This window comes from Trichosurus vulpecula, chromosome 6 (assembly GCF_011100635.1).
Source record: "Trichosurus vulpecula isolate mTriVul1 chromosome 6, mTriVul1.pri, whole genome shotgun sequence".
Taxonomy (NCBI): domain Eukaryota; kingdom Metazoa; phylum Chordata; class Mammalia; order Diprotodontia; family Phalangeridae; genus Trichosurus; species Trichosurus vulpecula.
In genome coordinates, this window is record NC_050578.1 from 106,840,569 (window position 1) to 106,984,747 (window position 144,179).

General features: G+C 39.1%; 1 protein-coding gene across 1 annotated transcript; it reads right to left on the reverse strand.

Moving 5' to 3' along the window:
* Window positions 1-19,659: 19,659 nt before the first annotated feature.
* On the reverse strand, window positions 19,660-109,016 carry EDNRA (endothelin receptor type A). Its single transcript, XM_036763838.1, has 8 exons — window positions 108,621-109,016; window positions 103,497-103,980; window positions 61,082-61,209; window positions 44,083-44,281; window positions 30,656-30,808; window positions 25,664-25,797; window positions 24,844-24,952; window positions 19,660-22,814 (listed from the first exon to the last, which is right to left on the reverse strand). The coding sequence occupies exons 2-8, from the start codon at window positions 103,914-103,916 to the stop codon at window positions 22,674-22,676; spliced, it is 1,284 nt and encodes a 427-aa protein (XP_036619733.1). The 5' UTR covers window positions 103,917-103,980; window positions 108,621-109,016; the 3' UTR covers window positions 19,660-22,673.
* Window positions 109,017-144,179: the final 35,163 nt, after the last annotated feature.

Genomic DNA, 144,179 nt, shown 5'->3' on the forward strand with positions numbered 1-144,179 from the left:
AATAACCTAATCTCAGAAAAAGATGAAAAATTCATAAATAATCTCCTGAGAGGGATAAAAACTGCAAGGATCAGATAGGTTTGCAAGTAAACTCTTTCAGACATTCAAAAGGCAATTCTAATATTACATAAACTGTTTACAAAAATAGAAAAAGAAGGGATCTTATTAAATTACTCCTATGGTACAAATATGGTCTTTATATTGAATCCAGTGTAAGACAAAGCGGAGAAGGAAAACTACTGACCAATATCTTAAATGAATATCAACACAAAAATTTTGCATAAAATGTTAGCAAAGAGGCCATAGCAACATATTACGGTTTATGAACTAATGGAATACTATTGTGCTATGAGAAATGAAAGGATTCAGTAAATCCTGGGAGATGTCTATGAAATGATGCAGAGTGAAGAGGGCAGAATCAATAGAATAAATTCATATAATTTATATACAATATACAGTAACTACAACACTGTAAAGAAAAACAACTGTGAAAGACAGGAAATCTGATGCAATGACCAACTCTGACTCCAAAAACCCAATGATGAAGAATATTTCCCTTTTCTTGACAGAGATGGGATAGATTAGAGGCGCGGAATGAGACATAAGTTTTTAGAAAAGACTGATATATGGATTTGTTTTGTTTGACTCTGCTTATTTGTAATGCAACAGAGTCAGATGTGGGCAGACCATGTAAAATACACATTGCTGACCCACACGTGGAATGAATAGATATCTCATCTGGAATCTGACCTACTCAGTCAGTTCTAAGGGAGACTGAGATTTCCACCTTTGTGGGGGCAATAGTGGAATATTTGCTCTTTGTCCTAGAATTATATCTATACATCAAATATCAGCAGTCAAGGGGTACAATTCTTTTAAAACTTGGGAGAAATGCCATTTTCCTTGATCACTCTCAAGGAGAGGGTAACAGCTTACTCTTGATAGCAAAGCTCCCACCAAATACTGGTTATATATAAGGTAATCATAAATAGTTTTAAACCTCCTTATCAATTTAACCTCCAAACAGGAATTAGAGAAATTATATAGATTAGAGTGGATGATAGAATATATAAATAAATGACCTCTTCAAATAGGAACGAGATAAGATCTCAGCTCAACCAAGGATATATCTCTCCAAGAGGAGTCTGCTTTCAGTAGCCTTTAGGGTTACAGAAATCAAGAGACTTGTTGGGGGCTAGATTCCCTACGTGGCCCTGGGGAGATTTTCAGTCCATTGCTTGACAGATTTCACTTGATTCTTTTGAATTTCAGCAGTTGCTTCAGTAGTCCCTTAGAATCTGAAGAAGTTCTTTCTCCAACTATACAGGTACAAGGTGGACTTTCACCCTACCAAGAGCCAGACCTCATTCCATACATACACACACATATGTATATATGTATATGTATATGTGTGTATATATGTGTATATATATGTGTATATATTTACATATACATATATATGTATGTATATACATATACATACGTATACACACACACATATATACACATACATACACACACACACACACACACACACACACACACACACACACACATATATAGCATGCATTGCCACTGGGATGACCTTCAGGAAATAGCCCCAGGTTGGGCAGGGAGTGGGATTACATTCACAAAGGAGGATTTTCCCCACTGTAGTATAAAGAGGTGGAGCTAATGTTAGTGCAAAAAACAAAAACAAAAAACCCAAGCCCAGAAAACAAAAAAACAATGTATATACACACACATATACACACGTGTATATGTACACATACACACATATGTGTGTATATACATACATATATGTGTGTGTGTTTGTGTGTACATGGATAGCGGTGAACAGAAGGAACTTTAAAGGGATACAACAAAGAAGAAAGCTTTGGAACTAACATGTTGAATTCATTATATGCTTTTAAAAATAAGCTAGATATTAACAGAAATCCAAGGTTTCATCTACTATCCCTTTTTTCTATTCTTCAGCTCCCCTGCTCAGTACTCTTTCCTCTCTCTTTGTCCAGACCAATTCAAGTTTCCCCAGATCAGCCCAGAAACCCCACCTCCATCCAGTCTCAAAGTCAGGTCAAGGGGGATTGCTCTTTAAGACACTGTACTATATCTCCCAAGGGTCCGTGTATCTCTCCAAAGAGTACAATGTTCATGTATGGAAGTGTTCATATTTATGGATATTTGTCAAATTCAGGGCAACAAAATATTAAAATTAAAACCTTGAAAAAAGTTCTTTTTATTCCTTGTTAGAGGTGGCCTTATTATCCTTGAGGATAAAGTTAATTCATTCTCACTATAATTGCAATGGTGAGTCAGTACACACTAATGTGATAAGGAACCTTTCTTGTTTTGACTCATTTCCTATGGTGTTAGCTGAGTTTCCAAGATTCCTATTAGAAAGGTATTAGCAGCTTGAACATTGTCTAGTGCAGATCACGTGACCTCCTTGTCCTTTTCTTGATTTCCTATTAGTCATTTTTTTTTCAGTCTCTGTAGACGGTTCATTTGATGTATGTTTGAATTCTTCAAAAAAATTGTTGTTTAGTCATGTCTGACTCTTTGTGATCCCATTTGGGATTTTCTTGGCAAAGATACTGGGGTGGTTTGCCATTTCTTTCTCTAGCTCATTTTACACATGAGGAAACTGAAGCAAACAGGGTTAAGTGACTTGCCCAGGGGAACACAGCTAGTAAGTGTCTGAGGCTAGATTTCAACTTGGGAAGATGAGTCTTCCTGACTCCAGGACCAATGTCTATCCACCATACCACATAGCTGGCCAGAAGATTGCTGAGGGATAAACACACCTAGGCTGTTTAGCTGCCCTGCAGTAGATTGGGTACATACTGAGTTGTGAATGAAGTCTTGCAGGTCTGTCCTTATTTTGAAGGCCTACACTGTCCCCAAAATTGAAGATCTTGGGGTTGCTATGTTCGTTTGTCCTATGATTTTGCACTCATGCTTGCTACATGACCTGCCCCACAATGGCAAAGGTCTTAGCTCTTTTCTTTTTTTGGAGGCAGATAGGTGATGCAGTAGATGGAGCACTGGACCTGGAGTATAGAAGACCAGAGTTCAAATCCAGTCTCAGACACTTACTATAGTGATTTACCATAGTAAGTCACTCAACCTGTCTGCCACAGCTCCCTCAACTGCAAAACCAGGATAATAATACCCAACTTCACAGGACTGTTGTGAAGATTAAATGAGATACTATTTGTGAAGTACTTAGCACAGGTCCTGGTACATAGTGGGCTTTTACTAATACTTGTTCTTTCTCCTTTCCCTTCTTTTTTTCTTTACTCTGTCACTTAGTAGGAAGGCTTCAGTCAACACAAAGGAAACTAAGCAGCCTCACCCTTGCCCCAAATATGGGAAATGTACATTCATACACTACATTCTGTACCTCCTGAAGGCCTTGGAAGGAGATGAAATCATGGGTCCAAAGCCATACAAAACAAATCAATGGCAGAACCAGGCAGGCTTCTGATGACCAGACTGGTTCTTTGATCATTAGTTATAATTCTGAAGCTTAATTGTCTGGATCAGGATACCAGACTTAGGATGCCCTGCTTGGGAAATGTGTGCAGGACCTCCATACTGAATGCTGTGCCCTCTCCATGGTAACCTTTTCTAACAAACCAAGAAGCCCATCATCCTCTTGGTGTTTAACATCATCCCATCCAGCTCTAAATATATGATACTACATTACCGCTCTTTTCCTGGTTTTACTATAAACCCATGTCATATGACTTTCTAGCCTGGAAAACAGAAAACTTAGTAGAGGAAACGATTCCTGTCTTCAAGTATTTGAAGACCGTCAAATAGAAGATTGATTCTACTTGTCTCTGGACGTAGAATGAGGAGCAAAGTTGGTAGGGGTAGAGAGGTTATCAAGAAGCAAATTTAGGTTGCTTTTTTTTTTGTCAGGGAACATTTTCTCTTTTGAAAAAAATATACACACACATAATACACACGCATAATACATACATATATGTATATGTGTGTATAATTTGGAGGAAATCAGAGTTAAGTGATTTGCCCAGGGTCACACAGCTAGTAAGCATCTGAGGCTGGATTTGAGCTCAGGTCCTCCTGATTCTAGGACTAATGCTCTATCCACTCCACCATCTAGCTACTCATAGGGAGTACTTCCTAACAATTAAAGCCATTCCAGTGTGGAACTGGTTGCCTTGATAGGTAGTGAATTCTCCATCTCTGGAGGTCTTTAAGGAAAAAGACAGATTCCCACTTTTTGGATGTCAGAAAGACAGGTATAGGTTTGGCCTAGGTGGTTCCTGAGGTCCCTTCCATCACTGAGATTCTATGATCATCTGTAAGTCTATGAAATAATCAGCACAAGCAAGAACTTGTCTGAACATTATGCTGCTGCTGCTATGATTTCCTGAAAGAGAGGAGTCTGGTGAGCAACCATAGCTGTGTCCTGGGATGGTGCTATAGCCTGAGGGAAGGAATGAGTGATCAATCCATTCAAAGGGTTGCTTTGTCATTTTATAGGGCAATTCCTTGGCCTGGTTGTGAGGTTAAGCCCCTATGACCCTTCTCCTTTTCCACTGAAAGACACTCAGCACTTTAGCTGACATGAGCTGATTATAGAGGTGGTCAGAGCAGCTGGAAATGACCAACTGGTGGTGCAATTGAGGGGGGACAGTGTGGGCTGATTCACTTTTTGTTTTAGGACAAACTTGGAAAACAGTAATGTTATGGAGAGAATAGTGAACTTAGACTCAGGAGATTTATAAATCTACATTTTGTGTGAGGGACAGAATTGGAACAAAGTAAAAAAAAATGAAACAATCTTTGCTCTCAAGGAAATTATATTACATAAGGGGTAGGGAAGTTACAACATTAATAGACACATACAGGATAAATACAAGGTTAATTTTTCAAGGGCAGCACTAGAAAGGACCAGATTTCAAACTTGGGCATTTGAGCCAAATCTTAAAGAAAACTAGGCAGAGGAAAGATGGCAATATGTCCTGGGCGTAAGGGGGTTAGTCAGTACCAAGACACAGAGATGGAAGATGGGATGTTTCGTATGAGGAACAGGAAGGAGGCCAGTTTGGCTGAACCATAAATTGGTTGTGCCAATTATAGGTTATACAAAAAAATGAAAAAAAGGAGAATTCACAACAAATGAAGAAGAAATAAAAGAAATTACTAGAAACCACAAGAACTAAACTGAAAAGGCCCTAGGTAATAGGTAGCCCAGTGGATAGAGCACTGGGCCTGGAGTCAGGAAGACCTAAGTTCTAATCTGCCCTTGGACACTTACTAGCTGTGCGACCCTGGGCAAATCACTTAACCTTGTTTGCTTCAGTAAGACTCATTTTTGTGAGTTCAAATCTGGCCTCAGATATTAACTGTGTGACCCTGGGTAAGTCACTTAATCCCGTTTGCCTCAGGTTCCTCATCTGTAAAATGAGCTGGAGAAAGAAATGGAAAACCACTCCATTATTTCTGCCAAGAAAACCCCAAACAGGATCACAGAGTTTTATGCAATTGAGACCACAATAGGGAGCCATTGGAAAATATTAATTTCCTCCTTTCCTCCCCTCCATATCTCCCCACATCAAGATCAGAGAAACTTGAACTGAGGGAAAAGCACCAAGAAGAGGGAGAGGTTGAATGTATTAGAGAAATAGATCACTGATGGAACATGGTCCCAAAGAAAATGAGAGGGGATGGGAACAGGAGCACAGGTGGAAGAGTGAACCTTGGAAAGGAGGGTCACCAATGTAAGTGACAGCTGGGGGTAATAGCACTGGTGCTTATGCTATAATATGCTCAAATGAAAGTTCAATCCAGTATAGACACAAATGATGAGCTGATGGTTTAAAATATGATAGTTCAGCATCCTCCTCTCATTAGAGAAGTGGTGAACTGTGGGACAGGAATATTGTATAGACCATCAGATGTGGTTGCTGTGTTGTTTGGTTTTGCTTAAGGGTTGTGTCCTTTGTTGTAAGAGAAAGCTTGTGTGTGTACGTGTGCATGTATGTGTTGCATAAGCTCTTTCCACGGCTTCCAATCTCCTACACCATACCCTTAAATTCCCTGCTTTCTTTTTTTTTTCCTGGAGAATCTATTGCAAAGTGAAAGACTTAAGCACTGAGGAAACTTTGAGCCATCCCCAGTTCTGGCAGGATCAAATGAAAAAGCAAACTATGATAATCAGGCTTAATGGATAGAGGCTTGGTCTTGCTATTATAATCTTCTCAGCTCTTGAATGTTTCCAGGACATCATCTGAGTGTACTGGCCTTTCTCCTTTCAGCTTCAGACACCCAGAGTGAAAGAGCATAAGCCCTGACCAAATAGAGTCACTGGTACTGCTTAGAATAAAATCAATGACAGAGAAATTGTAGGATTAACTAAAATCCCTTGATTTTGCAAAGTAAAGAAGTCATTGGTGATGCTGAGATGGGGAAATGAATTCATCTGTGCTCGACTCAACTTTCTTTAATGTCGAAAGTCTGTGGCAATATCAATAAACACAGCATTGGACTCAGACTAAAAGCAAAGAGAGTTCAATATAGGATGGAAAAGGTCATTTGGTCCATTTCTTGGCCTCCTGGAGGATATTTTTTTTAATGGTCCAGTACAAAATTAAGAAAAACATTCACAGAGTGCGTTGTTGAAAGATTCAGATATATTTGAGCATGGCCTGATCTCTGTTTCCTGAATTGCTTAATGTTTTATAATATTCTGAGTGACGTTTTAGACCAGCAGGACTAGAAAAACATATGGACTCATTGGCTTTTAGAAATAGGACATAATGTAGAGACAGTGCTCTATTTACATTCTGAGGCTACTAGGGAGTCATAATTACTTAGAAACCATGTTAATAATTTAAAGGAAGGAGGTTCAAATGAGGATAAGTCTTCATGCTTTAGCAAAGAATGGAAACTAGTTGGAACTTAAAGACTGCCAATATGAGTTACATTTGGGATACTTAATATTAATCATTCTGTATATAGCAAACATTTATAAGGCATCTGCAGAGCACTGTGGTAGGTGTTGGAGAGGTACAGAGTTGAGGTAAGACATCCTTGTAGAGGAAGAACAATCTTGAAAGATTTTAAAACTTTTCAATACAATGATAAACTATAAATCCGGAAGATTGAACATGAAACATGGCTTTCACCTCTAGCCACAAGGATGACGAACTTACAATGCAGAGAGACATATATTTTGGGGCTTGGCCAAGGAATTTATTTTTCTGGGCTGTGCATGCTCATGAGGAATTTTATCTATCTATCTATCTATCTATCTATCTATCCATTTATTTATTTATTTATTTTTGTTTGATTGGGGGTGGGGCAGGGTACTGGGAAGGACAAATTATAAATGCATGTAAAAATAAATAAATTTATTTTAAAGAAAATATGTGTTTATTGTCCTCGAGGAGAGATAGTAGGAGGCTAAACACTAACACAAGTAGCTATTATCTATACTATTAGGTAATAATTATCATCATAGTGAATATAGATGTATATACTATATACTATACTATATATTTTACTATACTATACTATATATTTCAATTTAGCTTTAGGTTTGCAAGGCAAATACACTATCTATTTCACCATTTCCCAATCTCCCCCTGCCCCGCCCAGTTGTCTCTGTGATCATCTCCAATTTATCCTGACTATATCTTATTTGCATGTTGGTTCCCCATTAGAATTTGAGCTCCTTGAGAGCAGAGGCTGTCTCTGGTCTTTCACTGAATCCCCAGAGTACAGCCTGGCTGTATGTCCCTTAACCTCTCATTGCTCCAGGGAGTTCTCTGAAGTCTTTAATGTTGCAGAGAAAGTGCTTACCTCCACTGGTAGAAGGAGTTTCCTTACCTGTGAGTTCCTATGCCAATGAAAACACAACTGGAAGCCCTGTGTCTAGCCTATGGTGTTTGTAAGAGGTTTTGAAAGACATACTCCTTGGAAGAAAAGTGACATTGAGTTATCTCCATATGCAGCTGTTTGATGCTGTATAAAAATCATCAAACATGAGAACTGGAAAGGGGCTTTGTTGGTGTTTAGTCATTTTCAGTCGTGTTTGACTCTTTGTGACCCCATTTGGAGTTTTCTTGGCAAAGATACTGCCATTTCCTTCTCCAGCTCCTTTTACAGATGAGGAAACTGAGGCAAACAGGGTTAAGCGACTTGTCCAGGGTCACACAACTAGTAAGTGTCTAAGATTGGGGGAGAGGCTTAGAGTTCATTTAGTCCAGTCCCTTCATTTTACAAGTGAGGAAACCTCACACAGGTAGAAAGTGGCAAAGTTATACTTGAAACCAAGTTCTTTGAATTTAAATCCTCTTCTTTTTACACTGAACCACACAGGTAGGGAAACTGAGGCCCAAAGTAAGGAAGTGACTTGTCCAGGATCCAGTTGCCTTACTGTCTCAGGTACTTTCATGAGGAGTTGGTTTAAGACAATACTCCCTCAGAATACCCCTTTCTCCAAATGTAGCCTCAGAGTTGGGCTGGTAAACATCCAGGATGAGTCATGAGAACAAAAATGAATGACTGAAAAATTAATCATGGGTTCATAGAAGGTTAAGACTTGCCCTACAATTACACTTGGCACACAGGTGCATGGTGGGTGCCCGGACCTCCAGGTTAGAGCTGTTGCCTCTGCAGTGAGCTAGTGGGGTTGTTCTTTAAAATGCCACAAACTCTTTCTTTTCATGTTAGGGTTTGGGCTAGGTGTCCCTGCAGATTCCAGTTCAGGAAGGCCTAGAATGAGATGAGAACAAATGGAACCTACAAAGGGCAGTGCTGGATCACAGGAATTATTTCTACTGGGGAGGAACAAGAAACGATTTTATTTTAAAGGGAAAAATCAGTCTAGCCCAGAGAAGGAGTCATCCTGAAATCAGTGGAATTCAGTTCATATGCCTTGAGAGTCAGAGTGGCCCTTTGCAGTGAGACCTGGATTTGGAAAACAGGACCTGGATTGAAACTTTGCTTAAGGCACTTAATGGTTGTGGAGTATAGGCAAACTGATTTGTTTCTCAGAGCCTCAGTATTCTCACCTGTTAAATGGACATAATAATACTAGACCCATTTACCTCACAAGGTTGTGGTGAAGAAAGTACTTTGCAAACCTCAAAGTGCTATACAAATGTTGTTCTTTGAAATTTTCAGTGTAGCCCGCTTATGAACATTAATTATTATGGAATCATCTGATTCCATGGACCAGTATGGTCCTGGCCAGGGGGAAAAGTGCCTTAATAAATCAATTAACAAGCACTTTTTAAGCATTTACTATGTACCAGGCACCGTGCTAAGTATTTGAGACACCAAGCAAAAGCACAAATAATTTTGCTTGCAAGGAGCTTACATTTTCTGTGGGACCCAGCATTCACATAATTAAGTACACATAAGAGCCATAAAGAAGAGGCGGAAGAGAAGCTTAGAGGGCAGTAGCGCGGATCAGTCCAATTTAGGAAGCACCAACTCAGTTCTAGGCACCATGCTACGTGCTGGAAATATAAAGACAAAAATAAAAGCGGAACCTGCCCTCGAGGAGTTTACATTCTATTAGGGAGATTGATCATTTACATCGACAAATAAATACGACATAATCTGAGAAGGGAGAGAGAGAGCAGTAACAATTAAGGGGCATCAGAGGAGATGAAATTTCCACCAGTGGTGGCTGGCGACCTTAGCTAAGCCTGGAAGAAGGCGAAGGATTCCAAAAGGCAGACGTGCGGAAGACGAGCATTCCAGGAAGGTGGGACAGATTGTACAAAGGCCATGGAACCGCGTATGGAATGCTATACTGAGGAATTCGTAAGTTTGGCTGGAACATTGAGGGATGTATAATTAGCTTGGAAAGGTAGGCTGTAGCCAGATTGTTGGAGAGCTTTATATTTTAAATCCAAGAGTTTATGTTTAATCGTCGAAGCAATACGGAATCTCTGAAAGTTCTTGACCAAGGCAGGGAAATGATCAGATGCACCCCAGGAAATTTGTTTGGCTGCTCCTCTGACAGTAATCACTGCAGAAGTGGAAGGGCGCCGGGGTCTATGGGAGAGTGGCTTTGTGCTAGGGCATCCTAGATCCCTTACAAACATAGGGATGCACCACTCAATTAGGCGGCGGAGAGATTCACCTTTAGACTCACCCACCTAATGCAGAATTCCACAAAGACAAGCCCTCCAGACTCGCGCGGAAATCTTGGGAAATATAGTCCAGGGCTGCAGCTCAGACAACAGGAAGCAGAGAGTGCGTGAGGCGCACGCAGATACTCCTGGAGAACTAGCCCTGTCCCAGGGCTGTCTGCTTCTGCTCAGCACATCTTGGCGCCGCCAAGCCTGTGGCTTCCCCAGGACCCCTAGGCGGCAGGAGACTGATCTAGGGCATTCTGGGAGGAGAGCTAGGGCAGGCAGGGCCCCCAAAGCCTTGGCTTGAGGAGCGGCCTTGAGGCTTTCCTGGATGGTCCACCACAGTACTCCAGGGACAGCTTGAGAACAGCTCAGTTCCCCAGAGGCCCCGCCTCAGCCCCAGTCTGGCTGAGAGAGCAGCCTTCCCTCGGGGAGTTCCAGGAGGGATCCTGCGGGGTCACCAGTGGTCTCGGCCTAGCAGCAGGGCAAAGGCCGCCCGGAAAATTCAGGCTGAGCAGTCCCGGAAGCCTGTGGAACTCAAAACAGGAGTAAGCCCCAAGCCCAGCAGCTTACCTCAGGGAGAGGTCCTGAGTGCTGTGATAAAAGAGAGGGGCCCCAGGCACAGCCCCAGAGTCCTGTGAAGGAGAGGCCTAGGCTGGACCATTATACTCAGAACTTGGCAGGAGCCACCAAAACCATTCGGGATACAGAGTTTTCACTTAGTTTGAGCAATACCCAGTTGATAAATCTCAAAGAGGATAGTAACCCCCCAAGCCTAGGTAAAGACAGACATTACAGGGACAACAGGAACAGGAGTACTTGGAAGAAATGAAACAATACAGAATAGATACAAAATACGGATATAGAATGGAAAAGCTAGGGAGAAAAGAATGGCAAAGAAAATGACAACTTAAAAAAGATGAGTGAAAAGTTCACTCAAGAACTGAAGGCCCTGGAAATTAAAATGGGCAGGTAAAAAACAGTAGCTCAACCATACAAGAAGAAATATCGAAACAAACATATTAAAAAAAATTAAGAAATATAACATGAAAAGAACTAACTTGGAACAGGTAAAGGAGGGAAAATCTAGGAATTACTATATTCTCTGAAGAATTATGATCAGAAAAGAAATATGGATACATATTTCAGGAAAGTATAAATGAAAATCCTAAAACCAGTGAAAAAAGGAAATGAAAACAGATACAATTTGTCATTCACCCTTAAGGAAAAAAACAACGAAAAACAAGACTCTAATGAAAATTCCTAGGAACATCAAGAGCTAAAACCCAGAGCTTCCAAGTCAAATAAAAATTACTCTAAGCAGCCAAAAGGAGTTCAAATACCAAGGAGCCACAATAAAGATTATGCGAGGCTTAGCAGCTGCCACTATAAAAGAAGGGTAGAGTTTGGAGTATGATATTCCAAAAGGCAAGAGATAAAGATTTACAACCAAGGATAACTTATTTGGCAAAACTAAGTATAATCCTACAGGCGGAAAATTTTATCTTTAATGAAATAGAGGATTCCCATGCATTCCTGATGGGAAGATCAGAACTGAGTAGACATTTGGAAATTGAAGATCAGGAAACAAGAGAAAGGTACACATTTATATAATTGAAAGGGTATATGTGGGGATTAATTGTTTACATATTATTGGAGGATAAGAAGCAAATGTCTTCTCAGAACTCTAAAATCTTTAAGGGTCATAGAGAAGAGTTGAAATGACATGGACTGTTTTGTTGTGTTTTAATGGTCTTAGAAGAAAGAAAAAGAAAGATGGGTTTGTACTGGAAATAAAAAGAGGAAAAAAGGGAGGGAAACCACTATTGCATAGTAGAAGTTCATAAGATGAAGAGTATATAACTATGGTATACTATGAACCTCATTTTTATCTGAATTCAATAATGGAAGATTGAATATAATTAACCACCCCTGCCACATGCACTCTAAAGGAAAATTGTAAGGGATGGGGACTAACAAGGGGTAAGGGAAGTTTAATTGGGAGGGTAGAGTAGGTAAGGGAATATTCATAAACAAAGCAATCTTGAATGTTTGAGAGAAAAACATGAAGGGAAGATTAAAAGGAAAAGAAGAAAGAGTAAAAAGGGTTGAGGGGCATGGTAAGGAGAAGAGCCACAACAGAGGAAACAGGTTATTTCCCTTAGATCTCAAGTGTTGGGTAAATTCCTTCTCTACTTCCACCTGCTTGTTTATAGTGAGAGAAGTTGGGGCAAAGAGAAGGGAAAAGTAAAAGAGGACCGGATGGAAAGAAATATATAATTATAAATCATAACTGTGAACAGGAATGGTATGAATTCAGTCATAAAATGGAAAAAGAGAAGAATAGATCAGAAAATAGGATTTGACAATATGTTGTTTATAAGAAATTCAAAGTTGTACCAAATAAGGAGTGGAAGAAATATCTTCAACTGAACTAAAAAAGAAGCAGGGATAAAAATCATGATTTCAGATAAGGCCTCAGTGATAGAAAAGATTTAAAAAAAGGCATAAGCAGGGAAATTACATTGTGATAAAAGATTCTATGGTGATGAATCAATATCAATACTTAATATATAAGCACCCCAAAATATAACATCTAAATACTTAAAAGAAAAAGGTAATCGAATTGGAAGGAGAAATATATAGTAGAACTATAATAGTGGGAGACCTTAATGTACCCCTTTTAGACCTAAACAGAGCTAACAAAAAGATAAACAAGAAAGAAATTAAGAACAAGTACAGAACTTTAGAAAAATTAGAGATGATGGGTATCTGGTAGTTACTAAATGGGAAAAGAAAAAAAAATATATTACTCAGCTGTGTCTGGCACTTTTACAAAAATTGACCATGTGTTAGGGCATAAATATTTTAACCAAAAATGTAGATAAGCAGAAATAGTAAACACATAATTTGCTGATTATAATGCAACAAAATTATGTTCAATAAAGAGTTCTTGAAGAAAGAATTATAAAGTAACTGGAGAATAGCTAACATAATTCCACAGAACTGGTGGGTTAAAGAAGAAATTATAAAAATAATAGAAAATTTCACCAAAGAAAATTACATTAATAGACAACATACCATAACTTGTGGAGGGGTAGCTAAAGCAATTCTATGGGGAAAATTTATATCTCTAACCTCTTTTATCAGTAAAACAGAAAGAACAAATCAATAAATTAGGCATATGATTAAAAAAACTTTGACAAAAATAATTTTAAAGTCTCCAACTAAATGACAAAATAGAAATTCTGAGAATTAAAGAAGAGATTAATAAGATTTAGGGCAAAAAACCCCTTTGGATTGATAAAAGTAGGAGCTGATTTAGAAGAAACTGACAAAATAGATAATAGTTGGCTAACTTGATGAAAAGAGGAAAACCAATTGTTTGTATCAAAAATTAAAAAGGAGAACTTATCACTAAAAATTTAAGAGGAAATGAAGCCTATTATTATAAATTGTCTTGCCCAACTATATTCTAACAAACCTGATACCTTAGAAGAAATAGATTAATATTTTCAAAAAAATATAAAATATCAAGATTAACAAAAGAAGAAATAGACAATTTAAATAACGTAATATCAGAAAGAGAAATGTAAAAAGCCATAATGAACTACCAAAGGAAAAAAAAATAATCTCTTCAGGTCCAGATGTATTCACAAGTGAATTCTATCAACTGTTCAAAGAATAAGTAATTCTAATTCTACATAAACTAATAATAAGGAAATAGGTACTATTCTACTTTCAAGGCTACAAATCTGGTCTTAATACATAAACCAAGGGGAGGCAGAGGAAAAAACAAACAAACTTCAGACCAATATCCCTAATGAGCATGGACACCAAAATTTTAAAAGAAATATTAGCAAGTAATCCATAACACATTAGAAAGATTATATACTATCACCAGGTTGGGTTTAAACCAGGAAAATAGGGTCTATTTCAATATCAGGAAGATTATAATAAGTTGTGTTAATATAAATAATAAAAAAAGATTATATCAACAGAGGTCGAAAAGGCTTTTGACAAAATGTAACCCATTTTTATAAAACACTCCAGAAACAAGAGAAATAAGTGAACCTTTCCTTAATATAGAAAATAAACTTTGTTGAAATTGAAGAGCAAACATTATATGTAATGGAGAAATGTTGGAGCCTTTTCCAATGAGATGAGAGGTAAAGCAACATGGCCATTATCACCATTGCTATTTAACTTAGTGTTAAAAATGTTAGCTATAACAATAAGACAAGGAAGAGAAAGTAAGGGAATAAACATAAAGACAACAGTGATCACTTTTTGCAGATGATATGATGGTGTACTTAGAGAACTATGGGGAGCAAAGTAAAAACTAATTGAAATAACTAATAACTCCAGCAAAGTTGAGGTATATAAAATAAATCCATATAAATCATTAGCATCCCTATATATGACCAATAAAACCCAGCAAGAAGAGCTAGAAAGATAAATGTCATTCAAAATAACAGCATTTAGTCATGAAGTCTTGGGAATGCATATTCCAAGATTCACCGAAGTATTATATAAAGCTAAGTATAAAACAGTCACTGCAGAATTGACAGGCTTAATCAGAGAAACACGAATTTCTCATGGGAAGATCAAGCCAATTTAATAAAAATGACAATACTACTTATATTAATTTATTTATTCAGTGGTGACCCAATCATGCTTTTAAAAGATTACTTTATAGAGCCTAGAAAAAAGAATAAAAATTGTATAAAAAGGTCAAGAATCTCAAAGGTAATAATGAAGAAATGTGGGAAGGAAGGGTGTCTGTCAGAATCAAATCTCAAAGTATACTACAAATTTTATTTGGTACTGGCTAAAAAAGAGAGGTTGATCAGTGGAAAAGATGAGGTCTACAACATATAGAAGCGAACAAACATAGTGGCGCAGTGTTTATAAACCTCCTGTTCCTGGGAGAATGTCTCACTATTTGACAAAAGCTGCTGGGAGAACTGGATGACAGTCTGGCAGAACTTAGGTCTAGACCAGCACCTCACATTATATTCCAAGATAACCTCCAAATGAATACATGACATGATATAAAAAGTCAGATCATAAACAAATAAGAGCAAGGAAGAAATTACATTTAAATGTATGGATAGGGGAAGACTTCATGACTATATAAGTGATAGCGAAAATCAAGAAAGATAAAATAGAAAATTTTGATTATATAAAACTGTTTTTGCTCAAACATATCCAATGTAGTCAAGATGAGCATGGAAACAGATACCTGGGAAAAACAATCTTTCCCACAAATTTTTCTTATAAAGCTCTCATTTCCAAGATTCAACTGAACTGATTCAAATTTAGAACATGATAAGCCATTACCCAATAGATAGTTAAAGGATATAAGAGGCAGTTTTCAAAAGTACAAATTCAATCTATCAACAATTATATGTTCTAAATCACTAATAATCTGAAAAATGCAAATTAAATGCAAATTGACATTTCACCTCATACTTGTACTGGTTAAGATAGCAACAAAGGAAAATAAAAATAATATTGGTGGGAAAACAGGTAGACCAGCACACAGTTGGTAGAGCTGTGAATTTGTTTCACCATTCCGAGAAATAATTTGAAACTTTAACCAAAAAGCTGTTAAATTGTGTATACCCTTTGACCCAACTGTACTACTATTAGGCCAATACCCCGAAGAAATCAAAGAAAGAGGAAAATGATCTACATATGCAAAAATATTTATAGCAGTTATTTTCAGCTAGTTGCAAAGCAGAACTAAAGGTTTTTCTCCTATTCAAGAATGGCTAAAAAAATTGGGGTATTTGTAATGAAATAATACTGTGCCATAAGAAATGATGAACTGGATAATTTTAGAGGAAAGTAGAAAGACTTTTATGAAATGAAGCAGAATGAATTGAACAGAATTAAGAGAACACTTTATAGAATGATACCCAACCTTATAGAGAAAAACAACTTTGAAAGACTTTAGAGCTCTGAGCAACAGAATGATAAACCATGAGTCCAAAAGAATGAAGATGAAACATCCCATTGACCTCCTGAGAGAGAGGAAATAGACTTAAAATGCAGAAATATACGTCCATTTTTCACACATGGTTAATGTGGGGATTGATTTTGGCATATTGTGTGGATATATGAGGGATTAAAAAAACCTGTCTAGCTTTGGGATTCAGCATGATGGGAGGGACAGATTAATAATAATAATAATAACTTATTACTTAAAATAAAAAAGTAGTATGGGGCAGTAGTGTGGGAGATGGGAGATGGGAGGCTGGCATGGGAGATAGATTGAAAATAGGGGATTAGAAGCTGGCAGTTCAATTTGGAAGCCGTTATACTTCTAGGCAAGAGGCAATAAGGTCCTGAACTAGGGTAATGGCCTTGCAAATAAAGCAAAGGGCAGTGGTGGTGGTGGATTCAGGGTATGTTGTAGAGGTAGAATCGAGAAGAGGTAGCATCTGACTGGATATGGAGAGTCATAAAAGAAGAAGAATTAGGGATGACTCCAAGGCTGCAAACCTTGGAAGAGTGGTAGTGGCTTCAAAAGATATAGGGAAGTTAGGAGGAGCTGCATATTTTGCTGGGAAGATGATGAGTTTGGCTTTGGACAAGCTGAGTGGACTCATACAAGCAATTGCCCTATGAAAACCTGGATATTACTTGGCATCCTGATTTTGTTTTGAGATAACTTACTTTCTTTCTTCAGTTTAGATGTCACTATTAAAGTAAATTTGATATTCTACAGGAGTTTTCCTTAGAAACCTTTAGCGTTATCCCTCATTGTCCACAGAGAGGGGATACTTACCTGTGGCTACCAGGATAGTCACAACTGGGATCTGATTCTGCCTCCTCTTGGAAACCTTCCCTGACCACCTCAGCACAAATTGACTTATTCCTCCTTGCTTTCAATCAGTTGGCAAACACTTAGTAAATATCTACAGTGTACCAAGCCCTGTGCTAGGCACTGGGAAACAAAGACAAGACTGAAACACTCCCTGCCCTCAAGGAGCTTGTGTTCTACCAGAGCAAACATCATCTACATTATAAGTTTATACAAAATCACATGTAATGGGGGAGAGAGCAGTTAAAGGCTTCATGTAAGGAGGTTTCACTTTAGCTAAGTTTTGAAAGAAACAAGGAAATCTCAGTAGAGGAGGTGAAGCATAAGGCACAACCAGTACAAAAACCCAGGGTCAGGATATAGAGAACCATCTATCAGGTGTACAAAAAGGTTAGCTTGAACTCTCTTCGAGTTTACAAGCTATACCACTCAGTGACTTGCATGATTAGCTATGCTTTGGTCTTCTACCCATTGACCATCTTTCCATTACCCTTTTGATTATCCCAGATTTTGGTTCTTTGAGGCTCCTTGTGTTTCTTTATACTGGGAGAATATTGTACCTACTGTATTTTAGTTTTAGAAATCTTGGGATTATTCAACATGTCACATTTTCCTAAATGGGATTCAACCTGATCTTCTCCTCCTAACGCTAGGCTCTGGTCATTGTCCATCTCTCACACCTGTTCAGGATGTATATACTGAGGGAATAACTCAGTAGGCTAACCATACTACCATACTTTGTGATCTGGGAAATACATATTTTTAATTCACTTAGGTTTTCCCTGTGTGGATGACTATGCTGATCTCTTAAGTGAATGTATAGTAAGGCCATGTGTGGCCTCAAGGCTACAGGTTCTGCATCCCTCCAGTTACACCTAACCCAATGGGAAGTGAAAAGATCCATAGTGGGTGATGTCTATAGCATTTTGCAAACATGACTTTCATTTGAGAAGTAGAGTAAAAGATATCATTAAGGACACATATATGATATGATACAGGCTGGTCATGTATCAAGAAAGATAGCCTGTATGTGGCAATGGTAGCCATCAAATATTAAAAGAACCTGAAGAAAGCCTCCACTGAATTTGTTAGATCTTCTCTGAAAGGCTTAGAGGAAGAAATTCATCAGAATCACATGAACTTGCTTTCCCCTATGCCTGGAATGCACTCCCTCCTTACTTCCATTTCTTAAAATTCTTAGCTTTCTTTGAGGCTCAGCTCAGGTGCCACTGCCTATGAGAAGTCTTTCTGGATCCCTTCTTGTTTCAAGTGGCCTATACCTCTTCAAATTATCTCATATTTACTTATCCAGTTACATGTTGTACGTTCTGTTGAATATAAACTCCTTGAGGTGAGGGACTGGTTTTCGCTCTTGCCTTTGCATTCCTAGCACTTAGCACAGTATCTTGTTTAAAGTAAAAAAATGATTATCAAATTGAAATGAAATGAAAGAATGGGTTGCAATCTGTATCCATATCAATTAGATGACATTGAAGTGATATCAATTGTACTTTTATCAAATATGGGCATAGTGGCCAAAGACCCAGTTTTGGAATCAGAAAGTCCTGAGTTCGAGTTCTGCTTTGGATACATACTGACTCTGTGACCATAGGTGCGTCACCTTCTCTCAGTGCCCCCTGTAACTCTAAGACTAGAAGTTCTGGAGAAGCTGCTGATCTGCATTGGTAGAGGTAGTTTCCCCATCCCAGAGTTCCCTATGTCAAGAAATCAAAAGGCAAGTCCTATCCTTGTCCTATTCCTATCCTTGTGCAGAATGTAAGAATGTAAGTTCCCCAAGGGCAGGTAGGGTGTCATTTTTTTTGTCTTTGTGTATCAGCACTACCTAGCACAGCGCTTTGCACATGGAAGGTGCTTAAATGTAAGTTTAAGGAATTTGTAGTCATCCCTTTCAATGTCTGTTGAGTTGGAGGCAGGAAATGTAATTTAGTATAGAACTCTGTTGCATTCAAGACCAAGGAGGAATTTTCTAAAAAAGACCATAGAGCAATCAACAAGTAAGTCCCTACTATGTGTCAGGCACTGGAGACACAAAGACAATGAATCAACAGAAACCCTGTAAGACCAGTAGGGTAGATTTCTCCAGAGAGCCACCTGCAGACCACAGAGCTCAGGGCACACAAAGGGAGTCACTAATAATGAGAGAGCCTTGTTCTAATTCCTGATGTGACTGACTCTGTGCCTTGACTCCTTGGTTTCATTCCCAGTCTTGTTCTCTGATCCTCCCTCATTAGGAACCTCATCCTTGACTTCCTCATTCTTCTTGGGTTGTATTTTCTTTCACTGACTCAGCTTGGAGAACACCATCACTTTTGCTGGAATGGCAAAGTCAGAGGCAGGTGCTTGAATTCTGATTTGGGAAACACCAAGTAAGCCACTTTGGCTGGAGCATAGAGTGCAAGGGGGAGTAATGTGGGAAGGAAATCTGCAAAGGTGGATCCATAGCCAGACTATGAAAGACTTTAAGTGACCAAGCTGAGGAGTTTGCATTTCTTGCCTAGAAGCAATAGGGAGCCACTGAAGCTTGTACAGTAGAGGAGTGACACAGACTTGTGTTTTAGAAAGATTATTTTGGCAGCTATGTGTGTGTAAAAATGATTAGTGAGGGGAGGGAACAGAAGCCAGGATTTTTTCCTATGGAGAACAAAGTGGGAATAATCATCAAAATACCAGCAACACTTGTAGGAATATCTGCTTTATTTTACATTTCTGGACCACTTCTGTTATGGGACCTTGGCGTCTGGCTCATTTCTATAGGGAGTCACCTTGCTGTATAGATATTATAAATACTGTGGAAATTAGCCTCCTCAAAAGCATAATTATCTCTACTAAGCTTATTGACAACCCACATATTAAAGCTCATGCATTTACTATTTGATGCCAGAAATGTATGACGTTCTGGATTTATAAAATATATTTCATTCATATGCAAAAAAACCATGTACTTTATTTTACAATTATGATTGTCTAAACAAAATTCTTGTAATACTATAGCTTATGTTATAGGCATATGTCATTTCATGTGCTGTACCAATAAATGAAGGGTTTGTGACAGGGTAACACTTGAATAAGCAGAGTTTTCTAGCCTCTCAGTTTCAACGGCAGAACCTAGGATAAATTTTAAGGTGGGGTGGCGTCTGGGATTGTGTCTAAATGCAGCATCATAAATGAGCTTAGCTCTGTGTCAGCAGAGCAGGATTCCGGGCACTGTCTTCTAGCACTACTTGGCATCCTCAGCAATGTATTGTCCATTTTTTTTCTGGTCCAGATGACCTTATCAGGATAGGGAAATCTCTGTATGGAAACTCCTTCTACTCTTGCAAATTGTGTCAATTAGTCTGTAACATATAGTTATAGGGAACTTCCTGGGCACTGAGAGGATCGGTGACTTGATCACTCAGCCATGATGTGCTAGAGACAGCTCTTGAACCTAGGTCTTCCTGACCCCAGAGCTTCCCATCTATCCATTACACATAGCTGTCTCTCAGCATTGGACAGAGTAGGGAGGCAGCAGGGGGTTATTATAAGATAATATATTCCCATCACTGTAGCACAGGAGGTGGTACAACCCAATATGTTACTTCATCAAAAAAAATTAGAAAAAAAAAGAAATCATCTTGTTGGTTTGGCCTCGTCTACCCCAGCCAGTCATTTGTTCAGTGTATTGGACCTCCCCTTTGGAATGACAACTGTGGTTACTAGCTTTGGGAACAAAGAGGCTTCTGGTGTTGAATTGATCATTCAGGTTAAATGTCCCCTAAGGTGTTGTTCAGTGTTCACTAGGGGGCACTACTCTTGAACAATACTATCAGGTTATGGTTTGGTACACAACTGCATATATCATATGCACACATATGTACATACACAAAGACACATCATGGACATTTAATCTAAAAAAAATCTGCAAAGAAATTTACAAATTGTGTTTCTATGTACACTTGAAGGCTCTCTGCTGTGCACCAACTGTAAACATCTGGGAAGTTGCCCAGGATAAATCATTGGAGGCACTTTGAAATGGTGACCTTGTGAGCAGGTTAACGGGAAGAAGGCTTGTGCTTTGGACCCAGGACGTGAAGAAGTCCAGGTTGGTAGGTAGGATGACTACATTTCAACCTGGCATGGTAAACCCCATGAAATCTCCTAGCAGTCTTCTGTAGCAGAGAGAAAAGGCACTGAAAGATAACATGTCTAATGTTCCATGTCTAAGGATGGCCATAGAACACTCAGTGGCTAGGAACTGGTGCCATCATTTAGCCATTTTTGAGAATCACTAAAAGTTAAAGCATACATCCAGATGTAGCAAAAGAAGGGCTGCTAGAGTTTTGATTACTAGGCTTTAAAATAAAAAAAAAACCTCCAATGAAAATGGGATATTTTGCTTAGATTTTGAATTCTGTATTTCCTTGCATTTCCTCTTAAGTCAGCGACAGTTACTGAAAATTTCGGGAATAGTTTAAGTGCTTTGTCTTTTACTTCTTAGTACATACTCTTCATTTTGTAGGAGAAATAGATACCCCCAAAGAAAGGAATAGGCTTACGGAAAATGGCTCCTGAATCCAAAAGTTACTCCAGCATTTAGGAAATGCCTATGGAATTGAAATGTGATTTGGGAATTTATTATGAGTTTCAGTATGCCCTTTAGCTTAGAAAGGACCACTAAAAAATGCCCCCAACAGGTTTCTTTACAAGTCCTTAGACTAATACTTAGAGTTTCAGCCTGATGGAGCACTACATTGAGAGGCAGGGAAGACCTGGGTTCCAAGCCTGCCTTTGATGTTTCCTAGCTCTGTAATTGTGAGCAAGCCACTTCTCTCTGAGCCTCGGTTTCCTCACCTATCAAATGAGGACGATTCTATCTGTGGTAGCTACCTCCTAGGGCTGTTCTAGAGCTCAAATGTAGTAACATTAACAGAGCACTTTGCAAATTCAAAGCACTAAGTAAATGTCAATTATTATTAATAGCACACCATTGTACCTTCTGGTGTTTTCAGTTTGAGTTTTAAGTACCTCAATTTAAGCTGCTTTTAAGACATACATTTTTATAGATTCATCATTGCTTAGAGAAACCTTACCTTCTCTGACTGCTCACTAAATCTACTGCTTTCTTTGCAAATGTGTTTAGAGCAAGAGCAAATGATTGTGACTATGCTACTAAGATATGTAATTTAAAAAAAAAGAATACTGGTGTGGACTGACATTTAAAACAAAGGTGGCTTAAACCCATACTGTGTTTCATAAGAAAAACAGATTTCAACACTCAAGAGGCTGGAGATGCACTATATAATTGTCCACAGTCCTTTTTTCCTGTGGCCCTCACCAGCATTTCATGGTGCCACTTCTCAGCAGAACTCAGCCAAAAGGTGTACTGTATGCCAGTCACATGGGGGAGAACTCTCACTTCCTGCAAAAGCAGCAGATGTGTCCCCAGGGGCTAAGAACTCTAAGAGTTCCTTCCAGGTTCCCCCCCAACACTGCTGAATGTCATCTCTGAAAAACGCCAAGTCAGCTGAAAGCAGTCAGCTTCACAGGACTTAAAAGACATAACCAGGTTACTTGATGGCAATTCCCAAGTGCATTCTTCAGGGAAAGGGGCAGGGAAGAATGAGAAAATTGGTAAACTTCCTGGAAAAACATCTGTGGGGATCAGTCTTTCTCTTTTCATAAGGCTTGAGGCATTGCTAGTGTTCTGGGAATCAGTTTATGCTGTCCTTGTGGCTGCTCCTGTCTGTGTTGTGGTGGTTTTGTTCGTGGGTTTTCCACTGAATGCTTGTTCCATTCATAGGTACTGAGGTCATGAGGCTTTTAGATTGGTAGCAGCAACAGCAGAGGCATGACTGGAAAAGAGGAAAGTATTGAAAAAATGTTAATTCTATCCATTAGTTCCCCCAAAGACTCAATGAGCTATAACTAAACTATAGAATAACATGAGTTTAACCCTTAAAAATTCAATATGTGTTTAATAGCAATAAAATAAAAAGCTGTCCCTTTCAGTGGCAACAGTTATCCTATCTCTCTCCTGATTAATCTTTTCCACTCTGCAAATTACAAAGAAAGACCATGTAGTTTAATGAGAGAAGGCTCTACTTCTTTGGGCAAGTTGGGGTACCAGCTCAGCTCTCCATTTGCTGTTGTAAAGTTGCCTTTAAAAACAAAACAGAAAGATAGCTGAACTCTAAGCAATGTAGTGGTTAATTATGATGTCAGTGGACTGCTGGTGGCGCATTGCCTCCCTCCTCTCTGAAGAGAGACAAGTGAACTAGTCGTGGGGTGAGGAGCACACTGTCAGGCACTATCATTGTGTTGATTTGTTTTGGTCTATTGTAATACTTTAGGGGATAGGGTGCTGGGGGAGTCAGGAAGACTCATCTTCTTGAGTTCAAATCTGGCCTCAGAGTCTGGGAAAGTTGCTTAACCCTTTTTGCCTCAGTTTCCTCATCTGTAAAGTGAGCTGGAGAAGGAAAAGGCAAACCAGTCTAGTATCTTTGCCAAGAAAACCCCAAATGGAGTCGTGAAGAATCAAACAAGACTGAAATGACCAAATAACAGCAATTGTAGTACTTTGCTACAAAGGAAGCATTTATCTGGCAGGCTGGGCAGAGTCATTGGGGATTCAGGGAAAAATGCACACAAATAAACATTTACAGTATTTTAAAAGAATAAAATGGCCCTTAGATCAACAGATCAACAAAGTCCCCTGTCCCCCGCCTCCCTGTCTCCCCAGGATTAATTAATTAGCATTTGTCTGGCCATTCATGTTCCTGGTTAATGGACAGTTTTATGATGATTATAAATATTTAACAATCTGAGCACCAACTTCAAAGATGTAGCTGATGGAGCAACAAGTAAAATTCCCCATTATGGGTTGCTATGTTAATTACCATGCTTTCATACTAAAACCATGATAATTTAATTAAGATCAACTCTCTGCAAATCAGATAGGAGTTAACTTTCTAGTTTCTGGCTCTATAGGTGCTATGCTGTCTATTCGAAACATTTTTACCTTCATGTCTTTGTATAGAGCATGTATCCCCTGTCTGGAGTGCACCCTCTCCTCACTTCTGCCTTAGAGAAACCTTCAAAACACAGTTCAGGTATCACCTCTGATGAAAAGACTTTCTCTTGATTCAACCAGTTATTAGCTCTCTTCTTTCTGAATTTACTTTGTATTACATTGAATATGGTTTGTCTTTTCTCATATTATTTACTTATTTACTTACTTATTTGTATTTAGTTCTTTTGCCTATTTGTGTACATATATTCTGTGTACGTTAATGTGTACATTCTCCCTCTACCCTCCCATTTCTAGTAGAATATAAGCTCATGAAGGGCAGGGACGATTCCATTTTTGTCTGTTAAGGGCTTAGCACAGTGCCTGGCACATAGATGCTTCATAGATGTTTGATATATTAAATATCGTCTCATCTAATTTCTTTGCAATTCTTCCAGCTGGTGAAAATGATAGTTACTTTTAAGGCCAATATTGGCAAGTTCTGCTATTTATGTCCCATACTCTGGGTGGTTAGGTGTCACAGGTTAGAGCACTGGATCTGAAGTCAAGCAAACTTGAGGTCAAATTCTGCCTCAGAGACTTTTTAGCTGTATGACCCTGGATAAGTCACTTAATCTCTGCCTCAGTTTCTTCATTTGTAAAATGGAGGTAATCATAGTACCTACCTCTCAGGGTTGTTGTGAGGATAAAATGAGATGCTATTTATAAAGTGCTTTTCAAACCATGAAGCATTCTTTGTTAGCTATTATTATTGGTATTAACAACCAAAGTGATAATAACAGTGGGTTACGTAATGCCATCCATTACTACCTATTTTTCATTTTTCTTGAAACCACCTCCTAAAGAACTCTTACCTGGAAACAGTTTTTAAACTTTTTGCTGACAAAATATAGTGCTATTGGGTTTATACATGAATTCATAGTTGCCAGGTTAATGCTGATGTAATCCATAAGCAATAAGAAACTAGAGCAAAAGAAAATAAAATTGAATCATTAGAACACGCATTATTTTTTTACATGCTAACTAGAACATATTCCTGAAGTAAGCATTCTTCCTGCCCAGAAGCCATTTTCAACAAATCTTTTCTACATGCTATTTTTTTTAGAATGGTAGTCTCCGTTTCATAAGGGTTTGTGTTTTTTTTTTGTGCCACAAAAGCCTCTACATAGTTTGGATAGCACTCTCAAACAGAGTAGCAGGAAGGCTCCAGACATGGAGGGAAGAAACTACCTTTTTCATCTTTTTGCATTCTGTAGTGGAAAGAGACTGGATTTGGAGTCGGGGGTTTGGGCTCTAATCCCAACTCTTATTAGTTACCTGTTTGACCATGAGCAAAATACTTAACCTCTCTGTAATTCACTTTCTTCATCTACAAAGTGAGAGCATTGGATGACCGGATGACCGCTGAAGTCCCTTGTGCCTTTAAATGGAAGATTCCTTTAGGGAGATTCTGCCCCAAAAGGAGGGAAGCTACACAATAGGGGCCTTGTGGGTTTTTTTTTTCAGGCTTGAAGAGAGTGGAGACCCAAAAGGACCATTAAAGTGTGCAGGACAGAGTCCTAAGAGCCTTAGTCAATTGGGGGAAGCCCTCATTTCCTTCTAGGGAAGCTAGGCTGTCTAAACTGCATTTTGCCCATTTTGAATGAGGATATAGGTAAATGGCTGGCACGATACCTAAGCAATTCACACCGATTCATGTCCCTCTCATTGTACACAGTCTTCTTCAAAATTCGGCTCAGATGAAGAGGAAACCAGCAAAGAGCAAAAATCACAACCAAACAGAAGACTGTTTTTGCCACTTCACGGCGCTAAAGAGGAAAAAAAAAATAGAAAAAACAGTTAGGGTGAGATAGATGAATCATACCACAAAGTGACTATAGCTATGAGAGAAAAACCTGTCCCTGCAAAGGGCCTGATAAACAGCCTTCCAGAAATCTCGTAAAGAATCTAAATATCAGTCAATATTCTAGATGAACTTCTTGGTATTTTAAGAAAAAATTAATGATTTTTTTAAATGTCAAAACCATTCCTTCCTTGCCTTGCTAATAGCCAGAATTGAAAACTCCCACCCTCTCTCCTCTTCACCTTGTAACAAAGAAAAATAGTTAAGCAAAAATGCCTGAAGCAGAGACTTTGCTGATATATTCAGTATTCTGCTTTCCCTGCCTCTTAGCCAATAGGATGGAGGAAGGTATATATTTCATTATCTGTTCTCTGTAACCATGACTAATTTTGCATTTACTTAGCATTTAGCTTCCTTTTAAGGAACTTTTCATTGGTGGTGTTGTAAAGTGGGTTTTTTTGGGGGGGCACCTCCCAGCAATGAAGTGGAAAAGGACAAGAGGTGAGGAGGGCTTGGGGGAGGTAACAAATGTGTAAAGCTCTGGCTGGGGGTGGTATGCTGGGCAAAAAGATTATTTTATCTGCTGGCAAGGGGCTCTAATTAACCCAGAGTAGCAGCTGTATACAAAGAAATGTTAATCGCCCAAAGGTATGGTGCACAGTGGGGGAAGAAGTAAGGGTTACCTCTTTTTCTGACACCACATTCTGAAAACCAGCAATTAGAGCTCTTTTGGTTATGACTGACATTAGGCAGCATGATGCAGTAGACAGAATGCTGGGTTTTGAGTCAATGGACATTGATTTGAATCCTATTCCTGCATGACCTGAGCCAAGAAAGTCACTTAACTTTACTGGCCCTCAGGTTCCAAAGAGATTGGACAAGATGCCTCCCAAGGTCTCTTTTAGTTCTATATCCAGTATCTAATCAGAGACACATAGTGGATAGAACACTGGGCTTGGAGTCAGAAAGGACATGGGTTCATAGAAGTGACTGTGGCTAAGAGAACCATCTCTAAAATGGGGATAGTAGTATCTACCTCCCTGGGCTACTGTGAGCCTCCAGTGATATAATGAACGTAAAGTGTCTTACAAATATTACAGTGATACATAAATGTCAGTTATTATAATTATTATTTTTGTCAATCAGTCAATAAACATTTGTTAAATGCCAGGCACTGTCCTAAGGGCTGGAGATACAAAAAGAGGCAAGACAGTCCCTGCCTTCAAGGAGCTATCTAATGTGGGAGATGACATGCAAATACATACAAAACAAGCTCTCTCTCTGTGTCTCTTTCTGTCTCTGTGTCTCTGTCTGTCTGTCTGTCTCTCTCTCTCTCATAAATAGGAAATAATTAAGAGAGGGAAGGCATTAGAATTAAGAGGACTTGGGAAAGCCTTCCTGAAGATGGAATTTTAGCTGGGATTTGAGGACAGCCAAAGAAGCCAGTAGGTGGAGATGAGGAGGGAGAGCATTCCAGGCATGGGAGATAGCTAGAGAAAATGCCTAGAGCCGTGACATGGACAGTCTTGTTCATGCCACATCCAGGAGGCCATTGTCACTGGATAAAAGAGTACATATTGGTGAGGAAGGTATAAGAAGACTGGAAAAATGGGTTAGGTTATGAAAGGCTTTGAATGTCAGACAGTCTTTTGAATTTGATTCTGGAGGCAATAGGGAACCACTACTGTTTATTGAGTAAAGGTGTGACACGGTTGGACTTGCACTTTAAGAAAATCACTTTGGTGACTGGAGTTGGGAGAGACTTGAGGCAGGCACCCAGCAGCTGCTGTTGTAATAGTCCGGGAGTGAGGTGATGAGGGCCTGCGCCACAGTGGTGGCAATGTTAGAGGAGAGAAGGGAGTGTATTTAAGGGCTATTGCAAAGGTGAAACTGACAGGCATTGGCAACAGATTGGATATGGGAGGGGTGAGGGAGTGAGGAGCTGAAGGTAACTCCTTGGTGAGCCCGAGGCACTGAGAGGATGGTGTTGTCCTCTACAAGAACAGGGAAGGTGAAAGGTTGAGAAGTTTTAAGGGGAAAGATAATGAGTTAATTTTGGACATGTTGAGTGGACATCTGGTTTGAGATGTTTGAAGGAAGGTTGGAGATGCCAGATTACTATAACCATAACATGTGGGATTCAGGCAACAAGGTATGCTAGAAGAGTACCATCCACAGAGATCTGTGGCTAGAGGGGCCCTCAGAGATCATCTAATTATCAGTTCATTTTATGGATGAGGAAACTGAGGCCCAGAATCAGCAACCATTTGAAATATTAGGTAAAGGGCTACTTTATGAAGCAGAGAAGTCAGTGTGGATTGGACTCACTTTGAAGGTCTGGGCTCTTCAAAGTCTATACAGGATTAGGAAAATCACAGGCTGTGATTTTTCTTTGGCCATTAACCTTGACACATTATGTTTATTTTCTGAGAGTGTGTACTTTTAGAAACTGAGTTAGCCATGTAAAATACAGTCTGTCTGCAAGTGGGATTAGCCAACATCAAGAGAAAACTGATTGAAATGGGGAGTGGAGGCGTAACGCTGCCTTGCCCCTAACCACCTAGTATTAGGTGTGTGAAGCCTATAATAAGCCCACATGACTAGTACAACCACACAAAAGGTTTTTAGGAGAGTCAGTAAAGACAGGGTTGCCGCCCCTCTACCCAGTCAGGGCTTATTTGATCTTTTAGAATTACCAGTTAAACTGAAATATGGAAAAACAGTGGTCTCAGGTAGAACATAGTAGAACAGAGGTATCTCTTGCAGAAAAAAGATCCTATGTGTGACCTATTTGCTCTTACTGGTGCTGCTTTTTAAAAGGGTGGGCAAAGTGGCGTAACAGAGTATTTGCTAGGTATCAGAAGAGGTTAACAGTTGGGTTCTAGAATTAGAACGCAATAGATCACTTGCCAGCTATGTGACCAACTCACTCAATTCAATTCAGTTCAGTGTATTATTTATAGAGTGCCTACAATGTGGGAGGCATTATTCACTGAACCTCTCTGGACATCAGTTTTCTTATTTGCAAAATGGGGTTATTTTCCCAGCTCTACCAATGACTCACTGTGTGACATTAACCTCTTTAAATCTCAGTTTTCTCATCTGCAAAATACTGTTCAGTTATGATGCCATTTGGGGCTTTCTTGGCAAAGAGACTGGAGTGGTTTACTATTTCTTTCTCCAGCTCATTTTACAGATGAGGAAACTGAGGCAAACGGAGTTAAGCAACTTGCCCAGGGTCACACAGCCAGCAAGTGCCTGATTTGAACTCAGGAAGAGGAGTCTTGCTGACATCAGACTGGGCACTCTATCCACTAAGCCACCTAGCTGCCCAAATGAAGAGAGAGGTAAATGTGTATATCTTAAAAAGGATTTGTTTTTCTCCCATCTCCTCCCTCCTTACTGGGAGAGAAAATAAAATGTGTGTTAATTGGAAGAAGAAAAGCTATCATGCTCCATTGTTTTCCATACAGTGTCAAGAAAATAATTGCATTTATAAGCTTTCAGATGTGGGACTGTATGACTCACATCAATTCACTTAATCTCTTAAATTGAGGTATCCCAGGCAATTCTCTAAGTCCCCGAGATGCAAAAGAGTTGCCAACCAACATTGGTGTAGGGAATTTCTTTGCTGAGAGTGGGAGTTTCAATCAAGAGCAAAAAATAAATTAAAAAAAAATAGTGCCTTAAAGGCTTACAAAGCACTTTCGGGTAAACATTATGATCTTCATTTTATCATGAAGGTTCTTGGAGATTTAAATGATTTGTAACTTAGGATCAGAAATTTAGAGCTAATCAGTCAATAAGCATTTATTAAGTGTCTGCTATGTGCCAGGCTCTGTGCTAAGCATTGGGGATACAAAGAAAAGCTGCCCTTAAGCAGCTCGCAGTCTAGTGAAGGAGACAGTAAGGAAACAAATATGTACAAACAAGCTACATATATGGGATAAGTAGGAAATAATTAGTAGAGGGAAGACACTAGAATTTTTTTAAAGGGGGATTGGGAAAGGTTTCCTGTAGAAGATGGGGTTTTAGTTGGGACTTGAAGGAAGCCAGGGAAGGCAGGAGGTGATGAGGAAGAAGCACGTTTCATACTGGGGGGACAGCCAGTGAAAATGCCCAGAGTTGGAAAATGAAGTGTCTTGTTGATGAGACAGCAAAGAGGCCAGTGTCATGAACCTCTCATTTTATAGATGAGGGAAATGAGCTCCATCTACCAAAGAGGTTAAGTACCCTGACAAAATTCTCATAGATAGCAAGTAGCAGATCCTACCCATAAACCTGTTCTGTGACTCAGAGTCCAGTGTTGTTATTATGATGCCTCTCTCCTTGCTCTGGGGTCACAGTAGATGTTGGCATTGGGATTCTGACCCAGGAGTCTCCTAACTCCAAGTCCAGTGTTACTATTATACCATTTTAAATCAGCAAAGCACTATGCAAGAACCTGCTACCATATCCTACTATAAATTCACAAAAGGGGATCCATCCAATATGGTGGGAAGCTCTCTAAATCTTCCTCACATTGTGTAGAACAATTCTCTCTTGCTAAATGACTAAGTCATCTTTTCCTTAGATCAGACTGTATTATGTGACATTCTACGTTTGTAAAAATGGTACTAATCTTGTGGTTTGGATTTTGAGGTCATAGGGCTACCTGCTTAATACATCCACGACTTTATTTGGACCATGAAGTACTTCAAAGCATCCTGCTCAAGAAGGAACTCTACCGCCAAGCTTTGGTCCACTTTTCTATTTACCTCAAATGGGATGACATTTGTACCATACTGTACTGTATAAATGCAAATCATTACCATGATTGTTACCTGCTTAAGGTGCTCACTGAGTGCAATTCTCAAACTGCCATTTCTTCTGTTGAGCATCTCACAAGTCATTAGGGTATAAAAGATGGCAGTACATGCTAACGGTACACAGAAATAGAAACCGAAGAGCCACCAGTCTTTTGCATCTCGGTAAAACTGTAAATAGAAGAAGGGGAAAAAAGAGAAGAATAATCATGCAAATTAAGTGCAAAGTATCCCTGAAATATGCTAATGGCAAGGCTGAGGCAGCAAGATCCTTATAAATAGAGAAAAGTGTGTGCCCCTGCTCTGGTTGTAATAGTTTGGTGATGACAAGGGAGCAGAAAGTCAATTCTTAAGTCAAAAACTCACAAAATTATATTACTCTTTTACTAGCACATAACAAATGTAAACTTTTAAATTTCACATATGCTAATGTTCCATCGTGCTGTAGAGATGACCCTGGATTCCTGAAAGCTCTCTCAATGGAATGCAAGCTTTGGCAGGTGCTCCAGGTTGGAAGGGCTTCAAGTACGGGTCCTAGTGATAGACAATATGGGAGTTGTCCAAGGACCAGCCTTGCCAAGTACATAGAAACTCAGCCCTGGAAGATTAGCCACCAAGGGATCAATTTTTTTTTTTTTAGCCACAGCAATTCAAGAAATGTGAAGGGACTGTAATTTATACCAATTGTGGTAGTACTCCATGGATGAAATAATGGATTTTTAAGAAAATGCTTTAAATTAAAAAAAAAAGTTGACTTCAGTTGAGTACTTTTGGATAAAGACCTCTCTGGTAAAAAAAAAAAAATCTGTATTTTGTAACATGCAGTCATAGTTATGTTATGTAGCATAAGACAAGCGCTGAAAGTGCTCTCTAAATACCAGCTATTATGATAAGAGGCAGTATGTTGTAGTAGATAAAGTGCTGAAATTGTAGTCAGAAAGGCTGACTCTTATTAACTATGTGACTGTTGGCAAATCATTTGACTTCCCTAAGCTTCGGTTTTCTTATCTCTAAAGTGGGGAGAGTTACCTCACAAGGCTATTGTGAGACTCAGATGGTAGGATGTAGGTGAAGCGTTTTATAAACTTTCAATTATTAAATAAATGTCAATGATTGTTTCTTCACTCATTCACAATTACAGTAGAGCACAAACTCTTTGAGGGCAGGGACTATTTTGTTTTGGTCTTTGTATTCCCAGGTCCTAGCAAGTGCCCAGCTTGTACTAGGCCTTAACAAATTCCTTGTAAATTCGATTGATGCTGGTTTGCTTCTGTCCCCTGGGTAGAAGAGTTCTTAATGGACCATGTGAAGCTGATGAATGGCTGATGTGAGTACTTCAGTTTTGTAGGCAGTTAACCCCTTGCCTGGTATGCCTGCTATGTGACCTCACTGCTGGAAAATTAGAGCTATCAATCACTTTTTTCACTGTTTTTTAAATGTTTACCACCTGGAAGTCATTTGAAGAGAATACCATCTCTAAAGGAACACTGAGCTTCATTTTCCTGCTGGATTTGGGAAGTGGTCCTACTAGCTAACCCAAGGATTGTTCTATTTCTTTTCAAAAATGAAAACTTTGATTTTAAATGAAGATAGAGATTGAAACACTATACTCAAAGACTTCCTGCCTCCAAATGACTAATCTGAGAAGGAAAGAAACCCCTTCTTTCCCATCATTTCCTTCCAGATTGTTTATTTAGCAAGGACATACCCCACACTGTCACATCAGTTCCCACAGTAAAAAATGATGGGGCTACTCTGCGAAGACTTAGGTAATTTCTGATTATAATGCAAACAATGAGAGGCCCACTGGGCAGTATTTATAGACTTCTATTAATGGCTACTGAGTAATAAAAATGTTATATAAAATTACAAAGAAATTAACTTAGAGCTGTTTATGTAAATGTTTCTTTGGGAGTAGTTCATTCTACATCAATTCAGCAGTGTGATACAATGGAAAGAAGAAGAGGACCTGAGTTCTAATCCTCTCTCTACCAATTAGTTCCTGGGTGACCACAGGCAGGTCACTTCAACCTCTCAGTTTCTTCATCAGTAAAATGGGATTGGACTTGATGACTTCTAAGGTTCCTTCCAATTTTGTGATCCTGAAGTTCTATGAGCAAGAACTGAGTGCCTTCTGTGGGTAAGACACTGAATTAAGCCAATGATGTCCATTCAAAACCAAATGAAAAGTGGTCTCTGGCCTAGGAACTTCTATTAAGTAATAAAAACAAGCAAAGAGATAAGTAAACACAAGATCATTTGTGGAAGGAGAGAATGCTGGGGTGTTGTGTTCTCTGTCACAAAGGTAAAGTCTGGTGGAGAAAAGGAATGCCAGAGTGGAGTATTTAGGCCACAAAGGATCTCTGCCAAGTTTAAGTTACGTCTTCCAGAACACAAATTACAGAGAGGGTCTCCTGTTCTTTGGACTCTAATGAATCTATGATCTCAATGATGTTAATAGTCTCTCCAATTTTCAGTTTTGTAGATCACAGCCCATCCATGCCTACCCAATCTGTGCCGCTCTAGCCTATCTTCTGTAAATGCACCATAGGAGATCTGCCCAATGTGCTGAGGGCACTCCTTTTGTTTCCTCAACAGCATGAGGATACCAGAGGAGTGAGTGGCTAACCAATGGAACCATCAGCGGTGCCTTTTGTTTGTCATATGACTAGCCCATCTTTTTCATTCATGGATTTCTTTGATAGCATCTTTTATTTTTCCTTCCACACAACCTCTTTACCTTTATAACTGCAAAAAAAATTCACATCAGAGAGAGACCTCTTTATTTTATTATCTCTCCTCCCAGAAATATGAGGGCTATGTGTACAGTACTTTCCCCAGTGCCCACTGTCCTGTTGTCAAATGTGAAAAGCTGGATGTTGACCCCATGATTTTGGGAAAGGCTACTTCATGTCTCCAGAACAACGGTGAGAAACTTTTTCTTATGGGACTATTGCCAGCATGATTAAAATAAATGGAGTGTCATTAGCTGTAGCAATAAGAGAAGAAAAGGAAATTGAAGGGATTAGAATAGGAAAAGAAGAAACTAAATTATCACTTTTTGCAGATGATATGATGATTTATCTAGAGAATCCTAGAGAATCAAGTAAAAAACTACTTGAAATAATAAACAACTTTAGCAAAGTTGCAGGATATAAAATAAACCCACATAAATCCTCAGCATTCCTATACATTACTGACAAAGCCCAACAGCAAGAGATAGAAAGAGAAATTCCATTCAAAGTTACTGATGGCACTATAAAATATTTGGGAGTCTATTTGCCAAGACAAACCCAGGGCCTATATGAACATAACTATGAAACACTTTTCACACGAATAAAATCAGATCTAAATAAATGGAAAAATATCAGTTGCTCATGATTAGGCTGAGCTAATATAATAAAAATGACAATTTTACCTAAATTAATCTATTCAGTGCCATACCAATCGAACTACCAAAAAATTATTTTACTGAGCTGGACAAAATAATAACAAAATTCATTTGGAAAAACAAGAGGTCTAGAGTATCTAGGGTATTAATGAAAAGACATGCTAGAGAAGGTCGCTTAGCCACACCAGATATTAAACTGTACTACAGAGCAGCAGTCATCAAAACTGCCTGGTACCGGTTAAGAAACAGGGGTGTGGATCAGTGGAATAGGATAGGTACACAGGTAGGAGAAATCAACAAGTTTAGCAATCTACTCTTTGATAAACCCAAAGAGGCCAGCTTCTGGGCTAATAATTCACTATTTCACAAAAACTGTTGGGAAAATTGGAAAATGGTAGGGCAAAAACTGGGCATAGACCAATATCTTACACCATATACCAAAATAAAGTCAAAATGGGTTCATGATTTAGGAGTAAAAGCTGATACTATAAGTAATTTGGGAAAGCAAGGAATAATTTACTTATCAGATTTATGGAAAAGTAAAGAATTCATGACCCAACAAGAGACAGAGAGCATTACAAAATGCAAAATGAATAATTTTGATTATGTCAAATTGAAATGTTTTTGTACAAAAAAAAGCCAATGCAACAAGAATTAGGAGGGAAGCAGAAAATTGGGAGAAAATCTTTGCAACTAGTATCTCTGATAAAGGCCTCATTTCTAAAATATACAGGGAACTAGGCCAAATATATAGGAATACAAGCCATTCCCCAATTGAGAAATGGTCAAAGAATATGAACAGGCAGTTCTCAGAGGAAGAAATTAAAGCTATCTGTAGGCATATGAAAAAATGCTCTGGATCACTACTGATTAGAGAAATGCAAATCAAAACAACTCTTAGATACCACATCTCTCCTGTCAGATTGGCTAAAATAACAAAACAGGAAAATGATAAATGCTGGAAAGGATGTGGGGAAATTGGAACATTGTTGCATTGCTGGTGGAGTTGTGAGCTGATCCAGCCATTTTGGAGAGCAGTTTGGAACTATGCTCAAAGGGCTATAGATATGTTCATACCCTTTGACCCAGCAATACCACTTCTAGGGTTGTATCCCAAAGAAATCACACAAGCGGGAAAAGGACCCATATGTACAAGAATATTTATAGCAGCTCTTTTTGTGGTAGCCAAGAATTGGAAATCAAAGGGATGCCCATCAATTGGGGAATGGCTGAACAAGCTGTGGTATATGAAGGTGATGGAATACTACTGTGCCATAAGAAATGGGGATGATGCAGACTTCGTAACAACCTGGAAAAACCTACACGACATAATGCTGAGTGAGCGGAGCAGAGCCAGGAGAACGTTGTGCACAGCCACAGATATATGGATCCCGTGAGGACCAACCCTGACATACTGCCCTCTTCTCAGCAACCTAAGGGGCAAGGACAACTCCAGGGGACTCAAGATGGAGAATGCTATCTTCATCCAGAGAAAGAACTCTGAAGTTTGAATACAGATCGAGGCGTACTACATGCTCGCCGTTTTTGCTTCTCTCTAGTTTTTGTTTTTGGGTTGGTTTTTTTTTTTTTTTTTGGTTCTGTTTCTTCTTTCTCATGATTCATTCCTTTGGTCAAAATTCTTCTCCACAACTTGACTAGTGCATAAATTAATTCAATGCAAAGTTATACATGACAGTTATATGAGATTCCATGCCGTCTTGGGGAGGGAGGGGGGAGGGAGGGGAGAAAATCTGGAACTCAAAACTATGTAGAACCGTATGTGGTAAACTAAAAATAAATAAAGAAATTAATAAAAAAAAAAAGGAAAAAAAATAAATGGAGTGTGGGGAATAGGGTAAGGGGTGGCAGCATGGCAGGCCTAACTTGTTTGTAGGGAAGAAGGTAAAAAGAGAGTATAAGAAAGAGATGAGAAAAAAGATTAGGAGGGAGGAATCAGAGACTCTCAGAATTAGAAGGGACCTCAGAAACCAGCCAGTCTAACCCACACCTAAACAAGAATCCCCTTTAAAACATACTCAAGTGGTTTTCCAATCAATCCAGACTTTTCAATCAATAAACATTTAGCAAGTACCTACAATATGCCAGGTACTGTGTTAAGTAAAGCAGATACAAAAAGGGGCTAAAGACAGTCTCTGCCCTCAAGGAGCTTACAATCTAATCTATTGATTGATTGAATTTGAATTGATTGAATTGATTGATTGAATTTCAGCTCCTTGAAGACAATGATCATGCTTTTTGCCCTTCTTTTTATCCCCAGGATTTAGCATAGTTCTTAGAACACAGTAATGATTAATCAATGCTTGTGGACCAAATGACACAGTTGTGTATCAATTGGTTTTACTGAACTGTTTTTCTTAATTACAAGAGAGGTCTGGGCAGGGTGGGGAGGGGATGGGAAGAGGGGAGTATTATCCAGAATTGACTATGACATAAAAACAAAAAGCATCAAAGAAACCTTATTTTAAAATTTTTATTTTTTTTGAAGACTTCTAAGTGAATGGAGATCAGCTATCTCCTGAGGAATTCTATTTAGTGGTAGGGATGGCTCCAAGGGAAATTTCCCATATATCAAACCTAATTTTTCTTCCTAGCAACTTCTATCACTTTTGCACACTGGAACCAAACAGAGAAAGTCTGCTTAATCTTCAACATGCCAGGTCTTTAACCATTTGAAAACAACTAAAATTTTCTTCACTGGTCTTTCGAAAGCTAAACATCCCCAGTTCCTTCAACCGATGCTCATATGGCATGATCTCACCATAATGGTTACAGTTCTCTGATCACATTCCAACTTATTATTCATGTCCTTCCTAAAATATGGTACCCAGAACCGAACACATAAGAGCAGATACAGTCTAAGGGGGAAGAACCAAGAGAAAGCAGAAGGGGAAAAAAGAGACGAACGTATTGTAGAGAATCATAATCTGACCCTCATGACTGTTTAGGATACCCTCATCATCCTTCAAGATTTCATCAGTCTTGAGATTCCATTTGATTGTGGTAGGGCCACCAGTTGATGGCTGCTCCTTAGAGAGTAATTTCTGCTATCAAGTCACAGACTTGCTCTCTCATTTCTATGGTGTCTTGGATCTTGGTATTTGAACACTAGATTATAACAGCTGGAGATGCTATACTCTATCATGTTACTTTGATGCTCCAAAATCTTTAGTAGCTCCATATCACCTCCTGAATAAATTTAAACTCCTATGTCACCCTACCTTTTGAGACATTTCTTATTACTCACCATGACTCATCCTACACTCCAGCTAAACTAGACTCCATTCTGCCCCACTGAAGATACACTGCATCATTCTGCTGCTGTCTCTTTACTCACACTGTTCCCTGCACCTGGAATGCCTTCCCTTCTCCTTGCCGTCTACTGATGGTTGATTTTCATTCACTTAGAAGTCTTCAAAAATTAAAAAAAAAAAGTTTCATTGATGCCTTTTGTTTTTACATCACAATCATTTCTGAATATCCTTTAAGGCCATTTAAAATGTGACTCCTCAATGATGTTTACCCTTCCCTCTGAGTAAGGTAGGACTTTATCCCTGAGAGTTTATAGTTTTACACCTTTCTAAGGTACTTACATGTAAATTAAAATGTATGCTGCAAATTATGGTTATCTAAATCTATCAATAAGCATTTATTAAGCACCTACTATGTGTCAGGTACTGTGATAAGCCCTAGGGATACAAATATGAAAAAAGAAAGACATTCCCTGCCTTCAAGGAGCTTATATTCTAACGGGAGAAGTTAACACGCAAAAAGAAGTTGAAAAGTGGGGGAGCATGATGGAGAAGTCAGAGAAGCTGGTGAAGGTGTCTGAGCTGCCTAATTAAGTGGAGGTTCTGAGTTCATGTCCCTACCTTCCAATTAGGCAGAGGGCAGTACAGAGTTGGATTATCAAGGCTGGTGCAGTGGTTTGAGTGAGTGCCTGCCTCGAGTTAGGAAGACTTCATCTTCATGAGTTGAAATCTGGTTTTAGACACTTACTAGCTGTGTGACCCCAGGCAAATCATTTAACTCTGTTTGCCTTGGTTTTCTCATTCATAAAATGAACTGGAGAAGAAAATGACAAGCTACTTCCAGTATCTTTGCCAAGAAAACTCCAAATGGGGTCACGAAGAGTCTGACACGGCTGAACAACAACCACAACAACACCAAGGCTGATGGCATCTTGTAGGATGATGAGGTTATCCCCACAATGAGTCTTCTGGGGCAGAAGTCAATCAGATAAAGTCCCAAAGTAGTACAGCCATATATCTGTGTTGGCTATCTTTTCTTTCTACTAATCCGTAAGTTCCATGGGGGCAATGACCCTGTCCTTTTCTAAAATTTGTGATATGGTAGCCAAGAGGGCTATTGCCAACTTTGGTGGCATTCAAAGATTCATAGAATTCAGAAATTTTAGTTTTGCTATGTTCAAGCCTTGTCAGACCACACCTAGATTAAAGCATTCAGTTCTGGGCACCAAATTTTTAGGAAAATCATTGATTGGAGTTGGAGAGTGCTCAGATGAGGGAAATCAGGATGGTGAATGGTCTCAAGTTCATGACACATGAGAATCAGTTGAAAGAAATGGGGAAGTTTAGCCTGCAGAAGTCAAAACCTAGTTGTCTTCCAGTGCTGAAGGGCTGCCATATGAAAGAGTGATTGAACTTGCCCATTCTAGAGGACAGAACTAGAAACAACTGGTGGAAACTGCAGAAGCAAATTTAAGCTTGATATAAGGAAGAAACCCATGAACAATTAGAACTATTAAGAAATGAGATGGGCTGCCTCAGGAAGCAGAAGCCCTCAACCAAAGGTTGGATGGCCAATTGTTAGGTATATTATAGAGAGGATTCTTATTCAGGGGTGGGTTGGACTGGATAGCCTTTTGGTCCTTCCCAATTGACATTCTCTGATTCTGCACACATTAGATAATTAATATACGTTGATCTCTTGTTACCACGACAACCCTGAGGACCAATTCCAGTTTAAGAATTTTTTGGCAGGATGAAAATTTGAAAAGAGACCATTCTTTTATTTTCCTTCAAACGAAAATAATTCTTGGGGAAGAATTCAGCTTATTGAGAGAGCTCTGACATGCTATTTTGGAACTTAAGCTGACACATTGGCATTGTGTAAAACAAAGGCAGAGTATCTCTCAAGCACAAATTCAGGCCGAAAATACTGCTCATGAGTTGAATCTGTTTTCTTCCACTGGCTGCAGGATTTCCTCTTCTTTGTTTTCATAAAGGACAGATAGAAGGAGACAATTTTTTTTTCTCTAAGCACAAATATCTTGGAGAATAGTCCCTCTGAGCAACTCTGGAATTGCTACATAGAAACCTCTAGGGTACAGTTATTATAGTTGAGTTTGCCATTTTCTTAAGAGAAAAAACATTGAGTATAGTAAAAGACTCCTTATTTTCTAGAAGAGATTAACACTCAGAATTATTTGCAGATTTTAATTCCTTAGACTCATCAATGACATTTACTGAATACCATTTAATAAAGTATTTGTATGAGGTCAATTTTGCCATGTCCTATGAATCTTTTCTTGTCGGATTTGGAATCTGAGGACCTGAGTGAGACTAGAGTCTTGGGTTTTAAGAATCCTCTCTCTAGCTTTGTGATTCTGGTCAATTCACTTAACCTCTTTGGGCCTCAATTACTCATTTATTTTTTTAAAGAGTTGGATTAGATGTTCCTAAGTTTTCTACGAACTTTAATATTCTATGAATATCATTTTTATGAATACAGTATATACAAGGGAATTATTATGTTCTGGTTTAATTATTTATGTGGGCACAAAGAGGTCTTAGATTAAGTAACTTTGTAAAAAAAAATTGTCTGAGTTTTATAATTACCCATATAGAAAGTACCCCAAGAGTAATAAATCAAGAATATAAATTTCCCTTCCTAATAATCTATAAATAGACAATTCATTAGACACAAAGTCGTACTCACTTTCCCTTGTTAGTTCTTAAGTCCCAGGACCAGTTGTTAAATCCTTGGGCTCTTGTAATATGAACATGTTGGATCCAAGCTCAGCGAGGTGAGTGTTTCTTTCTATTCACTCTCCAATATGAAGACATATACTGTCTCATTTTCCTCTTTTCTCTGTCTCATATCTTCCCAGCTGATCTACTGTAGTCATACCAATGGTATTTCTGACCTCAAGTAACTCCATTTTATCTTCTTTGTGGGCTCATGTAGTTTCTTTTTAGGGGTACCATTCTTTTTATTATTATTTTAAAATTTTTTCCTATTTTTTTGGAGGGGAGGCAGGGCAGTTGGGGTTAAGTGACTTGCCCAAGGTCACACAGCTAGTAAGTGTCAAGTGTCTGAGGCTGGATTTGAACTCAGGTCTTCCTGACTCCAGGGCTGGTGCTCTACTCACTGTACCACCTAGCTGCCCCAGGGGTACCATTCTTAATGTAATTCTGTAGTAACATTGAGAAGGTAAATACCAATTTCCACTGGGACATCAACCCAATGGAAGCTTCTCCAACTTCTAAATTATATCCCCTCTTCTTAGGCTTGCCAGTTTCTGAGCAGGTGATTCTTGGCTTTTTGCTTCTGTTTTCACCCTATTTCTTGGGCAACTTGGGCTACTTTACTTTCAGCACTACAGTATTAACCAATTATTTAATATTATGCTGTATTAAATTTTATTCATTTATAATCTGAGTGCTCTGTTCCTATCCATTTCTTTTTTTTTTTAATTTTTGGAGGGGGGAAGGCGGGGCAATTGGGGCTAAGTGACTTGCCCAAGGTCACACAGCTAGTAAGTGTGTCAAGTGTCTGAGGCTGCATTTGAACTCAGGTCCTCCTGACTCCCAGGGCTGGTGCTCTACTCACTGCGCCACCTAGCTGCCCCAATTCCTGTCCATTTCTGCAGAGAATTAAGAGAAATTCTGCATTACTGTGGCCACTCTTTTAAGGTCAACTTTACATCATTGATTGATGGATTATAATTATTTAACCATAAAGATAATTTATATAGATAATTGAGTTGAAAGTACAGGATTTTTGGACCAAATTTTTCAGGTTATTTGCTCATATTGTTGACCAGACAGTAACTGCCAACTTTTTACCTTTTGTGGGCCATGTTCACCTTATTTATCTATCACCAGAAAGTTGGCTATTAGATGGTGAATTTTTTTGACCATAGGACCTCTTGAAGGCTATCTACTTAAGGCATAGAGGCCAAAATATTCTTGACTTATCTCTTAATGGCTCAAGAAAGTTAAATTTTCAGCGTGAACAGGTATACCTTGGAAATCATCCATCATATGCCACAAATCAGGGTTTGATTTTATTGATTGTCTTGACTTTAAAAAGTGGTGGAGAAAATATTAGTAATACAGATTAAACCTAAAAGTACGTCATGATACATTTTTCCCAGAGAGCTGGTTGTTAAACTCCTGTGTGGAGGGGATATAATCTGTGATGGTGAAAAGAGCTCCCACACTAATGAAATCATAGGTCCTTTCAAGCTGGAAGAAGATTTGGCATGAAAATTAGTTGAGAAACAGAAGATTTTAGTTTTTAGAAAAGCTAGTTTGGCAACTCCTGTGAACCATATTTTACATGAAAAAAAAAAAAGACTTACAAAGTGGATAATTAGTCACCTTGTAAAACCACTAATTTTGAGAACTTTCCAAGATATAAAAACATACCTTGACCTGTCTGTCAATAGCTAAGTTTTGGAATTTATGAAGCAGGAAGCTTACATCAAAGCAATAAATAATACTGATTAAAAAAATAGTTATCCCTTTGGTTTCCCTTCCTTACTTCCATATGGAACATGTTTTCATAGAGAATGTGTATTTTAAACAAATTTTTCAGTGCACCTGAACTCCTTGGTTGAATGAGGTTGACTTTTGTGGTCTGGTATGTTTAAAAATTTGTAATTATAAAAAAATCCAAAATGTTTTCATTAAATTATGTTGTTATGATGTACATGTGACCGTAAGAGGAGGGTAGATTCTTTTACGTACAAACCTTATAGACTTTGCTGACTTAGTAAGAAAGAATGTGATGGAGGAACGTGGATTTTCCTAGGACATGTGAAATTTGTAACCTTATTTGTGGGCCTGACAGATTGTTGGCTTGTAGACTTAGAACTGAAAGGTATCTGAGAGACCATCTAGAAACTTCCCTTCCTCTGCCCTCCCCCTCATTTTACAGACCTTGAAGCCCAGGAAAGTTAGAGAGCTTTTCTAAGGCCATATTAAGGCAAGTAAATAGTAGAGTTGAGATTTGAACCGAGGTTCTCTAACTCCAAAACTCGTATTCTCCCCATTGTACCATGCAACCTGCCATACTATGTGTTATATTGTAATGACATATAACGTTTTTATAGCTAGAGCTGTAATTTTTTTGAGGGGGGAAGGAAGGAAACAAGCATATATTAAGTGCCTACTGTGTTCCAGATGTCGCACTAAGTGCTTTATAAGTATTACTTTATTTTATCCCCATTACAACCCTGGGAGGTAAATGCTATTATTATTATTCTCATTCTGTAATGGAGAAAACTGAGGTTTAGTGACTTAGCCAGCATCCCACACACCTAGGAAGTGTCTGAGGTGAGACTTGAACTCAGGTCTTCCTGACTCTAGGCTCAGTGCTCTATCCACTGTGCCACCTAGCTGGGGGTGGGAATATGCTTTAGACTTGGGATTTTATTGGTATAGAGGACCCCTGATAAGGAAACTCTTTCTTACCAGCGCATGCTAACAACTGTTTTGCAATTTACGGTCTTAGAGAGCTGCCCGAGACATCAAGGGTTAAATGACTTGGCCAGGGTCACATAGAAAAAATTCATAAATTTAGTTTTGTTTACAAAGGTGCTAAGTATTAGACTTGTGGTTTCATTGATAGAGAGAACTCCCAGGTGGGAAAACTTCCTTTTAGCAATGCAGGTGTGGAGCTTCCCCACAGTTTACTGTCAAAGAGAGTTGCCCTGGAGCAAGAGGTCACGCAGACAGTATGGGTGAGAGGAGAGACTTGAACCCAAGACCTCTCTGCTCTCTATCCACTGACATCAGATAAACCTGATTATTTACAAAAATGCTAAAAGACCCATTTCACTCATTTTCTCACTAAGTTGACAACTTCTGATTTGCACTAGCTGAATTACCCACAGATCCTGGAATCACACAAGCATCCCAGAATAACAGAATTTTAGTGTTCTATAGGGACCTGATTGGCCATCTAGTGTGACCTCTACAGAACAAGAATCCTCTATACAACACACTCAACAGGCGGACATCCAGCCTTTTCTTGAAGACTTCCAAGGAAGAGAAACTGATTCATCTCCCAACATAGCCCATTCAACTTTGTGTAGCCCTAATTGCGGAGAAGTTTTATCTTATATCAATTTTGAATTTACTCTTCTGCAACTTGAACTCACTGCTTATAGCTCTGCCTTCTGGGGCCAAGCAGAACAAGCCTAATCTGTCTTCTCTATGACAGCCCTCTGAAGTTAGTTATCACATCCCTCCTAAGATTTCTCTGCTCTTCTCTGGTCCAAGGTCCTTCGTCCACTCCCCTTCCCCTCCCTCCTACCCCCTAACTGATCCTTATGTTCTTAATTTCAAGATCTTTTACCATTTTGATTGTCCCCCTCCAGATATTTTTCACCCATCAGTACAACCCAAGTGTTTACAAAATCAATCCTTAATTAGAAAAGAATGGCTTTTTTTTTTGGAGGGGGGAAGGCAGGGCAATTGGGGTTAAGTGACTTGCCCAAGGTCACACAGCTAGTAAGTGTGTCAAGCATCTGAGGGCAGATTTGAACTCAGGTCTTCCTGACTCCAGGGCTGGTGCTCTTCTCACTGTGCCACCTAGTTGCCCCTAAGAATGGTTTTCAAATACATTATACAAAGTTATTAAGTACCTCTTCAAGGTCTTTCACTATTCTAGTTGTCCCCCTCTAGACACTTTTCAGCCATCACCACAGCCCAAGTCTCTATATAATTAATGCTTGATTAGAAAAGAACAATTCCCAATTAGACTATGCAAAGTTATTAAGTACCTCCATGAACTCATTGGTGGGGTTGAGCATGCAGGTTTTGTGTTCTTTGCCCTTATACTCAAAGGGCACCATGACGAACCCAATGGCTTCAGGAATAGCCAAGACGAAGGACAGAATCCAGATGGACACAATTTCAATTGCGGTGATCAAGGGAATCCCAATTCCCTGAACTCTACTCCAGGAGGCAACTGCTCTGTACCTGAAATAAACAGGTGAAAGAATTAATTAATTAGATCGTTGAGTGTTAGGTAAAATGATGCAATTCTTAAAATGGAATCCATATGAAATCAGCCTGAAATGGTCTGTTGTGTGTCCTTACAGGTCCTACTATGTGATAGGTATTAGGGTTACAAAGACAAAAACAAAAAATAGCTTTTGCCTTCATGGAGGTTACATTCTTTGGGGGAGATTTCAACATGTACATAGACAAATATTATATATATTTTATATATATATATATATATATATGTGTGTGTGTGTGTGTGTGTGTGTGTGTGTGTGTGTGTGTGTGTGTGTGTGTTAGGAAATTGGACTACATGCCCTGTAAAACTCACACTCCAGGATGCTTTCTATCCTTGTAGCCTATGGAAAATAATAAAAAGATAGTTAGGAAGAATTTTTCAGGGTGTTTTATTCTACCAACCAGCATTTGTAATAAGACAGGAATATCCTAAAACAGAGGTGAGTATAATAAAAACATCTAAGAATATCTTTTAGAGACTGTGGTCTAATTCTTTGCTTATCAAGCAAGCTATAATTTCGTATTATAACTGGTGGATCTATCCAGTGGGAGGGTGTGGTCAATGCAAATGACTGATAGAATACCGATTATCCAGGCAGTTGGAAATGGATAAATTGGCATTCAGATTCACTAATCGGCTTACAAATTGGGTTAGTTTGAATTAGTTCTTCAGTGCCTGATCACATCTGGGTGAATCCATTCATTCAATAAACATAATTAAACATTTCTTATGTGCAAACCACCTGCCAGGTGCCGACAAAGATAAAAAGATAAATAAAACTTCCCTTCAGCAGTTTACTAACTAGTAGGTGAGATAAGGCATTTGTACAAGAATTGCCAGCTACATACGGTAGTGTTTAAAGGATTTCAAAGAGCTTTATAAACGTGCTTGTTCCTTCTAATAACCTTGTTACATGTTACAGATATTATTATCACCACTGTATAGAGGAGGAAACAGGCTCAGAGAAGCGATTTGTCGTTGGTAATAAAATTGGATGTATCAGAGGCAGGATTCAAATCCAGGTCTCTTTTGTCTCCAGGTCCAGTGTACTCTCCATTTATCTCCTCTAAATGAGTAACTTAATGCAGAATGAAATAGGATAGCTAGCTACCTTGCTAAATTTAATATATATTTCCTCCTTTCCCCCAAAACAAACCATAATAGGAGTTCACAATTTCACATACCACCTTATTTCATGTTCTGTGATTTTCCTGATACCATGTGTGCCTCCCTCTCCCGTTGTGTATCTTTTTATCCTACTGTCTATATTTTGTTTGTACATAATTGTTTGCATGTTGTTTGTCTCCCCCCTTAATCTGTGAGCCCCTTGAGAGCAGGGTGTGTTTTGGCATCCCCGGAGGTTAGCATAGTGTACCTCCTTGGCTCTTAATAAATGCTTGCTGACTGACTGACTCTATGTAATTTAAAATGTTAATGTTTGTGAATGATTGAAGGTCATACTTTAGAAAAAAAATTCAGAAAATAATTTAGAACCCCACAAAACAAAAGAGAAGCAGAAACCAAGGATCAGGCTTTCGTTAGATAGTCGATATGCCTGAGTCTCCTCTGTCTGACTAATTACAACAAAGATCTTTTAGTCAGTCACTCAAAAAAGGCCGCACATCATATTAGGACAGACTGACAGAATCAAGTTCCTGGGTCTCAGATCCCTAGATCCGTCAAGGTGTTGCTATCTTTCCAGGCCAAGCCTAAAAAGCCAATTAACTGACCATTCCTTTAACACCATCTCTTAAATGCAACAAGGATTTCCTTCCCCTAAAAATACTTCTCGATTTTCAGGGTGAATTTCTCAATTTGGCCAGATTCTGTTGTACAAAATATTTCCTAAAAATAACTAGCAGGAGGCTGGAAGAAGCAAGCTAAGGTGTATCACAGGGCTAATTAATAATAACAAAAATGATAATAATAATGATGATAATTAATAACTACTAGCATTTTTATAGTGCTTTAAGGTTTTCAAAATAATGCTTTATACATATTATCCCATTTTATCCTCCCTGTGAGGTAAGTGCTATTATATCCCCATTTTCACAGATGAGGAAACTGAGACAGGTTAATTGACCTGTCCAAAGTCACATAGCTAGTAACTGGCTGAGGCAGGATGTGAACTCAGTCCTTCCTGGATCCAAGCCCCATGTGCTATTCCTTAGTCACCTAGCGCTCTGAGCTAACTGTGCAGGGAGCTGGAGGTGGTTCATAGAAAGATAGTTGTGGGGGCAGGACCAAGTAGAATGCATAAATGTGGTGGAGGTGCGTAAAGGGGAAATGAGTAATTCGCTGATGAAAAGGGTGTCTGAGGGCTCTTTCCAATGAGGTTTTTTGATTTCCTGGCCATTGGTCTTCCCACACTTCACTTAGGAAAGGTCTTTGTGATTAATCAGAGGAGAGTCAGAATGAATGATTAAAAAAAAAATCAGTCAGCCTGTTCTATTCAGTGATGCCTGAGACTGCAGGTGCTCCCTCCCATTGGCCACAAGTCAATAATTTGACTCTCTTCTTCCATCTGATGAACACCTGGAAATGTAGGCTGGGAGAGAAGAACTGGGAGAAGACGCCCTGATCATGCTGTCTGCTCCAGCTGTACCATCCCCTGGAATTCCAAACCAGGATGTAGGGATTTCTAAGGACTCTTCTGTTAAAGTGGGCTATTTTTGTAATTCTGAGAACTCAGAAGAGAGTAACCCAGATACTAAGGGAAGCACTAGGCAGAGGGAGGCAAAGGTTATGACTAGAGGCTTTGTCACTGGTTTTCTGTACAAATTTAAGGCGCCTTTCTTAACTACTGAACAGAATGTTCACAGGGTCATAGTTTAAGAGCTGGAAGTGACCTGGTATATCATCAAGGCTAGCTCAGTCATTTTACAGCCTGGATCACTGCATTTCCCGCCTTCATTCCCCAAATTCCTTTTTCTTGACTATCTGATTCATCAAGGAAGCTCCTTGAGAGCAGGAACTGTTTTGTTTCTGCCTTTGTATCCCTAGCACTTGGCATAGTGCCTGGCACATAGTAGGCACTTGTGGTTTGATCACAGAAGAGGAAACTGAGATCGAGTAGAGTGAAATCACTTGTCCAAAGTCACACAGATTATCAGGACGAGGACCCCTGACTCCAGATCTCCTTTCATGCGTCAAGACTGACCTTTCTTCTCTAAGTGGAGTGAGGGGAGAGCCCTTTGGAAACTGCAGACATAGTCGAGTCAACGTTCTTTGCTATCTAGAAAAATCTCAGGGAAATTTAAGAGAGGCAGTAAGAAATCCATTTGCCTAAATTTTCTAGAGTATAAGCAGAGTGGAAGATGTAGCAGTTGCTGATAGTAGTTCTGGGAGGCCTCTTGCTCCATTTTCTGTTCTGCAAAAAGTAAGATTTGGAGTTTTGGAGTCAATGTGGATACCCTTATAATAGCACTAAAAACAACAGCCAACCTTCATATGGGCTCTAGGGTTGGCAAAGCACTTTACATAAGCTATCTTGTTTCATCCACACAGCAACCCTTTGACATAGAGGCTATTGTTATCCTTACTTTATAGATGAGGCAATGAAGGCAGGCACAGGTAAAATGACTTGCTTAGGGTCACAGAGCTAGTAATACGCTTGCTTTCCTCATCTCTGACTGAATAAAATGCTCAGGGCTAATTATATCCCAGCCTAACTAGCTGTCTGAGAGTAAATCAAGAAAAGCCATTTCCTATCTTTCTCAATAGGGCCCCTGTGCTTGGTACAGGGGTTAAAATAGATGTGTTCCTTGATTTCTAGGAACTCACAGTTCATCAGCTAGGACAGACTTGGACAGCCACAAAGAAGGACAATTTGAATACGTGTTTTGCAAGATCATAAATTAAGAAACATATATTGGCCTTATGGTGCTTGGACTATTTTTTGCTTTTATGTTCTTCCAATTACACTATTCAGATTTCAAAGTTCAGCTCCAAGAATTAAAAAAAAAATAAATTAAAAAAAGCCAGTCTCCTGATCTTTGGCATGTCATGTCCTTTGGCCCTGTGTGAAGGTCAAATAAAGACTGCTTTTGGAGTTAATATTAGGAAAGGTTCCATAGAACAGAACATGTCATGCTTGATATGGTATTTTCATGGCTTTATACTTGAATTTTTATTGCTTTTGTAATAGGAAATTTAGCCGTCCCCTACTCTCCCTCTATCCCCTTCTTAAAATAGAATATTTTTGATGGAGATATCTTACAAAATAATATAAAATGATTTTTTGTTTTAACCTGTAATTTTATGCCTGGGTGGAAACTCTCTCCACAAATAGATCTGTAACTTACAGTCTTAGAGAGGTACCATTGGCATTGAAAGGTTAAATGACTTATGCATGATCTGAAGTGAGTTTAAGTCAGAGGCAAGACTTGGAACCAAGTTTTCTTGACTTTGAGGCTGGCCCTCTATCTGCCAAGCCCCTGCTACCTCTGATATAAACATAGAATGCATTAGATTTAGCTATTTCTTAAACATGACTGTTTTCTATACTGGATGTATCTTCTCAAAAGTAGATCAAGAACTGTACAGATGACAAGTATTGGTTCATTTATTCATTAACTTAAAAAATATTTATTCAGTTCAATTTAACAACCATTTACTGAGTGCATAATATATGCCAGGCACCAGAGATGAATGAACGAAATTGTTCCTACTTCCCAAGAGCTGGATTCTCAAGGAGTTCCTGCCCTGCCACAGCGCAGCAGCATTTTCCTGGGAAGGTCATAGAATGGGGGACACATCCACAGATATCTAAAGTATAAAATATGCATAAAGTCATTTCAAAGGGAGGCATGAGGAGAGCATGGACAATTTGTGGAAGCAGTATAGTCTTCCTTTAGGACATGATACTTGAGTCGAATTTTAAAGGATTCTAATAAACAAGGATGAAGAGAGACAGCATTCCAAGCACAGGGGACAAGAGGGACATGGAATGCCAATTTTGGAAAATAGGAATGAGGTCAGTTTGGCTGAAATGAAGGGAGATGATGTGAAATCCATCTGCAAATCAATAAATTAACAAGCATTTAGTAAGCTCATGCTAATGCCAGACACTGTGCTAGGCACTGGTTGGAGCCAGATTGTGAAGGGCTATAATTGACAAATGGATGAATTTGTATTTATGGAGTATTCTGTAGAGTGCTGTGCTGGGCACTGACAGGGGATACAGGCGTAGATGAGACACATTCCCTGGCCTCTCAAAACTCATCAGTGTGACCTTGGGCAAGTCACTTAACCCCAATTGCCCTGCCTTCCTCCCTCCAACCCCTCCCCAAAACCAAAAAAACAAACCAAAAACTTATTATCAATAGGGGATATAAGATTTGCTATACATTAAACTGCATGGTATTACATATTCACTTATTTGGATCATATCAGCTGGAGTTCTATTTCACCAAGTGAGGCTGCATTTTCTTCACTACATGTACTTTCTCAGGAAAGCTATGGGACAGCGTGACCCTTGAACATGCAAACCCTGGATAAGTGTGCTTGCCTAGAGCATTATCACTTTAGTTGATATATCTTGCACGTAGAGCATGTACAGTATGCATTCTGCATAGTTTGTTGAAGAGAGGTGCAGAAATATGTGTTTCTAAAAGAGAGCAAGATCTGTGTATGTTGGAATAGCACATTACTGAAAAAAATCCAGACTATTTCAACCATAGGATAATAATAGCTTGTACTTTGGTCTTTACAAAGTGCTTTCCTCAGAATAATCCTGGAAGATGGGAAATGCAAGTATGAATGAGTCAATGAAAAAGCATTGATTAAGTATTTACTATGTGCTGGGCTCTGTGCTAAGCACTGGGGAGAAAAATATAAGCAGGTGAGAGTTTGTGCCTGGAAGGAGCTTATATTCTAAAGGGAAAAGATAATAGTAATGGCTTGTATTTATCAAAGTCGCTTAAGGTTTGCAAAGTGGTATCTTGTGTGGTCCTTACAGCAACCTTGTGGAATAATAATAATAATAATTTGTGGTTGTTAAGTTGTATCTGACTATTCGTGACCCCATTTGGGGTTTTCTTGGCAAAAGAGTCTTTAGTGGTTTGCTGCTTCCTTTTCCAGCTCACTTTACAGATGAGGAAACTGAGGCAAACAGGGTTAAGTGACTCATCACTTAGTCACACAGCTAGTATATATCCGAGGTCACATTTGAATTTAGGTCTTCCTGACTCCAGTCCTGGTGCTCCAGCCATTGCGCCACCCAGTTGCCCAATAACAGCACCTACTATGTGTGGGGTCCTGTGCTAACAGTGTTACAATTATTATCTCATCTGCTCCTCACATAACGGTGGGAGGTAGGCTATTATCATCATTCCATTGTACAGATGAGAAAACCGAGACTTAGGTGCTTCGGCCAGAGTCATACATCAGTAAGTGTCTGAGCGATGTGAACTCGGGTCTTCCTGACTCCAAGTCCAGAACGCTGTCTGCTGCTCTAGGTAGCTACCTCATCAACGTGGATGGGGAGGGGAGTTTTGGGCAGCACCCGCATTTTACAAATAAGGACGTTCAGGCTGAGAGAGGCAGCCATATGTTTTAGAGCTAGGCTGAGAACCTGTCTCCACAGTCCGAGTTGAGTGTTCTTTCAACATTACCATTCTGCTTAAAACTTAGATTTGCTGCTTAATTTCATCACCTAAAGTTACTATTTACGACTTAAACAGCAGGTCAGTATAATCTTTAATGCACAAGTCAAATCTCCATTTGCTTGTTTTCCAGACTGTCCCTGGGAGGGAGCACCAGGGCTGTCGTTACTTAGCTCTCTGTTCCTGTTGGCTTTCCTCTTTTTATGAATTCTGTACCTGTAACTTAGAGCTTTGCAAGAAGGGCAAGGCAGAGAATCTCCCGCGGAGCAGTTGCTTCTCTTCTACCCGTGGGTCAGGCACCAGGATACCTTGTATCTCCTTAACTCAGAGATGGTGTGAGAAACGTGTATGAACTACTTAAGGAGGTGTGACTGCCAGGGGCCATTAACGATTGCTTATAGATAATGCATCAAAGAGATCTTATGCTCTTGGGCCACCAAGATCTAAGAATGAGTGATTTTTCACAATCACATACAAGATAGCTCCGGCTTTATGTAAATTCACATAACAATGTGTTTACTGAAAGAATTTGGAAAGAATTCAAACTTCTGGTAACTGTGTTTGTCCTTCGTTTCTGAAGGACCATGGCATCAGGGAAATGATGACATGACTTGCAATTGACTTTGATTTGAGTGAGGGAGGGCTGTACAAGGTCACCTGCCTCACTTTCTCCTCCAGAGCCATCTGGGTCCAGTGGCCTGATACTCATCAGGATGACTGTAAGAGGGGATGAAGCCCTTTGGTAACTAGAATCCAGTTCAAAGACTAGTTGAGGATAAAATTGCTTCCTATTTATATAAGAGGAAAAATAGCCACTGTCCAAACCTCTCTCGATAGCTTCATAAAAAAGCACAGCTGCCAACCGCCAGTGATAAAGACAGTGCAGTGGGTGGGGAAAGGGCAGCATACTGCACACCTATGTTAACTTTACTGCAGAGTACTGTACATACCTTATCATTAACTTTACCTTTCATTTCATAATTCTGTTTATTATCATGGTACAATATTTAATATGTCTGCCTTTTAGTACAGACTTGCATAAAGGTGTCATTTTGTATATGCCTTTGTTATATAGGCTGTGAAGTGGGTGGGTAGGACAAATTCACATCACATAAAAATTGTTTCACATAGAGGCCAGGATGGAACTTAGGTAAAGTGAGGACTGTCTCTATGGTGATCCTGTCTTCCTCTTAATGACTAGGTGATTATCAATTCGCATTTTGTAGGACAGACATTTTCCAGTTTTTTCAAGTCAGTTATGAGTTAGAGAACACATAAGCTATTTAGCTACTTAAGGATGCTAGGGTTTAGAGCTGGGGCTTGGTACAACTTCTCAGGAAACGGACCCAAAGAATAACTCGCCCTGAGCCACATGGATAATATGAGGAGGCAGTTATGGGCACAGTGGATAAAGTGATGGCCCTGTAGACATCTCAGACTCAAAATGACCATACTCATTATCTCCTCCCTTCCCCACCCGCTCCTTTTCCGGACTTTTCTTTCATAGGCAAGAACACCATCATCCTTCACCAAGGCAGGTGAGTTTCTCAGTGGATAGAGCACTAGACCTGGAGTTTAGAAAGACCTGAGTTCAAATTCAACTTCATATACTTACTAGCTATGTGACCCTGGGCAAGTCACTTAACTTCTGCCTGCCTCCTCAGTTTTCTCATCTGTAAAATAGGGATAATATTCATACCTACCTTTCAGGGTAAAATGAGATAGTATTTGTAAAGCACTTTGCAAACCTTAAAGCACTATGTAAGCAGTAGCAGCAGCAGCAGGTAACGAAGCTGGGCTATGCACTCGTGTCTTTAGAGTCCAGAATAAAGGATCATAGATTTAGAGCTAGAAGGTACTTCACAGGCCATCTAGTTCAACCCTCTTATTTTAGAGGTGAGGAAACTCTAACTCTAAACTAATACTCTGCACTGTGTGACACAGCCTCGTGCTTTTTCTTTTTGGGGGGAGGCAATTGGAGTTAAATGACTTGCCCGGAGTCACACAGCTAGTAAGTGTCTAAGGCTGGATTTGAACTCTGGTCCTCCTGCCTCCAGGGCCAGTGCTTTATCCATTGTGCCACCTGTTGCCACATGCTTTTGCTTTTTTAAGTGACAGGTATAATAAAACAAAACTCTCTCTCTCTCTCTCTCTCTCTCTCTCTCTCTCTCTCTCTCTCTCTCTCTTTCCCTCCTTCCCTCCCTCTTTCTCCCTCTCTGTCTGTCTCTCTTTCTATATATACACACACGTGTGTATATGTGTGTGTGTATTCCACATTTCTATGTCCAAAAATCCACATCACCAACTTTCTAAAGATAGATATTTTCCATATTTTTTGTGGCATGATTCCACTGGGTGCATGTTCAGTGAATCTTTAAGAAATTAACTCAGTATGGGACTTTCTCTGCAAGAGTTTGGGAAAACGAAAGTAAGGAGAAAGAATGGGGAGAGAAGTCCTGAGTTTGGCTGTTTTTCTAGCTCAAGTCTAGCGGGAATAATCGCATTTGGAGCCATAAGGGGTCTCAGAGAGCATCCAGTCTAATCCACTCCTTTTAGTGGTGAGGAAACCAGTCTCAGAGTGGAGAAATGCCTTCCTTCAGTCATGGAGGAGCAGGGATTTGATGCCAGCTCTTTGGATTCCAGGGCTAGGGTTCTTACAACTTCCCTGCATCACAGGAATTACAGAAGGGAGCCCTGTTGGTTTTAGAGCTGTGCTGAATCTCTGGGAATCCCAAAGGAAATGGTGAACTGTGTGTGAAATGATAAGTAGAAAGACAACTGACATCGGCCTTTTCATTTGAGGCACATAAAACGAAGCTATTTCTTTGAATGCTGGCAGTTTCTAGATACCTAATTATTTAATAGTAGTAGTTAAGGCAGCTGCATCTTGTCTCAGCTTCCCTCACTAGACAACATTTTATGGGAATTTGGATCGGCAGTCAGACTGCTTTTCGGGGATGATCTCAGTCATTTAAAAATTTCTTAAATGAGGCTGTTAACCTGATGAAGAACAGGGTTGGATAAACCCCTGTTTAAAAGGAAACATACTCATCATTTATGTTTCAAGGGTTTTTATTCTGGACCAGACCTATGATATCATTGGTCTAGAGAACTTCCAGTGAGGAGGTTCCCTTTACCAACGTAGATTAGCACCTGCTTTGCAATTTAGAAAGTTGCCGGAGGTGCAGAAAAATCAAGTGACCTTCCAGGGTCACAGCCAGTATGTATCAGAAGTAGCATTTAAGCAAAATCTATGCAACTCTCTCTAATGTACGATGCTACCTCTTGGTGTTTTATGTATTGTTTAAATTATTGGCAATGAGCTGTTGTGCCCATTCTTCTTGAGGAAAATCTGTTTTCCTCCCAAGAATTCTTCCTCAGCATTTAACAAATTCCTTTGACTAATAAAGCCAGTAAGGAATGACAGATAGTGACAAAGCATTTTCCTAAGATCACACTGCATTTTCCAAAGCTCCTTCTTTAAATATTTTCTCAAGTAATCAAGTGTGTAATTTTATTTGACCAATAATTACTCCACAAAGCACATAATTATCTCATGGGTGATGGAGATATAAGAAATGACTTTTTTATGCCTTTGACAATGTTTTTCCCCCAACTGCACGTAAAAAGAATTTTCAACATCCTTTTTTTTTAAATTTTGAGTCCCAAATTCTCTTCCTCCCTCTCCACCTCCTTCCTTGAGACGGCAAGCAATTTGATATAGGTTATACATGTGCAATCATGTGAAACATAAAGACATGACTCTTACTGAGGATTTTTTGTATCATATGTAAATTCTGCTACCTTCACCTCTTGTGGTATGGCAAATAAGGAAGATCTGAGTTCAAATTCCTGCCTCAGACATTTACTAGCTATGTGGCCCTGGGTAAGTCACTAGAACTCTTTAAGCCTGTTTCCTCATCTGTAAAGTGGGGATAATAGCACCTATCTCCCAGGGTTGATATGAGGATGAAATGAGATAATATTCATAAAGCCCTTTGCACACCTTAAAGCACTATGTAAATGCTAGCCAATATTATCATGCAGCCATTCATTCATTCATTCATTCATTCATTCATTCATTCATTCATTCAACAAGCTCCTATTTCTCAAGCACCGCACTAGGCTAAAAGTCCAGAGACAAGCTGGAACAGTTTCTGAACATTCTACTGCAGGGAAACAACATTTTCACAGGGAAGTAAATACAAGGTAATTTGAGGAGGGATTTGGAACCTTAACAAGCAGACAGAACTCCAGAAAGGCTTCCTCTCCAGAAAAAAAGGCTTTCTCTAGAAAACGTGGCACTTGAGTTGAGGGAAAGCAGGGATCTTGAAAATACAGTTGAAATTTGAGTTTCATTCCTTTTTCAGCATTTTGTGCAGCACAAAACTTTGGTGTGTTTACATATTCATAGTAAGTATATTTTTTTTTATCTGTACAATGAGGACCTTTGATTGGATGGCCTCCAAGGTCCTTTCCAGGTCTAAAGCCCAAGATCCCAAATGTTGAGAACAATGATGATAAAATCCACTTCTGGAACTTAAATGCAACTTCTACAGTCATTCCTTAGGAGTTTTTACTTTTTTTTCCGCTACAGATAAAGTTCAACCCTGGTTGGGACATAACAAATGTCACAGGCCCCCGGTATACTATACTGTAAAATTCTTTCTTGAGGACTTTTCACCAGCTATAATTGGCTTTAGCTCATAAAGCTAAAAGCTTTGGGCTTTTTGTGTTTCACAAACTACGGAAGGATTTACAGCAGATTCCCCAAGCTGCCTCTCTTATTCCAGGTCTTATCCACTGCAGGAAAATGACAGAATCTTTTTAGATCAGATTCATCCAAATAAAGTCGCAGAGCAGACGATATCTTATCTCTAGGAATTAACTGGTAATAATTCTTGCTATAGTATGAAAGCTTTCATAGTAAAACTATCAGCACAGCGTCTCCAGGTTTGAAGTCCGAGAGTTGAATGCCTAGGGTACTGGAATACACAGCAGGCCCAAAGCCAGAAGGCCAGTGTTTAAGACTCTCTGATTGTGATCTGTGTGATTGGGCAAATCACTACATAGCTCTGAGAATCAGTTTCTTCATCTGTAAAATGATAAACACGATAAACACGACTTACGCTGCTGGTTTCATTGGGGCTGTTTTTAGGAAAGTAATTTGCAAGCCTCATAGTTTAATATAAATATGAGTTATTATAATTGTTGTTTAATTGTTTTTTCAGTCATATCTGACTCTGTGACCTCATTTGGGGTTTTCTTGACAAAGATACTGGAGTGGTTTAGCAGTTCCTTCTCCAGCTCATTTTACAGATGAGGAAACTGAGGCAAATGGGATTAAGTGACTTGCCCAGGGTCACACAGCTAGTAAGTGTCTGAGGGCACATAAGAACCCAGGAAGATGTGTCTTTCTGACTCCAGGGCCAACTGTTCTATCCATTGAGCCACCTGCCTGCCCTGAGCTATTATAATACTGGTTGGAATATTAAAATAAAACCTAGGGGAGCAGAGACGAAAATGGAGACAGCTTAATACTTTGGAAAAATCTCCTAGGTTGAGCAAGTTTTCCAGAAAGAGAAGAATATGAAAATAATTTGACTTATTTGTTTAAAAATTGGGAATGCTTCCCAATAGAATGGATTCTGGATAATTGTTCTATGCACAGTGGTTTCTGTTGCTTTTCCTTTGTATATTACAAGGTTACTAGAAAGAATCTTCTAATTAGTAACATGTGACTATGTATTCTGTTTAACCTGCAGGCAGGGAAGTTTTAGTGAATAGTGTCAGAGAAGTTTCTAGCGCTGGAATGATAATGAAAACTGGCATTTACTTAGAGTTTTGAGATTTGAAAAACACTACATATACAGTGTATCCCAAAAGTCTCAGGGCAACTTTAGCTTAAATTTAGCTGCACTAAGACATTTGAAACCTTCTGTATTATCACCTTGGAGCCTTAGAACAATACAGTGAGGTAGGAAGGAGAGATACTATTATTCCTGCTTTACGGGTGAAGAAACTGGGAGGTGAGTTGACTTGCCCATTGTCAGATGGGATGGTAGGATTTTGGACTCTGATCTTTCGGACTCCAGGTCCAGAGGTTCAGCCGAAATACTATAGTGCTTCCTTGGTAGGGACTTAGAGATAATTTAATACAACTTAATCATTTGACAATTCATTGTTGTTGAGTTATTTTTATCTAACTCTTTGTGACCTCATTTGGGGGTTGTTTGACAAAGATCCTGGAGTGATTGGCCATTTCCTTCTTTACAGATGAGAAAACTGAGACAAACAGGGTTAAGGGACTTGCCCAGGGTCATGCAGCTAGTAAGTGTCTGAGGCCAGATTTGAACTCACAAAGAGGAGTCTTCCTGACTCCAGGCCTGGCATTGGACCACCTAACTGCCCTTGACAATCCATTACTTATTTACTACTTATATGGGTTTGTGATAAAGGCACTTCCTGGTCTATTTCGAGAGTAAAGACATGCCAAAATTAGCATCTTTGCTACCTCAGTAGCTCCATCAGGCATGGATGTGATGGGGTTTGGAGGAGACTTAGGGCCTCTATTTGTTTTCTGGATGTGGGATCCACCAAGATTAAGGAAGAACAGTGGTCTCAAACTCAAATAGAAACGAAGGACCCCAGAGACTACTCAGAAAACCATAAATTAACATTATCTATGTTGTGTTGTATTTTTTTTTATTTTGTTAAACATTTTCCAATTATATTTTAATCTCCTTTGGGAAGATTTTAAGGGAGAAGAATCTCTCTTAGGTGCTGTGTAGACAGAAAGATACCAGATACAGCATGGTGTAGTGGTCAGATTGCAGAATATGGAAGACCTAGGTTTAAAAGACTTATTTTGGCACTAACTGACTCTGTGACCTTAAGTCTATTTTATTGTTATTATTATTATAAACAACTGGCAACCTATAGAACAAGTAATCGTTAAAAAAATAAAGTCTGCTATTATAAACATGAAATTATATATGCAGTTACTCGAAATTAAAGTTTGCAGTGTAAAAATATAGTTTGATAGAAGTCTGGCTGACAGGAAAATTTTCATTTCTATTAGTGTGACAAAGAAAGTTTTAGATCCTTTCTAGGTAATATAGAATACAGGGCAGACTTGTGTGAGAAGAGGGTGAGGGGCTTGGAATCGCTACAAAAAATCTGAAATACATTGAGATTGAGTTTAAGTTTTTAGAAGAGTCATTGTCAGTTGAGTTCAACTATTTATTCAATAGTCATTTATAAAGTGTCAGCTATACGCAGAGCGCTGTTCTAGGCACTGTGGGGATGGGAGTGATGTACACCAAATCTGATTTTCCTCCTGAAACAAGGTTCTTATTGATCTTTGCAAATGACCTTCTATCTCTGGTCTCCAGGCCATTGCAGAGGCTTGCCCCGCCCTTCCAGGAGTACCTTTCCTCTTTCCCTCCAGCTCTCAGAATTCATAATTTCCTTCAAAACTCAATTCAAATGCCAACTCAAGCATAAGGCCTGATTTCCTCTAGCTAATAGTGCCTCCCCTCCCCACAAAAAAAAAAATTGTTCTGTGGATATTTCCCATATTCTTTGATTTACTGGGTTTTTTTGTGTGTGTGTGGGTAGTGTTGAGGGGGCACTTGCTTTCTCCCTTTAGATAAGAGCTTCCTGGGGTCAATGAGAAGGAACAGCAGGCAGAATGCTGGCCTTGAAGTCAGGAAGACCTGAGTTCAAAATAGGCCTCAGACACTTGCTAGCTATGTGACCCTGGGCAAGTCACTTAACCTCTGTCTGCCTCAGTTTTCTCATCTATAAAGTGGGAAGAATAATAGCACGTACCTCTTGGAGTTGTTGTGAGGGTCAAACGAGATATTAATTGTAAAGTACTCAGCACAGTGCCTGGCACGTAGTGAATACTATATAAGGGTTCTCTATTATTACTGTTATTATTAATATCTTTGCATCCTTGGTGTCTAACATAATGCTAAATGCTCCGTCAATTATTGCTGATTGATTTACAGTCGGAAGGGGCCCCAGAGGTCACCTAGTCCAGTTCCCTGATTTTACAAATAAGGAAACTGAGGCCCACAGTGGTGAAGTGATTTGTCCAAAGTCTCATAGGGAGTAAGCAGCAAGAACCAGCCAGGGGCTAAGCTCGGGCGCTCTCACTCCAAAGTTGCCATATTGTTCTAGGCTAAGCTCTAATCAAACATCAATAAGTGACATATGTATAATGTATCATTTAGAGATTTCTGAACTTTTAGAAATCACTTTGATAGTCCAGTCTAGTCACTAATCAAGCAATCCCCTAAGCAATCACATGGCATTTTATTCAACAGTATCAGAATGAACCATACTCAGTTCCTAGTGATCTCCTAATTCTTTGTTTTCTTTATTTTTTATATTTTGTTGTTGTTGTTCAGTCGGGTCTGACTCTTCGTGATGCCATGGACCACAGCATGCCAGGCTCTTCTATACTCTACTATCTCTCAAAGTCTGTCCAGTTTCATGTTCCTTGTTTCTATTTCATTTCCCTATTCCATACCCTTTGTCCTGAGCCTCATCTTCTGGTGTATATGTATATATATCATTCTAATACTGTCTGTGTGTTTTCTTGGCAAAGATACTGGAGTGGTTTGCTATTTCCTTCTCTAGTGGATCACCTTTTTTCAGAACTCTCCACTATGTTTATGGTTTCATTAAACTAGATAAGCCCCTCTACCATGACAAGATAGCGATCCCGCTGATTTATTTATTTATAAGATTGGACATATGACTTCATTAATGTACAGAGCTTTAGTTGAGGGAATTCATATCAATGCAGATTAGCAACTTTTCTGCAAATTTTAATCTTGGAGAATAGCATGGTTAAGTGGTTGTGATAGAATCCACTAGAAGTGGAACTTGGTATACTTACACCATGATACTGTTCTATTTTCTCTTTTTGTTTTTTTGGCAGGGCAATTGGGGTTAAGTGACTTCCCCAAGGTCACACAGCTAGTACGTGTCAAGTGTCTTAGTCTGGATTTGAACTTAGGTTCTCCTGACTCCAGGACCATGCTCTACTCACAGCTGCCCCGATTCTTTTCTATTTTTACTACATATGAACAAAAGGTAACGGAACTCCATTAAGGATTCATAAGGGAGTATTTGGGGAAATTTTGACAGGCATCTTTGCAAACTTACTTTTGGAAGACTGAAGACCACCTACTAGATTTTTGAGAAACCGATGAAGGGATGTTCATCTTGCTTCTGTGTTTTCCCACTAAAGCTATGTATAGGTATTAGAGAACTATTTTTCTGTTTCTTTTGAGGCTGGAATACAGTTCCTCAAAACAGGCAGGAGGAATGGGCCTATTTGGACACTGTGGCTTTGCTGAAGAGCATTAAATAACGGCATGGACATTGGTATGCTGGTAAATGTTTAACAACTGGCTCTCTATCTAGAAAGAAAAGCACTCACGATCTCCTTTTAAAGTTTAATTTGCCTTATTAAAATTTTCTCCATCATTTTAAAAGCCTTAGACAATCAACAGAACAGAATCAGGCCTTGATTTATAGCATTTACTGATTTCTGAGTTGTAAATGATGATGCTGAAACAATCAGCTTTCATAAACTGGTTTAAGCTGGCTCTAGCATGCCTTTAGGCCATAATTGATTGAGTTGAACTAAGTCAGAGGATTCCTGAGTCTGGAAGGGATAGAAATCAGTCATAAAAGGTAATGGCAACTCAATCAATGTTTCCTCTCGTTCCAGAACAACTAAGTTGCTTCTGGATCACTGTCTAAGCTATTCTAGGAGTCCAGTTCTCAAACCCAAAATTTTTTCATCTAATCCACCTTGATCAGCAGGTAGGTGGCTCAGTAGATAGAGTGCTGGGCCTGGAGTCAGGAAGACCTGAGTTCAAATCCAACCCCAGACACTTAACTAAATTAGCTGTGCAGCAAGTCACTTAACCCTGTTTGCCTCAGTTTCCTTATCTGTAAAATAAAATGGAGAAGGAAATGACAAACCACTTCAGTATCTTTGACAAGAAAACCCCCAAAGGATCACAAAGAGTCAGAAATGACTGAAACGACTGAATAAACCATGACAATCTTTGAGAAAAATTTTTTAAAATTTCCTCCAGTTCAAAATGAAGGAAAGAAACATAGTACCTGTCCACACTGAGAGCACAGAGATTGAGGACCGTGATCCCGACTGAGGCCTTTTGCAAGAAGGGGAACAGCTTGCAGAGAAAGACTCCGAACTCGTTCTGCTCGAATGGCCAACGCTGAGCTAGGAGCTAAAGAAAGGAGGGACTGTGATTAGAACCACAAGAAGTCAAACCTTCAAGACCAGCAAGAGGCATGGGGCCAGGTGTGTGTTTTGGGGCCTCTGCAAAGGGCTAGTGTGTTGTATATGAGGGTGACTAATACTAAAAATTATTGGTGCTCACTGATCAATCTTAAAAAAATAATATTATTAAAGGTATAATTTTAAGTTATTAATTTCAGTTTAATAAATTTTTAAAGCAGTGTTTTATTATCTCTCCCATCCAATCCCCTCTCTGAAAAAGACCAATAAAGGAAAAACATCCCCCCCAACAATGACAACAACCCAAACCCCCCTCACAATGACTATGCAGAATTGGGCAAAACAAATCTCCACATTGGCCATGTCCATATTGCTTCCTAGTTTAGAAAACTATTCCTGCTAACCAGAGACTAAACTCAGTTGCTTCTACCCACTAAAATAACATGTGGACTTTCTGTGCCTCCTAAATTTTGGCACTCTGCTACAACACCCGATAGCTGTGCTTTAGCTATAGGTCTTGGATAGTCACTGTTCCTTTTTTCTGGAGATCAGTGTATTTCGTGAATAGTGAAAAAAAAATAGGGACTTTTGCTTAATATTTTGTTTGGTGACTGTATTAAAATTTACAACACGGAATAAGAATCACTATTGTAATGCAAACAAACTCTTGTTTGTGTCTAGTATCTTTAGCAATCAGAAGCAGGTTCTGATCTTTCTGGTTAGCATTTTATGTTCTGTGAGGTTAGTAGTTCAGGTAGTTTACCTCTTGGTGAGGTAAGGAGGAGATGGTGATGATTTCAGCTAAGAAGGCACCATTCACAAATCATAAGGGTTCATCTCAACGTAAGCTTTCCCTGCTGCACAAAGTGATTTTTGTTAAAACCTCATCACCATGATCATTAGCAGTGACTCTCTGTGCTTGATCATAAAATGGCCTTACGACCATTTGGATCTGGAATAAGAACTTTGTCTTTGCTTATTATATGCTGGGCATGGTCAGTTCTGTTTTTATCTCTGTGTGTACAGGGCCTATCACAATACCATGCACACAGTAGGTGCAAAATAAATGTTTGTTGAATTGAGCCTCAGTGTTTTTGGAACTGTCTAATCTATTATACAGTTATTTTTTTCTTATCTTTTTCTTCCTACCCAACATTCCATTTAACTCTGTTTCAGGAGTTATCTCTTTTATTTTTTCTTTCCTTTCCCTTTCTTTACCCTCACTAGCAGACACCATATTTTTCCTACTTCAGATGAGAAAATGGATATAAAGAAATTTGCAAAGTGCTATATACATGTCAGCTCTTGTTATCATTACAGCCACAATACCCTAGACACTCAGTCTCTATTCCTCTACAAATGACCTTCAGCTATTTTTCATCCATTCCCCGTCCCCTTCCCACCAACAATTCCCTCCACTTAAGAACTGACTCAGCTTTGTATTCTGCTCCTCATTTCCCTGGTACCTTAGGGGAAAGAGGAGTTCTATTTCCTGTCCCTTAGAAAACCTTTTTGTAGAGCCCCAGTGACCCTTTGCAGACCGGGAGGGACCCCACTGCATATTTTTCTTCAGAGGGCATCCAGAGGGATCCAGTCCCAATCTCTGGCTGCTTATTTATTTTTCCAAGTATAATCTAATTTAATTTCTAGTTCTCCAACTCCCATGTATGTTCTGAGACTTAAGATCTCCATATAAAACTTCATGACCACAGGGCTTTTTAGGAAATAGGGTTCTGGTGATGCCTGCTTTTCATAAAGACTGCAAATGATTAGTGCACCAAGGAGAATCCCTTTCTAAAAGATGGCTGGTTGTCAAAGATTTAGGCAAGTAGAGACACCTACCGAGCACTACTCTAGGAATGACTCACATCTTTGCAAAGAAAAGGAAACTTTAAAATTATTTCTGCAGCATGACAGTGCTGTTTTCTTTAAAATAAAACAAAATAAAAACAACCTGAGTGGGAATTTCTATTCAAAGACTTCCTTGAATGCAATAAAAAAAAATGCGTTGGGGATGCAGAGTGAAGTGAGAAGAACCAGAAGAAAAATTTATATTGTGACACCAGTATTATAAAAATGAACAATTATGGAAGGCTGAAGAACTTGCGCAGTGCAACGATCCATCATGACTCTAGAAGAACAGTGATGAAGAATGCCACCACTGTTGTGACAATGGGGTGATTAATGTGCAGAAAGAAATACATCTTTTAAAAACTATCTAATATAGGGATTTGTTTTACTTGACTACATGCGTTTGTTACAAGGGTTTTCTTTTTTCTTTTTCTCTCTCTTTTTTTTTTTTCCAGAGCAGGGATGAAGTGGGAGAGAGAAAAAAAATAAATGCTTGATAATTGAAAAAAATTAAAATGATGTCTTAGGATTATAAGTAAAATCATTTCCTTATAGAAAGCCTCCACTCAGAAGCAACATGGGATAGTGGATGGTTAGTTGTCCTTAGAGTCAGGAGGTACTGGGTTCGAGTACTACCTCTGACACATACAAGTTGGGTGACCCTGGGCAAATCATTTTATCTCACAGATGCTTAGCTAACTTTTTAACTTCAAGTTACAGAACATGTGCTGAGATCATTGGAAGAAAGACTTTCCTTGCAACCAATGATATTGTAGGTGCAATAAAAGGAAAAAGGAAAAAAAGGAAAAAAACCCAAACCTTCGCTCCCTGTAGGTACTCCCTCTGTGGTACAGGCTATAATTTATTCTTGTTTCTCATTCTGTGTGACTCTTGTGAACATCATCACTGGCTTTTCCCTAAGACGTATGCTTATGCATTCAACTATATTTGCTAGTCTGTAAAGAAAACTATTATTCATTCACTTGGTTTTTCCTGTATGGTTTGTTATTTTCAACTTTCTTTTTTATAGTTGTGGATCTAATTGAGGAGACTCATAGTATGCATGGCTTCATGAAGTCTTGAGATGTCATTCATAGTGGACCATCTAGAAGATCCCTGACTTTCTTAGGGGATCCCTTTTCCATTTGGACCTTGGGCAAGGTATTCTCTGAGGCAGCGGCAGTCCCCTTTGGCCATCATATGTCTCCTTGTTTTACATATAACTTGGTATTAATAATAGAATATTACTGAACAAATTTATCTTAGTGTTTATATGTCAGTGGAGGAATCTTGTAGAATCTTAATTTGTGCAAACAAGGATAGCTTTTGAGGGTTTATATCTATGCTGAATCAAATGCTTTTAATAATTAACAAAGAGATGTAATGGGATATTGCATTTTTTTGCATCTTTCAGTTAAGTGATGTTACTATGAAATGTGTTCTCCTTCATTGAGAAAAGTCCATCTGTTTCCTTCTGTTTTCATTGAGGGCGTTCCCAATATATGTAGGCCATTCTCATAAAGAGTTTATAAAGATGAGGAAGTTGGCATATGGATCAGTAGTTATCAATAACTTCACCTTTTTGGTTGACAGCACACTATATGATTTTCAAAAATAATCATGGGCTCACTGGATCATACATTTTGAACCCCAAAGGTTCTTAGAGGTCATTTAGCCTAACCTCCTCCATTTATAGTAAGGAAAGTGAGGTCCAGAGAGGTTGTGATTTACTCATTCGTTTGAACTGATAACAACAATATTGATACATTTCACTTTCTCCAATAATAATATAAACTTGCCTTTCTTTTGGACAACGGCCTTACACATTGAGTACCAACAGTTAAATTAATTTTTATAGATGGTGTAAAAATTGCATAGTTCTTAGCATGCTCTGCCTGCTTATTCATTATTGTGTTATTAGCATTAGAAAAACTGAAAGGGGACGCATTTGGCTAAGAACCATTTAAAAATTTTAATTTGTTTCGTAGGTTGGCAAGATGAAAGAATCCCTTACTCAATGGCCAAACTACTGGTGGTACTTTTGTAGAAACTTTTACATCCTGAGGAGGATGACCAAAAGGGTTAAGAATCTTGAGATTTTTCCATATCGAGGTTGGTTGAAGGAAATGAGGACATTGAGACAGCCAGGTGGTGCCTTAGTGCACAAAACACTGGACCTGGAGTCAGGAAGACCTGAGTTCAAATCTAGCCTAAGATACTTATAAACTGTGTGACCCTGGGCAAGTCACAATCTCTGTATGCCTCCTTTTCCTATAAAATGGGAGTAATAATAGCTCCTACCTCTCAAGGTTTCTTCGAGGATAAAATAAGATAATATTTACAGGGTACTTTGTAAACCATAAAGTATTTTATTATTATTATTATTAATTATCCTGGAGAGTGGAAGACTCAGGGAGGATATGTTAGTTGTCTCTAAGTATCTGTATCAATAAGACAAGGTTCATGACCTCAAAGACAGCCAGGAATATGCCTGTAGAGTTTGGAATCGCAAAGTGTAAGAGATCCCCTAGGTAGAAGGCAGGGGAAATATACCGTTTATTTAGACAGCAGAGGATCAAATCCCAGAACCAATAACCCCAATTCGATGGAGCAGTAATTGTATTCCAAAACCAGTAAATGCACCTCAATGTAACAACAAGGAGATTATAACACAGTATTACAGCAAGGAACCCAGTCATCCTGTAACCTTCCTCCCTGCTGGGCCTCTCATAAACACTCACGAATCCCAACTGTCTGCTTGCCTCCATTCTCTTCCCCCTCCGTTCTCTGGTCTCCACTCTCAGCTCTGCACTCTCTCTGCAGTTCTGTCCTCTGGGAGTTCTTACTTCTCCTTCTTGGGTTGAATTCTAAATTCTGACCTTACAATGGCTGCCTTCTGGGTATATATACTCTTTTTAGGGCCTGAGGGCTTTACACCCATTCACTGAAAGTGTGTAGGCCTGGGGCTTAGTAGTAAGTAAAGAGTGTAGGCCTGGGGCTTAGCCTAGTGAGGTTGTAGGCCTGCCCACAAACAAACCTCTCATACAGCTTCCCTTAGCTGGCCCCACCTAAGGCGTATTGAATGGGTGGGAAAGATCTTTAATCACTGATTGGCATCACAGTATCTAAAGGGCTATCAAATGGAAGAGGATTAGATGTTTTCTATTTGCCCAGAATGGGCAAAACTAGGAACAATGTATGTATGTTGCAATTAGAGCTATTCATAAGTGGAATGAGCTACTTTGGGAGTTAGGGGTTCTCCCTTACTAGGCCTCTCCAGGCAAAGGTTGGATGTCTATTTGGTGTGTGTGTGTGTGTGTGTGTGTGTGTGAGAGAGAGAGAGAGAGAGAGAGAGAGAGAGAGAGAGAGAGAGAGGCAGAGATTCATGTTAAAGTACATGCTGAATTAGATGGTCTTTACAATCCATCTGAATTCTGGAAATCTGTGATATTGATATTGATATTGTCTCATCTACATATATTTATGTTGATATTCACTCTGATAGGACTGGGAGAGGCTTTTTCATTTCCTCCACCATAAGGAAAACGCATATTTTCTGGGGTGGAGACATGTGGTACCCATGTGAAAAGACACTGATGCTGTGAGATTGTAACAAACAAGTGTCAACTACTAAGAAAATATTCCAGATGATATACGAATCTCCAAATTTTGTTTTAGACTACCTTTTTCTCAATGGATGCCATTAATTTTAGCTATTAGGTGGAATTATGCAGCATTTTTCTAGAATTGCCATATCCAAAGAATTTATCACCTAGTGGACAACCTAATGTAAGGGCAAGCAAAGTGGGACTTTTTGTTGTTTTTTATTTTGGAGTGCTTCTTAGTACTGGGGAAATCAAGTGTCTTTGATTGAGTCTTGCCTTTGTTTGTAGGAAGGCCCACACCTTTTTGCTAGTTAGGCATGAAACCCTCGAGAGATGTGAAGCATTCTGACCCTGAAGAAGTGTATATATACTCTGAGGTTAGCATTTTGTTTGGGGCTCACTCACTGGAAGAGTGTTGTGTGATTTGACCAGATGAGACTCCGGGTAGCCATTAAGGAGCTGCCCTGGCTTTGAAAAACCCAGATGTCGGTGCTTCTCTCTCTGGTAACTATGTATGTAATGTCTTGGTCAGACAGCTAGAAGCCCTGTCTGTTTATTTGTCTTTATTTGCTCTATTTATATAATTTCTGCTTGTAGTTTCTGTTTGTATTCACTCTGAAGTTCAGGGTGCTGACATTTCCCCCTGAACTAAGTGAATGATATATGTATGTTTTATTAAAGTGAGATTTGGAAACCCTTTAAAGTTGCTTTTCTTAGAAAAGCAGACCAAAGAACCTGTGTGCTGGTGTTATTGGTCTTATACAACTATAGTAGCGGCAAATAGCACTGTTGTTAACCTACTGGTTGATAAGAATGCTTATGGAAAACTTTTCAGCATCCTGAGAAAGATGTCCAAAATGGTGAAACATTCTACTATTATTCTGAAACAGTATTATGTGAAGGAGGAATGTGGGAGGATGGAGCAGAAAGAATACTGAATAGGAATTAAGAGACCTGGGTCCATCCACTCAACAAGAAATTATTGGGTATCTATTAGATACTAGGCACTATGCTAGGTGTTAGGGATACAAAGACAAAAATGAGAGAAGCAAAAAAAAAATGAGAGAAGCCCTATAAGTAGCTTAGAGTAAGTAACTCCATTTATGCTAAGGGCCAAATGAACTATATAGTTCTGTATTTGCCACAAACTCTTGGAACAAGCAGGTTCAATTATGTGATCATTTAGGTCTCTTCGCATGCTATGATTGTATAATCTGACATGTTTTTCCTTTGCCATCTGCACATCACCATCCACCAATACTCAATGAATATACCACTTGTCCATCTAATCACTAAAATGTATTGTAGTGTCCTCCATCTGCTAACTGAGATCTTCATTCACTTAGGCTGGGGGAGAAGTATAAGGTGATCATGGAAATGAGAGGCATAGTGTTTCTGTGAACAGTGCATCATAGTGGTATTTATCATGGACCTGACAAATGTTTGTTGAATTGGTTGACTGATTAGCTGACTCACACTGATTAGAATAATTGATTATATTACCAAAAATAAACAAACATTCTTTCCATTTGGGCCTTCCCTTGACAATCCTGTTCTTTCCATCTTTAATCTTCCCTGATGCCAAAGGAAGGGCTGAAATGTATCTTTTTTGGGTGTAGGGGTGGAGTGGATAGAGTGGGGAAAAGGATGACGTAGAGGCCACAGCTGGGAAATGAAGTGTGTGTATGCGTGTGCGTGTGTGTGTGTTGAGGAGCATATAAAACACAATGTGCAAACAAGGATTTTTGTGACTTATTGCCTGACATTCGAGGAGGAAATGACCTGTAGTGGCTGTACTGGTGTCCCTAAGTCTGGTAAATATAATGAAAAAGCTTTATTTTTAGCTCCCATCTTCACAACATTAAAAAACAATGAAAGTTTCCCCATCTGCTATAATCACGGAAGCACTACTTCTGTTTCACATGGCACATCATTCCTTCTCTTTCTCTCCCTCTCCTTGAAAAAGTAGCATCAGAAATTCAATTCAACTAGGAATTCTACTTTGGGCACGATTATGGGGGTATTTTATGCTTTAGAAATTGGTGCTGTACTTTTATACCAGCCTCCAGAATGGTATCAAAATGCATCCTACTGCAATGGAAAGTGTGCTCCATTTGGGGTAAGAGGAAGTGGGTTCAAATCCATGTCCACCAAAGTTCCTCTGTAGTACCACAAAGATGGCAGCAAAAGTGGCAGCTAGCAGTCTGACAAGAAGGAATGCGAGGAGAAAACTATAAAAATAGTCACAAGTATTAAAAAAGCAGAGCAGTCTGGGAATATTTAGTGGGTTTTGGGTTTGTTTTTGTCCATCAGTCACGGACAACTCTTTGTGACCCCATTTGGGTTTTCTTGACAGAGATACTGGAGTGATTTGCTATTTCCTTCTCTAGCTCATTTTATAGATGAGGAAACTGAGGCAAACGGGGTGAAGCAACTTGCTCAGGGTCACACAGCTAGAAAGTATCTGAGGCCCCATTTGAATTCAGGTCCTCCTGACTCCAGGGCTAGTACTCTATTTGCTGTACCACCCAGCTGCCCTAATATTTTAGTATAGGGACAGATAATAAGATAACTAGTGTTTAACAGGTCAGTATAATAACTGGTTAATAAGAGTGAACTTCATCATGTTTACTGTGCCCCAGAACGATGGAAAGAACACTGGCTCTGGTTTTAGAGGACCTGGTTTAAATTGTGCCTCTGAAAGTTACTACCTGTACCACCCTGGGCAAGTCATTTAAACTCCCTGGATCTCAGTTTCCTCATCTGTAAAAGGAGGGGGTTGAAATAGATGGCCTCTGAAGTTCCCTTGAGCTCTAGGTTTATGATACAATGATCTGTGTTTAAGAAAGCATGGGGTCTTTCTGTCTTCCCCAGGACATTGGACACAGTAAGTGCATAACTAATACATATTATTCAGTGAACCAATCAGAAATGGCTGACTTTTAAAAAAATAGTATCTGTATTTAAAAGGCTAAATGGAAAATTTACTTATGATGATGCCAGATAATTTTTTTTGAAACTCATCCATATTTAGTAAATGTTGCAATGATAAACAAACATATATCAAAACCAACTAAAAACAATCCCAACTCTGAATCCCCTTCCTTTGTTTCTTACAATTACACAAACAGACTTTGCCCCTAGCTGTGATCACTGGGTGGGCATGACTCCAAATTTCTACTGCTTTGGATTTGCATGACTTTGCCCAGGCCAGTCCGTGTTTCTGCAAAGTCCTTGGGTTTGCCATCTTTCCCAGCAATGATGTCTTTGTAGCACTGATGTGACGCATTGTGCTTATTCTTTTCTCAACCACCAAGCATCTGGATGAATTCCAATTTTTTACTTTTATATATAGAACCACTATAAACATCTTTGTACAAATACAGACTTTTTTCTTTTGAATTATTTTCCTGGAACAGAATCTTAATAGTGGGCATGACTGAGTCTAAGGGTATGACTCGTTTTGAGGCTTTTGCTGTGCATGGGATCACAGATTTGGAGCAGAAAAGGGCCTCAAAGGCCATCCAGTCAACCTTCTTCCTTCTATAGATGAGGAAACTGAGGCACAAAGTGAGTAACTCCATTGGCCCAGGGTCACATAGCTAGTAAGAGTCTGAAACAGCACTTGGGAATCAGTGTTGTAGTCCTTCATTGATCTTAGACTGTCTCATTTGCAGGCCACTAATAATCTAGGAGTGTCCATGTTTCTCCAATGTCCCATGGATATTTTTATTTATTTTTGCTAATATAAGGTTTGCTTTTTTTAGAACTTTTCAAATTATTAGTCAGGTTGAACATTTTCCCAAACAATTATTTACACTTTGTATTTCTTTTTTGGTAGTAGTTAACTGTTTGACCCACTGTCCGCTTAGAGATGGGGTTTTTGCCAATATAGACTTGTGTCCATTCTGGAAGTAAAATTTTTATTCATAAGATTTATCACAAATTAAATGAATAATTTGAAGCCATGATCTAAAACGTATCACAAAAGGATATCAGAATTCCCCTAACACACAATGTCTAGTTAACCCTGGTTCTGAAGACCTGATTGATGAAATACACTAACCACCTCATTGAAGGGAGGTGGTGGACTATGGGGTGAACTATAATGAGTTATTTAAACTTCACCCTGTACAGGAGGGTAGGGGAGGCTGATTACCTGTTACATTCATACTAATAATTACTGACATTTATATAACACTTTGAGGTTTGGAAAGTGCTTTCCATAATTATCTCATTTGATTTTCCCAGCAACCTTATGAGGCATTATCTTCACTTTATTCATGAAAAAATTGGGGCCCAGAGGGTCATGACACAGTAAGCATCTGAGTCAGGATCTGAGCCCAGGTCCGAGTCTGTCACTCTTTCTATCATGCCTTAGAGACTCTCTACTGTAGTCATATAATTATTATTTTAATTTTTTCTTTGTTTAGAGCTCAAAAGGGCCATATTGTCCATTGAGCCCAATCCCTCATTTTATAGATAAACCTGAGGCACAGAAAGAGGTCAAGCTATTTACAAAGACCATAGCCTTATGAAGTGGCTGAAGCAGGATTCGAATCCAGCTCTTCCTGACTCCAAGTCTAGTGCCCTATCCTCTCTGCCACAGAGCCACTCCAGAGGGTTTTATGAAACATAAAACTCCCAAAGCGTCAATTAACCATTTTTTAAAAGAAAAAAAGTATATTATGCTTCCTTAGCTACATGGAAGATGCCATGCAGCTTGAATACTTCATTTGAACATTGTTTCTGAAATAGCCATGGCATCACAAAACATTGCAAAGAAAATGAGTGACACATTTTTTTCCCTTTACTAATTATCTTTTCACTCTTTCCAGAGGATTCCCACTTCCTTCCTTTTTTACCCCACCCACTGGACAGGGAGGAGGAATCTGTGGGTATAATCTGAAACAGCTACTAAAACATTCTAAGCACCTCTGATTAGAGAAGGACCTGGAGCTGAATATGACCTAACAGGTTCCAAGACTCAGAAAGTAAGGTTTTTAAGGTATCATTTTTCCTCCCTTTATTTTTTTGTCTTCTCTTCCCCTTGGCGGGCCAGGATGGAAGCCCAGATAAAGTTGGCACAAATGTTGAACTGGCACTAAATTAAAAAAAAATACTCCCCAAACAGGCTGAGATGATTACAGAGTCTGTGATGCCTGGGATCAGCCTTTAATGAGAACATGTTCTCTGGCACTTACCAGTCTAAAAGGCAAATACTATTAAATAAATAAATAAATAAATCATATTGCGTGACTAGGAACAAATGTTCTGCCATCTTTCTTTAATTGTTTCAGGATTGAGGCTCATTGTCTCCAGTCAAGTACTGAATGTAGATGCTTCTGCTGGGCAGGGTCATGTGATAGAAAAGCATGCTAGATGTGGGGTCAGAGGATCTCGGTTCAGACCCAGGCTCAGCTACTTTGTGGCTCGGTGACCTCGAAAAACTCACTTGACCTCTCAAGGCTTCAGTTTTCTCATTGGTGAAATGAGGGAGCTGGAATAGATGACCTCTAAGATCCCTTTCACCAGTTCTAAGTCTGTGGTCCTTTGATTCTACCAACAAATTCATTCTTGTGTAATATTACCCAACTAGACCACGAGTTTAGAGCCCATGGGCACTATGAGAAGAGCATCACGATAATAAAAATGGTGGCTTGCATTGATTTGGCACTTTAATAGAGAAGATATGACTCCATATTTATAACAATTTTGCTTAGTAGGCACAGAATACATTATTATGCTGTTAATAATTCCATTTCTTTAGCACTTTAAAGTTTATAAGATACTTTCTTTGCAATGAGTACATGAGTTTGGCAAGACCAGTATAGTGCTGAGGGCATAGGAGTCCAGAGCAACTTAAGTTCTAATCTCACCTCTGACACTTACTCCCTGTGTGCCTGGGGAAAATTACTTAAAACCTCCCTAAGTCTCAGTGTGCTCATCTGTAAAAAGGAGATAACAATATTTGTAGCAAGAGGGAGCATGGCACAGTGGACAGAGAGCTGGTCTCAGAGTTAGGAAGAACTGACCACCAGTGCTGCCTCTGACACATACTATACCAGTTGTGGGATCCTAGGTTGGTTTTTAAAAAAAAAATAAATTGATTTAATTTTAGTTTTCAGCATTCACTTCCATAAGTTTTAAATTTTCTTCACCTCTCTCCCTCCCCAAGACAGTGTGCAATCTGATATAGGCTCTACATATACATTCTTATTAAACATATTTTCACATTAGTCATATTATGTAGAAGAATTAGAACAACTGGGAGGAAACATGAGAAAGAAAAAACAAAATAAAAAGGAGAGAGAGCAAATAGTATGCTTCGATCTGCATTCAGACTCCATATTTCTTTCTCTGGATGTGGATGGCATTTTCCATCATGAGTCTTTTGGAATTATCTTAGATCACTGTATTGCTGAGAAGAGCTAAGTCAATTAAAGTCAGTCATCGAATACTGTAGCTGTTACTGTGTCCAATGTTCTCCTGGTTCTGCTCACTTCACTCAGCATCAGTTCATATAAACCTTCCCAGGTTTTTCTGAAGTCTGCCCACTCATCATTTCTTATAGCACAATAGTATTCCATTACATTCATATATCACAACTTATCTAGCCATTACCTAGTTGATAGGCATCCCCTCAATTTCTAGTTCTTGGCCACCACAAAGAGAGCTTCTATAAATATTTTTGTACACGTGGGTCCTTTTCCCATTTTTATGATCTCTTTGGGATAGAGCCTAGGTAGGTTATTTAACATCCCCGTGTTCCAGGTAACTCTCTAAAGTCTCCAAATCTCTAAGCTGAAGATCAGGTACCGGGAGTTTCCTTACTGAAGATTCCTTATATTAACCAAATCACAGGTCTGCCCCAGAGTACCTATAATACTCACAACCTAGGGTGGTTTTGAGGATCAACTGAGAAAGTTTATGTAGAATTCTTAAGCACTATATAAGTGTCAGTGACTGAGTGAGAGGCCCAAAATGGTTGTTACCTGTCCAAGGTCATACAACTAGTAGAGTTCAGAATCTGGCGATTAAACCCAGAGCTTCTGCCTTGATGCCCAGTATACTTTTCACTATTGTACCATGCTGACATTTTCCTGAGATTGGTGCCTGATGTACTGTCTTGTGCATCAATGCAGCATCTTGTCAACATTGATAAGAAGGAAGAGAGACTTGAAGGATCAGTCACCCAGTGAATCAATCAGTCACTCAGCCAGTCAATAAGTGTTTATTAAGCACTCTGTGCCAGATACTTGTGCTAAATATTGGGGACACAAAGGAAAGCAAGCTTTCCTTGCCCTCAGAGAGCTAAAAGATTAAGATCAGAAACCACCCAGTCCAATTCTCTCATTTTAAAAACAAAGACACTGAAGTCTAAAGAAGACAAATGACTTGCCCAAGGTCACACAGCTAATAAGTGGCACTACACCAAACTGCCTCAAACAAGAAAATGTTCTCTGCCCCTAAGGCAAATGAGGAAATGATTCTCACCTAAAATGACAGACCAGAATCTGGTCAGTACAACATTTTTCTTCATGTGTCTGTCACCTAATTTCTTAGACTATCAAAGAGATGGCTAGTTATGGTGCTGTTTGCTGTAAGACTGGGAAAAGAGATCTAAGATTTCTATTATTTTTAAAATATAGAATATTAAAAGGCCAAGAGGCAACGTTATAGTGTATTGACAGTGCTCCTTGCCTGTTCTCCAGTCAAGAAGATCGGGATTTATTTAGACTCTCAATGTCCAAGACTGGTCAATATTGGTGGACATTTTTCATCCTGGAGTTCCCTATACCAATAAAATCACAGGTATGATTAAAAACCCCAGCAACAACCAAATTAAAGAGTAGATGAATATTACCCTTTTAATCAGAGATCTTGAAATAGGTTCTGACAGCAAATCAGACAAAATGTAATTGCTCGATATGCAAATCTGGAGTGAGCAAAGGATGTGTACTTTTCTCAGCTCAGCCAGCTTTGTATGTTGGGAACCAATACTACCAATGAATACTCTAACAGGGACATCCTGTTATCAAATCGCCCAGTGTCACAGAGAAACAAAGTCAGAGACACAATTAGAACCTAGGTTTTCTTGAATCCCAGTCTAGTACTCTAACACTATGCCAGGGTGCCAATGAGATTTCCAGAATTAATTCAGCCTTTGGAGACTGTGTTTAGAGAGCTGTGGAAGATATGTTCATAGCACTCTCAGAAAATGAGCAATAGCTGAAGTCCCCTTCCCCTATGACTTGAATGAACAGAGCTAACTTCAGAAGGCTGCTGCCCCAACTTTCATGCTTTGCTTTGGATTTTCCAATCTTCCTCTTATTTTTCTTTTTGCCCTTTTCTCCCAATGAAAATAAAACATATTCCAAAGCTATTAACCCTTTTTACCAAAATTTAAACACTAACCCCAACCCAAAATGTAGAAGAATTTCCAAGTCCATCAGTGAGAAAGAAAGCACTATGGTGGTAGGATTGTGTTTTGATTTTATTTTATTTAACTAGAAGTCCTCTCAATGAAAATAGACTCATATCTGAGCCCAAAGGAACTTGTCTCATCAGGAAGGCACTGATTTAGAGGGGAAAAGTGGAAGCCAATAGAGAGATTTCAAAGGCACGCAGTGAATTCTCTAATTTAGCCCAAGGCTCACTTAATGACTTAACTTATACTTTTTTTCATTGTAAGAGTTCATTCTGTATTGTGATTTATGTCATGTGGCCATAATTAGCCCCGTGTGTTGATGGAAACAGTGAACCATTCAGTTCACAAAGATATAGTTTCCAGCATGAACAAAACGCTACCATATGTTTCTCCTCAAAGGAAAAGCAAAATAATTGATGCTGAAGGGGGCATTTTGTAGTAAACAAGGGCTGAGGTGAGTTGATCTGTGCGAGGCTAGACATTGGACCAGAAAACAAAACCCCACAATTATCTACAGCTGAAGCATGAATTAAAAAAAAAAAAAGCAAGGTAGCAGAAATTACATTGGCTGTGAGTCATGACTATGCACCAGAATGGTGGACTCCTAGAGAAATGACCCACCTTATCTTTCCCTAGGAGGCAGTGGCTCCCAGTGGAAAGAATACTAGATTTGGAGTCAGAGAACACTCAAACAAACTTTTATTAAATGCCTACTTTGTGCCGGGCACTGTGCTAAACTCTGGGGATAAAAAAAAAGGCAAAAGACAATCCCTGCTCTCAAGGAGTGCATAGTCTAATGGGAGAGACAATATATAAATGGCTATGTACAAACAAAATATAGACAGGTTAAGGTGAAGATAAACAATGAAAGGAACATACTAAAATGAAGCGGAGTTGGGAAAGGCTTTCTGCAGAAGGGAGGATTTTAGCTGGGACTTGATGGAAGCTGGAGGAAGAGATGAGGAATGAGAACTTTCAGGCATGAGGAACAGCTAATGATATGCATTGGAGTTGGTAGATGGAACGTTGCTATCTATCATCTCCAGGATCAAATACAATACCCTTAACCCCCCTCCCCCCATCCCTTTCTGGGTTGCTCAGTGGCTCAGTGGGTAGAGCACAAGCCCTGGAGTCAGGAGGACCTGAGTTCAAATGTGACCTGAGACACTAACTAGATGTGTGACCCTGGTCAAGTCACTTAAACTCGATTGCCTCAAAAAAAATCCCCAAATCAAAAATATACCCTTCCTCCCATGATTGGCATTAAAAGCCCTTCAAGACTCTTCTACCCCCTTTCAGTCTTCTTATGCCCCATCATGTACTCTGTGATCCTGTGACACTGACCTCCTTGCTGTTCCTCAGACAAGGACATGAGTTCAAATCCTGGCTCTCCCAGTTACTATCCAAGTGATCTTTAAGAGAAGTCCCTTATTTTCACTGAGCCTCAATTTTCTCATCTGGAAAAGGAAGGGGTATGATGAGATATCTGCTGAGGCCCCTTACAGCTTTAGTTCTATGTTTCTATGAAATGGGTGAGATCTTCTTCACTTATTCCCTACCAGTAGTCATTTGTTTTGAGTAAAAAACAAATGAAAATATACTATTTTTAAAGAAAGGGAAAAAAGTCACAATTTTTGCAAATACTTTGTGTGAATCAGAGGATGACAAGAAAGCTTATTTATTTGTATAATACAGGAAAAATATGGTGTGAAAGTCATAAACTTCAAGATATCAAGGATCCATTATTAATAGCATCTTTTTAAGAATACTATTTTCGAAGTAGAATATTGTGACAACCTATTTTGTCTGGACTTGTGTTTTAATTGGTATGGGGATCTTTCTGTTTTGGAACTCTGTCCAGAGATGTCGTTTGGCAGTGGTCTGCAGCTCATGGTTTTAGAAAGCTGAGGAGGGTGAGGGGATACTGAGAAATCAAGTGACTTGCCCAGGGTCACAGTCAGTAGCTGTCAGGGGCAAGACTGAAACCCAAGTTTTCCTTACTTGAAATTAGTCTTTGCAGAGGACAGCCATGTTGTCTCACTCCAGAGTAGAGAAAAAATATATAGATGATTTAGTTCTTCTTTGGGTTTGGAAAAGATACTCTTCCTACCCATTTACTATTTCCTTCAGCATTTTTATAATTTTTGTCTACTTATCTGGCCTGGGTAGTCCTACCTATACCAACAAAACCCATTGTCACCCTAGGTTAGAGCCATGTTCCAGGGAAACCATAGTCCATTTCTGACATTTTGTAGGAATACATCCTTTTCTCTGATATCAAACTCAGTAGTACAAGGCTCTATCTTGAAAAATCCCTACGTTAAAAAAAAATGCATATATGAAAAAATAGCCTATATGATCATTCATGAATGACCCAAAATCATTCCTGATGTGGAATGAAATATATATTTTTGAATGTGGCAAGTGTGGGAATTTGTTTTGCTTGATTCTGCATACTAGTTCTAGGGCTTTTGTTTTTCTTTTTTATATGGGGAAGGTAGAGTAGGAGGGAGAGAAAACAAATGCGTATTTATTGAAAATATAAAAAAATTAAAAACACTATACGCATCCTCTTAATGAAGTCTATGGGTTTACCAGCCATTTCGTCTATAGCACTGCCTTTCATTTGTTCTACATCGACTTCTTTTAAAGTTGAAAGAGCACCTTTTAATGAGAATATTCTGGGACATGATGAACAAGTCTACATTCAATCCATTTCTACACTTCATGATTTTCTGGGGCGGTCATATTTCTGACTCTGCCTTTTTAAACAGAAGAGTCCTCCTCTTTTAGTCACATGACACTCCCTTAATCATTATCCTTATCTTTCTTTTTTTTAGTTTTCTTGATGGATACTCCTTTTTCTCTATCCATCACTTTGTGATATATCTCTTCCTTATCCTTTGACTTCCTACCACCAGAACCTGTTCTAATAACAAACAAAAACCAGTTAAATGTAGCATATGTTGGGGACAAAACCAGTTGGCATGTGATTGTCTGACAACATATTTAACATCCTGTAACTGCAGTCCTCAAAGGAGGAAAGTATATTTCATCCTAGGATTATAGGCATATATCTGGAAAGGACTCCTTAGGACTCATCTTGCTCAAACCCTTTATTTTATAGATAAGGAAATGGAAGTTTACAGAGCCCAAGTGAACTCAAGGTGGTTCAGTCGTGTTAGACTTTTTGTGATCCCATTTGGGGTTTTCTTGGCAAAGACAATGGAGTGATTTGTCATTTTCTTCTCCAGCCCATTTTGCAGATGAGAAAACTGAGGCTAACAGGGTGAAGTGACTTGCCCAGGGTCACATAGCAAGTGAGTGTCTGAGGCTGGGTTTGAACTCAGGTCATTCTAACCCCAGGACCACCACTGTGCCACCTCGTTGCCGTGCCTAAGGTTACACTGGCAGAGATTTAAACCTACCTCTGACTCCATTCCACATTCAGCACTCTTTCCATTATACCATGTCATCTAGGACTAAAATGGCTTACTGAATTTAATGTGAAATCAGCTGCCTTTTAATCTCATTTTTATTATCTTAGTCATTAGGTTAGCTAGCGTGTCCTTTGGGTTCTGCTTTCATTTCCTTGCTAGAGTGTAACTTTCTTGGACCTTGTTGTCTTTGTAAACCCTGCACCTAGAACAGTGCTTGGCATATATTAGACTAGTCAATGTTTTTTGTTTGAGTGGTTCATTCAAATCTTCTCACTCTTCTCTAAAATCCTCGCATTTGTCATTTCTTCCAGCACAATGGATTCCATTACAGCCATGTACTATAGTTTGTCTGACTTGTCCTCTCTATTACCTCTCCTTTGTCCGCAATTTCTTTTTTTTAAATATTTTTTGAAAACAATAATTAATTTTTCTCAATTGCATGTAAAAACAATGTTAACAGTTTTTTTTTAAATTTTGAGGTCCTACTTCTCTATTTTCCTCCCTCCCCTCCCCACCATTTTTGATGCAGTTTACACATGTGCAATCATGCAAAACATATTTCCGTATTAGTCATATTGTAAAAGAAAACAAAGACCAAAGAAACTCCCATGAAAAAATAAAGTGAAAAACAGTATGCTTGGATCTGCGTTCGGATGTTCTCAGTTATTTCTCTGGACATGGATCGCATTTTTCATCCTGAGTCCGTCAGCTCTTTCTTAAGATGTGAACAGAAGTTTACGCAATATTGCAGGCACAGACCTAAGTATATAGCTCTGTATATGATAAGAGCTCATTGAATGCAGACTGACATGGTAGTCAGCAACATGGGTTAATTAATGTTGCCAAGAATTGTAGCTTGAGAGGGAATCAGCATCTGTCTAGGGGACTTCTTCATACTGTTTTCAACATTTTGTTTTCTTTAATAGTCCAATCAAAACCATAATTAAACTCTTTGTCTTTCTCTCTGATTAAACTCCAAAACACCAATGTATTTGTGATCTCACCAATGTGGGTATTCCTTTTAATGATGCAGCTCACAATCTATTCATGCCTGCTCATCCTGTGGGACTCTCATCCACTTACTACCATGAATTTGCCAGACTGATTCTACACAGTGTATTAGGCGCTTTCCATGAGTTCACACATTGGGTGAATACCAACAGAGCACACAAACAGGCCCATCTTTTTTTTTCTTAGTTACATTTTTTAGATGTCTTCAGATTTCAAAGCTGCAAAAAATTAGTTTCCTGATATATACTTGCTTTAGTCTCCAAGTTGAATAAAACTTTCAGTTGAGTTCAACAAACCTGTATGCAGTACCCATTCATGTAAATAAAGAGATTGGACTTAATGGTCTCCAAGGTCCCTTCTAGCTGGAACAATTTTTGAATCTATGTAAAGGCAAGAGGAGGGTTTGAGGGAAAGGTGATCATTTCAGTCTGGGGTCTGCTGGCTTTGAAGTTCTAGCAGGATATCCAGGTGAAAAGGTCTAGTGGATAGTTAACAGTGAGTCTGGAGCTCAGGAGACAAGTCAGATCTGGAGACTAATCTTTGGGGGTCATTTGAATTCAGGAGGTCATAGAAGAAGAGGGGAGATAAGATAGCAGAGAGACAGAATATAGAGAGAGGAGGGCTAAATATAGAATCTTAGGGGCATGCTTATATTTATGGGGTGGGGAAGCAGACAAAGTTAGCAAATAATGAACAAGTTGGTACAGTGGAATGGACGCTGGATCTACAGGCAGAGGACCTGAGTTCAGATTCTGGCTCTGCTATTTATGACATATCTATTTGCCCTATCCCAACCCAAGAAGCACTTGCTTTGGGTTATATGCCTGGTGCTGGCAATACAAACACAAAACCAAAAATAGTTTCAGACCTCAAATAGCTTATAGTTTACTGGGGCAATATAACATGCAACTAGATAAATTATTATTTGAGGAGAATCAGAAATTAACTACAAGGGTATCAGGAAAGGTTTTCAGTAGCCTCTCCAGGCCAAGGGCACCTTCTAAGGTTCCTTTGTTGTTCAGTTCTTTCAGTGGTGTTTGATTCTTTGTGCCCCATTTGGTTTTCTTGGCAAAGATGCTGGAGTGGTTTGCCATTTCCTTCTCTAGCACATTTTACAGATGAGGAAACTGAAGCAAACAGGATTAGTGACTTGCCCAAGGTCACACAGCTAGTAAGTGTCTGAGGCCACATTTGAACTCCTTAAGATGAGTCTTCTTGACTCCAGGTCCAGCACTCTATCCATTACGCCACTTACTTGCCCCAAAGTTCTTTAAAGTTCTTTAAAGTTCTAAATCAATGATCTTTTGATAAAGAGGAATTAGAAGAGGCAGAAGGAAAACCAGGAGAGTGGAATGACCTGGAAGCCATGGGAGAGGATTAAGAAAGAGGGGTTGGTCAATGATGTCAAATACTCCAGAGAGGATAAAGGGAATGAAGACTGAAACCAAGTCTATGGGATTTAGGGATCAAGACATCACTGGTTCCATCTGTGAGAGGTTTTCATGGCATGAAAGGGATAGAAAACAGATTGCTGGGGGCTAAGGAGAAAGCAGATGATGAGAAAATGGAGGCAGGCAACTTGGTCAAAATACCTCCACTTGACATTATAACAAGAGGATAGTTTAATTATAGAAACCTCAGAGGTACTTTGTTTCCATGAGTTCAATGGGTTGTTGTGTTGCATATGAAACATATAACATTTCTTGCTCAGAACAGTTAGCTCCCAAGTATCTATTTGTGCTGGGGTCCATTCCCTGCAGTGGGCTGAGATTCTTGTCATCTGGAAGGGTCAGGGAATGAATGGAGCCAAGGCCTTAAACTAATGGAATAGATTGCTGGTGATTCATACCAGTGATCCCATGGATTAAGGGGGATAATTGAGAACTGACTGTATGTTTTTCAAATCACAAAAAGTAATGAGAAATAGCATAGCATAGTAGATAAAGAGATAGTCTTAGAGTCAGAAAGGCCTGGGTTCAAGTTCACCTCTGACACATGCTAGGTATGGGACGCTGGGTAATTCTTTTTTCTCAGTGACCCCAGGCAATTTCCTAAGACTACAAGTTACTGAAGAGTTGTTCTACACTGATATCCATGTTGAAGAGATTACAGGACTATGACAAAAGAAAAAAAAGAAGGCATTAAAATAAAATAAGGCATGTTATTTGCAAATGTTTGATAAACAATGTAGGCTGGTTTTAAAAGTGAATATAATATAACGAGGATGATTTTTACAAACAAGTCTCTTGAGCCTGAAAATAATATACTACTTCTTTGTCAAGTATTAGTAACAGACCGAGGCTCACAAAAAGCTTGTCCAAAGAAAATGATTTACAAAGAACAGTTTCATTACTGGAACCAATCAATAGAATAGTACTATTATTCTTATTTGACTTTCCAAAATATCCTGGGCATTGTAGGAAATTAAAACACAAACCAAGTATAACAAAAGGAAAGCGCTGGCAAGGGATTTGGAATAATTATTTTTTTTGTAAATCTGAGAAATAAAAAGCATTGTCAAATAATAATTCTCCTTTAGGCAGTGGAAAAATGAGTTCCCCATCAAAGGATTATTAAATCATATGAATTTAGATACAGGAAATAAAAATGAGAAAGACAGTGTGGATAGAGGGCTGGTCTTAGTGTCAGGAAGACCCGAGTTCAAATCCCATCTTGGACAAATAGTGATAGTGTAAACTTGTACAAGTCATTTAAACTGTTAGTGACTCGGGCCACTACCTCAAAGTTACAAAGCAGAGAGAGAGAGAGAGAGTTTACTCATTGGGAATTCCCTGTGCCAGTGAAATTACAGGTCTGGTTCAAGAAAAAGATAAAAATGTGTTTTCTAAAGTCAATCTCAGAACATAGCCACACAACATCGAAACAAACCAGGTAACCAGTGAAAAGGTGAGTGAAGCCAATATTAAATGTCAATCCTAACATTCCATGACTTAAATTAAAAAAAACCCTGAAGTATTAAAAAAGTAGGCACTCAATAAATATTTGAACTATTGTACTAGATGTATAAAATTAATCAATGTGGGTCAATTTCGTTTACTATGATTCTGTATGATAATGTGACCCCAGCAATTTGAAGTTGAAATATCCAAGGATCATGGATGTAGATAGATCAAAGAGACTCTATTTTCCTTGGAGAAGGGAGGGACCAATTATTAAGTCAGAAGCTTCTCTTCTGACACTTGAAAAAAATGCCACTGGCAATCCCCTAGGTGGCTTTAGAGAGGTCACTGAGAAGCTAGCAGTTTCTGAGCTGCTATCAGGTGACAGGAGAACTTAGTTGTCACCCATCTAAAGCTGGTTTTTGAAAAGAAACAGATCTGGATTCTATTTCCAGTCCTCAATGCTCGTCTGACTCAGAGGAACAGACAGCATCCTTTACAGCTGAATTCTCACCTTTCATGGGCACAGCACAATGTCTGATCCTAATGTCTGTCAAGAAATGGTAATAAATGTGTGCTTAGTTGGGGCTACTACAAAACACAGAATCAGTCTCTGCTGGAAAACTAATGTCCAAAATGCCTGTTCTTGGAGACCAAGCCATTCTGCAAGTTGTGTTCAGAATGAGGACTCCTCATGGCTTTAAAATGACAAAGAAAACCCCAAAAGATTCTTGTTTCTCTATTGCTCTTTCTCTCTGCCTCTGTCTTTTTCCTCCTTCCCTTCCTTGTTCCTTCCTTCTTTTCCTTCCCTCCCTTCTCTTTTTCTTCTTCCTTCTTTCTCTCTCTCCTAGAGAAGGTATATTAATCAACTCCCCTAAGTTTTCACTTGCTGTCCCTACAACTTTCAAACCAAAATATTTCTTCCTTCTACTTCCTTATATGTGTTGCTTCCCAGATTTGGAATGTAAATTCCTTGAGGACAAGAACTGCTTTTTTTTTTTCTGAATTCTCAGCTCTTAGAACACTTCTTAGTATGCACTTTCCTAGAACTGAGACTTGTCCAGGGTCAAACAACTTTTATGTGTCAAAGGTAAGACTTGAATTTAAGGGTTCCTGATTCCAAAGCTAGTTCTCTGTCCATCACACCAAACTGCCTTTCAGCCAAGCACTGCATATATGAATTCTACTAGCAGAGGAATCTGCAGATTGATTTTTTTTCCTTTGGGGTGGAGGGAGTGGGAAGGGAGAGAAGACATATTGGACTATTATACTGGCTTTTAAACTGCCCTTCCTGCCTTCAGTGACTCCCATTTCCAAACTGTCCTAATCACTGCTGCTTGTGTAATCTTCCTAATGCACAGCTCTGACCCTGCATCTGTCTGCTAAAAAAAAAAATAGTTAATGGTTCCCTATTGCCTACTGAATAACTGGAATTCAAGGCCTTATGTGATTTTGCTCCAGCCTGCCTTTCCATCCTTATCTCACATTATTCCTACTCATTTACTCCATGCCAAACTGGACTACTTATTTTTTAAACCCACTCTGCCAATTCTGACATTTTTGTATTTGCTCACATTTGCAAAGCCTTCGGTGGTTTGTGTTGATTGACACAATCCCTATATCTGAAATGTATTTCAGGCATTAGTGGTTAAAAGTCCTTTTTAAATCTTTAAGAGTACTGGGTCTAGGGGCCATCATTTTTTTTTTTGTAAAATAAACTAAAATGTGTAAAAAACCCCAATCTTGAAATCTGCTTTTTGACACCAAAATCAGATTGAAAATTATTACTGACACTAAGCGACATGCTCCTAGTTACCTAGTTATTTGTGGGAGAATCACATGAATGCATACACCTTTCTCTATTTCCAAACAAGAACTATCACAGAATAAGCCTGGTTTCCTGATTATTGCCCTAGAATTCCATCCAGTGATCCCCAGACACATTTCTTTTTTTGGGGGGCTATGAACCATTGTAACGTTTCAAAGCATTATAGCAAACCGAAGCTAGTTGTTAAATGTATCCATAAACAGGATTAGACATGAAGTCAATAAGGTTGACAACAGTCAGTAAGGATGGAAGAGAACAGGGACTAAGGGTGGGTAGCATTAGATCCTGTTGATGGTTTCTGATGCCTGATATAACAGATGAGTCAAGAAGCAGCAGTGGTTAGTGCTCACAAGACAGTATGGGCTATTTGAAATCACCTAGTTGTCAATTAAGTACTTGCAAGTTAGAGACTGGGGGTTCTGTGGAGAGTGAGGGGTGGCAATGGTGGTAAGATTCATCTAGCATATGGACTATGGCTGACAAACATCAGTCTCTCTTCAGGCAAACTTCATTTCAAATTGTGCCAATCTCTTTCCAAAAAAGCAAGTTTTTTGGTCTTCATGTGGATGCCATGTTTTGATAACTGTATTTTTTCATCCTTTAGGCAAAAAATGCTATTTTCCTTCATTCTTGCCTCTTTTTCTATAGTATAACAACCCAATGATCACTGTACCAAAACAGTTTGAGCCCTGGTTCTGTTACTTACTGCTTGCACAATCCTTCCTTTTTCTGGGCTTCTTCTGTTTCCTCATCTGTAAAATGAGGGGTCAGCTAGGTTGCAAAGTTCAGGAAGACCTGAGTTCAGATTTGGCCTCAGATACTAGCTGTGTGATTCTGGGCAAGTCACTTAATCCTGTTTGCCTCAGTTTCCCCATCTGTAAAATGAGCTGGAGAAGGAAAGGGCAAACCTTTCCAGTATCTTAGCCAAGAAAACCCCAAATTAATTCATGAAGACTTGGACACAACTGAACAGGGCGGGGGGAGGGAATTGGACTAGATGATCTCTAAGAGGTCTTCCAGCCTTATATTTATGATTCTCAGTTTCCTCCAGCAGTTGATAAATGTGACATATAAGGAAATATCTTGTATTTCCTAAATGTTTTAGGTTGGTTAGGTCAGTTAGGTCAGTTTAGGGCAGTTAGGTCAAGTAACCTCAGAAAGATTAGACTGAAAACTATCTCTGACCACCTCCCCTATCATACTCATTACTCATCAGACATTTGTCTCCTGTGTTGTAGCATTGGTTACCTTAAAATTCATACCTATAAGTACCCCTGAATAGATTGTAAAGTGTTTGAGAGCAGAAAACTTGTCTTGTGTTTCTTTGTATCTACGATAGGACCAGCTCATTGAATTGCACACATCATGTACAAATACTGTTTGGTTAGTTTACAAATGAGATGGTATAAGTAGAGGCTCATTTAGGCATCAAGGGAGACCCAGGACTGAGAAAGGGCTCACACATACTATGGCACTAGCTCTAGAGGAGGTTTTGATAAATATGTAACTCTTTATAGGAATGTACAATTCCAATAGTACTTGGGGATCGTTTTATGCCAGGTATGGTTTTCTACCAGTAGTACTTGGGGATTGTTTTATGCCAAGTGTGGTTTTCTATACCAGCCAGATTGTGGAGAGCTTCATGTGCTGAATTCAAGAGTTTGTGTTTAACTGTAGAAGCAATGGGGAATCTGAAAGTTCTTGACCAAGGCAGGGAAATGGTCAGACGCACTCCAGAAAGGTTACTTGGCTTCTACTCTGATGTTAACCACTACAGAAGGAGAAGGGAAGGGGGCTGTGGGAAGGTGGCTTTATGCTAGGATTTGGAAGATCCTAGATTGCTTTCAAACATTGGGCCACAGAGAGAATCACCTCTAAACTCACCCACCTAATGCAGAAATCCACAGAGAGATCCCACCCAGAGTCCTTCAAAAATCCTGGGGGAAAAAGGCCAGGAGAGGGGATTTTTCTGTGTCATTCACTATTCTATTTACTTAATTGCCTTTGCTTTCAAATGAAATAATATTTATAAAAAGCACTAAGCACAGTGTCTGACACATAGTAGGTACAGTACAAATGCTTATTCCCTTCTTTTCAGTTAATGCATCCCCTAGTTTGGTCTGGAAAAAGGAAGTATAAGTTACAGGCTTATCTGCAGTTTTTGAAGAAATGCCGATCCAAAGAGTATCTAGAAAACAGATGTAGGTTTCAGGTGCCTACGCTTAGGGGGAAGCTTACAAGGTTACGTGAATGAAAACATTTCTAGGATAAAGCTTATGTGTTTTCCCAACACATGTTCTAAAACAAACATTTTTATTCTAAAACCCTAACTCATAAACATCTCCTTTGTACTGAAAGTTTCTGGTGATTAGAGTTTAATTTGGCCAGGACCTAACAATCTCAAGGTTAGAAACAAAATGACTGAGGGGGTTAAATAGATTACCAGATCCTTAGCAAAGGAAGGAACTGTTCCTTTCCCTCTCAAATCTTCTCATGGGCCAGTAGTTCAAATATACCTTATAGTATCTGACCTTTTATTTTGGAACTCAGAATGAAATTTCATATGAAATTATTTTACATTTAATGGTACATATTTTTTAATCACTTCATGATGGTGATGATGTTTGGGGAAGGATTTCTGATTTTTAAAAAATGATTTAAAAAAAGTGATCCACTTAAATTTATTTCATTATCTTTAATCCTGCCTTTGTTTTTCTCCTTTTTAAAATAGCACCCCATCAGGTTAACATAGATGGCAAAACTGAACAAAGATAAGAGTTGCAGAGGCTATAGAAGGATAGGTACACTAGTGTACTGGCTTGTAGAGCTGTCAAGTGTTTGAACTATTTTAGAACATAGTTTGGAACTAGATCCCAAAAGTCATCAAACTTTGACCCTGCACTATCAATATTAAGCTTATACCCTAAAGAGATCAAAGAAAGAGGGAAAAGACATACATACAGGATATTTATAGCAATGTATTTTGTTGAAGCAAAGAAATGGAAACTGAGAGAAGTGCCTGTCAATAGGTGAATGGCTGAACAAAGTGGGGAATAGTTGAATATAACGAATATTATTGTGCTGTCAGAAATAATGAAAAGGATGGATTTCAAAAAACCTGGAGAATTTGTATGAACTGATGCAGAATGAAGTGAGCAGAACCAGGAGAACAATTTATACAACAAGTACAATATTATGAAGACAACTGTGGAAGACTTATGAACTGTGGTCAAGAAAACAAACAATCATGATTCTGGAAAAGCGGTTTGCTTTCTACTTCTTGAGACATACACATGTAGACCCAGCTAAGGCATGAATTTGTTTTGTGTGACGACACTGACAAGTATCAAGGGAAGGTTTTATTTTTGGAGGGGTGAGGTAGAATTGGAAGAGCAACAGAGGGAGAGACACTGAAAAAAGAAAAAAAAAAGGTGTCAATGAATCATTAAAAAATACACAGAAGAGAGCAGAAGGAAGTACAGAAGGGAATAGAGACAAGAAGGGCAGTGTTGGAACGACTATATTAAATTTGAATTATTTTTTAAAAAGCACCAAGCTATGTATGATGAAAAACTGTGCTTAGCAGAAGTTTTCAGTTTCAAATATAATTTCTTTTTTTGTTTGTATTGAATTATATATTGAAATGTTCAGGTTTGTTGATATTTTTAAAGTTTATAATAAAAAAGGAAACTTGAAGAAAGACTCTGGTATTCTACAAATTGTATTGTGGAGATTTAGTAATATATGTAAATTATTTTGAGGCTCTTAAAGCTCAATATATGTTACACATTTGTTATTGATATATATTATATTATAATTACAATTATCATTAAAATTACCCTTGATTGACAATATGAGAATGATACTTGTAGACCTTTGTTTTAGCCTTGTAATCATAGACTCATCGCCACTTAAGTGAGTAAATGGATGGGACATCACCTTGGCAACACAGATGCTTGTGACTAGCTGTCCAAGAACAGAAATTTGGTTCATCAAAGAGCCCCGCTCTTCTTTTCAGCTGTTTTTAGAGTTTCTGGCCATTCTTCTGTCATTTGACTTCACCACCATGAAAATGAACATGAGAGACAAAAATTCTGCTCACCAGATGTTCCAGGGCAGTCTACAAACTATTAACCTTGCTGCAATATGCAAAGGAGTGGTTCCTATGCTAAATGCTGCTGCCATTGTCCCCCAAAACTCCCTCTACCAAAAATATTGGTACCATTTTGAAATAAAAATCAGCCAGCAATTTTGAAATTAAAAACAATCATTTAAAATTACTCAAAGAACCAAACTGAAGGAAAAAAAAGGTGTTATTTCATAACCTCAAGTGGTTTATCAGAGAGGCAGCATTGCCCAGTGTATAGAGGGCTAGGCTAGCCCTGAAGTCAGGCAAACTTGGGTTTTAATCTCACCTCTGAAACATACTGGCTATGTGGCCCTGGGTGAGTCATTTAACTTTTCAATCCCCCAGGTAACTCTCTGAGTTACAGATGACTTGCTTATCTGCAATGGTAAAGAGAGTTTTCTACATTTATGAAAATCATATTGTAGATTTAGGTTTGGAAGGGACCTTAGTGTTCATGATTAAGCTCCTTGTATTACAGATGAGGACACTAAGGGCCAGAAACATGAAGCAATTTGTGCCAAGTCACTTAGCTGGTGTTGACATATCTGGGTGATGAACTCAATTCCTTTTGACTCTTGAACACCAAAATAAAATAAAAATGAAGCTTCATCGAAGCAGTCCTGGGCAAACAACAAAACCAAACTAAACTTCAAATATACAACATACACAATGCCCTGTTCCATGGGAGTTGGTGTGGTATACAGTATTAGATGAGTGTTGGATTCAGAGTCAGAGGGCCTGTGTTTTAATTCTAGATCTTCCATTTATTACTAATGTGACCCTGGACAAGTAATTTCCCTTCTTTGGACCTCCATATGAAGGGGCTGAACTCGATCTCCAAGCTTCCTTCTGATTCTACATATAAGGTTGATTCTGTGATTTCAGTTATTGAACAAAGTATTTTAAAATTTGTGTGTGTGTGTGTGTGTGTGTGTGTGTGTGTGCGTGCGCGCACGTGTATGTGCTTGCATGTGCACTTGGGTTTGAATCAATTCTTTAATTACAAAACTCTTTCAGGGTCTGAAGACATAATACATTGGGTTGCAGAGTAAGGTTTTCAGGGTCATATAGATCTCCTTCAAGATTTCTGCAAGGAGCTGGTGACTGATAACTGTTTTCTAATAACTTTTTAAAAATTGAACTTGAAGAAGGGAACCTCACTCTAAAAATGACAGCTGATATTTACAGAAAGAGTTATGATTTTCACAGCACTTTTCTACAATTTAGTGAGGTAGACAGTGCAAATACTCTCATCCCCATCTCACAGAAGAGGAAACTGAGGCTGAGAGGTAAAGTGACTTGTCAAAGAACTAAGTATTGTACCTGGAACTCAAACCCAGGATTTCTTTTATTTTTAAAAATATTTATTATTAATTTTAAGCATTTAAATTTTTTTGAGTTTCAGATTTCCTGCCTCCTTCTTGCCCCTCCCCCACTCACATAGAAGGCAAGCAATATACCAATTATGCATGTGAAATCACAAAACATGTTTCTATGTTAGCTGTATAATGCCAAAAAAGCAAGAAAAATAAAGAAAATTAGAAAACTGAACTTCAGTTTGCACTCAGAGTTCATCAGTTCTTTCTCTAGAGGTGGATAGCATTTTTTATCATGAGTCCTTTTGGAATTTTAGTGCATCATTGTATTGATCAGAGTAGCCAAGTCATTCACAATTGATTATCATTACAATATTGCTGTTACTGTGTTCAATGATCTCCTGGTTCTGCTTACTTCACTTTTCATGATTTCATATATGTCTTCCCATGTTTTTTTGAAGCCATCCCCCTTGCCATTTCTTATAGCATGATAGAACGCCATCATAATCACATGCCATAACTCGTTCAGCCATTCCCCAGCTGATGGGCATCCCTTCAATTTCTAAATTTTTTGCCACCACAAAAAGAGTTGCTATAAATATTTTTGTAAATATATAGGTTGTTTTCCTTTTTCTTCAATCTCTTTAGGGTACAGACCTAGTGGTATGCTGGGTCAAAGGGTATCCACAGTTTTATAGCCCCTTGGGTGTAATTCCAAACTGTTCTCTAGAATCAAACTCAGGATCTCTGATGAGTTGCAAGTTCTTTCCACTAAACTATAACTGCATTGTATTTGGTCATATACTTGGTATTTGCATCCTTGGCTCACTTCAATTACTAGATTGTAAGCACTTGGAGATCAGAAACTCTGCGTTACATACCATTGTATCTTTACCACTGCCTAGCTCAGTGCCATATTATAAAAGACTAAATTATATAATATTTGTTAAAATGAACTGAATTGAAAAACAATTGCATGTGTACACTGGATCAGATAGACTAAGCGGTCAGTCGGTTTTGTGCAACTTTGGATATGCATGTTGGAAACTAAGGAAATTTTTGAAAACTCTGACATTGAATGATATTTACATGCATATCTATTATTGGATATTATCTCTGACTAATACATGCATAACTTGGAACAGTTTTCCCAACAAAAACCAGACCTAGTTAGAAAAAACAAAAAACAACCCAAAACCCCCAATGGATTGTGGTGTAGAAATCAGTAATTCTTGCTCCCAAGAGTACGTTGTATACCCAGAAGGCAGTTTTAAAGTTCCTAGCAGTGTGTCAAATTTATTTTTGACAGCGTTACTGAGAATTTTCATTACTGATCTACTGTATTCCCACCGACAAACTTTAGAGGGACGGTCACTTGAATTTTCTCCCCAAGTTTTCTCCTATTGCCCTGATGAATCTAAATATTTACAAAGTTATTATATAAGCTTAATACAATGGTGTGAGACCATGTTAATTATTAAATCAGGATAATACAGCACGGAAATGTTTGAGATAAAAGTAGGTTTCAGAAAGCACACACACAGCAGAAGACCTCAGAGGCCATGTGGTCCGATTCATCTAGTTCAGTCAAATGTTACTTCCTCCGAGACCCCCCTTGATGTCCCTAGTTGTTAGTGTTTCTTCTTTGCTGAAATTACTTTGTATTTGTTTTTAATCCGTGGGCACATTATTTTCTTCCAGTGGAATATAAACTCCTTGAGGGCAGGGACTGTGTCATTTTTGTCTTCACCTCCTCAGCATGTTGTGTGTTGCTGTTGTGTTTGTCCTTCACTCTTGAAGAGGACCGTGACATCAGGGAGATGATGATGTGACTTGCAATTGACTTTGATCTAAGTGAGGGACGGTCTCTGTGCTACATGCTAGGGCACCCCCTTTTATTTAAATTAAAGGGGCCTTGGCACGTAGTACAGAGACTGGCAAATAGCAACTAGTGCTTAATAAATACTTTGAATTGAATCAAACATGTTCTTTAATGAGAGTTCCCCTCCCTCTCCTGCCATGGTTTAGTATCCTTCCTTTTTGGACACAAGTTGAGTCTTGGAGCCTCTACTGTTCTAAGTCTAAATCGCTTTAAAATTATTTGATTGAAAAGCGGGTTGAAAATTACATGCTTTTTCATATTAAAAATACATACCGTGATGTAAAGCTATTTTCTCAGGGATACATAATGTTTATTATTTTTTAATAATGGAGGAACAAACTCTTAAATCAAGTGAACTCCTTCACATACCCAATTGTGTGGCAAGGTAAGGAAGTGCATAAAATGATTTGCATCTTAACACCTGTCTAATAGGAACCGGATGGAACCTGGGCTCCTGACCTTCTGGCCTCCATAGTTCATGAGAACAATCTGTTAGCTGTGAAGATCTGCTGTGGCCAGTGGTGAAACGAGAACAGCTCTGCCTTTAGCCAAATGCTGCTGGTTAGGAGAGTAACCTCACAAGAGACTAATTACTTAACATAGCTATGAGAAAGAGCATGAGATTCCCAGACACAGGAAATGAAAAGTCAGATGTGGAGGTATGGATGGATGGAAGGGGGCTCTGAAAGCTTCCAGACAGGAACTTTAAAAAAATAGACAAAAGTGGGGTAATCATTTTGCAACTCTGTCAACTGTTAGAGTCTGCAGTTGTTGGGTTCGGAAAATATATTTTGCAATGTGCGCTTGTCCTAGCCCAAGCACAGCAAGTGAAGGACACATTCCTCTGTGCTTTGTGAAGGAAACAAGGCAAACCTTTGGTGATATGCATGTTTGTCTGATCATATGAGTCACTGCTCCATGTCAGGGCTAAATCTAAGTCATATTTCCATGTGTGTATTATAGAGAAGTCATGGAAAGGGCCATTTTTGCAGGGGAAGGGCTGGGGAGACAGGAAATGAATTCAGCCCCCATGCAGACTCAACCGTAGGAAAAGAACTCTTGACATTTCAGAATTTTACTACAAAGGAAAGAGGGTTTTGCTTTGCATAAACTTCTCTCAGATTTATGGACATGAAGGCACTTTCCAAGGGTAGAGAATGAAATAGAAAGGTGAGAGAGAAGGCGTTCCAGATAAAGCTTGCTTTCAGGATTTAACTCTGAGAAACATGGGAACTAATACCGTAAGTGATACACACAATGACCACAATAACTCCAATGAAACAATGCAAAGAGAAAGAAGAATTCAGATCCACTACAATGACCAACTTGCTTCCAGAGAATTGAAAATGAAACACTTTCGTCTTCTCCTTAACAGAGGTGGTGGACTATGGGAATGAGATCTGGCGTATGCCGTCAGATGCAGTCACTGTGACAATTTGTTTTCCTTATTGCAAGGGAGGTTTCCATGGGAAGAGGGATTTATCGGAAAAATGGCAAAGTATAAAAATCGAAAGCATCAAGAAAACATTACAAAATTTAACTTAGAACTATGAGTATGTGGGAAAAAAGGCTCTTTCTCCTGAAGCAACTGCAAGATGCTTTCTTACAATGCCATATACATACTGGGAAAAGTTCCAGCTGGAACGCATCTCACTGCGAAATGGACAGAAACCTCAGTTGTGGGAGCAATTTGATCCCTCTAATCTCAGAGAATACTGTTCCAATATTTAGCCTGTGATTGTGATTACAGCTACACTTTTGGAGCAAGTAAGAACATAAGCCCTTTCTCTTTCTTGAAGATGCAGGACAGGAGAAAGAATATGTACATTATATATGAAACTATTGGGCAATATGATTAACTCAGATATGTAGTGTGTCCAGATCACAAGTGAGCCTCTACGTGCAAAGCAGAAAAAAAAAATCCCTTCTCATAGAGATAATAAAATGGAACGGAAAGTGTTAGACTTGAAGTCAGGAAAGACCTGAGTTTGAAATCCACCTCTGTTAGACCATGGGCAAGTCATTTACATTCTCCAAAACTCAGTTTCCCCATCTGTAAAATGGACATAGGAGTACCTACCTCAAAGGATTGTTGTGAGAGTCAAATAAGACAAAATTTGAAAAAGTAACTGGTAAATCTTAAAGTTCTATATAAATGTCAACTATTATTTTAAACATGTAAGTGAATTTATTAAAAATTCATTAGAGTAGTGTGGGACCTGATCAAACCAAATCAACAAGTATTTATTGACCAGCAAATACATGCAAGACACCAACAGATGAAATAAAAATCTTCTAGGCATATAAGAAGGATGGGAAATGATCAGTTTTAAGCAGGACGGATGTGTGGTTTCCCAAGATGTCAAATAGCATATGAGAATCAACCCCACAGTTGCTGAGGTGGTAGCTGGCTTTCTGGTGAGCTAGGCAGAACAGCTCTTTGGAAAGAACACCAGATGTGGACTTAGACAACCTGCATTCAAATCCCAGTTCTGTCGCTCATTCCTTGTGAGACCTCCGGGTCTCGGTTTCCACATCTGTAAAATGAGGGGGTTGGTATAAGTGACCTCAAAGGTCACTCCTAGCTCTAGATCTGTCATCACCTGCTGGCCTGCAATTTCTGCATTTTTACTCCAGGACCATACACAGGCAGTTCCCACTTTTGCTTGAAAATTCCTTGAAAACTTTGTAAAATGGATCACATTTTCCCATAGGAAGGATGTTGTAATTGGGTGTTGTGTTCTTGACCAATTTCTTTGCATTAAAACAACAAGAACACATTGATATCACCAACAATGGACTAAAAACACAGAGGACAGCTATTCTATTGTAAATTGAAAGAGTAACATTATGCTCCAAGTCTAATAAAGTAGACATTTAAATCAAACTTAGGATCTCATGTTTGGAGCTGGGAAAGGCACTAAATGTCATCTGGTCCAAATCCCTTATTATATAAATGTGGAGGTTAAGGGACTTCTCCAAGCTTACACAGGTAGGGGCCGTAGCAGGTTTCGAAGCCATGACCTCTGACTCCAGAGACATAGCTCTTTCTCCTGTACTACTCTTCCTCTCAAGCTTGTTCTGCCTGGTCTCAGAGAGCAGAATTAGGAGCATTGGGTAGAAGCTGCGCAGAAGCCAAATTAGGCTTGAGGTCATGAGATACTTCTTGATAGACTCAAGCTATCTAAAAGCTGAATAAGCTGCCTGAGGTGCTGGGGTATCCTGCTCCCAGGAGGTCTTCCAGTAAAGTGGATGACAACTTTCCAGGTACATGCTGGAGGAGATTTCTTGTTCACCTGTAGGGGAGACTACGTGGGTCCTGGGGTCTCTTCTAACTCTTACTTGGTTACTCCATAAAGCTTCTATATAAGTCTTAAAAACACTTCACTCTACCATAAAAGTCACCTAAAACAAAAAAATTGGCTGTAAAATCATAGAATACAATGGAATCATGACATCTGAGAGCTGGATGGCTCCCTAGAGATCATCTAGTCAGACTCTCTTGTTTTATAAATGAGGAAAATCAGTCCCCATGAGGTTAAAATGATATGCTCAAGATGACACAGTTAATGGCAGGGTCACTCTAGAATCCAGGTCTCCTGACTCCTAGTCCTGGGCTCTTTTCACCACATGACACCGCCATGACTGTAACAAACATTACTTAAACATTTGATTACTAACAATTTTTCTTGACTGGGAATTTAGACATTGCTATTGGGGGATCGTTTTGTATGGCTTTCTGCCAGTGTAAGCTTCTAAAGATACTTCCCAGGCTGGACTATCTCTTTGTCACCAATTTCCAAGGACTGAAGGGATGGCTTTGCTGCTTTCCTTTTCCCTGTCACCACCTGTTGCTTCTAGACAGGGTTTTTCTTTCTTCCCTGGCTCTTAGCCTAGAGAACAGATCATAAAAGCTCAGAGTTGGAAGGGATCTCAGAGGCCATCTAGTCCAACCCATATTCAAGCAAGAATCTCTTCCGCAAAATTCCCAATGGGAGGTCATCCAACATATGCTTGAAGACTCCTAACAAAGGGGAATCCATCGCTCCCCAAGGCAGCCTAATATTCTTTGGGTACCTCTAATTGTTAGGACTTTTTTCCTGACATCCAGCCTATGTTTGTCTATTTGTAGCTTCTTCCCACTCCTCCTAGTTCTACTCTCTCAGGCCAAGCAGGACAAGTCTAAACCTTTTCCACATGAAGTCCTTCAGATGCTTAGAAACAGCTGTCATGTCCCACCTGTTTTCTCTTCTGCAGGCTAAACATCTCCAGTTCCTTTAACTGATTCTCATTTGGCATGACCTTAAGACCCCTCACCACCCTGGTTATTCTCCTCTGGTACTATCCAGATTATTATTGTTACTCAATTGTATCCAGCTCTTCATGACCCATTTGGGGTTTTCTTGGCAAAGATACTGGAGCAGTTTGTCATTTCTTTCTCCAGCTCATTTTACAGATGAGGAAACTGATGCAAACAGGGTTAAGTGACTTGCCCAGTCTTTCACAGCTAGTGAGTATCTGAGGCCGGATTTAAACTGGAGTCTTCCTGACTCCAGGCCCAGTACTCTATCCATTTCTCCAGCTAAGCTGTCCATGGCATAGTTGGCAGCTTATTGGTATCCTCTCTAAATATTATTCCCAGAGCTGAACACAATATTCCAGATGTTGTCTGAATAGGGCAGGGTAAAGCAGGACCGTCACCTCCGTACCAACCAACTTACAAATATTTTTGATGTATTTAAGATAAAAGTAAAACGGTAAAAAAAAAATCCTTCTTAACTTTCCTTTCTCCTGTTCCCCCCCCACCCCCCACTTAAACTCTGTTGGCAATGACAAAGATACCTGGAGGTGATAATGGTGGATCTCTGAGGAAACAAAGGACTGAAGAAATATTTATAGACTGACACAGACTCAAAGTAAAGTCTTCTGAGCTTTGTTATAGTAGTAAAAAGGGGGTCTCTGGAACAAGGAACAAAGGATGCCTCCTATGGTATAGTAAATAAGAATACTGGGCTTGAAGTTAGAAAGACAGTTCAAATTTTATCTCAGACACTTACTACTGTGTGATCCTATGTACTCTGTGCCTCAGTTTCCTCATTTGTAAGACAGGCTTGGATTCCGTGGCCTCTAAGGTTCCTTCCAATTCTGAACCTGTGATCTTATAAGGGCAGAATTGAAAGCACAGAGATCATGGGGAGGGACGCTGAAAAGTGTCCTACCTCCAGAGAGCCTCAGTGCTGGTTCTAAACCAGTATATGGCGAGAGAGAAAGGAGAGAAATATCAAACTCTAAGAAAGGAAAATTCCTCTGGCCACTGTAGGTTGTCCATTTGCATGTAACAAAATGGTTGAAGTGTAACACAAATAAGATGCCTATAGCTTCAAAGTTCCAACACTGAATATTCCAGCTCACATTGCATCATGTGAACCAAGAGCCCAATCAATCCTTAAAGCTACATTGCAAAAATTAACCCCACAGATTCTTTTCTTGCAGTATCATGGGAAACATATGTTGTGGCTTAAAAGGGTGTGTTGGTTCATGTTTGTGCCAGATATGTATTCACTAACCTTTACAATGTGAAGCAGCCCTTTGTTTAAGCCATCTTTTGTGTCTTGATCCCAGATGTTAGCCTATAAAAGTCTTGCTTGAGTATGATGCTTGTATAATATAATCCACATTTTGTGTACAAATGGCCACTAATGACCTATATTTGAGCTACAATGCACAAACACTTGCACACAGAGAGCTTGTTTGTTGTGTGAATAAAAGGATAATTCATTAATTTGTTGATTGTTTCCTCTACTTTGATGAGTAGAGACATCTGTTCTTTTTACATATAGGAATTATCAATTTAGAGGAGGGATCATACAATAGTTGACCTTAAAGGTCATCAATTCACCCCCTCATTTTAGACATGAGGAAACTTTGGGTTTGTTGGTTCTCTGGGTATTATCCAATAAGTCGATCAATAAGCTTTTTTTAAGTGCCTGCCTGCTGTGTGCCAGGAACTGTACTAAATGCTGTCCATATAGAGAAAGATGAAAAAGACAGTCCCTGCTCTCGGGGACTTCACAATCTAATGGGAGAGACAACATGGAAATTTGTAATTCCTTTTGCCATTCTTGATGTTCTGATGGACCAACAAGATGACAAACATTTTATAAATAGACCATTTCCTTTTTGTAACTTATGCATTTCTCCAATTCTAGAACACCAAGTGGGATAATTGCTTCATGGAGTGAATATGTAATCGGTTTAGGCTGAAGAGCATGAATTAGATATTTTAGTCATCCCAGAAGGTTGATGCACCCTCCGGTCTCCTGTTTTTATAAGCCTTCTGCTCATGGTGCTATCACCAGACTCTTCTCAAGATCAGACCACCAGGGGCCAAGATGTACCATCAGGAGGAAGAGTTTGAGAAACTAGGAGACTGACTGATGTTCTTTCACTTGTTTTATTTCTCCTTGTTTAATGCTGCCTGCCGGTGTTTGGACTGGTTCTATAAGCTCGCCAGTGAGGGGGACTCCCTGTGTGGAACTATTCACTAAAGCTGATTGGCAACTGGCATATAACTTACAGACTTAGAAAGTTGCTCGGGGTCACTGATGGCTTAAATATCACGCTCCTAGTCACCCAGCCGACATATGTCAGGGACTGGACTTGACACCGGCTCTTCCTGACTCCCAGGTTGGCGCTGTACTTACTACCCCATGAGATTAATTCATGGCACAATGGCAAGAGCTCTGGATCAGCAGTCAAAAAGAGACCAGGGTTCAAATACCACTTTTGTCATTTACTGGTTGTGTGACCTTGGGTAAGTCACTTCATGTCTTTGAACCTCAGTTTTCTCATCTATAAAAACAGGGATAATAACACTTGTCCCACAGGGTTTTTGGAAGAAAAATGCCTAGTGAACATTAGGGTGTTATATATATGCCAGTTATTATTAGACAGTGGGAAAAAAATTTGCTTTGGAGTCTGAGGACCTGGGTTCAAATTTTGTTTTTTTTTTTTCATGTACTACCTGTATGACCAAGGTCACTGTATGACCTTGTATAAGTCCTTTAACTCTTCTTGCCTCAGTTTTCTCATATGTAAAATGAAGAGGTTGAACCAGATGGCCTCTGAACTCCCTTCTGGCTTTGGATCTAATTTATTACTTTAAGCCTTGTAAATCCTTCATGTAAAGCAACGTGCAGCTTCCTTTGTTTCCTTCTGAGACTATCTCTTGCTATACATTCTTTATAAAAAAGAACTTGGAATTAAGAAAGCATGCTACACAGAGAAACATAAATCCAGCATTCTCACCAACAATAAATTCTGAATTTGGCTGCTTGACAAGAAACAAACAGAGATAATTGAAAAGCAGCCTGCTGTAGTGTGAAGAACACTGGATTGAGATGCAAAGGACCTGGGTTGGAGTCTCCAATCTGAGGCTTCCTAGCTGTTTGACACTTGACCTCTGGCTCCATTTACCACCCCTCCCCCCCATGTTTTTGTCCAGCCTCAAGATTTCATAGGTGAGTGTATCTACTAATAATAGGGACTCCTTCTTAAGGCTGAGCTTTCCGGATTGATGAATGAGAGCAAAGTTATCTAACCCACTTTTAAGTAGCTAGTCCCAGACCATGCTTCATGTCCACCCACCCTAGATATCCTGCCATCTGCTCTGTTCTTCTCTCCCTTTCCACTTTTTGATCTGGAAGAACAAATACAAGAGCAATAGAAAATTTGGTTCCTGCCTGTAATGAACTTATAATCTTGTTAGAGGATGGACTGGCCCACAGAGGCTGGGAGAGAGCAAGAGTGTTGAGCAGAATAAATGATAGTAAAACATTAAGCAGCAGGTCAGAAGCATAAGAAGAATTCCAAGAAAGGAAAAAGGTCAAGGTTGGCTATGGAATTGCCAGATATGGCTTCACAGAGGTGTCAGGACTTGAGCTGAGCCTGGAAGAAGGCGTTGGTTTGGGAGAGGGGGCAAGACATTTCAGGCAGGGAGAACAAAGGCTCAAATAATCATGATGTATGAGAATGAGACTAGCCTTGCTGGATCTAAGGACACATGTGGAAGGTCAGTGGCAGATTACACTGGACAGGTAAAACAGGACCTGATCGTGAGGGTCCTGAAGGTCAGCACAAATCATTTAGACCTGAGGTAGTATGAAATAGCCATTGAAGGTTCTAGAACGAAGCAGAAAAAAACAATAGCCTGGCCCTGGCAATTCATGCTGTTTCATTGATGAACTCCATTCAATGGAGCTTTGGGATGGTGCTTGCTTATGAGAAAACATATCCGTAGGGAAAAAAAATTAGGGCTGAGTAGACAAACACATACCTCATGTTTGTTTAAAGCCTTGAGACTCTCTGCCTGAAAACTGATCTTTTCTGTGGTCCTTCTGACTATGGCCCATCAATTGATTTATAACACTATGTGAGATAACAGTGGTTTAAGCTTGCCTTGAGTAGGGTTCACCAAGGCCATGGAACACCCATTATTTTTACAGTTATCATGGAACATGATAAATGAGGTGGGAGGTTTGGTAGATGTTCTCTGTCTTTGCAGTGTAGAAGTGAGGCCAGAATGGGAGGCGATTTCACAGGTAAAAGTAGATTATGAGCTGTGTCATGCTGGGCAAGTTACTTAATCTCTTTGTGCCCCAGAATCCCCATCTGTAAAATGATGGGGGTAAACTCGATGGCCTCTTCCAGTGCTAAATTCTGTGATTCTCTGATCTTGAAAGCACCACCAAACACACTGCAAGGTCTGGCCCCTGAAAAAGGACAAGCGTCCTCAGAGTCCTATGGCTTAGAAAGATTTCCAAGTATTTCAAGACTTTTTTTTTTCAGGGATTTTCTCCAGATGGTTAATTCAATCCACTAACTCAGAGAAAAAAAGCCATACTAAGAGTTAGGAAAGATGACCCCGATGTGAAGGTTTTAAGCCATTGATTGGCCCACCACTACTCTTATCATCAGATTGATTGGTGTGTCACTGTGCCTCTAGGTAGAACTGAAGTTACTACAGGGAAATTTCACACTCAAGAAGGAGAGCTATATAAAATCACTGATGGTTCAGTGGGTCACCAAATATGCAAAATAAGGTTTGATTAGATGCTCCTTTGTAGAAAAAAGACCAGGAGATTTTTCCTAGTCTTTTTCTCCTCTCCCTAACTTTCAGTCCCTGACTCTCTTCAGTACCTAGCATAGGTCCTGGCATACAACACATTAATAAATGCTTGTTTATTGACTGATAAAACACAGAGCTATATCAGATGTGTAGAAGAGTCCTAACATAATTTACTTGATACCTTGTAAAATTTATGATCAAACCAAAATGTGTTGGAAAACACACACACGCACACACATAAATACCAGTAATTGATATAGCTGATTTGGATTCCATAGTACAATTTCTTTTTATGTCCTTGTTATTTCAGTTTTTAAAAATGGTGTTACTAAAGTATGGACATGGGCATCATTAGTTCTAATACCATTTGAATCAAGCCCTATGTATGTCTGAAAAAGAATTAAATTTATTTCAGGGAAAATGAAGGAGACATTTTTTAGAAAAGAAAAATAAGACTTAAGTTTTCTCTAATGTACACAAAGCATTTTAAATTAATTCCACATTTCCAATTTTTTTTTTATCAGAGTTCTGTTTGGAATTCCCATTTTAAATTCCAATAGGAAACACATGAATTTGTCCCCAGGGTGAGAAAAAAACCCAATAACGAAACAAATATGTAAAGTATTTGATATAGTCTAACTTTGCCTTGTTTAACGTGAAATGTTTTTCTATTATTTGGAAGGCTTTCCCATTTGTAATGTTTGTAAATTGCAAAGTAACAAATGTAGATTTTATCATCATTTTCATTATGTCAATCATGTTTTTGGTCTGGACCAATGATTGCATTGGTTTAGAGAATTCTCAGTGTAGAAACTTCTTTCACTAACACAGATTGGCAATTCATTTTAGGAACTGGACCAAAACACTAAGAGGTTAGGCCACACAGCTAGTGAGTGTCAGAACCCGGACCCAGGTCTTTCTGATTCCATTATTTACTTCTTCACCTTGCTTCCCATAATGATGACAGAAGTCTAATCTCCCTACAATATCAGCATATCCCTGGTTAACCCGATAAAATTTACCACATATTTGACAGGCAAAACTTGCCACTTAAAGTAATGTTTTATGGAGGGCCTAGATGATACAGTCCTACTTGTTATCATGTTCCTATCCACAATGAAATGAAGAAGAATTTGAAAGACAAAGGTCAAGGACAAAGACGTAGGTTCAAAACCTTGGTTCTGTCACTTCCTGCCTGTTTGGCCTTAGGTAGCAATGGTGTAGAGCATAAGGTACTGGACTTCAGGTCAGGAAGACCTGCATTCAAGTCCCTCCTCAGACATCTGTTGACTTTGTCACTCAAGGCAAATCTCTTCACTTCTCTGGACTGCACTTTTTTCCTTTATTAGAGAGGGGATTGAACTAGACAGCCTTTGGGGTTCCTTCGAAATCTAAATCTATGATCTTATTTATGACAGTGACCCAATAGCTGGGCTTTAGGACAAAGAAGTGGCACTTTGGTCTGAATTACATGATGATAAACCACAAAGCCAGAGGTCTAAACATGAATCACTCCTATTGCCAGTAAGAGAGGTAATGGACTGAAGATCCAGAATGAGACGTGCAATTTTGGACAAGGTCAATGTGGGAACTTGTTTTGATGGACAATATATACTTATCGTGAGTGGGTTTTCTTACTAGTCTATGGGGGTGGGGTGAGGCAGTGAAAAGGAGTGATAATTAATGCTTGAAAAAAAATGATGTAAAAACCCTCGCATGAGTCAAACCCTACATGTATCATCATAATTATTCTACAAAGGAACTGAATTTAAGTTAATTTGAATTTTCTTGTAATCATTGAGAGAAAAATTTTCTTTGTTGGCCTGTGGTTGAAACAAATTAAAATTACAGTCTCCCTTTTCTCCTAGCATGTTTAGGGTGAAAGAACAGAGAATCAAATCTTTTCTGGCTTGTGTGAGTACTAATAATGTCTACATTGGTTAAGCTGTTTCAAAACCTTTATGCAGTTAATGCAACTACAAAAGCCTCTTTGAATTTTTCAGTGTGGGAATTCCCTCTATCAAAGCAGATCACAAACTGCTCATGGCTTATCTCTCTTATGGAGTTGTTTGAGCCATCCAGAGGTTATGTGACTTGCCCAGGGTCAAGTAGCCAATGTATCAGAGGCAAAATCTGAACCCAGATCTTTCTGACTTCAATCTAAGCATTCTCTTCATATTCCAAGCTGCCTCTGTGAAGCTTAATAAATTTAAATGTAAAACCTTCTGACTTTCTCAAATGACTGTAGCTTTAAGGGCACCAAACCAATCCATATTTTGGGAGATGAATAAATCCTCTGCCTAGTCTACTAATACTGTGCAATCTGGCCAACACAGCCACATTACAAAAATTGTGATAAACCTGCTTCTTTCCCTGAATTATTCAGACAACTGAGGAGAAAAAAAAAGGTGTGTCTCTTTCCTGAAAATTCATTAGGTCTTCAAAAGGCACTCCTTTTTGTACAACATATACCTAGCAATCAAATTAACATTGTAATTAATGTTGGGAACTTTGAAACATTTATTTTATGAAAGGCTATGCTTTCAAAGATACTTTCCAAAACTTACCACTCACTAGGAGAGAACCAGGATGCTTTTTTTCCCTTTCAAAATAAAACTTCTCCTCCATTGTAAGACACCAGAGCACAGCCCTTAATGTAAACAGAAGGGAATGGCCAAGAGATAATGGAGGCCCTAGAAGATCATGACTTTGGAATCAAGATAATAAATTACAGTTCAATCTACATTGCTACTTACCTTAAATACATTGATGGGGATATCAATGACAATATAGATTAGGTCTCCCAAGGCCAAGCTGGCTATCAGTGCATTAGGGCCATTCCTCATACATTTGTTCTGGTAAATGATCCTGAGCAGAGTCGCATTCCCCACCATTCCAACGATGAAAATAGCACAAGATATCACTGTGTTGATGTACTTGAAAGCTGAAGTGATTTTAGTCTGCTGAGGGCAATAGTTACGCATTGAGCCATTGCTTGGCAAGACCAAGGAAGTGGGGCGGTGGGTGGTGAAGGGGAGACTGGGCTCTGTCCCACGAAATGTGGTCAAATCATCCGCAGGGTCACTCAGATTTGTGTGATAACTTTCAGGATTGTCACTGACCACACATCCAGCCAACAGGAGCCAAAAGGAGGCCCCGATATAAAAGGTTTCCATCTTGAAATCAAGCAGAAGTGTTCTGTCTTTCACACTACTAGTCTTGGGCAGTCACTTTTTTCACCTGGATGTAGAAAGAAAAAGACACTTGATTGTAAAATCCAACCCGCATTATCAAAGGTCTGAGAGAATCTTTTCTAACTAGGTAAGGCGTTTCAATATCAGACTACCCTAACCATCTGACAAAATACTTGAAGAAAAATCCTGTAGAAAAGGCCCCCTGCTTTCAACAACCAAGTGGTGTAGTAGATAGAGTGCCAGATTTTGGGAGTCAAAAAGACATGAGTTCAAATCCAGTCATTTAACTGACTACATAATCCATTTCAAGTCCATTTAATTTTTTTCAACCTTAGTTTCCTCATCAGGAAAATGGGGATAAAACTAAAATCTACCTCACAGAGCTGTTACAAGGGTCAAATGAGATAATATATGTAAAGTACTTTATAAATCTTAAAGTGCTTTGTAAATGTCATTATTGTTGTGGTGGTTATTTTTATTATTAATTATCATGCAATAACATGGCGCTGTGGAAAGAATACTAAACCCTATGTGTGACCTTGGGCAAGCCACTTCTCAGGGCCTGAGTTTCTTTATCTATAAAAAGTGGGGTTGGTCTAGATGACTGTAAGGTCCCTTCAGACTCTCAATCTATCTCAATGTTATGATCATCAGTGATATGGGCCAGTACTTGTCAGCACGTGTTACAAAGCCCTTTCTTCACAGAGAGGACAAAAGACTCCTTGCTAAGTTAGGGCATGTAAGAGAGTGAATTTTAATGGATGATGATGGAAGAAAGGCTGCTTGTTAATGAAGAATGGCCACATAAGCAGAATTGAACTATTAAGATATAGATTATGAAGCTGCAATGAAATGGTCAGATTCCTTAAAAGTAAGCTCAATTTTATAAAAGTTTCTTTTTTTATCCCTGTAGTAGCCCACTTTTACCTTAATAATTTTTTTTTTAAATTCTGATTGGGTTCAGCTCAAGTGCCACACTTACAAAAGGTTTTTCTTCATTTCCCCAGTTATTCATCCTCTCTCCTTAAAAAAAAAAATTACTTCAGTTTTATTTATAGGATTACACATTTAGAGCTGAAAGAGGCTTTAAAAATGTTTTTTTTTATTATATTTTCATTTAACAAGCATTAATTCTCTCTCTCTTGTGCCTACCTACCACCCCATTTCACAATTAAAAAAAGAAAACAGAAAACTGAAAACCCTTCCAACAAATTTGCATAGTCAAGAGGAACAAGGGCTTTGCCCAAAAATGTATTTTTCATTTTAAGACCGTCAATTCTCTGACAAAAGGTGGGTAGGTAATCTGTTTCATTTTTGGTCTTCTGCGTTTGTGGCTTGTCATTGAATTAATTAGTAAGAAAAGGGACTGAAAAGTCTAAAAGGGACCACAGAGGCTTATAGAGACTTTTATTTTATAGTTGAGGAAACTGAGGCCCAGAGAAGTTAAGTAATTTGCCCAAGGTCACACAGGTCATAAATGGATTTGAATTCAGATCCTTTGCCTGAATTTATTTCCACCACACCATATTGCCTATCTGTGTTTATGTTGTTTTTTCCTCCAGTAAAATATGGGGAGGGGACTATGTGATTTTTTTGTATCCATTTATCAGTTAGTTGAGTCTAATTGAATTTGGTCTGAAGGAGCAGCTGGGTAATGGTTTCACTTCTTTAGCCAACTGTGCTTGAGTCCTGGTTTGTAAATGCTCAGTCCCAAGACTTTGGTGCAAGGCGGATGCCCATCATAGCTTCTGTACCTTACACTGTAAAATATGTGAGGTTTTTTTCCAATGGAGTCTATGAGAAGCAAACATTTCCGAAGTGTTCAGCGGCTGTAAGATCCAAGGACAAAGCAGCAAAACCCATCAGCTCAAAGAGAAGAGGACAGCAAAGACTGACTTAGCCAAAGCTTCTTGGTTTGACCACTGCAGGTGAACCCTGTGTGCTAACTTTCTAAAAAGAGATGCAGTTTCCGAGAAGTGGAATGGGCAGCTTGCCCATGACCGCCTTCTAAGAGGATCACAGTTAACACTGCCTGACACTATCACGTCTTTCATCAGAGTTGCTCCAGAGGCTTTGAACATCACCATTTTGCACTGATTAGCTTTGGCTGATTACAGCAGGGTGCTAATGAGGCCGAGGTTTGTGGGTTCTTATCCTGGGATCAGCCCAACTTCACATATCACCCACTCTCTCTCCTCCTCCTCCAATTTATAACCATATACTGCCCCTAGTAATCACCATTTCTCTGCCAGCTCACTCATAAACCAGTGCGGCTAGTTCAAGACAACATAGTGGGTTGGGTTCTGTGAAACCAATCCATGCTCATGCGAGAAAATCCTCTACTCAGTCAATTCAAATGGCTTCCTATTGCCTCTAGGATAAAATATAAACTCTTCTGTTTAGCTTTTTAAAGCCTTTCAAAACCTGGCCTCTTTGAACTAGCCAAGCTGGCTTTCTCTCTGTTCCTCACATCTGACACTTTCATTTCATGCCTTTCTACTATCAATGTACTCTATCCCTGCCTTTGCATCATAGAGCCCTTCAAGCTCCATCGTGTTCATGAAGCTTTCTTGATATCCCCAACTCCTTCCCTCCCAAACTAACTTGAACTTAACTACTATGCATATATTCATATTATACACACACGTACACACCTATAATGTTCTTGTCTTACCCATTATAGTGTAAGCTGTTGAGTTCTTTGCATAGTGCCTGGTATATACAGTAGGTGCTTAATAAGTATTTATTGATTGATGAATTGAAGTTGGGTCTGTGGCTTATCTTGTATATGGAAGATTGCATATAATTTACAAATCAGTTCAACAAGCAGTTGTTAAATGTCTGAGGAATGCAAACACACAAAAAGAGTACTTGCCCTCAAGGGGTTTACATTCTCCTGGAGTGAGGCATTAAAGCCGTAACAAAATTCTCCTTGCCTCTGTTAAGACAACCCTAGGTTTCCATTGGCAGTCTGGGACGGAAATGTTAACAGAATCAGCACATCTCTTCCCACAAAGAATCACGGGATCCCAAAATTGGAAGGGGACTCAAAGGCCATCTCATCTGACCATGAACATCCTGAACAAATGACCAGTCAACCTCTGCTTGAAGTTCTTGAGGTGGAAGCGGGGAATCCAGGAAGTTCCTCTTTACAACCAAGCTTAAGTCTATTTTTATTCAATTTCTCTGCGCTGTTGAAGTTTTATCCTCTGGGGCCAAACAGAACATGACTAACTCCCCTTCCATACTGGGGACACCAGGGTTAGAAGTTTATTTGTGCCCGGTTATAGGATCATAGATTTAGAGGTGGAGGAGAATTAGAAATCACCTAATTCTAGCTCCTCATTTGGTAGATAAAAAATCTGAGACTCAGAGAAGTGCCAGTTGGGGGACAGAACTGAGACTGGATCCCAAATCCAGAGCTCTTTGCACTGGACCAAATAGAATCTTCATGCTCGGAGACTTCAGTTATCAAAGCAACATCTTTGTTTCTCAGCAACAAGATCCCCTCTACTTGGCAATTTGGAAATCCCCCCTTTACAAAAGGGTGACAGCTCAAAACAAGGTTTCTTCTGAGAAATTAAAGTGAAGGTGGTTGGTGTTATTTGATTGACACCTTAAAGTGGAAGGGGATGGTTGGGGAGGAAAGATTTTTTTTTTTTTGTATATTAACTCAACCCCATGGAGAAACCTCACCTCACCCCCTCTCCCTGCAACTTCCAGACAACTTGAAAACTGGTTGGATGTCAGGGCTTTCTCTGGAAGCAAACTGGGAAGGAAGGAGATTAGGGAGAAGAGTGAAATTGGTTACTGCCATGTGTGAATTTCTGAGCAAACCCAGTGGATGATCAGGGCATGTGCTTACTCCTTCAGTTAGACTTAGTGAAAGTGATTGGAGCCTAGAGAAGTTAGGTCTCTTGAAAAAACGCTGCATCTCTGTGTAAAGTCCACATACCTCTTAAACTCAGTCGTGCAGTGGACACAAGAACAAAACCCCTGAGACTTCAGTAAGAGGCACGCCTGTTCAGAGCCAGACGAGTTCCCAGGCAAGGGTATATTCCCAAAAGCGCAGCCCTGGAGTTTGTAAAACACCCTCTTTACTCTCCCTTAGACCAAGCACCTCCTACCGTTCCACCAAACCTTCTCCACTGGAGAGAATGAGGGCAAGGGGGTTAGAAGATACAACGAAATCTATTCAGATTAGTGTGTTCAAGCAGGAAGGGGGATAATACAGCTTAATGGTAACCCTTAAGTAAAGATGATGGAGAAAAAGTTCCAGTGAAAAGACAAAGAGAGTGAGCCCTGGATTTCCAAACGAAGATTAAAAGTTGAACACCCTTCTCCCCCTCCCCCAAGTCTTCAGCAGCTTTTGATCAATATCACCTTCCACTGACAGCAATAGCCCTCAGAATCAATATCAGCTGGGCTAAATTTGCATTGGGTTCATCCCTCTGCTCCCCAGACAGAGCTGGTCACACTCTGCAGGTATTTGCGTCAGCCCCCAACTGGAGGTTTCTATCAAACTAAGTGGCTTTGAAAGTAGACGCTGAATGGACCCCCCACCCCCACTCCTATCCCTTATCTCTCTCCTTCCCCACCCCCTTCAAGGCTCGCTTTCCAAGCGCCTCTCTACCTCCTCTCCCCTTCTATATCGGAGTCCCCGAAAAGCATAAGAGTTTCAAATACCATGGAGGTCCGCGCCGGGCTGGTTTTCCGGGCACTAGCAGCTGCCCGAGTCCCCGTTTCAGGCATGAGATTCTCGAAGCCCAACAAAGTCAAGGCGAGCAGGGATGTCCTTCCAGGCGCGGGCTCCAGGACAGGCAGCAGCGACAGAGGAAGAAGTGGCTGCAGGCTCTAGCCTTTCCAGCTGCTGCTGCCGCTGCCGCTGCTTCTGCAAACTTCCTCAGTGTGGCTTCTTGGGGGAGGTCTTCCAAATTCTCCCGTCTCAGTCAGGCTGAGTGGAATTGAGATTCTCTACCTCTGCTGGTCACTGAGAGAAAAGAGATGAGTGTGTGGGAGCGAAATCATGGGAGAAAATGAAAACTCCAAAGCAACACCCTCCTCCCTCCCCCCGCTCCCCCCAAAGACTTCCCTCCTCCACCTCCACTCCATAAAAACAAGACCAACCCCAAACCTCCAGCCCCAAGGAGGCTGCCTGTATTAAACACTAGCATGTGCCTCCCAGGCACTGGAGAACTCAGAGTTCTTTTAACCATTTCCTCTCCGAAATGGTGCCTAGGAATGAACACTGAAAGTGGAGTCAGAGGACCCGGGATTGGTTTTCGGCTCTTCTACTGACTTCCTGTGTGGTCTCGGAGGAGCCTCTTTCTCCCTCTGGGCCTCAGTTTCCTCATCTGTAGAGTGATGAGATTGGATTAGAAGACCTCTGAGATCTCTTCCAAATCTAAATCTCATGATCCCAGGAGCCCTTGAATGAATGGAGATTATTAACCAGAGCCAACAATTGCACAACTGCAGGATTAGGAATCAGGAGACCTGGTTTCTAGTCTCTGTTCTGCCGCTTTCTGCCTGAGTGACCTCGAGCAAATCACACAACCTCTCTGGGTCCTGTTTTCCTCAACTGCAAATCGACAGGCCTGGACTAGTTGATCTCTAGTTTTTCAAGTTCCAACATTCTGTGTGAGGTAGGTTTTATGGCTCAACAACGTCCTTCAAAGACATCCAAGCCCTTTAACCATAACTCCAGCTAGGGCTGAAACTTCACTAGCAGACCTGAAGGAGAAGAAACAGTGACCACCAGCAGTTCGTATCTCTTACCACAAGCTTTTAACCATGAACCAGTTAGCCCATTAGAATAAAGTCAGGGTTGCCACAAAACCAAAGGGTCTGGTTAGCTTTGTTACTCACTCTGTGCTTACATGCTCTCCTAATCTCATCATAGAGTTGTTCCTAGGGATATTTTGTGAGAGAGCATAGGGGGCTCCATTCAACCCGTGACCACTTTGGGAAGAACCATTCAAGGTCTCCAGTAGTCATTTATCTAAACTGCATTTATCTCAAGGTCCTGTTACTCCTTTAGGCAACTGAAGTGGTCAGAAGGATGGAAGGGGGTGGGGAGAGGAGAGAGGAATTATGGAATGGGGAAGCCTGCTTATAAAGACAGATTGAAAGTGGAGATGACTGCTGTCTGCAAAACTGTTGTTCAGTCATGTCCAACTCTTCATGACCCTATTTGGGGTTTTCTTGGCAGAGGTACTGCAGTGATTTGTCATTTCTTGGTCTAGCTCATTAGACAGATGTGTAATTGAGGCAAATGAGGTTAAATGACTTGACCAAGGTCACACAGCTAGCTTGTAAGTGTTAGGGTCAGATTTGAACTAAGGAAGAGGAGTCTTTTGTGACTCAAGGCCCAGCACTCTATAGACAGCACCACCTAGTGCCTGTCTACAAAATTAGCAAATACTTTTGATTGCACAGTAACATGCAAGATAAATTGTTTCTACTGGTAACCCTTTCTATTGAAGGACGGCAAATGGAGAGAGAGACAAAGCATTTCCATCACTTAGGTATTTTTGTCTCTCTCATTTTTTTTGTACCACCTACATGACCCGGGGTAGATCACTTGACCTGATCTAGGCCTCCTTTCCTCATCTGTAAGTCAAGGGGTTTGGACAAAATGATGTCTAAGGTTTTTCCCTAGGTCTTATGAAACTGTGACCCATTATAGTAACTCCCATGAAACAAGTTTCTCCGCTGCCTACTCCTTTATATTAATGGCAGAGTGAGCAACATACTTAACCTTTTCCTCAGTTTACCCATCTGTAAAATGAGGATAATAGTAGCGACCACCATACAGGGCTTGTCATGAGGATCAAATAAGTTAAAATAAGCAAAGTGCTTAGGAAACCTTCAATGCTGCTGTATAAATGCTCCTTACTATTATCATTACTGCTACCAGAACAATGACCGTCACCTCTGGAAAAAGGTTCAGCCTTCCTGCCCTTACCCTGGGAATCATAATCATGGAAGCCAAAATACACTTCATTCCTGCCAGCTAAAATCCAACCCCTTGTCAAGGCTCAGCTCAAACGCCACCTCCTTCCAATTGCCTCTTGGGTAAAATATAAGCTCCCGCTTAGCTTTTAAAGCCATATACACCCTGGCCTTAATCTATCTTTCCAGCATCGTCGAACTTGACTCCCCTTCCTGCACTCTACCATTCAGGCCAACTGGACTTCTCTCTGCTCCTCTCACATCCCATCCCATCTCCCATCCACAAATCCTGGCAACGGCAGTGCCTAAAATAAGTTCCCTCTTCGCCTCTGCCTATAGAATGCTTCTCTTCCTTCAGGGTGCAGCTCAAATCCCACCTTCTAAAGGAAACCTTTCCTGATCCCCCAGTGCTAGTGCCATCTGTCTCAAACTATCTTGTGTTAATTTGTATTTATTCTAAATATACTTGTATGGAATATTTATCTGTCATTAAAAGACAAGCTCCTTCCAATTAGGGATTGTTTCATTCTTTGTACTTGTATCCCAAGCACCTAATACAGTGTCTGGAACATAGTAGGGGCTTAATAAATGCTTTCTTGCTTGATTGAAGCCTTCTCTGCTCTCCTCACACTCAGTTATTAGTTACCTCTTCTTCCTCAGACCTCGAATAACATTTTGTACTTGTTTTTTCAGTTGTCAGCATTTATAAGGACAAAAGAAATGTGGGATGTTTGTGGGTTGGTGAGTAGTCCAGTTTGATTATAGCACAGAGTGTGACTGGTGTGGGGTGTTGTGTGAAATAAGACCAGACGGTTGAGCTGGTGCTGGATTGTGGAGGGCCTCTAAAGTCAGGGTAAGGAGTTTGGATTTGATTTGTTAGGCCATAACGAGTCATTAAAAAGTTTTGAGAAGAGGCATGTGTGATATGTAGAATGTGGTCGATATAATCACTTCAATTAACCAGTGAAGTTGGGGATAGGACAATGGAGGAGAAAGAATTTTTTTGTTAATAGAATTTAACCAGCTCATTTATGTGGCAGTGTTGTAAAGGCAAGAAGGCTTCTTTAAGTAGGATAAGCAGGGACCTGAACCTTAGGATCTCACTTTCACAACTGCACAATTGTATCAGTTAATCTCTCAATTATTTATCTTTAGAAATGCAGCACTTTTCCAACCACAAATCTGTAGTCTAGTAGCCAGACTATGTCTCAGCAAAAGAGATTTCATAAAAATCTGCCTGGCCCTAGGTCAAGTTTGAAGGAGGTGAGATTTTTCTTCAGTGGTCTTAGCCTCCTCCCCCAATCTCTCTCTCTCTTTCTCTCTCTCTCTCTCTCTCTTTCTTTCTTTCTCTTTTAGCAATTTTCCACACACCAGGGCCCCAAGTTCTTTTCCAAGAGATTCTCTCCCTGCCTTCCACATACACTTCTCTCTTTTTACTCACCTCTTCAAGTCTCCAACTAAAATCCCAACTTCTACAAGAATCCTTTCCTAATCCCCATTAATGCTAGAGCCTTTCCTCTGTGATAATTTCTAATTTATCCTGTCTATATTTTGTTTGCATATAGTTGTTTGTATGTTATTTCCAACATTAGATTATGATCTCTTGAGAGCAGGTACTGTATTTTTCTTGGTGTCCCCAGTGCTTAGCTCCGCTCCTGGTATATAGTAGGTGCTTAATAAATGATTGTTGACTTGACTTAACCCTCAGTCCTATTCAGGATAATAGGTGGTACTGATTTAGAAGAGGGGATGAGGAGATAGAGACTGGACCTTTAACATCATTGGTTGTTTAATCATTCATTTGTGCCTGACTCTTGCGACTCCATGGACCATTTAATATCTTGGCAAAGATGCTGGAGCGGTTTGCCATGTCCTTTTCCAGTGTCAGAACTCTCCACTATGACCTGTCCATCTTTTGAAACCCTGCATGGCATAGCTCATAGTTTCGTTGCGCTACTCAAACACCTCTAACAGGACAAGGCAGTGAACCAGGAGGGGAACATCATTGGTATAAAAGGCAAACGAATACCTTCTCTGCAGTTTGTATAGAGCACTGAGAGAGTATTTGACTTGGTCTGAGTTCACAACCAGTGTGTGTCAGAGGCAGATTCTGAACCCATGCTCTCTGGATTCCAGGCCACCTGCCCACTGTACAAGGTTAACTCTCTCCTTGTTCTTCTATTGTTTTTAGTCACATCTGATTCTCGGTGACTCCATTTGGGATTTTCTTGGCAGAGATACTGTAGTGGTTTACCATTTCCTTCTCCAACTCATTTTACAGATAAGAAGACTGAGGCAAACAGGATTAAGAGACTTGCCTAGGGTCACACACCTCTCTCAGTAGGAATATAATATTTTAAAAAGGATAATTATTATTCCATATGAGAATATTTTGCACTTTAACAGAATCAAAGTCTAAATTCAAAGAACTTGAAATTCATTCATTCAGCAAACATTAAGTGCCTACTGTGCATAAACTTCTGTACTAGGTGCTAGTATAGATGATAATAATAGCTAGTATTCATATAGTTCCTTAAGGTTTGCAAAGAGCATTACAAATACTATCTCGTTTTATCTCCACAGCTACCCTAGGGGGTAGGTGGGAAGTGCTGTTCCTGTTCCCATTTTATGGAATCGAAGCTGGGCCAGACAAAGGTTAAATGACTTGGGCAGGGTCAAACGACTAGCTTGTTAAGTCAGATTTGATCTTAGGTATTCCTGACTCCAGGTCCAGTGAGCTATTCACTGTGCCACCTACTGCCACTTCTCTAGAAGTAGATATAAAATTTAGGTAAGAAACAATCCTTGCCCTCATAGAATTTGCTGTCTAGTAGTGAGGATAAGAAACACACATATAACTGTAACATAAGATATTCTGTGATAAATGATAGCACTACCAAACATAGTGCTCTGTGAGGTCTCAAGAGAAAGACAGATGAGGGAAGGCTTCCCAGAAGAGGTGGTATTTGAGTTGTGAGTTCTGGTAAAGATGGGAAGAGAAGAAATCACACAGGGACAGTGTGAGTAAAGACACCAAGACATGAGAGCACATTGATTGTCAATGACAGGGGGAGAAGCCCAGGTTCTTTAGGCTTGTAGATGGGAACAATATGAAAAAAGATTGGAATGGAAGGGCCTTGAGTGCCAAGAAAAGGAATTTGATAATTTTAGGTATCAGCCAGTCAGGAGAGGGGGTTTCTCTAGGCACCAATCCTTCCTGGTGTCTCAAATCAAACCTACCCTACCAAAGTCAAATTTGTTGCTGGTAATTTTTGTTGTGTTTACTTAACCTAGAGCAAAATCTAAAATTCCCTCCCCTCAAAAAATTTTATGTAGAAAGCAAACAGAAAACTTTGAGTCCCTAAAAAATGACAAATATTTAAAAAATGAAGTTCAATTAGAAAAGATATTTGAGTAGTCCCAAATACAATGGGGATAATTATGAAGTACTTGTTAATGAATGATAAAATTCTTATTTTTCATGGTCTATCAGCTAACAAGCATTTATTTAATGTCTTTTAGGTGTCAGACACTATGCTAGGTGCTCAGGATACAAAGACAAAATCCAAATAGTCCCTGGCCTCGAAAGCTTACATTCTCTGGAAGGAAACAACATGTACAAATATAAGTGAATACCAAATGTGCACAGAGTAAGAGAGAGGCAAGAGCCTGGTATACTGGATAGCAAAATGGTCTGAAAGCCAGGAAGTCCTGGGTTCAAGTCATACTGCCAAAAGCTACTAAGCTACTGGTTGTTCAAGCCTGTGCAAATCCTTGAACATCTCAGAGTGCTAGGTAATCCTCTGAGTTACAGAGAGTGTCATCCTGCAGTGGTCGAGCCAAGGTTTGAATACAGATCTTTTGACCAGAGCTGTCACCTGCATTAGTAGAACAGAACTTTGGCCTAAGGGCCCTGATTTAGGGGAGAGTGATTCTCTATTTCTTATCCTCTTGACTATCTGCGTGGTGCCTGGTAATTCTCTGGAGGTCTGGGAGGCCACTGCACCCCAGGGACTCTTTGGGGTGCAGGGTTCTGTCTTCCTGGCTTTACTGTATTCAAGATGGAACTGATCTCTGAATCTCTACATTCTTCTTCCTTCATCCATGATGTCCTCAGGGTTCCCCAGGCACTCTTTCATCTACCTCAACTAAATTTGTCAGGTACAATTTAGGCTAGTGACAGCCTTCCTTCTGGCTCCAAATTCAGTTCTGTTTCTACTATTCTCTGATATTTTGTAATATCGGGGAAATGCAGAAGGAGGAGGTACAAAGCTTTAGTACAGGCCTGGTGTAACTTCTTTTGATTAATGGCAGTGTACTCGAGGAGATGGAAAAAACCAAATGAGGATCACATTAAAGTAAAACACAACATTTTGGATGTCGGCTTTTTTTTTTAAAGAGAAACGTAAAAATGGCATCTGCTTTAAATAAAAACAGGAACCTAAGCTCTATTGAATGGTGCAAGAAACTCAAAAGAGAAGGGAATTTACAAGACTAAGAGAGAAGAAGAGAAACAGAGAAAGAAGAAGAGATGGAGGGAGAAAAAGGATAGGCAAAAGAAGACAAAAGGATAGAGGAAGATAGAAGGGGAGAGAGAGTGAGGGGAAGAAACAGAATGGGACAGGAAAAATAAAGGAGATTGGAAATTGGAAAATAAAGAGGGGGAGAAAGGAGGAAAGAGGGGAGGGAGAAAGGAGGAGAAAAAGGAAAGGAAAAGTGAAGGGAATTTAACAATCTTCTAGTGTAATCCACTTATTTTTATAGATGAGTAAATTGAGTCTTGTAGTTATGAAGTGGCTTCACAGAATTTGGGAGCTGGAAGGGACTTCAGTGAACATCTAGTCTGACCCATAGACAAAAAGATTTCCCACCTATAACATCATGACAGATGTTATAGGTGGGAATAGGTAGATGTCATGTCCAGCCTCTACTTGAAGAGCTCCAAGGATGGGGAATCTGCCACCTCTCAAGGGAAGCCATTTCACATTAGGGCAGCCCTCATTGTTATGTGTTGCTCAAGGTCACACAGGTAGTGTGGGCAGTTATTTGGCTCCAAACCCAGCACTCGTTCTACTGGCCCGACTTGTTCAATCAATCAAATGACTGATCTGTTTCATCAGCTTGTTAATAAAGGCATATCTAAACACAAATGCATTAATAAAAATAATAGCTTTGTTAAAGTTTATGAAATAAAAGGGGACACTAGGGAGTAGGAGAAGGGCTCAGAATCGGAGATAGGAAAGGCACTTTTTAAGAAAACAGGAACTTTGTTAGAGACTAACCCTGGCTGGAATGTGAAAATGGAGAGTTTTGGAGAGGACATTGTTGCAAATGAAAAAAAGCCTTAATTAAACAAGGCCTTTGATATGACTTTTTTTTATTCAATTTGAGCGCCCACTCTGTGCCATGAAGAGGTACTATCAGGGCACAAAAATCGAACAGTGTCAGCCTTCTAAAAGCTGAGATTCTATGAGAACTGAGTATTCCCAGATAAATGCATTTAAATTCAATTGCAGGAGAGAGGGGCAACAGGAGGTAAGGGAGGCACTTGGTAAGGAAGGGAGGAAAATTACCAAAGCAAAATTCATGGACTTTGCAAATTTGCCCAGAATTAATCTCAGTGTCTGGAACCTCTGGGACATTTTTATGAGGTGAATCAGGATAAAATTAACATCAAGAGCAGTTTTGAAAGAAAAAAGACTACCAAAAGGAGGGAGGAGAGGACCTACTTGGGTGGAAGCAGCTAGGAAAGGTCAGAGAGGCCAATTTTGGTACACCCTGGGATGGAAAAGTGTCCCTTGGGGTTAGAGATCAGGAGGCAGCAACCATGTAGTGGACTGGATAATGGATGGGAAGCCAGAGAATCCAGATTCAGACGCTCGTTCTGCTGATTATTACGTGTTTGATCACAGGTGAGTTGCGAAGTTTTGCAAAATGGGTTTGATAGTATTTCTACTAAATCTCAATTTCCTTATTGCAAAATGGGTGTGATAATATTTATACTATTTATGTTGGAGTTGTCATATAAATGTGCTACATAGAGTGTGATATAAATGCAAGCCACTATTATTGCCCTCACTAAGGTATACTTGAATCAACTTGAATCAGCACACAGCAATACTGGGATTGTTTTTATTCTTCAGAGAATAGGGTTGCCTCATTCCAAGTGCCTGAAGGTTATACTTGACAAAAAGCCCAGGAATTGGGGGAATCCCATCAGGATCTGTTTCTCACTTCTGCTTTAGAAGTTGAACCGACAGGTAGATGGTTCTGCACAAAGCTTCATTAAACCAACACCTGCCCCTCCCCCAAGATAACAAAGATCTTTCTATACTTAACCTCATCCCTTCTCACCCTGATTTATGTGTGTTATTAACATATGTAAATGCCTTTTATGAAATTGTTCAAAGTGACTTCTGAAGCTTGTTTCTTTTTTCTTTCTGGGAGTTAGGCCTTTGAATATGAATTTTTTGGATTCAATTCAATTCAAATGCCTGCTAAGTGCAAGGAAGAGACTGTACTGCTGGAGTAATAGAGAGAAACACTGAATAGTACCAGCCCTCAAATAACTTATATTCTACTGGGAAGTAGAGGTGTACTGCGTATCCACAGATGAGCAAATGTGAAATACAGAAAGAGGAATACAAAATTTACAGGTCTGAGTTGGCCTGGGTTCTATATGGCTTCCATTTAACTTTCTATTGACTTCTGATCACTTGAGGTTTCTTGTTGGTGAGTTGCCAGCTAACTATGGTATTGCTGTATTAACAATTGCATTTATTTTGACAAGCATAGTGGTATTATTATTGACCCATACTGCAAAAATAATTGGTAAAGGCCGTGAGGCATTTAACACTTAGCTTTTTGGTTTGGAAAGAGCAATAGACCTAGGTTCAGAAAATGCCCATTTGAGGCTAAGCTCTTCCACTTAGTACATGTGTGACTTTGGGCAAATCTCTTTTCCTCTCTAGGCCTCAATTACCTCCTATGTAGAATGTTGGGAGTTAGCCTAGATGACCTCTATGGTCCTTCCTAATGTTAACATCCTATGCTTCAACGAGATCTTGGTTAAAGTGGAGTTGAACCTAAGTTTCTTAAAAAATAAATGATAGATGCATCTTACAACTGGTAATTCCCACAGGGTAGTTCCTTGATCTCTAAACTCATGTATGCAAGTATCACAATGCTTACTAGCAATACTGTGATTTAAATGGAGTGCTTAGAGAAAATCAGAAGACCACAATGGTCATTTAAAGGCTTAAAAACAGGACTTGGAGGTGCATTTATAAGAAATGATTCCTGGAGACACAAAAGGTATTTTTGACTCTCATGATACTTACCAGTATTGCAGTGATACTCTGTTAGGTGACAGTGAATTCTGATGACCTACTTCCTTTTGAACTCTGCTAAAATATCTTTGAAACACTGGTCTTCAGAGGATTTGCCAGTTTCATTATTTGAAAATACATGTAAATAGTAAGGCCCTCTAGTTTTTCTAATTTGCAGATGACATTGTGCTGATGGCAACAGGCCCTGATTGAAAAGCCTTCTAAATGATATCCATAATTACTCAAAAGAGTTCTTCCTAACTATCCATATGGGAAAAACCAAGTGGATGAAGAATGTCTATTTTTTATATATGCAGGTAGATGGGTAGAATAGTTCCTATATGTATGGAGGAACCATAGAGTCAGTCAATCAGTATACATATATCTTGGACAACAAGCCACAAGCATTCATTGAGTACTTATTATGTGCAAAGCTCTGTGCTAGTCACTGATTATACAAAGAGGAAACAAAAATAAGAAGCTTACACTCTACTGGGGGAATAAAACATGTAATCAAATAAGTATGTGCATGATAATTTGAGACAGTAGATGAGAAATGAGTTGGGCCCAGAATTGAAGAGGACAGCAGGTTGGCTTGCCATTGTGAAGTTAATTAAAAAAAAAAAGACTAACATATTACCAACAAAGTACAGCAGGAAGAAATAGAAAGAGAAATTCCATTTAAGATAACTGTAGACAATATAAAATACTTGAGAGTCTATCTGCCAAGACAAACCCAGGAACTATATGAACAGAATTACAAAACACTTTTCACACAAAGTCAGATCTAAACAACTGGAGAAACATTAGTTGCTCATGGATAGACTGAGATAATATAATAAAATGACAATTCTACTTTAATTTATTTATTCAGTGCTATATAAATCAAACTATCAAAAATTACTTTATAGAACTAAAAAAATAATAATAAAGTTCATCTGGAAGAACAAAAGCAAAAGAATGTAAAGGGAATCAATGAAAAAAAAATGCAAAGGAAGGTGGCTTAGCAGTAGCAGATCTCAAACTGTATTATAAAGTGGTAATCATCAGAATAATCTGGCTAAGAAATAGAATGGTAGACCAGTGGAATAGATTAGATACATAATCCACATTAGTAAATGACCATACTAATCTAGTATTTGATAAACCCAAAGATGTAAACTTTTGGGACAGGAACTCACTATTTGACAAGAATTGCTGGGAACAATAGAAACTACCAAACACTAGTTCAGCAGAAAGCATGTATAGACCAACATCTTACACTGTGTATCAAGATAAGGTCAAAATGGGTACATGATGTAGACATAAAGGGTGACATCATAAGAAAAGTAAGGAAATATGGAAAATTTGACCAGATCTATGAACAAGGGAAGAATTTATGACCAAACGAGAGATAGAGAGCATTGTAAGATATAAAATGAATAATTTTGACTAAATTAAGTTTTTGCACAAACAAAAACAATGCACCCAAGATTAGAAAAAAAGCAGGAAACTGGGGAAAAAGATTTTACAGCAAGTTTCTCTGATAAAGATTTCATTTCTCAAATATATAGAGAACTGAGTCAAATGTATAAGACTACAAGTCATCCCCCAATTGATAAATGATCAAATGATATGAATAGGCAGTTTTCAGATGACAAAATCAATATCTATAGTCATATAAAAAAAGCTCTAAATCACTATTGATAAGAGAAATTCAAACCAAAGCAACTGTTAGGTACTACCTCACCCCTATCAGATTGGCTAATATGACAGAAAAGGAAAATGACAGCTGTTGGAAGGGATGTAAAAAAAATCAGGACACATTGGTGGAGTAGTGAACAGAACCCAACCATTCTGGAATGCTGTTTGGAACTAGGCTTAAAGGGCTATAAAAATGTGTATACCCTTAGACTTAGTGATACCACTACTACTTATGTTTCCTAAAGAGATCAAAGAAAAGAAAAAAGACCTATATGTCCAAAAATATTTATTTCGTGGTGGCAAAGAAGTGGAAGTTGAGGAGATGCCCATCAGTTGGGGAATGGTTGGACAAGGCATGGTATATGATTATGATGGAATACTGTTTTGATGTAAGAAATGATGAGTAGAATGATTTCAGAAAAACCTGGAAAGATTTATATGAATTTATACGAATTAAAGTAAACAGAACCAGGAGAGCATTGTATACAGTAACAGCAACATTGTAATAATGATCAACTGTGAATGACTTATTTATTCTCAGCAATTCAATGATCTAAGACAATTCGGAAGGACTTGTGATGAAAAATGTTATCCACCTCCACAGGAAGAACCGATAGTCTGAGTGCAAATTGAAGCATGCTTTTTCTTTACTTCATTTTTCTTGTTTTAATTTTTTGTCTTTTTCTTTGTAATATGGCTAGTATCGAAATACATTTTGGATGACTTCACACGTATAGTCTGTATAAAATTGCTTGACTTCTCAAGGAGGGGGGAAGGAAGAAAGGGAGGAGAGAATTTGGAATTCAAAATTTTAAAAAAGTGTTAAAAATTTTTGCATGTAATTGAGAAATATTTAATGAAATAAATAGAAAATATATTGGTAAAAATAAAAATAGCAAATAGTTTCCCCTCTTCCAAAACCAAGGTTCTTTGTTTTAGCCACAATATACTTCTGGTGATGTTTATGGCTGTGAGTCTTAGACTATAACAGCTTCTAAAGAATTTAAGTTTAACATTATTTAAAGGGCAACGGAAAGGTACATGGTTGACATGAATGAGATGCCACAAATTACATACAGAGAATTGCCCTGGAGAAGCAGTATGGAGGTTATCATCAGAGAAATGTATGATTGGACAAAATATGATCTAGTCCCATATCAATAATGAGATAACCTTGATGGACAGCCCTCATGTGCTTCATTGATATTCACAAGATGCCAGGAGATCTTGAGAAAAGCCCCTAGTGTGTTCAGTGAACCTGGTAGGGAAGGTTCATAAGAGGAAATGGATAGGAGTTGCATAGGATAAGAAGGCACGGATGAGTTGCGATATGCAACTAAGTATTGATAATGAAAGTCTTATTCTGATGCCCCATCATGACATGGAGGTGACTCTGGGTTCTTGGATGTAATGACAATGGACCATAAGCTCCCACAGGTTCTAGAGGTAGAGGGTTGGACCCGGAGTCAGGAAGAGCTGAGTTCAAATCCTGCCACTGACACTTACTATGTGATTCTAGACAAGTCACTTAACCTCTCTCAGACTCAGTTTTCTCATTTATAAAATGGGCATTGTCATCATCATCATCATCATCATAATAATACTTAACTCATAGGACTGTTGTGAGAACCAAATGAAATAGTAAATGTAAAGTGCTTTATAAAACATTTAAGTGCTATATAAGTTTTGCTGTTGCTGTTTACTGTTATTCTAACAATTTGGAAAGGCTTTGAATCCAGTCCTGGCACCAGATTACTTCCTGAGGACAAGCCTGAAAAGGTACAGAGAGGCATGTCATAACAGACTGACCACTTGGTGATGAGTTAAACAACTTTGACCATGTACAAAAGCAGGAAAATTTAAAATGACCCTTAGTCCCTTTTTGCTTTGTCAGTGATTGTGTGAAAGTAGCAGAAAAGGGGGCAGAGGGTGCTAAAAAATCCTCAATTTTTAAACTGTTTATCAACATTAATCGTTGCTACTCTAAACATAAAGTCCTTGTCCGATGACCAGTGAGTCAGCATACAAGCGGAAGAATTGGAGGAGTTCAATATTGGCTTAGAGTCAAGGTTTTTAACCATTTTTTTCTTTTTAGCTTCATCTGTTGGTACCACCAAACATTGATTCTTTGTTCCAGCCAAGCTAATTTTTTCATCACCTCCTGAATGCCACCATGTTCTCTGCTAGTTCCAAACCTTTGTTTCTATGCTGGTCTCCATACCTAGAATGTCTCTGTTTCTCTTCTTCTATGCCCATCCAAACATCCTGTGACAAGGGTTCTTGATTTCTTTTGTGGCACGTGCCCCTTTGGTAGTATAGCGAAACCTATGGACTCCTTGGAATAATGTTTTTAAATGCATTAAGTATAATGTGTAGGATTACAAAGGAAATCAATTATATTGAAATATAGTTATCAAAATATTAACAAAACAATTTTGAGGATTCTAAATTAAGGATCCTTGACTAGAAGAAGGCCCCAGAATGTAGGATGGATCTTTTTAAGAGGATTTGTGGGAGGTCAGGGACAAAAATGGCTCAGGATGAAGAGGTATTATTTGGTTGTGATTTATGCTGTGAAAGAAATGCTCACAAAGCCTTCAGGGTAGACCAAGGAGTTTTGATTTATGTCGGTGGGAAAAGATCCATCCCTTTGAAATCACAGATGCTTGAAATATTTAAGTAAAGAGTATTCTAATTAAATTCTGAGTTGAAGTTTAAATAAACTACCTAGTAGGGACCTGACATTTTATAGCTCCTTCCCTTATTTTTAACAAATGAAGAAAATGAGGCCCAAACAGGTTAAATGTGACTTGTTTCACTATGTCCCAGTGATAAGGGGAAAAGCCAGGGCTCTAGGTCTTCTAGAAAACAACATAATCATTTAATAATTAACCAGTCTTCCATTTGATGATAGTGTTGGGGGTGAGGGGGGGTGGGGAATAATGACCATTAATTTTATTGACCAGATAATGGTGCCATAGAAAAAGCTCTCTCTTGGAGTCAGGAGGCCTGACTTTGAATCCTGATTTTACCTCTTACTTGCTATATGATCTTGGGCAGCCACTTAACAATGTAGATACAATATAGATACTATATAGATACAATGCTTTGTACTTCCTATAAATTAGAGTTCTAGCACTCAACAGCTGGAGGGATCAGGTAAGATCTCTTGTAGGAAGTGGTACTTTGAGAGTTGTTGGGAATTTTAAAAGGTGAAAGTGAAGATAGAGAGCATTTCAGGGACAGACAACCTGTGCAAAATCACAGGCTTGGAAAAGGGAATGTTGGACATTGGGAACAGTAAATAGGCTAGTTTGGCTTGAAGGACATAATGTTTTATTAAGCCTAGAAAGGTAAGCTGGGGCTTGATTGTAAAGGGCTTTATTAAACAAGAATTGGATGAGTCTCTATTGTATCCTAGAGGCACTAGAAAGCTTCCGACTCTTCTTAAAGAGGGGAGTGACATTTAACAAATGTTTATTGAGTGACTACCTATGTCCTTTCATTGTGCTAGGGCTTGAAAGGAAAATAAAACAAAAATCCCTAGGAGCTTATAATGTAGTTGAGGAGAGAAGATATACACATATAAAAGAATTAGGCCATAAATATAAGGCAACATATAATGAAATGTACTCAATAGATGATAGAAATTATCAATGCTCCAGTTTTCAGAGGTCAGTATGGGCTGGTATGGCTCAGGGAGGATTTGGGTATATATTCCTAGAGCAGAGGTTCTTAATGTAGGGTTGATGAACTTTAAAAAATTATTTTGGTAGCTGTATTTTAATATAACTGATTTTCTTGTAGTCATATTCATTTAAAAACAGTATTTTGAGAAGGGGTCCATTGGTTTCACTAGACTGCTAAAGGAGGCCGTGCCACAAAATAGATCAAGAACCCTTGTTATGGGATATTTGGATAGGTATAAGGAAGGAAGAACAGAGACATTCCAGGTGTGGTGACTAGCATAGAAACAAAGGTTCACAGCTGGCAGGGAACATGGTGCCATTCAGGAGGCAGAAAAAAATGAGTTTGTCTTTGACAAAGAATTAATTTTTGGTAGTACTGAAAGATGAAGTTGATTAAGTTAGGGTCAGGTCAGTTAGGAAGACACTTGAGTGCTTTAGAGTTTGGGCTTCATCTCATGGACAATGGGAGCCATGGACTATCAAGATGATAGTGTGGATTTAGGAAGATTAGTCTGGCAGCAGGGTGTAGGATGGATTAGAGTGGGGAGAGTCTTAGATTAGATGTTTTGGATTTAGAAAAAAAGTGATCCCATTGATGAAAGCTTCCTGGCCATCCTACAAAAAAAAAAAAAGGATTTCCCATAAATACCCTATTAGCAAAACAATATGGAAAGTTATTGTTTCCTGGGGTCTCTATTTACAATAAATTTCCAGTACTGACATATTTATGGCTTAGACTCCACCTACAGAACATGCCCTAGAAACAAACCCTCTTTTCCTGGGCCAAAATTTGCATCTTTTCCCTTCTTTCATCATGCTCCCAAGAAGCTTCATTCTTTAATGTGTCTAGTTGATGATTTGAAGTTAACTGAAAGGGAGGAAATCTTATTTTCCTTAATTCTGCAATAATTAAAATACAGCAATTCAAAGTCCTTTTGAATGTTGAAAATTCAATGGTTGTGATAACAATAAATCCTAGAGCTATGCTCATCCCCTAAAGTCTGTGCAGATAGTCTGCATTCTTCTCCCCAGTAAATCATAATAATGGACTATCTTGTGTAGTCAGAAAGACTTTATTAGGGAATTAATTGCTTCAAGTCAATTAGTAAAGAAGAGGAGAAGTTTTTACTAACCTTAAGGAAGACAGGATCCCTGCTAATATATTCTGTGTCTCCTAAGAAGAGACTATGTCGACCATTGGATTGTTTTTTGTTTACTTATTTATTTAAAAACAAAAATGATGGTCCCTAAGCCCAAAATTGGTCACTCAAAGGGCTCCTCATCTGAACTACCTTCTTTCCTCACTTCTGCCTTGGCAAGGTCTTTAGTGATGCCCTTTGATCTTTTAAAAAACAAACAAACAAACAAAGGAATGAACAAAGTTTAATGAATGTGGGGGGAAAGATTTATGGAGATAAACCTTTTGACTGAATTTTGCAGAGAAAATCTTCAATGCAATTCAGCAAGTATTTGTTTTTTATGGCTAGAAGGTAACTTTTATTAATTTTTATAGTATTTTTTCCAATTTATGTAAAAATATTCTTTAACATTCATGTTTACAAAATTTTGACTTCAAGTTTTTCTCCTTCCCTCCCCTCTTTCTAAAACAGTGAGCAATATTGATAGAGGTTATATTATATTTGCAGTCACGTAGAACATATTTCCACATTGGTCATGTTGTAAAAGAAGAAATAGACCAAAAGGAAAAAAAAAACAGAAAAAAATAAAGTGAAAATAGTGTGCTTCCATGTATTTTCCTTGAGTTCTTTCTCTGGATGTAGATAGCATTTTTCATCATCCTTTGTAATTGTCAACAAGTATTTGTTGAGGGCTTAGTATGTACAAAGCATGTCTGCTATGTTTGAAAACAACAAAAAAAAATGCAAAAATGTTTCTGCTCTCATGGGGCTTATGTGAAGGGAGGTGGTATAGCATAGATACAAATAAATACAAGGAGAGGAAATTTATAATGAAAGAATCAGAAAAGGCTTCCTTCCTATGGCAGGAGGCACTTGAACTGAGTCTTGAAAGAGGCTAGGGGCTGGGGGTGAGGAGTACATCCTAGGCATGGGTGCCAATCTGGTCAAAGGCCTGCCATTGGAAGGTAGAGTGCCAAGTCCAGAGGACTTGTGAAGGAGATCAATGGGAAGTAAGACTGGAAAGGAAGGCTGGAACCAGATTAGGGAAAAGTTTTCAATGTCAGGTTGATATATTTCATTATGTAGGCAAGAGGATAGAGGCAGTTAGGTGTCATAGTAGATAATGTTTTAGATTTGGAGTCAGGATTTAGCCTCAGACATTTACCAGCAGGTATGACAATGGGCAGGTTTTATACATTTTAATAAGGGTTCTCATGGCATTAGAAGATCAGTCAACTCCTTCTTACTTGTTTCATGTTCCTAGCTAGGCTAGCACCCCCACCCCCAATTTTAATCCAACTTTAGCATTTTAGGATCAGTTTGTATGCATTTGTTTGTCCTTCATTCTCAAAGAGGACCATAATATCAGGAAGGTGATGCCATGACTTGCAAGTGAATTGGATTTAAGTGAGGGAGGGCTGTGTAAAGTTAGCAGCCTCACTTTCTCCTGCAGAGCCATCTAAGTCCAATGGCAAGAAAAAGATCAGGATGACTGGAGATGGCCCCAGATTCAGTAGGAGATTCTTGCCTTTTTAAGCTAAGGTCTTTTCTAGGTCTGAGTTTGATTGAGGCAACACCCATTCAATGATTAAGGATAAGTAAGAAATGAGGCAAAAAATGGCTTCTTTTACTTAATTAAAAAAAAAAATCAGTCTAGGAGGGGAAGACCCTCAGGATTTCTGGCCAAAAAAAAAAAATACCGATTGCTATTTACACTCACTCTGAGCCCTGAGGGATCAACTGATGACCAAGTGAGGCTTGGGCTGGGACCTGTTGTTGTGGCCAATGAGAGCCAGAGTGATTTGGGTTTAAGGCATGGTCCTTAAAAAGGAAATCTAGCTGCTAAACGCCAAGATGTCTTGCCAGGTTTTGGCAATTAGCATTTATATTCCTTTGAGCAGAGCACCTGCAGGTAAGAGTATGCTACCCAGTGTGGACAGAGGGAGGGGAGGGAGGGAAGGAAGGAAGAAAGGAAGAAAAGAAGGAAGGTAGGAAAGGAGGAAGGAAGGAAGGCAGGAAGGAAGGAAGGAAGAGGGAAAGACAAAGAGAAACAAAGAAAAACAGAGAGGGAAGAAGGAAGGAAGGAAGGAAGGAAAGAAGGAGCTGTGCTGTTCAACTAGAACTGGACAGTTGCATCCCCAGTAAGGGCAACTACTACTACTCACAGCATTGTTGTTTGCCCTTCATTCTCAAAGAAGATCATGACATCAGGGAGGTAATGCGTGCAAGTGAACTAGATTTAAGTGAGACAGAGTTGTGTAAAGTCACCAGCCTCACTTTCTCCTCTGGAGCCAACTGGGTCCAATGGGCAGATACGGATCAGGAGGAGTGGAGATGCCTTGGGATACAGTGGGAGAACTTGGCCTAAGGGAAGCTAGGTGGCTCAGTGAATAGAACAATTGGCCCAGGAGTCAGGAAGACCCATCTTCCTGGGTTCAAATCCAGCCTCAGACACTTACTAGCTGTGTGACCCTGGCCAAGTCACTTAACCTTATTTGCCTTAGTTTCCTTATCTGTAAAATGAAGTGGAGAAGGAAATGGCATACCACTTCAGGATCTTTGCCAAGAAAACTTCAAATGCAGTCATGAAGTCAGATACAACTAAAAATGAGTAAACAAAAAAATTGTTATTAACTATGAAATCAAATAAATCAGTAGTATATGTTGAATGTGAAAGGGAACTGAGTAAGACTGTATGAGAGGGTCAGTTCAATTCCATCACTACTAATGGGAAAAATGAATTTAAAATCATGGGTCCTTGCTTGAAGTAGGTTAGTGGTATACATCATCTTAATGCAATTTGTGAACTGGTAACTGCATCACACAAGAAGTGTGATGTATAAAGAGATGTATGAGAAAATGTTTTTGTGGGGATGGGGAATAGGATTGAGAAAGGAAAATGTTTAGAAAAAGTAGGAAAGAAGATGGGAATAACTGAGACCTTGCCACAGGGTGCCAAAATTTAGAAGGCACTGGTGACGTCTTCAGCTGGCAGAAGCTATTGAGTTTAACACCTAGTTAGTAAGAATGATTACTTAAAACAGGAATCTAACATATGTGGTGCTTCCTTCCCATAGCAGATGTGCCCTAGGTTAGCTTCTCCCCTGCCTGGCCTTAGCCCCTTTCTCCCCCATTAGATTGTAAATTCCTTGAGGGCAGGGAATGATTTTTGGCTCATCTTGTACCTCCAGCACTTAGCATAGTGTCTGGCACATAGTAGGTACTTAATAAATGCTTATTGATTGATTGGTCCCATTTTCCTTTGTAGAATTGAGTTTCTTTTTGAAATTAAGATTAAAATTCACTAACTTCTTTGTATACTTAATTCTAAAAGCCATGAGAATGAATGCATTCACAAAGAGGGAAGAGGAGAGGGTGTGGAACAGAACCTTAGCAGGGTACCACAATTAGGAGGCTAAGTAGGGTTGGCTTGAAAAGATCAGGAATGTTCAGAAAAAAGAACCAGCAAAGCTCGATGTTGCTGAATAGAAGGAAAGAGTTTCAAGAATGAGTGGGTGGTCAGCAGTGTCAAATGCTGAAGAAGGGTTGAAAAGGATGAGGGCTGAGAAGAGCCCTTTAGAATTGGCAAGAAGGAGGGCATTGTTTGAAAGATGTCAGGCTTGGCCTCTAGGGCCAAGTTTTCTAGTTTTACATGTGTTCAAAATGAGTTGGTAATTAGCAACGGATGGGAAACGAGATACAGAAACACTGTGTAATACTGAGTGTAAAACATTTTGCTAAAATTTTTCTTAATGTATGGAAGAATTGGCTCTGTAAAGTATCTCATATACTATGACAGCTATTTTTAAATGCTTTTTAGTCACTCATGGAATAGTTTGTTTTGAAAATAATTCTATTTATATTTATATATAATTCTTTCATGCAGAAAGAATTATTTTTTCTTAAATGTTTGTCTTCTTGTGTGATATGTCTTTCCCTTGTGACTTAATTCTTCTAAAATAAACACTTTTGAGTCAACAATGAGCATTTCAAATCGACAAGTATTTATTAAATACCTTCTATATGACAGGCACTGTCCTAAGCCCTGTTGATACAAAGTAAGGCAGCCCTCCCTGCCAAACCCCAAAACTCCACATCCCTACTCTTGAGATCAGAGTCTAACAAGAGAGACAGCATGCAAACAACTATGTATAAACAAGATAAATGCAAGATAAAATTGAGATAGCCTCAGAGGGAAGGTACTAATATTAAGGGAGACAGAAAAGCTTCTTGCAGAAGATGGGACTTTAGCTGGGACTCGAGGGAAGCCAGGGAAGCCAGGAAGCAGAGATGAGGAGGGAGAGAATTCCAGGTATTTGAGGTTCTGGGATTTTGAGATGCAAATTGATGATTTCAACAATTAAGTTATAATACAGATAATTTAACTATGTTAAAAGACCTAATAAGTTAAGTTCAAAGAATGGAAATTGATATCCTATATTACTCATTTGGATTGAAATATATCGGATGCTAATTCTCCCTCCATAGTGAGTGGGATGGTGAAGCCCTCTCATGGAATCTGGATTTCAGCCTTTCTGTGAGTTGAGTGGAATGAATGGGGGTGGGGGCTTCTGATTGACAGCTAGGCCTAAGCTTCGAGTTACTAAAAATCACCTGAACTGTGTCCTCGCCAAATAAAGGAAAAAGTGTCTTTAAGAGTTTGGCATTGGCTAAATTGTACCTGGGACAGTAGATTTCTGTGAAATTGTGAGCCTGGACTCCACCAATGAGAGTAAAAGACCAGTGGTGGTGGGGCGGGGGCTTGTTTATGTTAGAGTATAAGGCTGGGTTCTGCCCTCTCCCTACTGATTGTCTTGTCCGTTCGGAGACTGCCCTTTCCACCTGGGATCATAATAAAGAAATTTTTCTGTTCCTAAATTTGAGAGACCTCTGACTTTTTAAATTAATTGCTGGCAGGTGGTCTCACCCCACACAATAGTATCTCATTTCCCTCTTTTTATGTAGACCCTACCATAGTTCAAGTCTTCATCAACTTCTGCCTAGATTACTGCAATAATTTCCTCACTGGGCTCACTGCACCCAGTTTCTGTCCTTTCCAATACAATCTCTATGCAGTTGCCAAATGGCTATTCCTTAAGGATGGATATGGCCATGTCACTCCCCTGCTCAAAAATAATCAATGGCTCCCTGGATTGCCTCTAGGATAAAACACAAAATCCTCAACCTTCCATAATCTGATTCCTGCCTACCTTTCAAAATTTGTTTTTAATTACTTCTTTTTCACACTCCAGTAAAACTGGCCTATCAGCTATTTCCCAAAATTGATGTGCCAGATTAAACCTCTGTGCTTTTGTGTATGCATGGCCCCTGGCCAGAATGTGTGCCATTTTTGCCTTGCCCTTAGAATCCTTAAAGGCTCACCTCAAATGCTTTACCCTAGGCAAAAACCTTTCCTTATCCTGTGAGTTGTTAGTTTCTCTTCATCCTGCAATTAGTTTGTATTTCATTGTCTGCCTATGGGTCATAACCCCCACTCCCCACCCCCAGCAGAGTGTAAACTCCTTGAGGGCAAGAACTCTGTCATTTTGGTCTTTTTATCCCCAGTGAATAGCACTGGCCAGACACTAGTCTGGCACCTATTAGGCACTTCATAAGAAAGCTAAATATGTGAAGATGGAACTTTTAACTTATAGATTATATCTTTATGATTTACTCTTCCTAAATGCAAAATACCTCATTTTAAGAACTTCACTTTCTCATGAACTCACTAAATTGAATTGTTTACTTTTTAAAGCCTTCCATTTTTCCTTAGGTTGGCATTTCCCCCCTCTCTCACAAAGAATCAATTTATTAAACTCGTGAGAATTCCATACTGAAAAGAGGTTAGACTAGATAACTTCTAAGGTATTTTCCAATTCTGAGGAGAATCTATTCATTTGAAATTCATCAGAAAGGTCAAAGTTTAGAAATACATTAATTAAATTGGAACAGTATTTAGTGTATGAACGATCAGGATGTTTGTTAAAATTTTCCATGCTGTTAACATGCAATTTCCCATGTGGTTAACAAGCAAGGGCTTTAAATCTCCCATTAAGGAGAAAACAGCAAAAACTTGTTGGGTTGGACTTGGTGGCACATGCCTTTCAAAACCTGGTACTGGGGGAGGCTGAGGCTGGTGAATTGCTTGAGTTTAGGAGTTCTGAGTTGAAGTTGGACTAAAACCAATTAGGTGTTTGTGCTGTTTGGCATTAATATGGTGAGTAGCCCCCAGGTTGGAAAAACAGATTATGTTTAAGCTTCCACACTTATCAGCATCAGGACTGTACCTAAGAGTGATTGCTATACTTCTAAGTACCTACTATGTGCCAAGCACTGTGCTGGGTGGTGGCAGTGCACAAAGATAAGACATGAATTCTTGCTCTTGGGGTGGGTGGGGGGGGGGAAGGGGAGATGAAGATGAAATGTATTCACCTCACTTGGGAAATGGTTTCAGGCCAGATGGCAACTGTGGACCTAGCCTTTATGCAACATGTCCGAAATTGAACTCCTCTCCCTGTTCCCTCCCCCAAAACGTGTTCCCCTTTCCTAATTCGCCAATTAAGCTCCTTGAGCCTAGAAATGGTGCCATTCTCTTTCATTAGTAAGTATTTCTTGAGTGCCTACTTTTTATGTTACAAGCCTTTGTAACATCATATACCAGTGAGCTAGACAGATGGCAACATAGAGGGAAGCCTGGGAGAGATGGAGAAGAGAAATGCAAACATATTTACAAACATCACAAAGAACATGGATTCCCAGAGGAAGGTGATGTATATGATAGCCTACTGAAAGTAGGATTTGTGACATTTTTTTATCTTGATAGCCTTAATGTCTAGCACAATGACTTGTACATAGTAGGTGAAAAATAAGTGATGGTTGACTTGAATTTTAATTTGGTAGGACTGATAAAACACAGACACAAAGATGGTAATACAAAAGAGGAGATAAACATTCAAGACCACAAAATACTGAGTTCATATGAGGGAGAGATTATGGCAAATTTAATAGAAGAAGATCTGAATCAGGCCTTGAAGGATTTCAGCAAATGGAGATGGTGGGTGAGAGGTAGGAGAAGGGGAAGGTTCTAACCTGCTCCAACTCTCACAACTGACTCAACTTTTCAGATTGGTTTCTCTTTAATTTAAAGTTTGACAAATGCCAGCACAGGGGATGGAGGTGAAGTGGGAAAATGGAGGATGCTGGGATGAGCTAAGTTGTGGCCCTCCCTGAAGGAAGAGGGGCAGATTAGGTGACTTTTCAAGGTACCTTTCAGTTTTTTAGTGTCCTAGATTCTGTATTTGGAAGGAAGGATGATCAGATAACTTCAGCTCTGGACCTGAGATAGGAAAAGATTTTGTGAACACACACATAAACATCCCCCACATGTTTTATGCTATGGCAGTTTTACTCCATGAAATAATAACAATTCCCATTTATAGTGTTCTAAGGTTTATAAAGCACATTTCTCACAAAAACTTTCACTTTAAAGATGAAGAAATTGAGATTCAGGGAGTTAAAGTGACTTGTGCATTGTCGTACAGCCAGTAAGTAAGCATCAGAGCCAGATTTGAGCCCTGGAGTCTGCTGGCAAGGTCCAGCACTCTTTCTGCTTCCTTATGCACTGCCTTCATGTATCTCTATGGGCCTTGTACTCTTGGCTGTAGAAAAGAATGAATGAATCAGTATAGGTATATGCCTGGGAGATGGGGATGGCGGTAGTGGGTGTGTGGGTGTGTGTGTGTGTGAAACAGCCCTATTTTGCCCTATTGACAGTGTCTCAATAGAGTCATCTTCATCCATGAAAAAGTGCATATTCCTACTGTATCTGCAGAATAAGGCAGACAGGAGCTCATATTTCCTCAGTGAATCTCAGTGAATTTCCCAGATGTGGTCATTGTATGTCATTTACCTATAACGTTAGTGATATACTGCTACTGGTCACTGAAGGTTACCATCTGCTTATTCATGTTACTGTTATGCTTGAGTTGTCCTACAGTAGTAGGACAAACAAACAAACAAACCCAAAAAACTAATGCATATCTGGTTTCATCCAACATTATGTAATATCCTCAACCACTTCGAAGAAGATCACCTTCTCTGATCACCACCAGACATATTTCCTTTGCAATTCTAGGCATCTGCAAAGTTTTCCTTGGGCAGTCTTTCTCTCATTCTTACTATGTCAGCCCACAATAGGGTCATATTGAACACTGGAAAGGGCCTTAAAGGGTCATCTAGTTATAGATTCATACATCTAAGTTGAAAGAGACTTCAGAAAGGGACTTTATTGAACCCTTTCTCTTCACAGGTGAGGAAACTGAGCCCCAGAAAGGTCTAGTGACTTCCTTAAGCTGGCAGCTTGTCAGAGCTAATGGTAGTAGAAACTCACTTGAGATTTTAGTAACTTCTCTGAGGCTTGGCTTCCTCAGTGGTAAAACAAAGGGGTTGGACTCTGAGGTGCTTTCCAGTTCTAGATCTTTGGTTTTAATCAAGCAATGAACCCAAGATGGGTTTCTTATTTTTGTCCTTTCAGAACCAACACTTAAGTATTCTTAGAACTACTGTAGAATCGATTTCAGTCACAAAGGTAATTTTTTCCCTCATTGCTTATGTTCTCAGAACACCTGAGAGACCCCAAAATGCTTTCCATATGAAGTTTAAACTAGTCCTGCTTTTGCCTGGACTTTGAGACTTTCACACTGCCCCCTTCCTTACCTCCCTGCTTTCATCTAAATTAATACTTTGCTCCTCATTTTGACCCAGCCGGGAACACATTTGAGCAATGTAAAAGGTTTCTCTTTAAGAGCTTCTTTTGTGGAAATTTCTCTGGAGGCCACCTGGAACTTTGGCAGGACATCTGCTTTCAATAAATTTCAATTATAATACCACTGGAAAGTGACAATTTTCACTTTGGTGATCCCTATGTAGGGAGTCTGGTGAGGTGTATGCTGAATCAGCACTAAAGTCAGTGATTTTGATGCTGACAGATATGAATAACAAAGACAGGAATTTTGAACTTGAGTGGAAGCTGAGGACCCAGCTGTCTTCCCAGAACCTTTTGGCTCTTGCCTTTAGCTTTATTTGCATACCAATCAGGGAACTGAGCATAGCTAGTATCCCTCCAGTCCTTTCCAGGTTCCTGTCAGGTTTTGTTGGATGAAGATTCCCCAAAATGGTATTGGGGATATACACTTACAATCATAGATTAAGCAGGTAGCATTTTTCTGGCTCCAAGTCATATGGTTGGTTTTGGTCAGGCCCTCCAATGAGTCTTAGGGGAAAAAAGATCAAAAATTCGATTTGATCTTAGCCTAAGGCATTGGTTCCCTATGTTGGTTTTTTTTTTTTTTTGGTATCCTTAACCGATGCATTAACCATGGCAGAAGGGTACTAACAAGCCTTAATAAATACTTTTTAATGCTCTTGACTGGATGGCTCCTTATAACTTTCTCAGGACCATCCACAACTATGAAAGTTATATGAAAGAAAAACAAAAATTTTCAGTTCATGGGAGAAGAACACTGAATCCAAGAAATCTTATTCTACTCCATTACCTATAAGTGATATGCAACAGAATCAGGAGTGTAAAAGATGTAAATACGTTTCCACATCCAGTAATGCATAATAGCCAATCAGCTACAAAAACTTGTGTAACATAGATCTTACCCAAGGAGAACTGATTTGGTAGTATTTCCACAGGAACATCTGGGGAGATAGTAAACCAAGAAACTTCTGTGTAGACATAAAGACTCACCTTCTTCCCTTAGCTGCCTTCTTCCATGGGCAGGCATTCCAGTTTGGAGAAATTCATAAGTTAAAGAAGAATGTCCAGCTTGGCAGCCTCCAGAAGTACAACTCTTCAATCTGAAAATTCTGCCAGGAAGAGAATTGTAACGGGAATTTTTTTTAAAAAGTCAGGCCACGAAAACTCCTTTTATGGCTAGCTAATTTGCCAGGGAAAATAACCCTAGGATATATGGCAAAAGAGAATTAAACATTTGACTGGGTCAGGATTCCTTCAGGGAGGAGAGGGGGTCTTTAATATAAAATCCTTCCCATCAATCTTTTTTTTTTTAACCTGAAGTCATAGAAATAACCTTTCCCTCTCACCCTCAATAAAAAACATAGCTGAAAGTTTGTGGCAGAAATTGGGGGATGATGTTTTACAGAACTGGAGAATGAGTGGATGTACTGTTGCAGAGTGGAAATCTTCTGAAGTCTGCACTATTTTCCAGTGGGTAAAATCACAGAATACAAGCACTGGTTCATGTGAAAATGCATTTCCTCTCCCCTGGAATAATGAATAGACAGTACATGTAATCACATAGACGTGAAACAATGAGAGCTTATTCCTGGGAATTCATCTAAAAAACAAAAACAAAAACAAAACAACTCCATTCCTTTTGGGAAGATTGGATTTTACATATTTTTAGTTTTTCGCCTTGGTACTTTCAAAAGATCTGAGCTGTATGAAGAAAATATCCGTTGATGTCTTCTCTATCTCAGGAGGATACACTCATTACAATCGCTAGTTTTTTGAAGCAACATTTATCCTTTTCAGAGCATACAAACCATGCTCGTTAAAACTTGGATAAAATGTTTATCCTTGTTTCTGTTTGAAGCTTGTACTCTTGCCCAAGAATGGCTACTCAGTGTAGCTCTTGAGGTGTCAGATAATCATTGTTATGTCTAGGTCGGTTGGGTTTTTTCTTTCTTTCCAGATACTAAATAGCATGAAGATAGCAATTATTACTCTTTTTAAGTGATCTGGTTAGTGCCCAGGGCTCCTCCTTATTCACATGAATCTTAATAAGTACTACAATTATGATGGTACTCCCTTGTATTGCAGATTCTTATTAACAGGTGTTTATTCATTGAATTAAATGATGAAACCTGGAGTTGTTTTGTTGCTATTGACCTCCAACAGCTGTAAATATCTCAAAGTGCTCTAGAAGTTTTGCTCCATTTTTTTTGTTGCCCAAATCTATTGAATTGACTTTTTTCTTTGCAAAGATAATAAGCAATGGATAGACCATATGCTTCAATGTCATCCTCTTGATTTCAAAAGAAAGTTCACAGCATATTGAGGAAATTCCCCATGGGAGCACATAAAAAGAGACATTGGATATAGGTGAGCAGGTGTGGATAGGTTGTATCTGGCGTTGTTGGAGACAATGAACAAACATTTATGAGATGGGAGATCCATTATCTAGGTAAAAGTAGTTTGGCAAAATGGATTGGAATCAAGATGAACCAGGGTTTAAATCCTACCTCTGATATTTACTAGTTTTATGATCCTACTTAAGGTCACTTAACATCCATGTGTCTTAAGTGACTTCCTCAATTGCCTTGTATTTACTTTGTATATATTTGTATCTATTTATATGTGTACTTTGTTTCTCTGTCCAATAGGATTGGAGCTCCTTGGGAGTAGGGAACTTTCATTTTCATGTTTGGGCCTTCAGTGCTTAGCACATCATTGGTGCCTAGTAAGTGATAGTAAATACTTGTTAATGGATTGACATATTCATACCTACTTGCATTGATGGAAGAAATACCTACAATAGCAGTTCCCTCGCACTGAGGAGAGCACAGTCTATCATGTATTCACATACGAATTTCTCTATAGACTAATTGTCTACTGGACTTTTTTAGGCTTAGGCTCTAGGACCTGGTAACGTGGCTTACTCTTCTATTACAGTCCAGAAATGTGGGTCCTTGAAGTTCTCCATTTGTTTAGAAAACCCATTCACAAAATGAAATTATAGTAAAGTGAATGATATCTTCTAGAATTCTCTGTGTTAGTAAAAAAAAAAAGCCTAGTGTGGTAAATTGTTTCAACGGGCCCAAGTGTTAAGGGAAAGAGCAATGCCCTGAGATTCAGAAAACCTCAATTCTCGTCCTGGCTCCACTATTTATTACTCCTATGATCTTGTACCAGTAACTTCCCTTCTCTGAACTCAAGTTTCTTCATCCGTGAAATGAGGGTGCAGAGCTCATTTTCCTCTTCCAGTGCAATTCTGGGTCCAGTAGTTCATTTTCATTGTTGATATAAAATAGATGTACTGCTTGGTCAACTCTACCCAAATGCATAATGTAATCTGAACAATAGGCATTCTTCATGCACTTGGTTTTTCCTCAATGTTGGTTTGGACATAATCTCTTGAGGACTGAGAGATTTCATAAAGGAGGTTCTGTACCATCTTAAGCCTTGACAAATTTAGGTGAAAGACACCCCCAATTAGGAGCATCTGGAGGTTCCACCTTCTAAAGGAAATGACTTTTCCACTTGGACTCTGAGATGGGCATGTTCCAAGAATGTGGAAGGCTTACATTTCAGGTTTTTTTAACTGAGAAAAAAATTAAAATAAAATGTTACATAAAAAAGAAAGCCTACATTTCTTTTTTTTGAATGCCTCAAATAGGCCATTTGAAACATGTATGGTGACTTGCTCAAGATCACATGACTAGGAAGTATATGAGATTGATTTCAAACCCAGGTATTCCTGACTCCAAGTCCAAAGATGTATTGACTATGATATACTGCTTATAAGACCTCCATAGTAGATATTCTGATATATACACATATACACGTGTGTGCACACATACATACAAACACAGACACATCCGCACACTCCATTCCAAGATATTTTAGGGCTTTGGAAACAATTGAAAAGTAGACCTAAACATACTCCCATAGTTCCTTCCAATTATCACATTATAAAATGAATATTAGTAGACTGAAAGACTTTGTTTTTCTGGCAAAACATCCTCAAAGAAATTCCTTTGACTGACTATGATTAAAAAAATAATTACAGATCATTGAAAAGAATCTCTGGGATTATTAAAGCTTTGAGGATTTGGCTAGAGTGAAGAGAATGGCATAAAACAGCTACAGGCTGTCAAGGTCTAATGATTCTGGTATTAATTGACATACCTCAGCTGAATCTTCTGGGATGGTGTTTAAAGGAACACTCCTTTAATAATTATTTACCTTCCAAGGAGCCTACATGCTTCATCTTGGCAATCCACTAATAAAGAAAATGCTTAATACTTTGGGTAAAATGTTAATTTAAGTGACAAAAATAAGAGCAACCACTGATTTAGCATGTGAAGCAGCTAGTCACTAGGTTAAAAATATGTTGAAACTTAAGGCATTTCTTTTTAGAGATAAGTGGTATGCCGTGATGATATGCACTTTACATACTTCATTTCATTCTCTGTGACTGGTACAAGTTGCTCAGCTTCTCCTCACATTTATTTCTTTACATACAAAGTAGAAATTCAATTCTGTTTGGAGAGAGGAGAAATAGTGAATAAAGTGTTTGACTTAGAGTCAGAAAGATTAGGTTAAAAATCTACTACCTTTGTCACCCTGGACAAGTCACTTTCCCTATTTTAGCTTCAGCTGGCTCTCTAAGACAACAAATTACAAGATGAGCTGGTAGTGACTAGTGAAGAGAAGCTGGAAGAAGGCAAGTAGAAAATGAGATTCTTCTTTGCATTCAACAGTACTAAAGCCATAGGTCTTTGGTGGGCAGATGGACACAATGTACACTCTGACTGTGTCTCATGTCTTTAAGACTCTCCCTCCTCACTTTCCCTGCTGGATTTCTTGGACTCTTTTATGTCTCAGCTCAAATCCCACCATCTACAAGGTATTTTGTAGAATCACTGCTTTCTGGCTTCCTCCCTCTGTCAGTGCTCATTTCTGAGATTAACCCCTATTCACATTGTACATACATTTTACTTATATAGTTGTTTTAAAAAAATTATTTATTTTTACATGTCCCTCTGTAACAACAATGTTACTAGCAGCCACTGTGGCTGTGTAAGAGCAACAACACAAGAACACAGGAGGGCTGCTAGCACAGATTCTTTGATCTGCTTTTCTAAGGAAAGCAGTTTTAAGGGGTTAACAATCTCATTTTAATCAAACATACATATATCATTCACTTAGTTCAGGGGGAAAAGCCAGCACCCTGAGCTTCAGAGCAAATATAAACAGAAATTACAGAGACAATATGAACAGAGCAAACACACACAGTTATCAACAGACAGGCCTCTAGCTGTCTGATCAATGAATTATATAGTTACCAGAGAGAAAGGTACCAACATCTGGATTTTCAAAGCTGGGGGGCTCCAGCAGCTACCCAGAGTCTCATCTGGTCAAATCACACAACACTCTTCCAGTGACTGAGAGCCTCAAACAAAACACTAACCTTTGGGTTTATATACCCTGTTCAGGATCAAAGGGCATCACAACCATGCGACTCAAATCTTCTTGAACTAGGCTTTCTTGTTTCTTGAGAAGGTCATCAAAGACTCCTGATTTAATCAAAGAAACAAAGGCCAGACTCATCAAAGGCACTTGATTACCTCAGTGCCCTAAAAGAGAAAACAGTAAAAAAAAAAAGTCCCACCTTAATTACCATAACACCTTCTCACAGTACTCTCCACTGAACAACAAAAATCTTGAAAAATGAAACTCATCATAAATGTGCATAATCCAGCAAAACTAATTCTGACATTGGCTCTGCCTGGAAATATATATCTTTCTGTATCTTAGGTTCCTTTTCTCTCTGGCAGGAGGTAAGTGGTTTACATGTTATCTCCTCCACTAACATATGAGCTCCTTGAGGGCAGGAACTGTAGATTTGCCTTTCTTATCCTCAAGACTGACAGGATGTCTGATATTTTGTAAGCTCTTAATAAATGCTTGTTGGTTGACTGACTATCTGAATCCAGTTTCTCAAAAAACTCAGTTAATTTTTATGTACTCTCTTACATGTTTACTAATTTAATTCTCTAGCATCTTTGTCTAGGCATTTCTCCCTCAGACTCATGCTGACTGTGTGACCTTGGGCCGTTAGAACTTCTCAGTTCTCTAGGCAATTCTCTAGAATTAGAAGTTATAGAAGAGGGCTTGAATTGGTATAACAATCAAATAAAAAGTCCAAGTTCTTGTCCCTATCCTTCTTTAAGTGGTTAGATTTCAGCTTCCCCCCTCCCCCTCCCTCCACCCATAAAGTAGACGTAGCATGGCTTAGAGGATAGAGCTGGTTTCATGTTAGCTAAAATCTCACTTCACTTGTAGTAACCCTACTTTCCTTAGCCCTAACCCCTCTTCCTAGTGGTATAGTTCTGTTTAAATTTTAGTTTCTACACATCAGATAGCTCCCTAAGAAGACTTGTGTGCTTCCATAGAAGGTGTCCCTATACTTCCAAAATCACAGGTCATTCCCTTAGAATTTTTCTTTTAAGCACTTAAAACATATACAAGTGCCACTGTTTTCCTGCATTGTTAGTCTCAGTACATTTTGAACTCAACCGATCATGCTCTTTGTTTTGTTTTGTACTCCCCTCCCCAGTACCCAATACGTCAACTTACACATTAGGAAGAGAACATGTTATGAATGAATGAATGAATTAAAAGTCATTTGTTAGTACTCACTAAGTGGCAAGTACTATACTAAGTGCCAGAGATATGAAGAGAAAAAGCAAGACAATCCCTGGCCTCCAAGAGGTTACAGTCTAAGAGAAGAGACAAAATACACAGGAGGTTTCAGCTACAAGTCTCATGGAAAGGTCCCAGGGCTTTAGGGTGAGGCCACTAGGCAGATAGTAGATACTATATCTTCTTTACTGTTACTTCTGTCAATCAAATCATATCCATTGAACCATTTGACTGTGCCAAGAACTTTGGTGGCAAACAATTTCTTTTCCTGGTTTTCAGCATGTTCGGCTGTTGAGGCAGTATGAGCTGCAGCACTGGCCAAAGCAGGTGCCATGTCAAATCTCCATAAGGGTTGACCCTCTTCATGATGGCTGGAGGGGTGGTGGTCTGGGGGAGGGCTACAATTCTGGGACGCCTGTCCCGGTTGGTCAACAGTTAATGATGGTGGCGCTGTTGGGAATGAGCCCTTCTCTACAAGGACTGCTCCCAAGAATGATGGCTGGGAAGTATGGATAGATATGACCAACCTGGAAGGAGGGGCCATGTTCGGGGATAGAGGGTAGGAATCTTGGTTGTAAGGATCTGGGCTGCTTCTAGGGATTTAAGGTGAGATAGTAGCCTTAGTTTGACCTTATTGCTTTCTGACATACCGTCAAAGCTCCTTGCTGCTTTCATCAGGCTGGCTTAACTGCCTCCTCTGGGTCAGAGGGTCAGCAGTTGGTGCTGGTGGGGACCTGGATGGCACAGACTCTTTCTTTCTTGAGGCTACTCCCTTGCATGATGACTTCCAGAGTGTGCTGGAAGCAGGACTAGTGGATGTAGTGGGTTGTTGATGATTCTTGTTCCTAGGGCTGTTGTTAAAGTGGAAATATAACTTCACTGGAAGCCAGGAGAACTGGGTACTAGGTAGTTATTTCTCAGTCCTACCATCAACTAGTTATATAACCTGGGGTAGATGTCTTAATTTCTCTGGCCTCTAATTTACTCCTCTGTGGACTATAGTAATTTCTAATGTTCCTTCCAACCATAAGATTCTGTGATTCCATGTGAGATAACAGAATAATTTTGAATCTACCATCCTGTTGTTCCTCTTATTTCTGTGGACATCTCTTTTCCTACTTTCTCTTGGAAAAATTATATTTTCTTCTTTTACTTTTGTATTTTCCCTCCTTTCTTTCCAAGTTCCTTTTAGGAAGGTTTTTTTTTTTCTTTTTGTCTTCATATCCTGAGCATTTAGTACAATAGCTTGCATATAATAAATGCTCATAGAATTGAATTGTCTTATTTAAGGTTTGCCTGGTTATGATAGCCACACTATACCTTATATTGCCCTATCCTTTCCATGGACATTCCACATGTAAAAAAAAATCAGATGCTAATTGCATACTTGTTCTGACTCTGCTAGGTATTAGGGACAGAAAGTAGCTAGAGAAAGGAATGGAAGAAGAAATGAATAAAAGTGCTGAAGGAAAGGGGGGTGTGTTTTTTCTTTCTCTTTCCTCTTACTATAGCCTATAGCCTTTGGTATTTCTGGATTCCTTGTAAATTACTCCTCAAATCTACTTTGATAGTTGGGCAGGTATTCCTATAATTCTCCTTTCCATATATGGACTTTAGGATTTTTACTCCCTTCTCCAAACTTCAGATTCCCTTCTCCACCCCAATTTAGAAAGGTAATAGTTAAGTCATATGGAGTTCCCCCTTCTCTCTGATGATTCCTTTGTACATCATTGTATCTTTTGAAATCCCTTGTGTTGGCACTTTATTCTCTTAGGCTATCAGCATATTTTTGGGGTGTCTTAGCATTTAATACCCTTTTATATTTTTCACTTGCTAATCTTTTCTGTTATCTCTTTCCACATTCCAGTCTTGCCCTTTTGGAGAGTTCTAACACTGTTTTTCCAAAATTCAAAATAAGAAAAGCAAAGTCAAACTTTCTTCATCACTTTAAAAAGTCTAAAACAAAAACATTGTTCCAAAAATAGTACTTGGGTGAGTATAGTCATTGCTAGTCTTTTCTGTCTTTGAATCTTTTCTTGGAGGGGGGAAGGCAGGACAATTGGGATTAACTGACTTGCCCAAGGTCACACAGCTAGTAAGTGTGTCAAGTGTCTGAAGCTGGATTTGAACTCAGGTCCTCCTGACTCCAGGGCCGGTGCTCTACTCACTATGCCATCTAGCTACCCCTTCACTGTGTTTTAAGTCAATTCTACTTGCCATGTTGTTCTACAAGGCAATAAGACATTAACTTTAATGATGCTTCTTTTTATTTATTCTGATATCTTGCTGTTATGTGAGACCCTAAGTTTTTGAAGGCTGTGTCAGGTTAATCAAACATTGGCAAGTTTCAACCTTGTTTGAAAGGCTTAAAGTATAGGTCTAGCAAAGGACTATCCATCACTGAGATGGATTTCATATTTTGAGGACCCTAGCAACATTTGGGGAGGTTCACCACCAGGTTTGTCACAAAGGGATGAATTTTTTTGGCCATCAGAACTCTTATATTTATAAGTGCTTGATCTATGTTGGTAGAAAGAATATTCACACTGATGAAAAATATGGATCCTAGAAGTATTACTTGAATTAAAAATGGTGTCACACATGCATGTATAAAAGTTGAGAAACCATTTTGTGATGGTTGCTGTCACTTAAAAATTTGGTGCTCTAAGGACAATCATAAAGAGACTCATTATGACTTCTTAGGCATTATACCCACAGCTCCTATGTTTGCTGCCAGATACATAATCTCCAGATAAGATTTACCCAATGTTCCTTGAGGCAGGTGGGGTTTCTCTAGATCATTAAAAATTTGTGACTATTAATGAAGCACTCAGGTTGCTCATCTGTTATTCCTTTCTCTTACCACATGATTGGATCACATTCTATTCTAATCATAGAGTTCTTAGACCTAGGTATTATCTCAACTGTAATATCTGTAAGATAGTCATCCTTGGCAGCCATACTTACTCCCTCCATGCATCTTTCCTGTATCCTTGAGTCACCCACAATTTTGATTCTTTGTGTATTATGATGTCCTTTGATTCAGTATTATCCTTGGGAAAATATTTCTGCTAAAAAGATGGTGCATGCCCTTTGACCTAGCAATTCCACTACCAGGTCTGTATCCCTAAAAGAGACAAAAAACAAAACGGAAAAGGACCTATATGTACAAAAATATTTATAGCAGCTCTTTTCTAGGGCAAAGAATTAGAAATTGAGGGGATGCCCATCCATTGGGGAATGGCTGAACAAATTGTGGTCTGTATTTATGATGGAATACTATTACACTCTAAGAATGATGAGCAGAATGCTCTCAGAAAAACCTGGAAAGACTTATATGAGAGAATACAAAGTGAAATGTACTGTGTACAAAGTAGCAGCAATATTGTAAGAGGATCAGCTCTTCTCAGCAAAACAGCAATCCAGGACAACTCTAAAGGATTTGTAATGAAAAATGCTATCCATCCCCAGACAAAGAATACAGATTGAAACATATTTTTTTAAACTTTATTTATTTTTCTTGAGTTTTTTGGTCTATGTTTTCTTTTACAACATGACTACTATAGAAATGTTTTGCATGACTACACATGTATAACCTATATTGAATCTGGAACTCAGATGATGCTAGGTCCAGGGATGACACATCATAGTCGTGGACAGGTCCAGAGGGGACATCCAAACACATCAGAGGGTGCATCTGGCTTAAATGATCAGGCATCTGTGGGTGGATGGTACTAAGCCTGCAGGAAACAAATCTCACATGCAAATTTAGCAGACAAAAGTCAAAAAGAAACAAAGAGACTATCAAAGCCTCATTCATGATAGAATACATGAGTCAAAGATATAGTTTCATAATTATTTTCTCCTGGGTAAACCACTGTTACAGTATTGTCTTTCTCAAGTGCTATAACTTCTGCAGTCCTTGGAACATTGTCCGGCTTCTGTTTTACTCATACTTTAGCTCCCAATTTTATTCTATCAGTAGAACCAAATCC

What these genes read in the sequence shown, in the direction of transcription:
- EDNRA (XM_036763838.1), bottom strand. Translation starts at nt 103,916, where the DNA reads ATGGAAACCTTTTATATCGGGGCCTCCTTTTGGCTCCTGTTGGCTGGA. An exon ending in TCCCCATCAATGTATTTAAG is followed by an intron (nt 61,210 to 103,496) that starts GTAAGTAGCAAT and finishes TCCTTTCTTTAG; the next exon opens with CTCCTAGCTCAGCGTTGGCC. An exon ending in CCACCAATGAGTTCATGGAG is followed by an intron (nt 30,809 to 44,082) that starts GTACTTAATAAC and finishes TTCTATTTACAG; the next exon opens with TTTTACCGAGATGCAAAAGA.